At 41.7% G+C, this 116517-nt stretch overlaps 3 protein-coding genes and 2 long non-coding RNA genes across 6 annotated transcripts; 4 read left to right on the top strand and 1 right to left on the bottom strand.

Moving 5' to 3' along the window:
* Window positions 1–446: 446 nt before the first annotated feature.
* On the top strand, window positions 447–28741 carry LOC135077048 (scavenger receptor class B member 1-like). The gene is made up of 11 exons (XM_063971643.1): window positions 447–674; window positions 3534–3603; window positions 5569–5663; window positions 12590–12753; window positions 23857–24004; window positions 25101–25301; window positions 25664–25788; window positions 26131–26399; window positions 27525–27643; window positions 27716–27841; window positions 27941–28741. Exons 2-11 carry the CDS (start codon window positions 3543–3545, stop codon window positions 28178–28180), a joined length of 1548 nt encoding a protein of 515 aa, XP_063827713.1. The 5' UTR covers window positions 447–674; window positions 3534–3542; the 3' UTR covers window positions 28181–28741.
* Window positions 28742–30834, bottom strand: LOC135077063 (uncharacterized). The gene is made up of 2 exons (XR_010258377.1): window positions 30611–30834; window positions 28742–30530 (listed from the first exon to the last, which is right to left on the bottom strand). It is a non-coding gene; the product is annotated as an uncharacterized LOC135077063 (long non-coding RNA).
* Window positions 30835–33208: 2374 nt separating this feature from the next.
* LOC135076426 (uncharacterized) lies at window positions 33209–35799 on the top strand. The gene is made up of 2 exons (XM_063970894.1): window positions 33209–34107; window positions 35206–35799. Exons 1-2 carry the CDS (start codon window positions 34012–34014, stop codon window positions 35797–35799), a joined length of 690 nt encoding a protein of 229 aa, XP_063826964.1. The 5' UTR covers window positions 33209–34011.
* A 14884-nt stretch (window positions 35800–50683) lies between these two features.
* On the top strand, window positions 50684–114032 carry LOC135076427 (uncharacterized). Its single transcript, XM_063970895.1, has 40 exons — window positions 50684–50815; window positions 51606–51812; window positions 57076–57238; window positions 57291–57384; window positions 57951–58072; window positions 59056–59240; window positions 59607–59824; window positions 60242–60481; window positions 60717–60849; window positions 61185–61301; window positions 62333–62481; window positions 63258–63454; window positions 69480–69669; window positions 70201–70315; window positions 71016–71140; window positions 74023–74182; window positions 75069–75236; window positions 75609–75692; window positions 76730–76856; window positions 77035–77264; window positions 77333–77563; window positions 78720–78856; window positions 80966–81070; window positions 84257–84410; window positions 85044–86492; window positions 91060–91233; window positions 92375–92574; window positions 94965–95046; window positions 95428–95562; window positions 96307–96366; window positions 97505–97598; window positions 98314–98498; window positions 99173–99284; window positions 99316–99458; window positions 99988–100155; window positions 101773–101938; window positions 102466–102588; window positions 103083–103183; window positions 107750–108077; window positions 112310–114032. The coding sequence occupies exons 1-39, from the start codon at window positions 50744–50746 to the stop codon at window positions 107951–107953; spliced, it is 7119 nt and encodes a 2372-aa protein (XP_063826965.1). The 5' UTR covers window positions 50684–50743; the 3' UTR covers window positions 107954–108077; window positions 112310–114032.
* On the top strand, window positions 109323–110825 carry LOC135076611 (uncharacterized). 2 transcript variants are annotated; one of them, XR_010258323.1, is made up of 2 exons: window positions 109323–109801; window positions 110663–110825. It is a non-coding gene; the product is annotated as an uncharacterized LOC135076611 (long non-coding RNA). The 2 variants fall into 2 exon arrangements; XR_010258322.1 differs by lacking the exon at window positions 109323–109801 and adding an exon at window positions 110471–110575.
* Window positions 114033–116517: the final 2485 nt, after the last annotated feature.

Below are 116517 nucleotides of genomic sequence, written 5' to 3' on the forward strand. Positions count from 1 at the left end.
TTTGTATTGTTTGGAAGTTCTACTCGTAACATTTTGGTTCTATTTATTGTGGGGAGGAAGGAGGAGGCCTGAAGTTCAGGGTGGCCCTAGTTTAAGCTCCAGAATTTAGATCGCACATTCGGAGCAAAATTGCTATTTTTATTACTTTACTGTGCCCAAAAAGTGTGTCTGTTAAATAAACAATTACTTATTATAATTATTTGTATCTCTCCTATGGAAAATCGTGTGACGCCTGACGGCGGTCCTTTAGGAAGGCGTTCGTGGGGATACATATCCAACACAAAGAGGCCCCTTCGAGATAGGATAATGTTTATTATTATAATAATAATAAACGCCTTCCAAAAGGACCGGCCTCCGCGCCGTGCTTATCCACAGGGGAGATACAAATAATAATAATAATATCGTTTATTATCATCACGCGATCAAAGCTGAGCTCAGAAGCTGTAGCAGATTAATCACTGCTATCAGTAATTGCTAAACGAGATGTATTCGGTGGACATTCAGCAAGCGGTTCATTTGTCAACTCGTGCCTAAACGCGGCCGACGCCTGCTTATCAACCTTGCCACTTAGCTAGGGCAGGTCAACTTTGCCGAAGTAAATAGAGTCGTCGAATTAAATAAAGTGCGTGTGTGTGGGGTGTGAAGCTTTTTTAATTCATTGGACACAAAGAGGGGTAAGGTTTAATAATATTTATGTAGTTTTTTATGATTTAGTATTTTTAAAAGATTTTCCTTAAAGTAAATTTTAAGGTTTAATTTGCAATTTTGTGAGAGTAGGTGATAAATAGGAGTAGATATTTAAATAATTTGATTTTTATGTAGTTCTGTTTTTATGTGTAGCTGTCAAAAGTTTTCTGAGCCGTTTGTGACTATTTAGAAGTAAAATCTATACTTATAATAATTAATCTGTAGAGAGGTCAATTCTGTACATGAAATATATTTTCAAAATAACTATCAGGGGGTGATTAGTGATCGATACTGATGGCAAAAATGCAATCAGTAAAAATTTTCTGTCTGTCTGTCTGTCTGTCTGTCTGTCCATCTGTATGTTCCTTATAGAAACAAAAACTACACGACGGATTTTAACGAAACTTGGTACAATTATTCTTCATACTCCTGGGCAGGTTTTAGTATACTTAGGAATTCCCACGGGAACAGGAATTAGCGGGAAAATCCTTTTGTATGAAAAATCTAAACCGCTTAAGTTAGACGCTTGAAATTTGGCATGCAGGTACCTTAATAAACTTAAAGCTTAGTTACAACAGGATATTGTAAAATTCCCACGGGAACGGGAGTTAGCGGGAAAAAACATTTGTATGAAAAAATCTATACCGCGTAAGATAGATGAAGGGGGTAAAACGGGATCCACGCGTACGAAGTCGCGGGCGGCCGCTAGTCTATACTAATATTATAAAGAGGAAAACTTTGTTTGTTTGTTTGTTTGGTTGTGAAAAAAAAACAACTGGACCGTTTTTAAAAATTCTTTCACCATTCGAAAGCTACATTATCCACAAATAACATGGGCAAAATTTTATTTTGGAAAAAAATAGGGTTCTGTAAAATATGTAGATAACGTAGTCCACGCGCGCGAAGCCGCGGGCGGAAAGCTAATATTCAATAAATTAATTTAAAATTAACTTTTTATTAAATAAAAAGTACTAAAAAAGTACTAATTAATTTAATTTTAAATTAAAAAAAGCTCTATAAACAACATGTTCGTGACGATTATTAAAAATTAATAAAAATAAGTTAAAATGTCGAACATGTATTCCAAAACGCATATTTTTGGAAGATGTCATTGATCTTAATAATAAGTATTAGTTAAAAATATGGGGAGGCCCCCTTAAATATTTACCTTATTCTATTTTATTTGTTGTTATAACGGCAACAGAAACACAATATTATCATCTATGAAAATTTCAACTATCTAACTATCACGGTTCATGAGATACAACATGTCTTTTAGTAATAGAGTCCCGTTTTTACCCATTTTACCGAACCCTAAAATGCGATGTTAATATTTTTTACATGCAGATGTTTTTTTAAATTGTTTATGGCGAATTATTTTGTATGGAAAAAGAATGAAAAATACCTAATTACCTAGTCCAGTCAAATTAGGGAATCGCAATGTGAGAAAATAACCTGGATTTCCGTATACCCTCTATTTTGATGTTCTGAAAGTTGTCGTGTAAGTATGTTTTAAATCTCTTACGGGCATTGCCAAGTGAATGGCTTTACTTTAGTCAATGTTTATTTGTATTTTATTTTAAACGAAAATTCAGCATAAAACCTGACATTCCGAGGTTGACTCCTTTTTAATGATAATTTGAATGGACTATAAATGCCATTTTGATTGTTATAAATGAATTTATTAATACCTAAAGTACTTTTGGAACACGTTATAATATATTTTATTTTGGATACATTAATTTATTTGTAACATTAATAATTTTAACTTAAGTGCATGTACTACCCGTTCGCGCTAACTTTGCCGGTCCGTGGAATGCGCGTCCCCTCCCCCAACTGCAATTAAACGCAATTAGTTAGTGATTAAACGCAATTAATGTGTCTTATTTTACGCAAATACACTATTTTTATCAATAATAATAAATAAAAAATATTTTAAATATAGTTTGATAGAGTTATAGACGCTTCTCTTCGAGTGACTACATATCGCCAGCGGCAAACATAAAGCGAACGGATAGTATTAAAAAAAATTTAAGTTTAGAAAGCAGTACCCGCGATTGTTAGGTAACTACTTATTGAACTAACGACTTATGTTTTAAAACTTGACTTGGGAATTTGTTTTAATTTGCGAACTTCACTAAAAATATAATTATTTACACGAAAAATTTGTCGTCAAAAATCAGACAGGTAAATCGTCAATTGTCTACCAGAAGGACAATTACTCTCCTACGAGCCTTTTAATCTCCATTCTTAGATTAAATGTGTGTCATATTTTTTAAAGGACGGGGCCCTTAAACTTTCCATAGCCCTAAAATGTCGTTTATGCATTTATCCTTGAAAAGTTTAGACCGATTCTGGTTATGCTAATACTGTTTAGGTTCTCTATATTCGGTTAAAGCCGGTATTCGGACAGGACCCGGGCGTAATTGGGCTGAGTATATGCCCGCTTATTTGACCGCGATCTCACACGAACACGATGTGGCCAAGTGGTTAGAGAGTAGTAATTATCAGGAGGTTCTGGGTTTGATTCCCAGGAGATAAGCCTTCAAACAGCACGTGAAGCTGTCAAACTTAATGTCAACAAGGTTGTGACCTCAATTCTGATGCAAAAAGACAAAATATAAATTAATTTGATGTTATTAGTTGCAACATCTCGTAAAATGTAGAGCACAGAGAGTCTGAGAGTTCGCGATCCGAAGTACGATTCCCAGATCGAGCCAAGAGAGATATTATATAAGTTGTAGTGTCCACTTTGGTAAAGATATTAATTGACATCGATTCATAGAGCCAAAATAACAATATTGGAAAATTCTTAATGGAATTTTGTTAATCTTTTTAATTCGCAGGTCCATAAAATGGAGTATAGCAAAACAAAACGGAAAGATGGGGTACGAATTCCAACAAAACACGTCAAAAGTAAGTGTTAATTTAATTATTACCCACTGACATTAGTATTAATTGACACATCTATTGCGTTAAATCTATTATTTTGTAAGTCAACATCCGCTACATTATGGAACGCAAACGCCATAAAAAATAACGTTTATGTTGAAGGTAAATATACATAGAATAGAAGAACCTACTTGTAGTAGGTACATCAATATTTTAAAAATCTTTTAACGCTAGATTATTCCAAGAGTTTGGTTCCCATTTCACCATGGATTTTAGTCAAAAGGTTTAAATCATGCTTCATAGACCTAATCCTAAATCGGGTTTAGTTTAGCGGCTAATAATTAACTACAAATAGACAGACCTTTAACTTACGACATAGCTCTTGCTTAGTAGATATCTTGCTAGGACGCAGAGACCTGTACCTCTAGCATGAACAACATTCGTCTTCGAATCGTTTGCGTACTTGACAAAATTCGATATTCAACCTTCGAATTAAACGATAACGTGAAAATTTTGACTGTCAAAATAAGTTTCGTGCAACTATTTCTCATACTAAGTTCACTTTACGACATGTTCACAAGGGCGCTGGTGTAGTTTTCGTACTAAATCTTTTGATGGCGATTCGAATATGCAAACGATTCTAACTCGAAAGTTTTTCGTGCTAGCCGTACTGTCTACGACGAACGTTGAAATATTTAAAAGTACAACGATACGTGTTTTTCGATGTTAAGTAGACCACTATTTTTAGAAGTGATAATAAGCGTTAGACTTTTTTTTCTTTATTAAGGAAACAAACAGAAGATTAACGGAAGATTCAAGAGAAAAAATTAGAGCGAGTAAGAAATTATGCCCATTAAACCTTACGTTTAATCACGCGGATAATTATTAGAAATTATGTCCACCACTTCAATTGATCGCTAATCATTGTCACTTTATCTTTACGATCAAGCCTAGACAGTAAACTGTTTGTATACTTATTACAAATAGATAAATAAATAAGTTGTTGATGTAACATGTAAAATTTTTATAAAGTTAAGTAATAGGTAAAATATTTTTAACGAAAAGGCTAAATACGAGTAGGCATAGTTCCAACCTTGCTAAAATATTTTGCAACCTACTACCTAAGTAGGTATCTTTCTTTCTTCTTTCTTTTCAGCCAAATGACGTCCACTGCTGGACAAAGGCCTCCCCCAAGGTTTTCCACAATGAACGGTCCTGCGATAGTAGGTATAGATGAATAGAATTCAACGTCGCTTTTCGAATTAATATCTTGGTTTTTTTCGAACGGGCAGCTTTAGATATTATTATTATGAGTTGATTGACCTCTGTCGCAGAATTTTTTTAAACAGGTACAGGCCAAGAGCTTCCTCGTTCCTCGTAGTGGATAAAAAAGTGGTTACGTGACAATTGCAATCATCATAGTATTTTTAGATATTATGTGCTAAAAGTTTATAAGATATTATGTCAATAATTGTGTATTACTATAAATTAGCGAAGTAACCTAGGCTGATTTTTGTTTACGTTTTTTTCACGTCTAACTCAAAGAACAATTACATGTTTAAGTATTGAATGCAAAATCAAAAGTTTAACGTGCGTGCGTCTTTCTATTATTTATCGGTCTGCGTTTTACGTGCGCTATTCGCGCTAACGACGGAAAAATCTCTTAATAACTAGGCTTGAAAGACCGTAGTAATTACATCTGTCTAACTATATTTATACAAAAAGCGAAAGGTCACTAACTGACTCACTCATCGCGAAATCTCAGAAACTAAAAGTGCTAGGAGTCTCAAATTTTGCATGGGGTTCCTTTAGAACGTAGGTGTTCACTAAGACGGGATTTTGCAAAATTCAACCCCTATAAGGAGGTAAAACGGGATCCACGCGTACAAAGTCGCGGGCGGCCGCTAGTACTTAATACATACAACGTATGTATTCATATTATTATGTCGTCAGTCTGTTTATGTCAATTGACTACACTTTTACTTTCAGGAAAACTGATGACATTTCTCCCACTGAGTGCGGTCTGCGTTGCTGTTGCCATATTGCTCATATACGTCGACGCAATTCAAATTATCGCTAATTATGTAAGTTATGTATCAATATATTCTAATACATAAATTTATTTTTAAAGTGTAAGGTCGGATTCGTATTACAAAGAATATTGAGAAATAGTGGACCATGAAGATGACATTGTACACACAAGACTGTGCCCAAGACGTATTCATACTTTTTTGCAATAGTAGGATGATATTATGATACCATGTTCGATTTAGTTTTATGTAGTTGTTTCGAGCTCAGACTTTCGAATATAATGTTGGAATAAGGGTCTCTTCAATGACTAATTATTATTGAAATTACGGTTTTAACGTTTATTTAAAGTGACAGGTTTACAGACTGTATGCAACGAGATCAAATTGTCGAGTGTTAGAAACGTTCGATTTTAAGTTGACAGGAGGGCGGAGCGGCGCGAAGTTAGCTGCGATCTTCACTCTGGTTCCGCGCCTTTGACGTCATGAGTTGTTTTCTTGCGCCCATAGATGGCGCTAACATACCGCCAGCCTTGAAAGCTCATGATTGACTTTCAAAATGTAGTCCGATAGTAGGTTCTTCGGTCTTCGTTTAGTTTCATTGATTGTTGATTGAGGCGATGCAATCTTCATTTTCATTTGTTGTATGAAGCGGAAGAGGACAGAGTTTTGAAAACGCCCGCTTCACTATTCCAGTCGATGTTCGAATGTTTGCGACGCGTGCAACTCCATCTTTGCCGGGAAAAATTTCAGCAATTCTTCCCAATCTCCACTTGAGTGGTGGTTGTTGATCATCCTTGATTAAAACTAGACTATCCAGTTTTATTTCATTTGTGTTTGTCTTCCACTTGGTTCGAATTTGAAGCTCAGTGACGTATTCAGTGGCCCAGCGCTTCCAGAAGTGTTGGCGAAGCTGTTCGATCCTGTCGTAGCGTGTCAGGCGTCTAGTCTGTGCCTCGGTGATGTCAACAGCGGCTGGAGCGGTCAGGGGGCGGCCAATGAGGAAGTGGGATGGAGTTAAGGGAAGGTAGTCGGTGGGATCTGTGGATAAACATGACAAAGGACGGGAATTCAGGACGGCTTCGATTTGTGCTAATACCGTGCTAAACTCCTCGTATGTTAAATGAGCATTGCCTAGTATGCGTCTCAGGTGATACTTACACGATTTGACCCCTGCTTCCCAAAGTCCCCCAAAATGAGCAGAATAGGGAGGAATAAATTTAAATGTAATACCATCATTTGCAGCTAAATCGATTATTTTATTACAATTAATATTAGAATAAAGCGGAAATTCTTTTTCTGCACCGACAAAGTTTTTTCCATTATCGGAAAATATTTCTTGAGGTTTCCCTCGTCTAGACATAAAACGTTTTAAAGCTAAAATATAATCAGCTGTTGATAAGCTACTTACGAGTTCCAAGTGAATGCATCGTGTTACAAAACAAATAAATAGGCAGATATAACCTTTAATTAATTTTTCACCTCGCCCTTTGCGATTGAGTATAAAGACTGGCCCGGCATAATCTACGCCAGTACGTAAAAAAGGAAAACCTGACTCTAAACGTTCCAAGGGTAAATTTCCCATTATAGGTTTGAAAACATTGCCTTTCATACGAACGCACGTTACACACTGATGTACTACCTTTCTGGCAAGATTTCTACCTGCTAGCGGCCACCAACTTTCACGGATAGTGCTCAACATGAGTTGAGGTCCCGCATGAAGTAACGTTTTATGTTGATATTCAAACAAAAGTATTGTAAATCGACTTTTGCTACACAACAACATCGGATGTTGTTTATCAAACTCAAAGTTGGTCGCATTACAAAGTCGCCCGCCAACACGAATTACTTTAGAACTGTCTAAAAATACATTTAAACCGATAACTTTATTAGATTCCTTGCATTTTTCTAACGGCAATCCTTTGAGTAAGTTGTTATAAAGCGAGGGAAACGATTGCATCTGTGCGAATCGACACAACATTTGCTGCGACTCGCTCAACTCAGCGGCAGATAAGGAACCGGTTCGCCTCAGCTGTTTATTACGCGCGTTATAAATAAATCTAAGTAAGTAGGCCCCCGTACGTTTTAATCTATTGAAAGATGAGAATCTATCAAAATCGAATATGTTTTCTGAATTGATGCATAAAGTACTTACGCTTGTAGTTTTTGTTTCAGGTAAGTCTTTACTACAATATGTAATTGGTTGTTTGCTAGGTGACCACTCAGAACAATGCAAGTAACTGGGACTATGCCACCATAAATTATTATTTTTCAGTTCGACAGCGTTTAAACCCCTTGACACTAAGTCAGCTGGGTTATTTTGGCTTTCAACATGAAACCACAATGTGTCATTTGTTAGTTCATTAATTTCTGTGACTCGATTTTGGACAAATGTTTTAAGTATGTCACAGCATTTGCTGTGACATACTTAACCAACCAATGACGATGGTCGAATCTGTCCAGAAATAAACAGAATCGAATGTTAGGCTTAGAGAATCGATAATATTTTTATATAAGCGTGCACCTATCAACGAACCACACAACTCCAATTTAGGAATGCTGATAGTTTTGAGCGGCGCTACTTTACTTTTTGCACATAGTAAATTCATTCGTGTAGTGTTATCATTCAGTATTAATCGTACATAAGCACAAGCGCCATAAGCTTCCTGTGACGCGTCTGAGAAAATATGTAATTCTAAACGTTTAGTATGAATACTCCTTATGAATCGTGGAATTTTTATTTCGTATAAGTATTTTTTAATTGAATCAACAAAATTTGTGAACTTAATTGAGACATCGTTTGGAACGGGATCGTCCCAATCGAGTTTACACAGCCACAACTTTTGTAAAAGTATTTTTGCTACGATCACAATCGGCGCAAGAAAGCCTAAAGGGTCATAAATTTGCGAGACTACTGATAACATATTGCGTTTAGTCAGTGATGACGTATCAAACGAAGTAAGTTGTGTTGTGAAATGAAATTCATCATCCCTATTGTGCCAGCCTAAACCCAATGTTTTGGTTTGAGTGTGTTCGCCTATAGCTAAATTCTTTATTTTCGCAGCGGTTGTGTCATCACAATTTAACGTCCACTTGCGCAATAAATAACCGTATTGGCCCAAAATGTATGACGTTTTTTCGCAGATTTCAATCAATGTTTTAGAATCGTCGTGTGATGTGAGAAGGTCATCCACAAAGAAGTCCTCCCGTATGACACGCGAGATCACTGCATCGTCGCATTCATGCGCAACCTGATGTAAACATCGTATACATAAGTACGGCGCCGATGCAGTACCATACGTTACGGTATTTAATTGATAAATGCCAATTGGATCTGACGGTTTTTCTCGCCACAGGACTAGTAGTAGATTTCGTTGATCGGGTTGTATGAGAGTTTGTCGATAAGCCTTTTCAATATCTGCACATGCAACCCATTGGTGTTGTCTAAAGCGCAACAAAATTGAAAAAACTTCATTTTGAAGCTTAGGGCCAATATGCTGAATATCGTTTAGTGACTTTTTCGTAGTTGTAGCACAGCTAGCATCGAAAACAACCCTTAGTTTGGTGGTCGTGCTGCTCTCACGAAATACCCCATGATGTGGGAGGAAATAATGTGGCCAAGTGTACGTGTCTACTTTAGTCATATGACCTAACCTGCGATATTCTTTCATGAAATCTGAATACATGCGTTTATAATCAGGTGTACGATCTAATTTTCGTTCTAATGCAATAAATCGTTTATAAGCTGTCGTATAGGAGTCACCTAAAGAATCGGCTGAATCTTTCAGTGGAATACGTACTGAAAATCTGCCGTCTAATTCACGTTTAGTTGTATTTATAAATATTTCTTCGCATTCACGTTCGGAATTAGTAAGAGTGTGTTTTTTTGATAACTCTTCCAATTCCCAAAACTTTTTTAATTGTAAATCTATGCCGACATTTTGAATAAAGTTACATCGGACGGTATTATTTTTCGATTGCAATTTATTCGTATAAATAGGTCCTGAAATGACCCAACCTAATTTTGAATCTTGTAAATATAATCCTGATGCTAATCGTATTTTATTTTCGTTTAAAAGATCCCAAAAAACATCCACTCCAATCAATAAATCAACTTCAGAGGGTATATTGTAAGTAGGATCTGCAAGTTGAATATTTTCAGGTATTCGTATTGATTCTACGTTAATATTCATTGTTGGCAAGAATGATGTTATATTACATGGCAAAACATAACACCGAATAAGCGTATAAAAATCGTTTAATTTTGATCGTATATTTAAATCGCATAATTTATTGGATTGTGTGACCGACTGTCCCACTCCAGAAATTTGAACAATGGACTGTATATAATTCGTGTAATTTATTCGTTTACAAAACGCTTCTGATACAAAACAATGCTGACTACCGCTATCTAAAAGCGCGCGGGCTGTGTGTCGCATATTGTTTTCGTCGATCACTTCAACTAGCGCGGTAGGTAACAAAACTTGTTTTGTTTGTGTAGTCAGCTGAGCGGTGTTTAAATTATCGTGACAATGCGAACCTAAAGATGAATGCATTGCGGTCGACTTTATTTGAGATGTGCTTGACTGAGAGTTAACATTGCCAATTGTATTTTCTTTTAATTCTTTATGTAACAAGCTATTGTGTTTACATTTACACTGTTGGCACGGCCCGAAATAACAGTTAGTTATAGAATGGCCACCGCGCAGACAATTATGGCAAAGTTTCTTTTCATTTACTAATTTGTACCTATCCTCGATTGATAAATTCAAAAACATACTACACATATATAAAGCATGATTTCCGCGACACATCTCACAACAACGGTTACGTTTGGTTGTTTTCCCGTTATTTGTAGCTACATAACTCTGCGTGTGTGTTTGTGCTACCTGCGGTTTCGAATCATGAAATTGTTTACTGTGATATTTATTGTAATGAGAATTAGGGGGCTTGTGAAAACTATGAGCACTATTTGCGTTACTACTGACGTTCACCATTTCCAACAAATCAGCTCTATTTCTCAGGAATGTTAACAAGTCGTTTAATATTAATTTACGTTTAATTTCTTGGCCTTGAAAACCAGAAATAAGTGTTCCCTTATAAGTTTCCCATTCGCGTTCGGTCGAAGAATCAAGTTTGCAGACAATTAAGTATATAATTAGTGTATCCCATGATTCTGTGGGCTCGCCCAACGATTTCAATGAACGTAAATTTCGCAAAATAGAATCTATGAGTTTTCTAATGAGCAAAGGAGATTCCTTATTTATATTAGGTATCGAAAATAAGGCTTTGACATGGTTGTGCACCAAAAGTCGATCATTTTGAAATCTATTGTGTAACAATTCCCATGCGTGGGTATAATTTTCTGCTGTGAACTCTAATGCACTTATAACCTGTAAAGCACTACCGCTAAGTGATGACCGCAAGTAGTGAAATTTATGAATCGCATTTAAATCTGCCCGTCCGTGTATCATCGTTAAATACGAATTTTTGAATTCGAGCCAGTCATCATACGAACCACTAAAAGAGGGTAATTTGATCTCAGGTAATTTGATTTGTAACGATGCATTTTTGTCACTTGAAACCTGCGTATTTACCGAATTTTGGTTATTACTTTGGTCTTCTATAATTAATTTAGCGACAGAAACACTTCGAAAATATTGTTCTTCGAAGCTTTCGCGGTACTCAATATTTATTGAAAGATCATTTTCATCACAAAACTGTTCGATTTTATCTTGAATTTTGTAAAACTCATCAATAACTGATTCCAACTTCAAAATTCTTAAATTTAGTTCAACTGCTTGACATTTTGTAATAACCAAATTCTGAAATTTTAAAATATAGCTTTCAAAAGAAGTTACACGACCTTTCAGAATTCCTCTTTGTTTTTTGAGGTCTGAAACGGTTAATTTAAGTTCTCTAGAAGGCGAATGACTACCCTCTCTTGACTTTGGTACATTCAGCTTTGATCTATCGCTATCCTCGCTCATTTTGAGAAGAATTTAGGAAACAAAAGGTACTTACAATCGTATAGATCACCCCGACGCTCGTTGCAATAGGCAGACCCGGCACCCACCAACGCGACAATGTAGGTAGGTAGTTGTAACGGTTGAAATATCGACTGAAATCCGCAAACGCGACACAATATTAGCACAAATCGATTATAATAGGAAGGGAAAGGAGTGGTTTAACCTGACCGTTATTCCAGAGCTGCTTCTTTCACAGGGTTTCTCTTGACACGCAACAGGTATCGACTTCTGTGGTATCTTGAATCCCGTCAGCTGGTGCGATGGAACATGTCATCCGGCTCGAAGGAACATGTTTCGAGCTCAGACTTTCGAATATATGTAGGAATAAGGGTCTCTTCAATGACTAATTATTATTGAAATTACGGTTTTAACGTTTATTTAAAGTGACAGGTTTACAGACTGTATGCAACGAGATCAAATTGTCGAGTGTTAGAAACGTTCGATTTTAAGTTGACAGGAGGGCGGAGCGGCGCGAAGTTAGCTGCGATCTTCACTCTGGTTCCGCGCCTTTGACGTCATGAGTTGTTTTCTTGCGCCCATAGATGGCGCTAACAGTAGTGAATGTTTTTTTATTTGCATTTTTTCATTGCGTGAAATAAAATTATTTCTATTCTATTTATTTAATAAGCTGGAAGCTGATTGGGACAAGCCGAATAGAAGGAAGAAAGACCCTTATCCAGCAGTGGATTACTATAGGCTGATGATCATAATTTAAGATTTTAAACTTTCGCGTTCCATTTCAAATAGACAAACACGGGTCTCAACGCTACATTTTTTATAGAGCGGACTCAATTAAGTCTGCTTGCAACCACGGCTGCAGCATAGCAGCCGAAACGTCAAGCCGTGAGTACATATGTAACTCATATAAAAATGTCGCGTTAAGACCCGTGTTTCTCTATTTTAGATGATCATAATTGTCCACATTGATGCAACTGTACGTTTTCTTGTGTCCAGCGGACCCACCTGACGTACGGCTCCGAGATCCACGAGTTGCTGAGCCTGGAAGCACACGGCATCCACGTGTCGGCCTACCTGTTCAACGTGACCAACGGAGAAGCCTTCCTGAGCGGAGAAGATGACAAGATGAAGGTGGAAGAAATCGGCCCCTTTACTTACAAGTAAGTTGGACTTCTAGTAGGTACGTTTAGCCTGGATGTGGGATTTGTAGGTACTCTACATATATTTTAGGTATATTCTGGAGGGTAGCCAAAGAATTAATCCAACCGCCGAATAGGCGATGCCGCAAGCCAGCAGCCAGACGACAAAAAAGAAGATTTATTTTACTTCTGGTCAGTGGGTCCAGCTTTTGAGGATCAGATTCTGAAGACTGAGTTCCAGGACTTTTCCAAAGACAACGGCGTGATAGCCACGCCCCTGTCTGAATGAAAATACAGCAAGCTGAGGCTATAGTACGAGAGCCCACGACCAAAATTTTTGTCTCATAGCAATACGGCCAAAACCGCATCAAATCGATAGATACGATTATCCTGAACTCGAAAATACCAATATCAGACATTTTCCGCGTAGCGTTTGATCTGACCGAATTTTCAAAATTGTCAAAGAATTTTACCGAACTGCATCATAGCAATATGTCTGATTTGCAGACTGTAGTTGAATGATAGTTCTGAGATACCGGAAACATTATTTTCAGACGTTAGTGGTGTAGCGCAAACCCGTAAAATCACTTAAAAAAATAAAAAATGAGACAAAAAAAATGTCTCATAGCAATACGTCTGAAAATCTTTTTTATTAGTAAATTTTGGTTATTTGATGCGAACAAAACAATTTTCAGACGGAAATGTGAACGCATTAAATTTTGAGACCGTTTTGAAAATGTTAACAAATTTTACCGATCGGTATCATAGCAATATGTCTGAAAATTGTTGGACATGATAAAATAAGTTGTCGACATGTGCAAAAAATTTATATCAGACAAATTAAGTGTAGCACCTTCTCTATCATACTGTGGCGGCTGCATCTGAAACATAAAATAAAACATTAGTAATACATAATAAGATATAAAAAGTCATACAAACGTAAAAAGTAATATATTTTAGCTAACTTAGATTCTATAAAATAATTAAATCGCTCAATATATATCTATAATATACTTACATAAATATTCATATATTTAGATACATATTTGCATTGTATAACTTATTCTAAACATAAAAAATATTATAAATCAAATGCTTACATTGTTTAAAAAACATTACCTCCTTTGCGTCGGTCGGTTAAGTTGATGCTATTTATAGAACACGCTCAGCCCGTCGCACGCGCCGCGTAGTAGGCAAACGTTTTTTCTGTATGTACTATTGTTCGAAGCTCGGCCGCCGCCCGACGCAGAGCCAGTCCGCTCGTACGCGTCTTGCTATGCGCTTCCAATTTGTTATTTGAATACTACTTGCCGGCTTTCGCTAGTTCTATCGCATTTCTTCATCTTGATAATCTATTGTACGTTTCTTTCTACTGTATATTGTGCTATCTTCTTCCTACTGTGAATGTACGACTGTGTTCTTCCGCAATAAACGGAGTTAACAAATTTAAGTGGGTGTTGTTTCTACTAAACCTCAACAACATCTACACTGGTGACCCTCGATATTGAACTGAAGCACCTTCATCCACGAGAATAGTGACCTGGGATCATCGCTCATCATGTCAAAACCAGGTACCGATAACGCCGAACCGAAAACACCTACAAATATTTTGCTTAACGCTGCGAGTTTTGAAACGCCAACGGGCCCAACGGCCACCCACAATGTTGGCGCGAGCTCAGAGAGCAGAGGAGATGTTTTTAAAGTTGGTGTGAAAATACCTCCATTTTGGCCTGATCGCCCAGCTTTGTGGTTCGCACAAATTGAAGGACAATTCGTTATTGCCGGAATTACTTCAGATATTACGAAATTCTATTACGTATGCGGAAATTTAGAACACCAATATGCAATTGAAGTAGAAGATATTATACAAAATCCACCTAGAGAAAATAAATACAGCACACTAAAACGAGAATTAATTAATAGAATTTCGTCTTCTAAGGAACAAAAAGTGAAACAACTATTAAACGATGAAGAATTAGGGAATAGAAAACCATCTCAATTTTTGAGACATTTGATGCACTTAGCAGGCCCAAACGTCCCAGAGGAATTTATCAAGACTATTTGGTCTAGTAGACTACCTACAAGTGTACAACCAATAATAGCTTCGCAATCCGACATGGCCTTAGATAAATTAGCTGAATTGGCAGATAAAATTCAAGCGATCGCATCACCCAGCTCACAGGTCGCCGAAGTTACACCCTCAACGTCTGCAACACCTGGAACGCAACCCTATCATTTAATGGTGATGGAAGGACTAGCAAGGCAAGTTGAACAGTTATCTAAACAAGTAGAAGCACTAACGCTGAGACAAAGTCGACCACAGTTTAGAGGACGCGACTCCAGATCTCGTTCACGCTCCAGATCAAGACCTCACGACGTGTGCTGGTATCACCACACCTTCGGCTCTAAGGCAAGGCGTTGTACGAAACCCTGCACATTCAAGCCGGAAAACGGTCAAGGCAGCCACTAATCGCGGCGAATGACTGCCTCTCTTGCAATGGCCGCCTCTTCGTGTGTGATAGAAAAACTAAAATAAGATTTTTAGTAGACACAGGCTCAGATTTATGTGTGTTTCCGAGATCAGCTACGAAAGGCCATCACACAAAAACCAAATACGAGTTGTATGCAGCAAATAACACAGTTATTAATACCTACGGGTACACACAACTTCAACTAGACCTTGGACTTCGTCGCAGTTTCACCTGGAAGTTCGTGATAGCTGACGTCACAAAGCCAATTATAGGAGTCGATTTTTTAAGTTACTATAACTTACTCATTGACTGCCGCAACCACCGTCTCATAGACAATATAACCGATCTGTCTGTCGCAGCAATACATTATGGAAGCGAACTTGACGAAACATTGGCCATCAAAGCAGTATGTGGAAACTCGGCTTACCATGACTTACTGCGCAAGTACCCAGAGATCACACGACCTTCAGGATCACCCTCCGAGCCAAAACACAACACACGCCACTACATACGCACAACGCCAGGACCTCCCGTCGCAGCTCGACCACGTCGTTTGGCTCCAGATCGCCTCAAGATTGCGAAGAAGGAATTCGAAGAGATGCTCATGAATGGCACAGCTCGAAGATCGGATAGCCCGTGGTCGTCGCCCTCAGATCATAGAAGGGAATAGATGTGAAACGGGGGCGTGGCGCGTGTCTCCGCGATATGCCCAGAAACGAACATCGCCCGCGACGCCAGGTTAGTCGCGATTCAGTCGTACTGAGGAAATGTTCTCCGATATCGTTGGATAATGCGTCGTAACGTGCAATAACATAAGTGAAACGAAGAACTACAGGAACAATGAAGTCATTTACCACATGTAAGTATTGCAAATCCATTGGTATTTTGCATATAAATAAAAAAAACTAAACATTTTTACGAACGAATTCAGTGCCGTGACATTTACTGCGATATCGAAATTAGTGGTGATAAAAATTCAAACACGTTGTACATTGACGATTTAGTTAGCAACCACTTTATGTCATGCGTAACTACTGCGCAATGTATTTTATTTCTTCCGATATCCACTGACGCGTGAAAATACACAGTACGGCCGCATGTGCCGGTCGTAACATAGTGCAGGGCTCGTGTTCTAATACGGTTTCCTATTATCGATAAATAGAAGTAAATTATTATTTTCTATTTTCTAATTTTGAATGAAAAAATCATGAGTTGCTTGCGATTTTTAAGTTTTTACAAAAACAATAACAATAGTAGAAGGGATTAGTAACTGTCAACTATGTGATTACTATAAGAGCTAGTTGAAAGCCTAATATAGGCATTATTTTTGATAAACAGGCGGTACGAATTTCGCCATAATTAAAAAGTTAATGCGCGATAGTAGTTAATAATAATTACAGTGATCCTGTTATTATTATTAAAGTGAATAATAATATATTACCAATGTTGTAAATACTGGTAAAAATCGCAAGTACCTACTTAACCCATGACTTTTCATACAAACTTTGTCAGTCTATAACTTCTATACTCCATCGATAACGACATTGAGCTTTAGTTGGGGTAAATTAAATTAATATAAGGTAACTTCATTTAGTCCCAATAATTGATTCTGAGTTTTTCGTCCATACAAAATGGAACTGACTCCTTTATGCAAAAATCGTTAAAGAACATAATAATAACGTATAATAATAAAAAGGTTTTCATACAAGCATTTTTTAAACCAATTTCGAGCCTTGCCCCCAGGATTTAAAGTATCGATATCTTATCGACTCCATTTTATCTTTCTTCTCTCTAATTGCTTTTTTCAAAGTGTGCGTCACGTCACGCGGCCATTGATTGGCCATAAGGCACGCCTTCTGGCCAATCACAGCACTTTTAAGCCGGTTGCACATGTTGTCGTAGACTCTCAGTCGCTTTGTTTTTACACAGTTGAATGTGTGTGTGGGAGCTGTGGTGGGGGAAATGTGGGGACACTGGTTCTCGTTGTAGTTACGCGCGACTTCATATCTATTCTCTTTCTATGATCTGAGTCGTCGCCCCTTCATCTCGTCCCTAAAAAAGATGACGGGTGGCGTCCATGCGGAGACTATCGCGCCTTGAACGCAAGAACTATTCCAGACCAATACCCAATCAAACATCTGCAAGATTTCGCTTATCAACTATCAGGTTCCAGAATATTCTCAAAAATAGACCTAATCAAGGCATACAATCAATTGCCAGTAAATCCAGACGATATTCCGAAAACGGCTATAACGACACCCTTTGGGTTGTTCGATTTTCCCTTCATGACGTTTGGCCTACGCAACGCAGCACAGACGTTCCAGAGATTTATCGATGAAGTGCTGCAGGGACTCGATTTTGCGTTCGGGTACATTGACGACATCCTGGTCTACTCAGAAAGTAAAGAACAGAATTTAGAGCACCTCAAAATTATATTCGAGCGTTTCAAAAAATATGGAGTTCTCATCAACACGTCAAAATGCGTCTGGGGAGCAGAAGAAGTCACATTCTTGGGACATAAAGTTACGACTGAAGGCATAAGTCCGCTCGAGGAGAAAGTTGCAGCAATAAATAACTACCCAGAACCTAAAACCGCAAAAGAGTTGAGGAGATACCTGGGAATGCTTAACTACTACAGAAGATTTATACCTCAAGCAGCTAAAATACAAGGACCTCTCAACGATCTTCTTACCGGCAACATTAAAGGATCTACACCTATAAAAATAACAGAAGAAGCCCTGAACAGTTTTAGAGAATCAAAAAGCAGTCTATCTCGAGCAACACTTCTCTCGCATCCAGATAATCAAGCAGAACTGGCTCTCTTCACTGATGCATCTGACGAAGCACTGGGCGCTGTAATACAACAAAGAAAAGACAACAAATGGACACCTCTTGGGTTCTTTTCAAGAAAATTATCAGCCGCGCAGAAGAAATATAGTCCTTATGACCGAGAGTTACTCGCCATCTACGAAGGAATCAAATATTTCCGTTACATGCTGGAAGCTAGAACGTTCACAGTCTTCACAGACCATAAACCGATAACGTTCGCCTTCAAGACTAAACGCGACAAGTGCTCTCCACGTCAATTTCGATACCTAGATCTGATATCACAGTACACCACCGACATACGACACATCGCAGGTCAAGACAACATCATTGCCGATGCGCTGTCGCGAATCGAACAAATTTCAACACCAATAAACTTTGAAGAACTTGCACGCGACCAGGCTCAAGACCCTGAACTGCAAGACCTCATCAAGAATGGCTCATCTCTGAAATTACAAAAAATAGCAACAAACAATGAATTGTTGTACTGTGACACATCAACTGAAACTACACGTCCATACGTAACGCCAAGATTCAGGCAACAGGCGTTTTCTACGATCCACAATCTAAGCCATCCTGGAGTAAAGACCACGACACAATTAGTAACGCAAAGATACGTTTGGCCAGGAATACGCGCTGACTGCAAAACATGGGTTCAACAATGCGAAGAATGCCAACGTAACAAAATAACCCGTCACTCTTCCTCTCCATTTGCCACATTTCCTGTTCCTTCCGAACGTTTCTCCCACGTCCACCTCGACTTAATTGGTCCCTTGCCCTATTCATCTGGTTACCGATACTGCCTCACAGCCGTGGACAGGTTCACACGATGGCCAGAGGCCTACCCACTGGTAGACATCACAGCCGAATCGTGCGCCAACGCCTTCATGTCCGGTTGGGTGGCACGCTTCGGGTGCCCACACACCATCACCACGGACCAGGGACAGCAATTCCAGTCTCACCTGTTCCAGAGCATCATCAAGCTAGTCGGCGCCAAACACAGTCCAACCACGGCGTACCACCCTCAATGCAATGGTATGGTTGAACGCATGCACAGACAACTGAAGACTGCCATTATGTGCCATAACAACCCACAATGGTCCGAGATCCTACCATTGGTGCTTTTGGGAATGAGAAGCGCATGGAAGGAAGATCTCAAAACCTCGTCAGCTGAACTCGTTTACGGTGAGCCACTGAGATTGCCAGGCGAATTCTTCACGCCACTGCCAGCAGACACCACAGTAGACGTCACTGACTTCATCTCACGTCTGCGAAGACATATGGCAAATCTGTCTCCTACACCAGCATCCAACCACAGTAACAAAACATTCTACTTACCAAAGGATGTTTTCTCAGCAGACCATGTTTTTCTACGCCGGGGTCCAGCGAAACGAGCACTCCAGTCACCTTATACAGGTCCTCACCGAGTCCTGGAGCAATCTAGAAATGGCAAAACCTTGAGATTAGAAGTAAACGGCAAAGATACCACTGTAACCATCGACAGAGTAAAACCTGCTTATGGCGTACGCAGTCCCAGTACTCCCAGCAGCTCGACAAGCACAAATGTAACACACCCAGCCGTACCAGTTTCTGATGACCCACCACCTGAAAGAAAGACTCGAAGTGGAAGAGTCGTTCGATTTCCTGACTACTATCGCCCGTGAAACGGTCTCGGTGGGGGAGTATTGTGGCGGCTGCATCTGAAACATAAAATAAAACATTAGTAATACATAATAAGATATAAAAAGTCATACAAACGTAAAAAGTAATATATTTTAGCTAACTTAGATTCTATAAAATAATTAAATCGCTCAATATATATCTATAATATACTTACATAAATATTCATATATTTAGATACATATTTGCATTGTATAACTTATTCTAAACATAAAAAATATTATAAATCAAATGCTTACATTGTTTAAAAAACATTACCTCCTTTGCGTCGGTCGGTTAAGTTGATGCTATTTATAGAACACGCTCAGCCCGTCGCACGCGCCGCGTAGTAGGCAAACGTTTTTTCTGTATGTACTATTGTTCGAAGCTCGGCCGCCGCCCGACGCAGAGCCAGTCCGCTCGTACGCGTCTTGCTATGCGCTTCCAATTTGTTATTTGAATACTACTTGCCGGCTTTCGCTAGTTCTATCGCATTTCTTCATCTTGATAATCTATTGTACGTTTCTTTCTACTGTATATTGTGCTATCTTCTTCCTACTGTGAATGTACGACTGTGTTCTTCCGCAATAAACGGTTGTTTCTACTAAACCTCAACAACATCTACAATACAACTTTTTGATACACTTAAAGTGTCTGAAAACAGGTTTTTGGTAATCATGGCAGCAATACGAAAAGTTGAAAAAAATAATTATCCGTATTGCTATGATACAGGTCGGCTAAATTTGTTGACATTTTCAAAAATGCGCACAGGCTATATGCTACGCGCAAAATGTCTGAAAACAAACTTTTTCGTAATACAATTATAAAATCTATGTACATTTTCACTATCAGACGTATTGCTATAATACCGACTGTCTTTTTTTTTGACACAGCAGAAATGGCCTCCCACTCAATTGCTACACTTTCGACCGTTACTACACAAATCATACAATCTAACGATTTTATAGGGTTTTTGCCGTATTGCTATGAGACATGGTTTTGGTCGTGGGCTCTCGTACTACTACAGATGGGGAGATTTTCAGTTTAAGTTAAGGAACCTTCCCTTCATAGTCCAATGCAGGAAGCAGTAATTTATGGACCCACAACATCATTAACCCTAGATAGCTAACGTTCGTCAAAATGACGACCACGTAACAAATATCATCCTGTATCTTTCTAATTATTGTGCGTACGGTTTTGTGCTTTCGCGCCAACTTAGCGACCGCTAGACTGCGCCGTGTGATGCTCGTGTTTAGCCGGTAAGTAATTTTGTTTACGAGATATTGGGTGCATGCTCGTCATTTTGACGAATAGTTAGCTTTTATGTAACTTTTGTTTCTTTATCCTGTATCTTTCTAATTATTGTGCGTACGGTTTTGTGCTTTCGCGCCAACTTAGCGACCGCTAGACTGCGCCGTGTGATGCTCGTGTTTAGCCGGTAAGTAATTTTGTTTACGAGATATTGGGTGCATGCTCGTCATTTTGACGAATAGTTAGCTTTTATGTAACTTTTGTTTCTTTGTTATGTTTTATGCTGTGCTTTGATTTTGCTTTTATTTCTTTTAGTTTTTACATAAATTGTGAAAAATGGCTACGAGGTTGATTATCACTGACGAAGAAATAATCGTGCATTAGAAAATGATTATTGTGGTGAGGATTGTTCTTCTGGAAGTGAAAATGAAGACGACTAATTGGTCGACGACGTGCAGAGTGATATTCACGATGAAGCTTCTGACAATGATGAAGTACATGAAAGATCACCTTCAGAAGTTCTTCTAGTTGGCGAGTCTCATGAAGATTCTACTTTATCAGAGTCTAACCTTATTATAAACTTGACTCAAGCTAACATTCGAGGCAAAAATCGTCACGTGTGGTCAGCATGGCCTTTATGGCCATGCTTCTTCTCGAGCCTCTGCAATAAATATCGTCCGCACGACTAGAGGGCCAGGTCGTTCACTCAAAAATATTACAAGCCCTTTAGATATATTCCGTTCCTTTATGACTGATGAAATTTGTGAGGAAATTTTGAAAAGAGCGCGGTGAAGGTCAAGGTGAAGGTCAAGTTGCAACCCCATCAGGTTCTGGAAGTTCTCTGACAGTTGAAAATATCACTGTAAGGAAAAGAAAAAGCTGCAGTTTGTGTTCCTATAAAAAAGGCGTATGACAAAGAACCAATGTAACAGTTGCAAAGCTCCTATTTTTGGGGAGCATTTGGTTGACTTTTGCCCAACTTGCGCCAAAAAAATTTAAGTCATTTGTCATTTATTACTAATCTTGATATGTGTTCTTGAAACTAACCCCAAAAAAAAATGTTTTCTACTTAAAAGTTCCTAATTTAGTCTTTGTAAGTTTAAGTGCCTCATTATTATAGGTGTCATTTAAAATTAGTGATTTATAAGATTAAAACTTTAGTAAATGTTATTTTTCAAATAATAATTTTTAATTTATACCCTAAAGTTAAAATAAAACAATAAAACTAATTAAAATATAAACCCATTTTAATAAAATAAGCAAATAAAATATACTCGTCAAAAAGTCAAATGGTTAGCTTTTCATGGTAGTCTATGAACGTTAGCTATCTAGGGTTAAGTTAAATACACGTTCTATAAAATGTTCAATGGTATTCCGAACTAGGCTACCACATAAAGTCGCAATCATAAAGAAGAAAAACAGCTATTTTACCTCTTACAAGACAACTTTTCACATAATTCTTATTTCCAAGGCACACATTAACCCTTTATAATTTGCACTAACTGCCCTATAAACTGTAAACTCATATTTATGAGATTTGCGGTTAACCTTCTATCACATAATTACTACTTGGTCCAAAATAATCACGACTCTATGATCAGGTTAGAAGTTCATTTATTCACTACAGTCTCTTGTCCTACTTTATAGCAATTGATTACTCAAACATTACGTGGCTTTTAATAAAATCGAGAAAATATCTCAAAGTGCTTGTTATGTCATATTAAGATGTGTCATTTATTATTTATGAACAAGTATTATCTCGAGGCGCTTGCACTTGCAAAGGTCTATGTATATTCATAGCTCAGTTTTGCATAAATATTAGTTAATTTGCAGTAGACATATTAATTAGATTAATAATTCCACCTGGTGCAACACTTTTAAAAATACGAAATAAACCTCTGCTTATGTGGTCGTCCTTGCTCATAAAATAGCTGTAGGTGTCCTATTTATTAAAAAATAAAATAAAGTCGTATACCTGTTTTTATTATGCTCGTAAAATTTCCGATATTGCGATACAGTTGCATGCACCATTGTCATGTTCACGGAAGAATTGTAAAATAATTAATAAAATAAATAATAAATAACCGAAGCGATACTGAAAGTTTACAAGACCTATAAAACCCTACACATTGTTCCTATTATACATTACATGTATTTCGGCCATGAGGCTATTAGTACGTAGTACTCATTATTATACTCGTACTATTCTATTAGAGAGAGAGGGGAAGATTTGGCTAAGGAGGGAGATATCCCTTTTGACACTATTACCTACTAGTATGAGGGAAGCCAGAATTCGACTTCTATGGAATCATCATCATCATTTCAACCATTGGACGTCCACTGCTGAACATAGGCCTCCCTAATGCTTTCCACGTTGATCGATTGGTAGCGGCCTGCGTCCAGCTCTTCCCTGCTACCTTTACGATGTCGTCGGTCCACCTTGTACGTGGACGTCCCACGCTGCGTTTTCCGGTACGCGGCCTCCATTCCAGAACCTTGCTGCCCCATCGGCCGTCAGTTCTGCGTACTATGTGCCCTGCCCATTGCCACTTCAGCTTGCTAATCCGTCGGGCTATGTCAGCGACTTTAGTTCGTTTACGGATTTCCTCATTTCTGATTCGATCTCGCAAAGAAACACCAAGCATAGCCCTCTCCATAGCACGCTGTGCAACTTTGAGCTTCTGTATAAGGCCTATAGTGAGAGGCCACGTTTCCGAGCCATAAGTTATCACTGGTAACACACATGGTTGTAGACTTTCGTCTTCAGGCACTGAGGTATTTTGGACGAAAAGATGTTGCGTACTTTCCCGAACGCTGCCCAGCCGAGTTGGATTCGACGAGAGACGAGACAAGACGAGAAGTTGGCTCCATGGAATAAGAAACGTCAAAATTATAATAGTTTTTTTCCATCCTTTAGGGAGCTCCGCAGCAATTTGGACATCGAGTTCGACGAGGAGGCGGGGGTAGTGCGGTACTCCCCTCTAGCCAAGCCGGTGTTCATGCCCGACGAGTCCATAGCGCACCCTCGGGACGTGGTGGTCACCATGCCGAACATTGCTATGCTGGTGAGTTGGTTTTTTAATTAGGATCGTCTTCTTCTTCCTCAGTCCCTCAGTGATGAGACTCGCGACCACATATAGTGTTCCTCCACAGACTGCGGTCATAAGCTGTGTGGACGTCATCATCATCATCATCATCATCATTTCAGCCATAGGACGTCCACTGCTGAACATAGGCCTCCCCCAATGCTTTCCATGTTGATGGATTGGTAGCGGCCTGTATGGACGTACTCCTAATTAATGTTAAATTAACTAGGATCTCCTCCCTGTTAAGAGGTGCCTTGAGCAACGCGTACTTAGTATCTTATTTTGTTATTATCTTGGCCTTGACCATAACCTATCAAAAAAGTGAAATTTGCTTCTACTAGCTTAGTTGCTTGATATAGTAAATTCATCACTATACCTATATGCTATAGTAAGCTGCTATAGTAAATACATAACTAAAAAAATAAGTAATAGAGACGAAATATGGCGAAACTATGTAAACAATTCGTGCGGTAATTTGGATGACTAATCACTTATGACTTACGATGTCTTTGAAGTGTTTTTTGGGCTTGTTATTCTTGATGGTCTTAATATTTCTTATTCTAATTTTAGCTCGTTTTTAGGGTTCCTTACAGATAAAAACGAAAAATTGGAACTCTTATCAGGATCATAATCGTGGAGGTATTGAGTTCAATTTAAATTAAACTAAGGTCTACAGTCCCTTGACTCCGTGAAAAAAATTACTTTCTTAATTGAAAGGAACAAATGGAACCAAATCATATTTACCTACAATTTTGAAGGGAACCCGGTGTACGATTCGCACTTGCCTCGTTATTGCAAACGTGTTGTTTATTATTGTACCTTAAGTAATTAGGGATATACCTGTTATTGGTCAGACTGTTAGTCAATTTTTAACGTTCTAAACATTAGACTAAAAAACTTAGGCACTACGTCGTGCAAGAGTGATCGCTAATATTAATAACGAAGCTCTATGTAAACACATTTTTTCACACATGCCAGCTGCGCTGGTGAGATAAGCTGCACTTCTCTTTAACATAAGACCACATTTTATTGTACCACACTATTTCAGTGAATAACTAAGCTTTGAATCTTCCAGGCCATGTCATCTATGACCAGTAAGGAGCCGTACTTCACTCAATTGGCGTTCAAGCTACTCCTCAACCACCTGAAAACAAAATCCTTAGTGAACCAGACTGCCGAGGAGTTCCTCTGGGGGTACGACGAACCTCTCATCAAGCTTGGGAACACCATCCTGCCGGGGTGGATCAGCTTTGAGAAGCTTGGCCTTATGGATAGAGTAAGTATCTGGCCCATTCATTGTCCCGAAGCAGTGGTAGGGTTCATACTGGGACGTGTAAAAGTGCTTTTTAAAAGCCTAATATTTGCAAAAATAAATGAGTATAGATTTTTTTATGAGTAGTAGGTAAGAGTTTTTTCTAGTAGTTTTTTGAGAAGTTTTATGTAGCGCAGGGTTGACAAACCTTGGTATTTGAAAATCAGCTTTCTACGATACAACAAACAAAGTTGTGAGATCTTTTCTATCAACAACAACTTGATGACATTTTCTGTGTCAGACTGAACAAAAAAATAAGTTATGAACTACTGCTTACACCCAGCGTCTAGTTAGGACTGAAAACTTTACAAATTTGTTTGTTTCAGTTGTACGATACAAAAACGGAGTACCGTTTAGAAGTTGCTATGGATCAGTTTGAAAAATTCCACATCCTGAAGATGAATGGGGTCCAAGGGCTCAAGGTATGGGACTTTGAAGACCCCACGAAGCGGTAATTCAATATTTTGAAAAACAAATAATTTGCGCCCTGCACAAACCAACTTTGAAATAAACATTATGGTTAAAGCAATCTTCTATAGAAGAAAGAACTGAAACTCTTAATAACACAAGCGTTAAACAGACTCTGTTCAACCATCTAATATTTCAATACGCAAAAGTTTTTGACCCAAAGACACCACGTGCGATTGCGGTCAAATACCTGCCTTGGTATGCATAAATACGGAACTCTAAAAAGGATATAGCTTTACCTCGGAAAAGAACATAATTATTTCGAAATTCATTCAGCTGGGTGTATATAAGATAAGCCAATTACTTATTACTGTTGCTCTTCCAGGTCCGAATGTAATTCCTTCGCCAACGCTTATGAAGGCATCATGTATCCCAATGAGATGAAGCCAGGAACCCCACTGAAGATCTTCAGGAATGTACTGTGCCGGTTCCTCCCACTAGACTACCAGGGGAATATGACCCTGGAAAGTGGAGTCGACGCTTTGCAGTACAAGGTCAGCAAGACGACTTACGACATCAACAATGATACCGAGTGCCTCTGCGGGAGAGGCATGTGCATCAATGGAGTCTCTGACTTGTCCCCTTGTTATTACAGTAAGTATTTAATTTAGTCTTTAATACTGAAAATATTTATAACACTGACCTACCTAGAAACCTTAGACATAGAAATAGACTAGTCATAGTCATAGTCATAGTCATTTATTCCATAAACAATAACATTATCGTATTATCGTTCCACCTTTCACTAAATTACATACATCTAGTTAGCTCAGGAACCTATCATATGTCAATAAAAATATATAACATGATACCTAAGGAAATAAAAGGCATTGAAAAAGATAATTTGTTTTGTAAAAAATTAAAAGAATGGCTACTAAGTAAATGTTTCTACACGTTAAAAGAATTCTTTGATCTCAAATCTAGATAAATAAATAAATATACCTAAGCAATTGTCTGTAATATTGTTATTTTGATAATTTAGATTTTAATATTGTATGTACCTATAATGTTGCAATGCCCTTACAGGGCCATGTTTCGGGACTCTGTATTAATATTTAAGATCCAAATGTACCAACATGATGCAATAAACATATATGACTATGACTATTGACTACCTACCAACATGTTTACTTGCAAATAAATGATTATTATTATTACGATGGAACAAACTCTAGCTTCTAAGGCCCAGAACACACAGTGAAACGCAACTGCAACAAAACTGCAACTTCTAGTTACTTTTGAGTTGCATCTAAGTTTCTGCCATAGCGTCTGTTGAGAGACCTCACATGACGCGACCAGTTTGAAACCGGTTTGAAACACGTTGCAAATCAGTCGAATTGAAACCGTCGTGCAGGAAACTCGCGTTGCGTTTCATTCATCGGATTTGGCTTCTTTTGGCTGAAGACGAACAAAAAAACATTACATTTGTGTTAGAAGTGGAAAAGTATCCTTGCTTGTATAATAAAACACACTATCAAGCTACTCTCGCTCTCGAAGAACTCATTTTGCAGACGTCTAATCTCAAAGAAAACCGAAATGATTGTGGTTGCAGCGTGTGTGGAAAATGGTTGAAACTGGTTTCAAATCAATAATTTCAAAAGGGTTTCGTTGTAGTTGCTTTTCACCGTGTGTTCTGGGCCTTACTCAACTTACAAATCGATCGGCATACATTATTTGTGTAAAATAAGTTTTCCAAAAGATAAATCTTTCTATTCACAGGTCTACCCCTGGCTTTATCTAACGCCCACTTCTTATACGGTGATTCCAAACTATTTGAACGAGTTGAAGGCTTGAATCCCAATGAAGAACAACATGGCAGTAATTTTCTTATTGAACCGGTAAGAAAACATTAACATTCTGTTAAAAGAGTTATATTGTTATTGTAATAAAAAATGTTTTTCTGATTTCAGAGAATCGGCATAGCACTGAAGTCCGAGTTTAGTGTCCAAGTTAATGTGGTGGTGAACAAAGTTGACTTCAACAAAGAAGTCGAACGCTTCTCCGAATTCGTCGTACCGATCTGCTACTTCAAAATGGTGAGAATTGACTATTTTTCCTGGCTGTTTCGCAGTTGTCTATTTATTTTGGACTAATACGCCATAGTGTAATATTTGTTTGTTTTTTATTGGTTTCAGGTCCAACCTGAGCTTCTGGAAGCTAACAAGTACAACCTAAATCTTATGTACGTCATCGGCCCTGCCATAGTGTTAAGTCTCCAAATATTCCTGGTTCTCCTAGGCTTGCTGATGCTGGCTTATTGCGTCTATCTATTATTGCCACACTTCGTCAGGAGTTCAGGCCAAGGCATCATCTTCCAGACGTCCAAAGATAATAAATCACCAGCAACTAAGCTACCTCTGCTAGGGTCACGATAGAAAAAGCCTAGGTTGGGAATACTAGTCTTTAATTAGGTTTTTTAATTGTTTAGGGAGTGGTGTACATTCATGGTTCAAATCTATCTAAATCTTTAAAAGTGAAAGGTCACTGACTCACTCATCACGAAATCTCAGAAACTAAAGTGCTAAGAGTCTTAAATTTTGCAAGGGGGTTCCTTTTAAAACGTAGGTGCTCACTAAGACGGGATTTTCCAAAATTCTACCCCTAAGGGGGTAAAACGGGATCCACGCTTACGAAGTCGTGGGCGGCCGCTAGTTGTAAATATTGTTGATAAGTTGGTTTAGTATACGAGTGGTACATAATATAAGTATTAGACATTTTATTGAGATAGTTGTGTGTAAATAATTTGTGATCCGAATTAGGATATAGTTAAGTCTCCTGTGATTTATGTTGTTAAACAATATTAGTTAAATAGATTAATTTAGAATAAGTTTAGATACCTACTTGATGTAATTAATTGTGATGGTATAATTAGTTAGCACAAGAATGAATTGCCTTACGCTTACTTAGTACCTACTGTAAAAATGAATAAACGGTAGTAAGTATTTAAATGTCTTTATTTTAAGATACAAAAATGTATTATTTTCATTTAAAAAATACAATATAAATAAATTTTAACACATTCATACCTCCCCAATCTTATGGGACCCTAGACTCGGAAGAAATCTGCATAGTAGTCTAGCGACGCGTCTTCGTCCGAGGAATCCGAGCTGAAGCTCGTGTCATCGTTGTCACAGCTGCTTGATGAGGGCCTCTTCCTTCGCCGCCTGTCTCTCTTGAGAAACTCGCGGAACTCCCGCAGCGGCGGGTGGTCGTGGACCACCGGCTCGTACACAGTCCGCACAGGAACTATCACAGGCGGCTGAGCTGGCATGAACGGCATCGGCATTGCATACGGAGGTGCTACAGGCACTACCGAGTTTATCGGCACTGGTTCTATACCATTTTTCGATTCATCATCACCATCTATCATGATGATGCCTTCCCAAAAAAGTAGCATGAGACAAACAGACCACGGGTTCATGCTGCTCAAATTCAGAACTAATAATGCATTCGCAAATTCAAAGCCAATAGAGATTGCATGACCAGTAGTGCCCACGTAAGCAGCTAATGAATAGCTATTGTTAACATACAGTCATTTATTATGTAAGTTTTAGCGAACGAAGAAATATTGAAGAATGCTTAATGGTTTATAGTTTAATCTATGTTCACATAAAAAAGTATCACAATATTACTGAACATTAACTGCTATCGTCTATCGGCTACTTGGAAGGACACTGACAGATTTGTGATTTTTTTATCCACTGGAGGCTTAAAAATAAGTTCTTTCCTGCCTGCCTTTAATTTCCGATTCATAATGCCACTCCTTAGTACAACGTGTCTTTTTCCATCACCACTAAATTCCTCGTCTTCACCAGCGGATACCAATAAAACGTTTGACTTTGGATTTCTTCCGCGACCTGTTACTATGTCGTATTTTTGTCTCCTTCTTCCATCGTCTATCTCGTTATCGTCCACCAGTCGCTCCGCCTCATTATTACTGAGCCTTTTTCTTATTTTGATGTCTCCATTGTTAGCAAGATACGTTAGTACTGGCTTAATGACTTCGCCATCACTAAAGTCACTTAGCGGTCTATTGCGCCCCATGCGTCTATTCATCCATTTCTTTCCCCTCCACCTCCTTAGCCGGCGGCGTCTCTTTGCGCGAACATACCAACCTGCAGAGCTGTCGGAGTCAGTATCACTCCCACAGCTTTCACTTGAATCACTTGATTTTACTGGTCGTGGTCTCGGCCGCCGGCGAATCAGCGGTGGCACGGGGACCATCATAATCGGCGGAGGCGGTGGCGGCAGCATTGGGGCGGGCATGGCAAACGCGGGCCCTGGGACTGGCTGTGGTGGGACTAGGGGTTGGGGCATAGGTGCATCCATACCGTTGCGGCACCTGCATTTCTGGTGACATGGTGAACAGTATGAAAAGAATGATGGGGTGCAGGATGGCATACAAACACAAGGTGGGCAGGGAGGGCAGTTTTTGGGCCTGGGGTTAGCTTGACAAAACTGTGGGGGTGGATGTGCTGGTATTGCCATTTGGACCGGCATGGGAACCGGAACGGGATAGGCGAAAGCGACAGGGCTCTCTGTGGTTGAAGTTGTGGTTGTCTTGATTACTACGGGTATAGGCATTGCAACTGCCACCTGAATTGGAGGTGGTGGCATCATTACCGGGGGCGGATAAACTGGTACAGGAATTTGCATAAAGATACTCTTAATCAGAAGTTGAATGATGACTATTTTCACCCATATCTGCTGTGACCTGAGAGAGTCCTGCAATAATAATATAACAAATAAAGTTTCGAAATATTAAGCATTATTTTTTGTAAATTTTATGTATAGAAAGTTCTTACATAAACCATAACTGTGCCGTTCAATAAATTTTGTATGTAAAAATCGTACTTCTCATGGCGGAAAATGAGTTTTATACCGACGTATTTGTTACATAACTCGACTATTGTGTAGTGAGCAAAACGAAAACTATTTCAGAGTCGACTATTTCGTAACTTACTGCCCTCGTAAAACCACCAAGCTAAAACCATGCTGCTGATATGATTGCAAGTAAATAATTCACAGGTACATTACTTTAGACTATAAATTCAACGTAAAATAAAAACATTGGTAAAGCCTTCATGGTTTCCTTGAAAATTTTCAATAGAAATACAGTCTAAGACTAATTTTTATCATTTTTTTTTTTGCAAATACGAGTAATGAATTGGTTAGTTTGAGAAGGGCCGGGGCAATAACTTAGGATTGCCTCGCACACAAAGTTTATGTAAGTTCTATGTAGGTAGGTAGCTGCAAAAACGTACTGTTAATAGTACTTTTAGGCCATTGTCTGGTTTTCATAGCTTTGCATAGCATAACAATTTTAAGACTTATTCCGTGTAAAATGTTGGCAAGATGAGCCATGTGGCTCGCACTGTGAAATAGTTATTAGATTTCATGTAGAACCAAGCTAAAGGTAGCGGGAAGGCGCTGGAATTGGAATTGTGGAAATCATTGGGGGAGGCCTATGTTCAGCAGTGGACGTCCTACGGCTGAAAATGAAGACGATGAGAGCCAAGCTTCTACATGAAAATATTTTTGGTGGGATTTCACTTCTTTTTGTAAGTTGCTGGGAAAACCTTTACCAATTTTCATGTATAAATTTAAATATTTTGTTATTAACAAGGAGTCCCTATATAAATTTTTAATATCAGTATCAACATTTGCAGGACTCATACAAACTTCCATCCCCTATTTCAATGTGATGCGATGGGTGTTGCATTCATTCTCTAAGAAGCAACTATCATTTAAGTGAGACTTTATATTGAGTTTTTTTTCGATTGAACTCTTTCCTATAACAACCGGTCCTGCGCAGCCCGCATGCAGCGGTACCTCCCGCGACCTTCATCAGATCGTCGGTCCACCTAGTGTGAGGCCTGTCCACACTACGCCTTCTACTTCTACGTCTACTGAACTCTTTAGCCTAGTTCACGATATAATGTTCCAGACCCAGTATTTTTATTGGGGGAGGCACATAGGTGTGGCTAAGAGATTGCAAACCGGACCCGCCCGGGCCGGGCCCGGTCATTCTTACCGGACCCGGTCACTATTAAACTGTTATTCAAAACTACATGATGTCAATAAAACTAACTAGTGTTGAAGCCGAGAGGGCTTTTTCGGCGGCAGTGTATGTTTGCAGTTAGCAAATAAGGTTTTGTTTATACCAAAGCTATCGACTAAGCTATTAGAGGTTATGACACGTTTAATACTTTAAGCTGCGTTAGTAGTTTCTTATTTTAATACTATGCTTTCAAATAGACTCTATAAGGAGGTAAAAGAAAGACCTGCTTGTTTAAAGTTTTAAAAACGAATAAATCATTGTACTTTTCCATTCATATAGAACATTTTCATAAAATATTTTAATGGTTTCATCAGTAACACACAACCCGGCCGGGTCCACCGGGCCCGGCCGGGTTGAGAACCTTACCGGGTTGCAATCTCTATGATTGCTTAGGATATCAAGTACTTAGTCTTAATCCGGCACTGAATATCATACTTGCAATAAGTGAGGATGTTTAGGTCTTTAACCAGTTTCTGCAGCTCCAATGAACTAAAATGTGGCATGTGCACTGCGCTGTGGTATTAATAAAAATATTATGCATTTACAAACCACTGATGACAATGCATATTATGTTCAGATGGACCTGATGTTGCCACCAAAGCCACCTGCAGACCACCCAAGTCCTCAATGATCTACACTACAGCAACCATGAGTCTGGCTGGGCTCATACATTTAAAACTTGTTTTAAAAACGATTTATTTATTTATTAAAAATTATTACACTTGAAGCACGTATTATTTGTAACTTCATCTCTGTCCTGTATCCCTTGTGACACTGAGCCACCTTGAGATTCGAACCTACAACCATATTTAATGATAATTTAGTAATTTGAAGCCACGATAGCCGAACGGTGAAGGGGTCGGACTGGTCGACTATAGTGATCCGGGGAACGCGGGTTCGGTCCCCGCCGATGCTCGACTATTGTGGTGAGCTCACTCTTGATACAAGCATAATTAGCTTAGTACGAAGGGCTAACAGGACATCAAATTACTATATTCTTAAAAAAATATGTTGTTCGATAAGGTACTACACACACAGGTCAGGGGGCATGATACCTACAGTTTTAATTTTCACCAAAATCGGTCCCAAACGGTTGTGGGAACCGTGAAAACATAAAAAAGAATAGGTCAAAAGACATAGGTAGCCTGCTGCTGACAATGGATTTACCTAAAAGAAGATACCAAGAAGTTTTAAGCATTAACGTATATTTGCGTAAAAATAAAAATTATTTGTTTCACAATTTTCAAAATATTTATTACCAGTATTATACCTACTTTTTACTAGCTTTATAAAAATAAAAAAATATGTACATATTTTATAAATTATCTGTTGGAGTTTCTTCTTTTTCATCATCTGTGTTCCGACTTCTTAATTTATGAGGAAAATGTCTTTTTGGCGCTCTGTGACTTTGAACTTCTGTTTGCTCTTTGCTTTTAACTTTACCCTCATTCAGTATTTCAACATCTGTATTCATTCCGTGACGTTCAACTAAACCATTGTTCATATTCTTATTAAAATTTTGTAAGTCTGCGGTTTCTGGTTCAAGCTCAGCAGCCTCCTTTTTCAAACTCAACCAGTCCTTTGCTTCATCTTTTGAAATCTTCTTCTCGTAAATCACATACCCATCTTTGGTCACATACTGTAATACAGGCGTGAGGAGGTCCCTTCTGTTGTGTCTGTGCCTTTTGGACTTGTGTTTTCTGTTCATTCGGCTACCCATTCTGTTCATTCTCCTTCTAAACCCTCGACTTCCTCTCCACACGCCGCGCTCTTCAGAACAAAAGTCGCAATCTTCGTCAAATGAGGTGTCAGTATCACTGCTTCTGTCAGTGTCATATCTTGGTGGTCTTCTAGTATGGAATTCAAGTATTCTTTTGTTTTTTTCTCGTAATTTTTTGTAGGATGGGTCGGGTGAGTAGAACGGCATGACGATGACCGGCAGTTTGTGAGGTGAACCTCCGCCTGGCATGGGCATTGGCATGGGTCCTGGAATACCTGGAGGAAAACCAGGCATACCGGGAGGAAGAGGTGGCATGCCGGGAGGAAGACCTGGGATGCCGGGAGGAAGGCCTGGCAAACCTGGAGGAAATCCTGGCATACCTGGTGGAAGGCCTTGCACACCTGGAGGAAGTGCAGGAACGGGAAATGGGACAGGAGCCGGGAGTTTATCCGGAGGAGGACTACGAAAGTAATCTGGTGGAATGGTGGGGATTCCACCGATCGGCAAGCGACAGTGCATCGGTAGGTGTTGAGGGAAGAACTGCATATTGGTCGGACATAGTGGTAGTTCTGGTTCCTTTGCTTTTATTTTAACGACAGTTATGAGGAGAAACAGAGAAAGCAAACGTCTGTTCATCTTGACCTGCAACAAAAGAAATTATAGGTTTAATTAATGTCTTTAAGTAATTTTGGAAGTCAAATTGTTTCAAAGATAACAATAAACTTACTGTTTAATTCTCAGCAGGTCCTCCATGAGCGGTTTCTTGGTAATTAATACTGCACTGGCCAATACTGTTGTCCTTTTTGTAAACTTTCCAGGCCGAAATCAGGACAAAACAATAGGTTTATGTAATCACAATGCTAATCTTTACGTAATTAGCTTACAATAGGCTCGATTGTTGGGAGCCATGTGGAGCCTTACATGAGTAAGTACATTTGATACTTATGTAATCAATTTTAGCCTGGATATGGATAAGTAATTTACGAACATACTGATAAATAATAGTAGCTTATCACATCCATTTAGTAAAACATGAATGAATGTATGGAACATCATCCAGTATTTTCTAAAAACAAACAACTGACATTACAGCACAATAAACTTATGTAATATACTTCGAGATGCATTGAGTAACCACTCCCGCTGGCCTATTTATTGACCACGACACTTGTTTTCGAATCAATCGCCCGTAACCTTTTACAAACGTTGCTGCTGCGCCTTATTGATTTACCTTCTCCATGTTAGAAGTGAAGAAGTCAAGAATTTGTGGTAAGGAACTTAATTTATAGCAGTACCTAATTTCCCGGCGTGTGGGTGGGTATTGGGTGACTGGGAATTGAGGGAAAGTTGCTGAGAAAAATTACTCTAGGATATTTCCGAGAATAAGGCATGAAAAATAAAGGGTGTACTCGTAGTAATTGTTATAAGAGAACTTGTCTGTACATACAAAATGTTGGATTATTCGTTTTTAATTCATTTTCGTGACCTACTTACTCGTACATCCTACGTAGCGTAGGTACAACGTCTCTTATTAGGTAGGCTATGTTAATGCATCTTCATCGATTCGAAATCAAAAGTCGTCTACAGGTTCAATTTATTCGAATTCTTTTTTGTTTCAGATGCATCTATCCGTTATCCATGTTATTATAAGCGTACAAGTTTTTCATCAAGCGCGGTTACAATTTATGCCTCCTATGCCATACCCAATGCCAATGGGCATGCCAGCAGGGCCAGTGCCAGCGCCTATGCCCCTACCCATGCCTTTAGGCATGCCAGCGGGACCAATGCCAGCACCTATGCCCATGCCCATGCCAATGCCACTGCCTCTGCCCCAGCCGAGACTGCCAGTTGTAGTCATGCCCTACTACTCTAAAGCAAAGAAAAGAAGACCTGCCAAACGCTATAGAAAAAGAAGACCCAGAAGGAAGTATGTGAGCTCTTCTTGTGAAAGTTCTGACACGGATGTCTCGTCATCTTCAGACATCGACTTCAGAGCGTCCCAGAGGAGGAGTCGACAGGTGCTGACTCCTGTGGTCTCGTACATGACGAAAAACGGCTACGTGGTTTACCAGAAGAAGATAAAGAACGAAAAAGCGAAAGACTGGCTGCGAACGAACGGAGGTGCTGAAGAAATTAGAGACGAAGAACTGACTGAGCAAGATCTGTGGAAGGAGAAGCTCTCTAAGAGGAAGCGACGTCATCATAATCACTGATTTTATCATTTTAATTTTTATATTTAATAATAAAAATTTTAGATGTAACTTTGTCCAGTATTATTTTTAAAGGATTGCTTAGGCATTCTTTTCAGAGCGCCTCATTGGCCTCATGCTGTATTACCTAAGTAATGTGGTAGAATAATTGCAAACAATGGCAAAAAGTTATATAAGTTAACCTAGGTTTATACGCTGATTGTAACAGTCATAAAGCCCTATTTGCCTTGTAGTTGGTCTACTAATAGTCAAAGTTTGGAGCACTGCTTAGCATAGTAAGTAAAAATTAGTCATTAAATAAAAATAAAATAACGAAGACAACTTAGTTTGAGGAATTTTGATACATACTTTATAAGTAGTAAAATATCCAAATTCATAAACCTCATATTTTTGGTTTTATCTTCAACTTTGCATTTCACATTTCATGCACTGAATTAAATTTAAATAAATTAAATAAATCTTTGGACAATTTCACACAGCGCCAGCTAGCCCCAAAGTAAGCAACTTAATGCTTGTGTTATGGGTGCTAGCCTCATAGCTTAACGGATATACTACTTATATACTTTTTTTTTTATTAAATACATACATATTATACATATTTACACCCAGACCCGTCACAGAAATTAAAATTCATCATTTCAATTTCTGCCCAGCCGGGAATCGAACCCGGGACCTCTCGGCATAGTAGTCCGTTCTGAACCACTACACCAAACGGCCGACTCAATGTTTATGTATAACTAGGTAATTATTATAAATAGACCAAGGAAATAGAATAAAACGATAAAAAAGGATAAAGCAAAAAAAGCTAGCATTAATTAGGTACACTTAACTAGCGCCATCTGTTTAATATAACTAATGAATTACCTTTCAGATGCAGCGACTATTACTAATATTCCTTCTGTTCTACTCGATGAGCTGTCTCGAAGCCCTGAACTTGTACAGGGACTGTGTGGACTGCAATTCTCCTCAAGAGTACAGGATCAGTATCAAGCACTACTGGCCCTTCCAGCCTGGCTACAAGCTGGATTCACCTGACTACGTTTGGCCATTATTCTTCACGGGCTAAATCTGAAAAAAGACATTGGAAAACGAATATTGAATCAAGTGCATACCTATAATTCGTATCATTGGACTATAATAAATTGGCATACATACATGGGGAGGAGGAACCGTAGTTAATAAATGCAAGTTTATATCCTGCCGAGCAAGTTGAAATACTTTTGATCCCTGTCTCATCTGTGTTTTGATCCTGTTATTTTGGCGGGACAGAGTCAGCAGTCACAACAGGAAGTACCAAAGAATGAAGTGCACCATTCGTTCAACGAAAATGTCATCATTCATTCATTACTAGGTATGTGCAATACAATCGAGTTAACTGTAAGTCTGAGAAAAAATAAAAATCATTTGTCTGGGATAATAAATTGTAGTTATTATTATGTCTGGAAACATCTTGAAACGTCTGATCTAAGCTAAAAACTACTTTACGATAGATTACTTTGAAAGTTACTTAGTAGCTTTAGCTTAATTGGATAAACACCACTAAATTTTTATCACCGAAAAAAAAAATTCTGGGTAATGAGTTGTTGATACTGATCCTATTTATGCAATATGCGTCGCTAGCACTATTTACGTAAGATAATGTAACACTTATCAGAACTCAAAATTACTTGAAATGTTGCATTAAAATGGTCTAAGTTAGCTAAGTAAGTACCTAATAATAACACTGGAAGCGTGGTCGAGGCGTGAGCGAGACAGACATTTTTCACATATTTCTACATAACCTGTTAAAATTTTTTCGGTGATTAAAATGTAGTGGTGTACATAATTATAATTTTTATCTGGTATGATGATGCTCTTTAAGGTTATCCGTACACGTATGCGAGTATAATGATAGAGTACAATAATAAAAAAAAGTAGTAAAATAATTGTCACCAATCTCTTAAATGTTATGTACTTATTTCTTTAAGTAAATTAACGCGATTTTTATATTTTAAGTCAAATCTAACTACAAAATAATAATTGAAACTGAAGAATAAACTTGTCATTTTGACATATTATTTCCCATACTGAAACATTCATTGTGCCAAACTTATTCTTCAGTTCTAAAATCAGCTCTAAATAAATAGCACTCAAAAGTTAAAAACAGATTTTTTTTATTTATAAGATATAATAAATCATAATCGACAAATTAATGATGTTTTTGTACAGCACTACTTTCATAATAAATGACAGCTGTCTTTTTTTTTTTTTTTTTTTTTTTTTTTCAAATAGCACTCAAAAGTTAAAAACAGATTTTTTTTATTTATAAGATATAATAAATCATAATCGACAAATTAATGATGTTTTTGTACAGCACTACTTTCATAATAAATGACAGCTGTCATAGTAGATAGGTCTTTCATTCATTTCATTCGCTCATTGCCGGTTTCTGTCATACTCTCTAATCTGTGGTTTCTGTGTGTACGGACGGAGTTTCGTGTGCTACGTAAAAAGTTTAGATTCTCACCAAAATGGTTATTTTGTGTGCCTAAAATGAGTGTTTTACTGATCCAGCTCCTGGAATACAGTTTTACGGTGTTTGTGGGAGGTTTTGAGGTTCGGTGTGTGATACGCTGCCGTGTCATGTGATCATTCTGAAGCGGGAATTTACATCGGATTTCTGTGATAATGGATTCGATTGCTGATGAGAACTACCGGAACATCAACCTTCCTTATAAACCAGATTCCGGCCACGATTCGGATGATGACTTGTAAGTAAATACATCTACACGAGCACTGCGTCTTTGTTTGCCTAGCTTGGAGGAACTGCGTCACGTTAAAAAATTATGTGTGCAAGTTGTTATCTTTGAAAAAAATGTTAGGTCACTTGTAGGAGGATGTTGGTTATGTTGTGATTTTAAACGTACGGGTTTGACCCTCATTGCACAATCGATATTTAGAATTCAATCACATTTTTGGAAATTAAATGATTTCCTCTGTAGATCCTAATTCTAATCTGAAGCGAGAGACATATTTTTTTATTTTAGTGTAATTCAATAAAAATAAGTCACAAAATACTTCCAAAATGTTTTAGTGTTGTTTACTATATTGTAGAAAATAATAATTATTATTACTGAAGACAAGATGATTATTGCCATTTCTAACCCTAGCATCATCTTTTATGACACCTAGCATCTTGTTACAAACAAGAAAGAACTAGCCGATAACTTAGCCGTCGGCTAAGAACTGGATTTACATCGTCCGACATTTAATTTACAATCAAGTAGTTAAACACTTAAGTACAACAACACCAAACTTTTAAGTAGGTAGTTCTTAATCAATAACCTAGATAAGTTAGAAGCACCATTAGAATTCATTAAACAGTTAATTAACAAGTTTGTAAACAATATCTTAATGACTGTGGCTTTGCCATTAAAAGTTTTTATTGATGCTTGGATATTTTCCTACTACACTCAACATCAAATAAACCGCACCTTCCGCGACGCGAACTTTAAAGATTTTCTTTTGACACAATCATGGTGCCCCAACAATATTGGTGTTATTTGAAAGCCCAATAAATGTCCTTAAAGAAAAATACCTTTAATTTTTTAATAAATGTGACTTGAAAAAAGACCTCACTTTGGGCTCACCTCTGGGATCAATTAGACCAAATTTTATGGTTATAAAACCAAATAATGATCACACGTGTCCTCTTTAACAGATGGATAGCGATTAATCCCAACTTAACAGTTTTATAGCCATCAAATTTGGCTCAAGCGTAATTACCTATTTTTTGAAAAAGTGACCCTGGATCCTTCAAAAGACACATTTTTGGGGTAAAAACCTTTCTTTTAATGAAATAAAGTTTAGAACTGGGCTTTTAAATGGTGCCAATATTGGTAGGAAGTGGGGATGCATACGTTTGAAAGTGCTTGTCGCGGGAGGTGCGATTTATTTGCTGTCGAGTGTATATGGCTTAGGTTTGTCTCGAAACTCTGGTAGGGCCCAAAAGAAACATGTAAAGGGCTACCTTTTTTATTATTTTTGATGTTCTTAAGCGCCAAAATACTGGTCAAAATTGATTTAATTTATTTTATTTTATTTACGTCTTGAATATTATTTCTCACTCTGTCTTAAGTATTTGCCCTTTTGCCATTAAAAGCATTTATTTAGTGTAAATTCCTTACTATCCAATATTGAAATTTAGCACTCAATGAATGCATTAAACCGTATCTGATAAGGCAGCGTTGTAATCACGGTGTCTAGTCATTATACGCTACATTTCCATGAGTGCTCTCTGATAATCGCGGTACCAATACTCCAAGGGTTTTGTTATTATAATTATTTACAAACAACAATTTAAGAGCAGAAAGTAATATAATTTATAGATTGAGTTATTGAAAACTCAAAACAATATCTTTTAATTGTCCACCAGTTAATTCCGCTGACGATAATATTGCGAATTTGAAAATTTTGTGTTGTTGTAACATACTTAATAATTGTTAACACAGTAGAGTTTGCAAGTGGACTACTCAAATATTTAGGATTGTGTTTGTTTTTTGGCAACACAATTCACAATTCATTGTATTATGATTGACAAAACTATGTCAATCATAATATGATATCTATAAGAGAACTAATAAGTGTAAAAAAAGAACTGTGGTAACCTACACATTAAACACATGAAAATGTTTAGGTAAATGAATTTTTTATTAGTTTGAACTTTATAGAAACTTCTCATATTTTAACGAAACCTGAAAATGTAATATGATTTGAGCTAATTCTATCAGAAGAAAAATATTAGTAAACTAGCGGCCGCCCGTGACTTCGTACGCATGGATCCCGTTTTACCCCCCTTAGGGGTGAAGTTTCGTAAAATCCGTTCTTAGTGAGGTCCTACGTCCTAAAAGGAACCCCCATGCAAAATTTGCGACTCCTAGCACTTGTAGTTTCTGAGATTTCGTGATGTAACATGATTGAGTCAGTCAATCAGTGACCTTTCGCTTTTATAAATATAGATTGATTGATTGCTTATTTTTTTTTAAATCCCTAATGTTATTAGAGCCAAAGTATGTCTCAATGTGTACATTTATGCCTCAATCGGTGACTCAACAGGTCACACAAGATAGCTGATAAAAATATTATACGCTTAGAGTTCACGGTCGGGTCACGAATTAGTCGCATCGAAGAAAAGCCACGTCGCATTTGGACTGTTAAACCCTCAGCTGATTAGCAACTATGATAAGAATACTTTTGAGATTTAAGATTGAGAATACTGAAATGACTATGCATTTTACTTCGGCATTTCTGAAAAATGTGCGAGTGTTGTTTGCTAAACACACGTCGCGCGCCGCGCGCCCCTGTGAAATGACGAGTCATACATACCATATGCCGGTGCCGACTGAAAGATCTGTGGAGTCTTTAGTTCGAAACTAAGTTACTGATATAGGGAACCGAGACCATTAGCTGGAACCCAGCTTGAACTGAATAGTATAACCTTTTTTCATTGCGGCGACATTTTCTCATAATTTTTCACAGATCCAGAACTTTTCATGTTGGTGTAGCTTATTTTACGTTGTGATGTCGTTGTTCACTATTCGCGTTGCTGTGTTTACTCGAAATTTAGCGAATTTTCTTAAGGAACAGTCCTAAAACTTGCAGGACTTCTAATTTATGAAATTCACTTCACTGCAAGCAAAGATGATACTTCTTGATAAGCTCACTTCATCAGAAACATCATTCGGTTAATTGTAATCAAGGTTTAGGATAATGTCCAAACAGTAAAGTAGATTATAGAGTCATTCTGACGGACGGCGTGAGAGGATTTTTAAAATTCTCATCACGTGTACATACGCCCTAAAATTTAAATACCTTCTGTGACCAGGTAACCATAGTTCACACTGTAAAGACGTTTGTAAATGCTAGAAGAAATATATTGTGTTGCGTTTGTGTAAGTGATTATAAAAACTTGTAAGAATTTCTATCAACACGACGAATTTCTTCTTACATAGGTAGGTATTTGTATTTTGAAGTTTCTAACCCATTTTATCACTTGAAAGAAACTTGTGGGGAACATTGGCATCTTCAAAATAAGAGTATCAAAATCGATGTATTCTTCTGAGTTTCAGATATTTATTTACACTAGAACGAAATTCCCGCGAGTGAAGTTGAAACTACAATAGGTGTATTCACTCAACCACAAAAATCACTACATAATCGTGAGACTCCACATTTTTGGAACAGTCTGTGTTCAATTGTTAGTTTTTCCATTTCGGCACGAACACAGTAGCGTTGCTATCAACGCTACTGTGTTCGTATTTGCAATTCAGATGCTCGCGAAATGCTTTTCAATGAGTCATTGAGTTTGGTTGCGTTATCATCACTTATCAGATCCGGTAGGTCGGGATATCGTCTGAGGAATGGCAGGTAGACAAGTAATTGATTTCCGATTCTATTTTAAAAAGGATTACTCAATCAAAAAATTCAGAATGATGTATTAAGCCTGATTGTGATCTAGATATGCTAAATTCTTTCGTCTGATTCCTATTTCTCCGTATTTTCTTCAAATATTTTGTATTGGAAAATCCATAATTCTTTATGATAACCAGTGGGCGTACTCCTGCAAACGAAAAACCCAAAAATAACATAGAGCCATTGACTGACCTTGTGTATGTCTTGTTAAACAAGATTGAGGCAACTCATTGTTGACTTTCAGAATACGATTCTTACTATTTTCTTATAATTTCATCATTATTTATAAGATTTCCACTAAAAACTATCTTATGGTTGTTAATAGTTACTGTCTTATATCTTGGATAAGCCTAGATTACTCCCGAAAGTCCCTAAAGGGTTTCAAATAATAGTCAGTAATTAAATATTTATTCATAAAATTGCAAGCCGATTGTTTCGACGTCCATAATATAGTTTCTACATTTGTAGTACGTTTAAAAAAGCCATGTTAATATAAAGCTATGTTAACGTCATCATTCTAGCTGTAGTTTTTGAAAGTAGGTAGGTATCTAGGTTATTGAACTGTTTTCCTCGTTTCGTAGTAAAATTAAATATTATTGGCCGAGCCAAAATCGAGAGAAACCGGTTGAAGATCATACAGAACCAGTAAAGCAACTAATTAAATACGTGTTTACGATCACGCCAACAATGTTGATTGCATGCATTCAAAACAAGAGTACTGAAGACTGCAATGAGCCCTTTTCCTGTGCCAATGCATCAACATTTGGTAAAGATAGAAAGAAGAAGTAACTTAATTCGCAATCCCTATAGCCATCAAAGTCTTCGTCGCGTGTCTAGATACTTTCGCGACAAGAGCAAGCCTGTTTTATTTTTTCTCTCTATCAAAAAAGATTCAGCTGTTTCCGTGTAACTTTCTTTAAATATGCAAGAATCCTACCATCTATTAAATTCACATTTCATTAAAAAAAAGCCAGTTCTTAAAGTAAAAATGTGATTGTTCCAGAGACCAAAATGACGTGGTCATCAGGAACCCGCGGCTCTCCTCCAGCTTCCTGCTGGCCGACGGAGGAGACGGCTCCGAGGCCGACCTGCTCGGGACTACTCCTCCACGCTCCAGGATCAGGAGCAAGGAAATCAAGAGGTGAGCTTGTTCCAGAGACCAAATGACGTGGTCATCAGGAACCCGCGGCTCTCCTCCAGCTTCCTGCTGGCCGACGGAGGAGACGGCTCCGAGGCCGACCTGCTCGGGACTACTCCTCCACGCTCCAGGATCAGGAGCAAGGAAATCAAGAGGTGAGCTTGTTCCAGAGACCAAATGACGTGGTCATCAGGAACCCGCGGCTCTCCTCCAGCTTCCTGCTGGCCGACGGAGGAGACGGCTCCGAGGCCGACCTGCTCGGGACCACTCCTCCGCGCTCCAGGATCAGGAGCAAGGAGATCAAGAGGTGAGCTTGTTGTGAACTGCCGAACCATTGCCGATTACCTGCTTGGATTGGGTTTGGGCTTGAAGACTTAATGACGATCAGTAGAAATCAGTAGTATCGCCAATCGCCATCGCCTTCGCCGTCGTGTACGCGGGCTGCACGCGTATGTTTGGCCAAACCTTTATTGGGTCAATGCAAGTGATAAAAAATTTAATAACTCTCAGGAATTTTAACTCAGAGGTAACCTCAGCAATAGGGATGTTTCCTGGGTAAAAAAGCAAGAGTTTTAATTAGTCCGTCAGTTAGCTTATCAAAAACTACTCGACACGTATTTTTCACTTTTTAAAACTAATGAAAATGTAAAGAGATAAAGCGTGCCAAAGTTCTAAAGAAAAGGCCCGTGACGTCAGTGAGTGGGTAAAAGTGCAGCACTTTGTGACGTCGCGCGGAACTTTAACGCACTATAACTTTGTAATTATTTGTTTGATTAACAATTAAAAATATACGTGTCCAATATTTTTTAATATTAAAATTGACGGACTAAAAATTAGGAAACTAGCCTATTATATTTATGTACCCTTGATAAAATTCTCACCCAAAAGGTGTGATGCGATCTGTGATGGCGATCTTGCCCAAAAAAAAGTAATCTTTTAACTCGTCTCTTGAATGCCTTGAAAAGTAATGGCGTAGCTATTTATATACCCCTTGAGTGCGATTATAAACCAACATGCACTGCATTAAGCTCTTGTTTAACCTCTGATAAGAAATCGAGAGTGAAACTGGTGTTGAGGGAAAACCTAGGGGATTTTTGGTTAATCGAACGGTCAAAGCATGATGCTATGTCAGACAGAATTATGTCAGACCCAAACAGTTGAGATTGAATAACAATGAAGGAAGTAGATTATTGTTATTGTTTTGTACAAAACTGTGCAGTGGCCATGTTTGTTATTGGTTTTTTGTTTACGTTATAGATACTAATTAAACAGTTTTTTGATTTTATTGTTAGCAGCTATGATTTGCCACATATTTTGGTAGTAAACGAGTAACATTTTATTGTAGAACATAATAGCTTCAGTAATATTCTATACGTCCTTCAACCGGGCTGGTCATACCCACTCAAACAGACACAAATGGCAGACAGTTTTATGTCAGATTTACTGATAAGATTAAACTAACCACCATAGTAATGTTTGCTTGATTATATTATACATTCATGAGCCGACATGTTCATAAGTACATGTTCAATGTTAGAAAATGTTATATTAATTGAAATTACTGTCGTAAAATGTTAATGGGAAGTCCCATTAAAATGAATTCATTAATGAGTCATTGGGTAGACTTGTCTGTGTGTTATGCATTCTGAATATTGCGATCTGTTGCATTGATAGTAGTATAACATTATAAAGTTCCATCTAATATTTTTGAGTGAAGTACCTAGTTGCTAGTAAGTGAAGTACCTTGGGGGAGGCCTTTGTCCATTAGTGGACGTCATTTGGCTGAAAGTAACGAATGAGTGAACCTAGTTGATAACAAACTAATACTGCTACTCACTAACTTCCGCGTTTACAATATTATTTAGTACCTACGAGGAATAGGAAAGTCAACATGTTGCGAGACAAGTAAAATGTCTGGCGACGTCTGACGTGACACCCGTCACGTGTCGAGGAACGTTTGTATCATAGTGAATACTGTGCTTGACCCTAACAATAGTATAAACTAGCTGGCCCGCGGACTTCGTATAGTCCAATCAATTAATGTGTAACATGAGGTGTAAAATTCGGAAAATGGCAGAGTATAAAAAATATTTTATGATAAGGCTAAGGATTCTAATGGTGAAAGAATATTTCAAATCGGTCCAGTAGTTTCGGAGCCTCCAGAAACAATCAAATCCCTCCTTTTTATAATGTTAGTGTAGATGAGAATGTAATTCTGTCCTTGTGGTAAACTTGAAGGAGGTACTTGTACATAAAGAGAAAATGTAAGTTTCAATGGGTAACTTACCATTTCTCACGTAGAAAGAAAAACGTGAGACGTTGTTAGAAACTCTGCAGATGGCTAATTTCCACGCGGGAAAGCCGCGATAGAAGCTAGTTCTGAAAATACACCAAGAATGCAAGATATAGTGTTAGCGAGATTTTCCTGAGTTTGATAAAATCGTGAGTTATTTATTCAACCAGTAGCAAAAATATCACATGTCGTAAAACTGGAGAATTCAAATATTAGCTTGCGTATTTGCAGTCATCACAGGCTTGTTCAAGGTTAGGTCGCTAACATCTATATTCCTAAACATGGCCGCCGACCTCGGCTTAACGTTAGAGCTCTACAATTTCAAATTTTCATCTACACTTATGTTAAAAGGAGGAAAATTAATTGTCTGTTTGTGTTCAATGGGCTCTGAAACTACTGGACCGATTTAAAAAATTCTTTCACTGTTAGAATTCTACATTATTTCAGATGAACATCATAGACAGTACGAAGTTTACCAGGCCATTGCTGCTAGTTAAAACTAATTTTGAAAGATTATGAAGAAATTGGCATTAAAATCTAGTATTTCCAATTATGTAAACTCATACACCGCCTGATCATAACTTCAAATTACATAATATTAAGTAAGAAAAGGTGACAAAAAAAAAGTCAAAGGCAAACGTGATTGAACTTTACCTTGCCTACTCACACTTACTTTAAATAGGCATTTTAAATTGATGATGATAATTTTATTTTTCTTTCGACACTTTTAGTTGCCATCCAATATAAGTATCGTACTGAAGCTGAGGTTATGGTAGTGCAAGCTTAGATGAATTTTTGGGACATATAAAATCCCTAAAACAGCAAACAATTAAGCAAGCGTTCTGGGTCCAGGTATCTTACCTTTTGTTAGGCTGGCATTTAGACCGGGTTACCTGCAGTCTTAGTCACAGGTCTGCAGGCTGACTAACGGTGAACATATTATATTTTTATTTATAAAAGATAGATGATAACTCATCATCTACATAAGTCGCTCAAAAGAAGTTGCTTTACTCTGTGATCAAGGATTCAACCGATGCCTGCTGCTGTCTTTCCCGAAGACTATAATCCGGGCCTTTTCAAGGCGAGAGTGAATAGGCACTTGCAGGGCAGATATGTACCATCCTAGACTGCATCCCACTTAACATCAGGTGCGATTGTGGTCAAATACCTGCCTTGTTATGCATAAAAAAAAATATTGTAAATCAACCGCAAGGATCTCTCATTATCCGCAATAGCCATTACACCTTGATATTGTAGTGTCAATTATCTCGACTTCCTAGTATGTTAATAACTTAAATAACTACATTTTGTTGCCGTAATCGTGCAGAGGATTACCGCCCCTGTTGCCGAGCGATTAAGGCATCGTTGGCGTGGCATTATCTCTGCAGTGATAACAGACACTTGTGTTTGTGTACGCCCGTTATCAGCGACTCGTTTGAATTTGAATGAGCCGGGCTTATCACGGGTTAGTTATGCTAAAGTGTAGTATAATCACATTGTAATTACTCTGATTTGCCAATAAACATGCTAATTTTGATCATCATTATGTGCATATTTTTGGTTTTCATGTGAGAATGAATGCAAAATCCATACGCAAAAACGTCGTTTTCCGTTCAAGACTAACTATAATTTTATATCGGACTGCGTTTAGTCAAGAGACCAAACTACACCTAGAGATGTGGTTTGGCAGATCTAGAGACATGATGTACTGTATACAAATTTTCCAAATCGTTGGGATAAAATCGGCAACACATTGACTACTTTGTGAGGAATGCTTGTAGGTCACTATTTTGATTCAGTTATATGTATTTAACTTCTGTGACCTATTACAATTACTTGCAATTTATCGAATCAAAATAAACTGCTCAGAGATAACCTGCTCGTTCTGAAAAAACTCATAGAAACAGAATACCGGATACAGCATGTCCGCCCATTTAATGTATTTTTAAATTTGCCAAACCATTGTATAGAGCGTCGGCAGCTGCTTATCCTATTTCAAAATGACGAATTTTGACTTTTATGCCCTTGGGCGAAGGTTTAAAGTCAATTAAGAAAATTTGGTAAGTGTTTAGTTGATGAACGGGTACGTGTATTATAGCCAAGTTGTAAAAATGACTTAGTCATCGTCTAGCTAGTTGTATCGGCTGAATGATGATATCAAGGCACAATAGCATTATTATAAGCAAATGCCTTACGGCTTCATTCACAATCTATATATGCGTTCACTATCTATACGTCGTAACACGACACCAGAGCAAAAAATGTGTGAAACAAGATTTAAAGTAAATAAAAAATTAATAATAGGCGTGATGACACGCGTTGAATGTATGAACTTGACTTTAGTTTGATATGATTTAAAATTTCTACAAGATAATTTGAAACAACTTTTGGTAGGCAGATTTTGTTGATATCCAACTTCTTTCTAAAACTTATATCAATATCTATTAATTTTTGAGAGATATAATGCCACAATACATGCGTCCAACATATGACATCTTACCTTTCGTCAGGGTTTAAGATGTTGGTTAAGTTCGTTGTAAATGTAAATAAACAAATCTTGGTATTTGTCTTCAGGAACACCGATCAGTTTGTGCAGAAGCAGGCGGCCCGAGTGAAGAGAGCCGGCTCCGACAGCATCTTGAAGTCCGAGTCGGCGCCGGTGGTGCCAGGTTTGTGAACAATAAATAGATTATTAAAAGAAACAATATGGAAACCGTGGGGTGGACTGGTAGAGTAGAATAGACGACCCCACTCTTACCCTGGGTGGGTGTCCATCAGGCTTCACCACCTTCTGGCCAGAACAGACCGAAATTATTATTATAGGTTACAGAGCTTAACTCAGTCATTGCCTGAGGTATGGGAGCGGCACGGGAGGGGTAACATTGACATACACTGGTCATCACAAAAATCGACCCACCTACGTCTTACAGAAAAACTCGTTTCTACTGACACAATCATGGTGCCCCAACAATATTGGTGTTATTTGAAAGCCCAATAAATATCCTTAAAGAAAAACACATTGAATTTCCTAATAAATGATTAACGTATACAATAAATGTGACTTGAAAAACTTGAAAAAAGACCTCACTTTGGGCTCACCTCTGGGATCAATTAGACCAATTTTTATGGTTATAAAACCAAATAATGATCTCACGTGTCCTCTTTAACAGATGGATGGATAGCGATTAATCCCAACTTAACAGTTTTATAGCCATAAAAGTTGGCTCAAGCGTAACTACCTATTTTTTGAAGAAGTGACTCTGGATTCTTCTACAGACACATTTTTGGGGTAAAAACCTTTCCTTTAATGAAATGAAGTTAAGAACTAGGCTTTTAAATGGTAATATAGTATATTAATATTGGTGGGAAGTGGGGATGCATACGTTTGAAAGTGCTTGTCGCGGGTGGGTCGATTTTTATGATGACCAGTGTGTTATGATGTGATAGCAAATATGAAGGAGATCTGAAGTCTCGCTGACGTTTGACCGTCACAAAAACATCCTCTCGTGCCGGTCCCATACTTCAAGCACTCACTCAGTATAACCGCTAAACCTATATTATGGCTACACTGTAGTAAAGGAAGTATAAAAGTAATAATTTCCTAATTACCATTCAGTTACTTCCCTAACAAACTCCGTCAGTGATGTTTTCAATTTCCTTACCTCTGTTTGTGTCTATCGATTTTTGTAATAAATAATTCCTGTTTACGATAAGGGCCAATTAGGAAGTTTTTAATAGAATGTCGGTCCAATAAACATTGACGTTTGTATTACTATTTCATTGAGGAGTGAAAGTCGTGTTGTTCGACTGAGCACAATCGAACAATAAAACGTGGCGTATGTACAGTTAAATTTCTTCTTCTGTAATTCGCGTACATATGACACTATGTATTTAGAATTGTGATTTTATGAAACCTCGGTGTGTTATTTGCTGGAATTTACTTTCTGTAAATATGTCAAGTTTGGATAAGACATCGCAGGTATTGAATCGACCTGAATGTTCGTACAAAAGTATGATCCTGTGCTTTGGGGGTAAGCTGTTAGTGCTGTGTTGTTCTCAGTTGTTGGAATAATCACGACAGTAACAAGAGTTGTTGTATTGTTCTAGAACGGCTCAAGAAGCGAGCTAGCTTGAAGCTGCGAGAGGCGAGGGACTGGAAGCAAGACATGAGCCAGCGGGAGCACCGGGCGGAGTCGCTGCCTTCGCCCGTCGGCCCGGCGCCTGCTGTGCCTACCTTGGTGAGTTGGATCGTTCTAGAACGGCTCAAGAAGCGAGCTAGCTTGAAGCTGCGAGAGGCGAGGGACTGGAAGCAAGACATGAGCCAGCGGGAGCACCGGGCGGAGTCGCTGCCTTCGCCCGTCGGCCCGGCGCCTGCTGTGCCTACCTTGGTGAGTTGGATCGTTCTAGAACGGCTCAAGAAGCGAGCTAGCTTGAAGCTGCGAGAGGCGAGGGACTGGAAGCAAGACATGAGCCAGCGGGAGCACCGGGCGGAGTCGCTGCCTTCGCCCGTCGGCCCGGCGCCTGCTGTACCTACCTTGGTGAGTTGGATCGTTCTAGAACGGCTCAAGAAGCGAGCTAGCTTGAAGCTGCGAGAGGCGAGGGACTGGAAGCAAGACATGAGCCAGCGGGAGCACCGGGCGGAGTCGCTGCCTTCGCCCGTCGGCCCGGCGCCTGCTGTGCCTACCTTGGTGAGTTGGATCGTTCTAGAACGGCTCAAGAAGCGAGCTAGCTTGAAGCTGCGAGAGGCGAGGGACTGGAAGCAAGACATGAGCCAGCGGGAGCACCGGGCGGAGTCGCTGCCTTCGCCCGTCGGCCCGGCGCCTGCTGTGCCTACCTTGGTGAGTTGGATCGTTCTAGAACGGCTCAAGAAGCGAGCTAGCTTGAAGCTGCGAGAGGCGAGGGACTGGAAGCAAGACATGAGCCAGCGGGAGCACCGGGCGGAGTCGCTGCCTTCGCCCGTCGGCCCGGCGCCTGCTGTGCCTACCTTGGTGAGTTGGATCGTTCTAGAACGGCTCAAGAAGCGAGCTAGCTTGAAGCTGCGAGAGGCGAGGGACTGGAAGCAAGACATGAGCCAGCGGGAGCACCGGGCGGAGTCGCTGCCTTCGCCCGTCGGCCCGGCGCCTGCTGTGCCTACCTTGGTGAGTTGGATCGTTCTAGAACGGCTCAAGAAGCGGGCCAGCTTGAAGTTGCGAGAGGCGAGGGACTGGAAGCAAGACATGAGCCAGCGGGAGCACCGGGCGGAGTCGCTGCCTTCGCCCGTCGGCCCAGCGCCTGCTGTCCCTACCTTGGTGAGTTAAAACTGGCCTGTTCACCGCTAGGTTATGTTGGAGAACTTCTACAGCCTGTGACAACACAACACTCCAGCATTTCTTAATGTCATGTCATTGAGGTGTTAAAAAAATGGTGAATTGTGTTGTGAATTTGCTGGATTCGTGATTTTGATTCCCTATTAAGTCGCAAAACACTGAAGCTGTACCAGGAGTGTTCTCGAATTTCTTTAACGTTCGATATTATATGCATCATGCCATTAGTTTTGCAGGGCAATCGAATACCGCACTTAGCCTCATGATAGGGCCATTGTGCGCATGCATCATGCCATACAGAAACTCATACGCTTCCCGATGCCAGATTTGTGATCTGCGTTTTAAAATGTATTGAGGCTTATAAGTAGGTAATCTTTGGCAACGAAAGAGTATGTAAAATGAAGATTCTTTCGTTCGTTCGTTCGTTTCAGCCAAATGACGTCCACTGCTGGACAAAGGCCTCCTCCAAGGTTTTCCACAATGCACGGTCCTGCGCTGCCCGCATCCAGGCTCTTCCCGAGACCTTCACCAGATCGTCGGTCCACCAAGTAGGAGGCCTGCCCACGCGTCGTCTCCCAGCTGGGCTGGAAAACCAAGATTACTGATAACAAATTGTCATTCCCAGGTGGAGTCATGCAACCGCTTCATGTCTCTGACCTCCCGTCTGAAGTGCCGCGACGCGGAATGCTTACCAGAAGAGGACGTGGAAGTGGAACGCCGACGCTGGCCCGAGGTGGCGGTCCCTCCCAGCCGCGTGTCCTTCCACAAGACCTTCAGCCTGCTCATCAACATGGGGAATATTGAAAAGGGCTGTCGGCGGACGGTGAGTGCAGTGAGTTGGATTTGAGTCATTCAACTGTTCTTTCTCTTCTTTTTCTTCTGTAAATGCTCGTTTTGGCTTTAGTATATGTGTGGGTGTAAGGTAAAGACGTTCAGACGTATGTAATATGTAATCTTGCTCAGCCCGCTTATCATAAAGGCTGCCGGCGGACACTGAGTGCAGTGAGTTGGATTTGAATCACTCGGCTGTTCTGTTTCTCTTCTTTTTCTTCTGTAGTGTTCTGAATTTTATGCCAGGTGTTGGTTTGATATGTGATGGTACTTATTTAGTTTTTTTTCCTGTCTCTGTTTCTTAATCAAGTTTTGTGGTGAAAAAAGGATTTTAGCAGTTAAGAGCGTACTTTTTCAGTACTTTTTCAACACGTTACAATCATTAACCAGTTACATTACAAATATGTTATAGGCATATATAATTAGGCAATTTCGTCGTCTAAATAGTTAGTTGAGAAAATATTTTGATTAGTATAGTATTTAAGAATTCTTGATCTATCAAGATAAGTCCACGCAGGTTTTCAAATTTCTACTTTAGCGTCAGTTTACAAACTGATTTTTTTTATAAAAATACTGTGAAAACGATATAACAAACATTTATATCCTATAGCATAGGTCCTTAAGCAAATAGTTAGTTTTAAGCATTTTACATTAAGAAATCACAAATTCAAAGAACGTGAAATACCCAAAAATAAAGTGATTTTTACACCATTATTCTTCTTTAATTCAACATAAAAATAGCTTAATATAATAAAATAACATCTTCTTTAAAATATTTACTTTGAAACGATATACACCGTGTTACTTTGCATTCTTGCCATATTCACAGATATAAAAGTAGAGACCAATTGTACGGGCGGGAGACAGTGATTGTAAGGCACCGCTCCCGTGCCCGGGATATGCGGTCAGGAAGGGAGCTAACTCCCTAGTGAGCCTAGAGTCCCTATTCCCTAAGACACTAAGTCCCTAGAGCCCTAGCCCTGCCTAACAATAGATACTTAGACATAATAAGGTTTGATAGGAAGGAAGCTGTGCCCAGGTCGCCTAGGGCAGCAGCGTTAGGACGGCAGGTAGGCGGCGGGGACCCGCTGCCAGCCCGGCAGACTCACCGGACTGATCATAGCGACGGCTAAGGGTGTCTTGGCCGCAGCGGGGGGAAATGAGACACAACGACGGACGGTTGATATCTGTTTTATTGCTGTTTCTTATTGCTATTTATACATGTTTTACTTAGTATACACAATTATAAGTATTTGCTAGTGTGCCGTCGGTGTAGAGTGCCGACGGTGCACGTTCAGGGTTCATGGGTCGCCCGGCGGTCGATGCTGACGGTGCAGCAGGATGTACGATCGTGCTCGTACATATTGGCATCTCGCAGAAGAAGAAGGCGCGGAGGATGCTGCACGTGGTTGCCCTGCTGCCCGATGACCGTAGACCTTGGCTGCCGGTGACTCCATGAGCGGCTGATGGCCCAGGTGGTGGACCTCTGGTTGGCTGTCCACTTGGTGTCCACCTGGCTGGTTGGTTGACCAGGCAGCTCGCGGGCCTGGCTCCTGGTGAGGCCAGGATGCTCGCGGGCCTGGCGCTGGTGTGGCCTGGTACTGGAGTGGCCGTGACTGCTGATGTGGCCTGGCACAGGTGTGGCCGAGGCTGCTGATGAGGCCTGGCACTGGTGTGGCCAAGGCTGCTGATATGGCCTGGCACTGATGTTGCCAAGGCTGCTGATATGGCCTGACGCTGGTGTGGTCAGGCTGCTGGTGTGGCCTGGCAGGTGTTGCCAAGGCCGCTGGTATGGCCTGGCTGCTGTTGTGGTCAGGCTGCTGGTGTGGCCTGGCAGGTGTTGCCAAGGCCGTTGATGTGGCCTGGCGCTGACGTGTGGCCAAGGCTGCTGGTATGGCCTGGCTGCTGTTGTGGGGGCAGGTGTTGCCAAGGCCGTTGATGTGGCCTGGCGCTGACGTGTGGCCAAGGCTGCTGGTATGGCCTGGCTGCTGTTGTGGGGCTGCATGACCTGGCTGCTGTGTGTCCAGGCTGCAGACTCCTGGCTGCTTGTTGTCCAGGGTGCAGTGTCCTGGCTGCTTGGTGTCCAGGCTGCAGTCCCCTTGATTGTCCAGGCTTCTTGATGTTCTGGCTGTCGTCCTCTTAATAGTTTGCCTTCTTGGCTTGTGTCGAACTGAACAGCATATGCGACTTCTCGGTTACCGGTGAGACCCACTTCCGGGAGGCCGGTAACTGATCCGCTGCTGTCAGATTGTTGCTGTTCTGATGATGCTGGTCAGTGCTGCAGTGGAGATGCTGATGCTCCGACTGTAGCTGCTGCTGTTGTGGGGCTGCATGACCCGGCTGCTGTGTGTCCAGGCTGCAGTCTCCTGGCTGCTTGTTGTCCAGGGTGCAGTGTCCTGGCTGCTTGGTGTCCAGGTTGCAGTCCCCTTGGTTATCGATGATGATGGTTGGTAGTTGATGGTAGTCGATGTTACTTGATAATTGTAGTTGTCGTTGCTTGATGATAGGATAGGATAGGTGTTGGTGTAGAAGGTATTAATAATTTGATATTTGAGGACAACAGAACTGATAAATGTTTTTGATAAGGCTAGCGGAGTTGAGTTGAATTTACGCTGCCTGATGTTATGTTATGATTTTAATATGTTATGATGTTATAATTTCCCCCACCCAAATTGCTAACTACACTGCCTATGATTAAGTTGACCTACTTTGAAACGTAATAAAATGTTTGTTACTTGATAATGTCATTGACTGCAAAATGATCACGTTTGCAGAAAGTTGAAACAATGCGAGTATCGCTGATGCTAAGAAATGCGCTTGCAATGTAGCAAAGTATGATAATGTAAAAAATGATGTTTTTGTGGCAATGCACAAGCCACAATGTTAATGATAAATGATAATGTTTAGTGATACCGTACGGGCCACAATGTTAATGTTATATGTTTGTTTGTGAGTGGCACCGTACGGGCCACAATGTTTAGTTGTAGCCTCTTGCTTAGGTACTACAACTTGATAAAATGATATGTTAAGATCAGTAGCGTCTTGATTGCCACTTTGTTGATCTTGTTTGCTTGTTTTGTAGCATCTTGATTGCTACTTGTTTGATAATAAGTTATGTAGACTCTTGATTGCTACATAACCTTGATAATGATAAAGTTGATAGCTTACTTGGTTGCTACCATTTGATGATTTGATAATGATGATGTTAAGACCGCGCTCAGTGAAAATGTTAATTCACGAGTTGGTCAGTTTTGCTACATTGCTCGCGAAGTGTTATGAATGAATGATATTACGTAACAAATAATAATGTTACTGAAATAAATTGATATTCCCGATTGATATGGGAAGACCAGTGTATGGTCGATGTTTTGATGATGCTAAATGCTGTAAGAAATGTTTGAGCAGTCGGGATTTGGAGTGGTTGTAAGGCACCCCTTCCCGATGCCAAGTAAATAAACTGATAAGACCGACTGTAGGGTCCTGAAGGTTACTGATGATAATGATCCGGCTCGAAGATGTACGGGCGGGAGACAGTGATTGTAAGGCACCGCTCCCGTGCCCGGGATATGCGGTCAGGAAGGGAGCTAACTCCCTAGTGAGCCTAGAGTCCCTATTCCCTAAGACACTAAGTCCCTAGAGCCCTAGCCCTGCCTAACAATAGATACTTAGACATAATAAGGTTTGATAGGAAGGAAGCTGTGCCCAGGTCGCCTAGGGCAGCAGCGTTAGGACGGCAGGTAGGCGGCGGGGACCCGCTGCCTACCTGCCGTCCTAACGCTGCTGCCCTGCCCATAAAGAAAGTACACTGAGTTTTTAGTCAATTTGGTTTTGCAGTACAAATTGGAATAAACCAATTTTGTCTCGCACTTTCTACAGGTGCAAGTGGAATAAACCTAGTGGGCGTGGCCTAGTTCTTATTAATCTGTGATGTTTTATGGCTCTGGGTACCAGCCTTTCTATCCAGTCATAATAATTATTTTAAAATACTCTTCAGTTGATTTTAGATTTTCCTTTCTACTCTCAGTTTCTACTTTACGGGCTTAGGACCGTCAAAAATACGTAATAATTATTAGGCTTTTAATGAATTTATAATATTGTTAAATCACCTTATTCACAATTAATTATTTATTTATGAGTTCCTACTTACAAAGTTTACGCACTGCGAAGCAAGTGTTCAAAGTGTCCTCCGTTCTGATGAAGGCACAGTCTAGCACGGCGAAGCGTAGGTATTTTGCTTTAGTTTTCGCAACACATAAACGTTTTGTCTCACAGTTTCGCTGAAGCAATCCTTTCACGTAACACGTTTACACTTTTTATCTCTTCTGCGCATACCAGGTCGTTTCAAGTCACTCCAAAAATAATAGTCCATTGGTGTTAGGTCCGAGGATCGTGGTGGCCAAGCTACTGGACCCCTCGTCCAATCCACTGTTCACCAAACGTATTATTCGCGCACTTGACGTCCTTATTGTGGGGGAGCACCATCCTGCTGGTAGTAGAGCATTTGGTGTAACGCTAAGGGTACGTCATCAAGCATTTCGTTTAAGACGTCTTGCAGACACTCCAAGCACCAGTTTGATTAAATTATTCATTGTTTGAATACACTTCAGTCATTTTTGTATTATTTATAACGAGATTTGTGATTGATGGATTTCTCAGTTTTTTACAAAAGTGTCAAAAAGACATTTTAAAGACAATAGATTGCAATAGATTTAAAAATACAATAAAAAGTAAAAAAGTCTCCATCGCCATCGCTAACAAGTGATGTGCATGCGTTACGATAGTTAGTGATGTGTTTAACAGATTGTCGATAAAATAAAATATTCAAAATTAAAAATCAAAATTTTCGGGCATTATTTTTTAACGGATTTGTGTTCAGTATCAGTAATATAGTTACCTCTGTAAATATGGCAAGAATGCAAAGTAACACCCTGTATAATTCATTGTTATTGTTTTGCTATAAAAATTTGAAAACTATTAAAAAACGCCGCGCGCGAATCATTTCCAATGATGCCCCTTGAAACGCCACGCTTCGCGTAAATGCTCTTAAGTCCCGTGGATGTCGTAAGAGGTGAGTAAGGGAGAAACGTTCTAAAATCACCTGTCAGTGTGGAGAATGTTGGCCAAATCACCTGTCAGTGTGGAGAATGTTGGCCAAATCACCTGTCAGTGTGGAGAATGTTGGCCAAATCCTTCATTTGCCTCTGATCTAGAGGTTCCCGTTCCTGCAGTGGAAACTAAATGCCCTGCTGATGACATATTCGCAGATAAGCCGCGAAGAACAAGTGTGGCAGAACGAGCTCAAAGACCTGATCTGGCTGGAGCTGCAGGCGCGCGTGGCGGGCCGCTCGCTGGCGCAGCAGGACGCCTTCCTGTGCTCGCAGCGCGACGGCGTGCCAGCGGTCGTCAGCAACATCGTGGGCTACCGGTGAGTGCCGCGAGGGTAGGTGCGGACGAGCTGAAGGACCTGAGCTGGCTGCAGCTGCAGGCGGCCGCTCGCTGGCGCAGCAGGACGCCTTCCTGTGCTCGCAGCGCGACGGCGTGCCAGCGGTCGTCAGCAACATCGTGGGCTACCGGTGAGTGCTGCCGGCAACGCTGCTGTTCTTGTGTTTTCCTGTCTCCGAACCCGCTCTTGGCGTTACCATTTAGAGTCGTAAATGCGCTGATCTTCCATTTTTCTGCTTTCAAATCAACAGATTTTTTGTCCCCCTGCCTTCAAACCAGCGGATTCTGTACTTTCTTGTCTCCAAACGCTGATTTTGTATTTCCTTGTCTCCAAACCAGCTGATCTAGTATTTCCCCGTTTCTAAAGCAGCTGCTCTTGTATTCCCTGGTCTTCAAACCTGCTGACTTTGTTTTTCCCTGTCTCCAAACTCACTGATCCCCTGCCAGATAGCTGGAACCTAACCTGGTTATGATAAGCTGAATTTGCCAGCTTATCTTACGTTTCCCCGTCTCAAACCAGTTGATCATGTTTCCCTAATTCTAAACTTTGTGTCTCCATGCCTCCAAAGTTCCAAACTCTCCGATACAGAATTTCCATGTCTTCAAACCCGCTGATCTGGATTCTCTAACCCTAAATGCTTTGACCTTGTATACCCCTGCCTCTTACCCAGCTAACCTTATATTCCCTTGCTTCCAGGTTCGTGAACCCGAACCCGTGCCGAGCACGCGTGACTCGGCTGTGCGCGGTGGCAGGATCGCGCGAGGACTTGCATTCTGAATCCGAGGGAAGGGAGGACGATGAGGCAGAGAACTTGGACGGTAAGTTGGGTTTCTTCTACATGATCGCGTAGTTCGGCTATGTAACGCCTCAGCCTCGAGTTTAGCGGGCAGCGGGGCGGGAGTGGCGGCGGCGCGGGAGCGGCAGGATCTTATGTGTAAAATCAAATAGACCGGTTCTCGAAAACAGCGGCGCGGGAGCGGGCAACGAGCGGGCAGCGGCGCGGGAGCGGGCAACGAGCGGGCAGCGCACTCCTTCTTTTGCCCACAATAAATCGAACGTTAGGAATAAATTTGAATCGAAATAAAATTGTCGCCGTTGTTCAGACATTTCGTTTGCTAATAAAAACAAATATCCCGACAACACAACCCCGAACACAACACTTCGCCGCTAAAGCGCCGCGCGAGCTGCCCGCTTGTTTCGAGAACGGGTCTGCGTTGCCCGCCCCACTCCCGCGCCGCCGCCGCTCCCGCCCCGCTGCCCGCTAAACTCGAGGCTGAGGCCTTAGCCATCTTCGAGCGCACTAGCGCCGCCAAGAAAGGGAGTCGAAATGATCGCCATGGCCGAAATCGGTTGGATGAATCATCATCTTCATCAGTTTTTCTTGTCTTGGTGATATGAACTTTGACAATTCGAGTGAAAAGTCCGACTGAAAAGTATTCTGCACAAAGAAAAGAAAAAAATAATAATTTTGCACCTTATAATTTTGAAGCTTTTTGTGATAAAGTAGAGCTTGCTGTTCTGTAAAACAGTAAATGCAGTAGCTTAGAATCTTTGTAACAGGGCCGTCTTATTCAGTCAGGTTACATGCGGCTGAGACTCGAGACCTCGTTATACTCACTCGTAGCTAGGTTTCACAGATTTTGGTCCTAATTCTTTTTCTTCTTCCTCGGTCCCTCATTGATGAGAGTCGCGACCACAGATAGTGCTCCTCCACTATTGGTCCTAATAGGGGCTTCATAATATAACTCAGATGGTGCTGGTTATTTTTTTGATAAATGATAACATACTATCATGTTTCCAGATGACGGCACAGGCTGCCTGATGTTCAACTGCCGCTCCTGCACGGATGCAGTGGGCAAAGCCATGCAAGAGGTCAACGCGCTCATCGACGCGTACTACAATGCGCTGGCACTCTACCCTTCGTGCAAGGCCATGACTGTAGACCACCCGCTCGTGGCCACCGAGCCCTTCCAGAACCGGATCAAGGTGAGTGACGTCACAGTTGCTGGAGGTCAACGTCCTCACTGTGACTACAGCGCGCTAGTGCCACTCCTGGCTATGTAGCGCTTCTAGAGCCGGATCAAGGTGAGCTGACGTCACAGCTGCAGCTGGCTAGCGATGCAGGAGGTCAACTCTCTCTCGACGCGACAACAATGCGCTGGCGCCACTCGTGGCCACGGGAGCCCTTCCAGAACTATATCAAGGTGAGCTGACGTCACAGTTGCTGACACTAGCGAAGCAGGAGGTCAACGCCCTCACGACGCGACTACGACGCGCTGGCGCCGCTCGTGGCTCTTCCAGAACCGGATCAAAGTGAGCTGACGTCACAGCTACAGCCGATGAGTGGTGCAGGAGGTCAACGCGCTCATCGACGCGTACTACAACGCGCTGGCTCTCTACCCCTCATGCAAGGCCATGACCGTGGACCACCCGCTCGTGGCCACCGAGCCCTTCCAGAATCAGATCAAGGTGAGTGACGTCATAGCAGCAGGAGGTCAACGCCCTCACAATGTGACTACAGCGCGCTGGCGCCACTCGTGGCTACGTAGCGCTTCTAGAGCCGGATTAAGGTGAGCTGACGTCACAGCTGCAGCTGGCGAGCGATGCAGGAGGTCTACGCCCTCTCGACGCGACTATAACGCGCTGGCGCCGCGAGCCCTTCCAGAACTATATCAAGATGAGTGACGTCACAGCTGCAGCCGGCGAGTGACCTCATGATGCGATTACGACGTGCTGGCGCCGCTCGTGGCCCTTCCAGAACCAGATCTAGGTGAGCTGACGTCACAGCTGCAGCTGGCGAGCGATGCAGGAGGTCTACGCCCTCTCGACGCGACTATAACGCGCTGGCGCCGCGAGCCCTTCCAGAACTATATCAAGATGAGTGACGTCACAGCTGCAGCCGGTGAGTGACCTCATGATGCGATTACGACGTGCTGGCGCCGCTCGTGGCCCTTCCAGAACCAGATCTAGGTGAGCTGACGTCACAGCTGCAGTTGGAAAGCCATGCAGGAGGTCAACGCGCTGATTAACGCGTACTACAACGCGCTGGCACTCTACCCCTCCTGCAAGGCTATGACCGTGGACCACCCGCTCGTGGCCACCGAGCCCTTCCAGAACCGGATCAAGGTGAGTGACGTCACAGCTGCAGGAGGTCAACGCCCTAACAACGTGACTACAATGCGCTGGCGCCGCTCGTGGCTACGTAGCGCTTCTAGAGCCGGATCAAGGTGAGCTGACGTCACAGCTGCAGCCGGCGAGCGATGCAGGAGGTCAACGCCCTCTCGACACGACTATAACGCGCTGGCGCCACTCGTGGCCACGGAAGCCCTTTCAGAACTAGATCAAGGTGAGTGACGTCACAGCTGCAGCCGGCGAGTGACCTCATGATGCGACTACGATGTGCTGGCGCCGCTCGTGGCACTTCCAGAACCAGATCTAGGTGAGCTGACGTCACAGCTGCAGTTGGAAAGCCATGCAAGAAGTCAACGCGCTCATCGACGCGTACTACAACGCGCTGGCACTCTACCCCTCGTGCAAGGCCATGACCGTAGACCACCCGCTCGTGGCTACCGAACCCTTCCAGAACCGGATCAAGGTGAGTGACGTCACAGCTGCAGGCTAGCGAGGTGACGTCACAGCTGCAGGCGCTAGCGAGGTGACGTCACAGCAGCAGAAGGTCAACGCCCTCACAATGTGACTACAATGCGCTGGCGCCACTCGTGACTACGTAGCGCTTCCAGAGCCGGATTAAGGTGAGCTGACGTCACAGCTGATGGCGCTAGCGAGGTGACGTCACAGCTGCAGCCGGCGAGCGATGCAGGAGGTCAACGCCCTCTCGACGCGACTGCAGTGCGCTGGCATCTCTGGTGACCCTTCCAGAACCAGATCTAGGTGAGCTGACGTCACAGCTGCAGTTGGAAAGCCATGCAGGAGGTCAACGCGCTCATTAACGCGTACTACAATGCGCTGGCACTCTACCCTTCGTGCAAGGCCATGACTGTAGACCACCCGCTCGTGGCCACCGAGCCCTTCCAGAACCGGATCAAGGTGAGCCTTAAAGGATTTGCCACACTGGATGCGGTCTACGCTCAGGTCATTTAACCGCGTCTGTGGTCTAGTGGTAAGACCACGCAGAGGTCTCGGGTTCGATTCCCAGTGGGGGCAGATTTTTCTGTTCGGTTTGGTTAGTGGTAGGGCTTGTTCTAAGTCCGCCTGGCTAGCTACCACCATCTTACCTAAGTCTGTCGCAATAACAACAATGTTAACAGCATTATTGTGTTCCGGCAGTTAGAGGTAAGATAGCCAGTTCCTCCGTGGTTGAGGATTCCGGGTGAAGCTCGCTTCCACCTTTGGCCTGATCGTCACTTACCATCTGGTGAGATACTGGCCAAGAGCTTCCTCGTTATGGATAAAAAAAAAACATATATGAACAATATTGTCGGTCTCTTTACTTTTTCCTATCGATGCGATCTGACAACGCAGGTACGAGAAAAGAACAAAATGACAGCGGTCTGCGCTCATTTCATTTAACTGCAAACCGCAGAAGGCATCCAGTGTGTTTTAATCCTTAAACGAATTAATGTCGCTGAAATAGCCCGACGGATAGCCAGCTGAAGTGGGCACATAGTACGTAAAATTGACAACCTATGAGGTAGCAAAGTTCTGGAATGGAGGCCGCGAATCGTAAGCGCAGCGTAGGAACTTTATCTACAATGTCAATTACAATTTTACAATTTTGCAAACATGACAAAAAATTGGAGCGGTGAGATAGTGGCGCCCCCTCTTGTCAATGTTTTGAATCGTTTTCTTTTGTAATTTAAAATGTTGGTTGGAGAGGCAACCGCTGAAAACCAGTGTCGGGTGCTCGATTAATGCTGAGCGGGCGCCTTTTTGACACAAAAAAGTGCGTGTACAGTTTTAAATCCCTTGGTTTTGTTTTTTATTTTATTTTTGTGTCAAATAAAGTTTTTCTTATTCTTATTATTATTTAAAATTGACAGACAACTTCAGAAAGGTGCTGGATGTAGGCCGCTATAAATAAAAATATAAATAAATTTAAACGTTCTTTTCTGTTGCAGGCGATGTGCCTATGGTACAACACGGCGCTGCACATGCGGCTCAAGATGTTAGCTGTCCGCCGCATGATGCGCACGCTGCGCCACAAGCGGCGCCGGCCCACGCCCACGCCCACGCCCAGCTCTACCGCCTCCGACAACCCGCTCAGCAGGTAACTTGAAGTATAGATAAATAACCGTCACGAAGAAGGAAGAAAGACACGCAACGCAACTTTATATGGAAGCGACATAGACAGCTTCCTTCTCCGCGACCATACTTTACAGTACATCAAGCTAGATACTTTGATATTGATGACGTTGAAACTAGAACAATGCTGCAATAAGTAGACTTGTGCTCTCGACTGTATTGTGACTGATATTATATTGCATTTTGAAAGATTGAGTGTCTTATAGTGTGAGACTTACTAACTAAACTACGGTATTTGGTAAAAGGTTAATCCATTCAATAGGCTAGTTTACAAAAAAAAATTTTTTAGTCCGTCAATTTTAATATTAAAAAATATTGGACACGTATATTTTTAATTGTCAATCAAACAAATAATTACAAAGTTATAGTGCGTTGAAGTTCCGCGCGATGTCACAAAGTGCTACACTTTTAAGCACTCACTGACGTCACGGGCCTTTTCAAGTGAAAAATAGGTGTCGAGTAGTTTTTGATAAGCTAACTGACGGTCTAATTAAAACTCTTGTTTTTTTTACCCAGGAAACATCCCAATTAACGCATAAATTTTAATGTCGTGACAAGATATTCGTGATGATAATCAATAAGTATGTGATTTCCTCAATGTGCCATTTGCAAATATTTGTCGATGCGGCTCTCTTTTTAAATAACGCGACGCCAATACTGAGCGCAAGATTTATGCAGTGCTCGAAAAACTAGTGTAAGGTGTCCCATATTAGCACAACTGACCCACTATTTATTTCCCAGACAATGCTCAGAAGCCAGCCGGCCCTGCCTAGTGCGGTTCAACTGCGACAATCCCAGCGACTCCAGTAACAGCGAATCCAGCACGCACTCTCTGAAAGAAGACGTCACCAGCGGAGAGGACAGCGCGAAGGATGAGGCCGTGGATGACAGGCGGGAGGATGAGGTTGACTGTGCCATAGCGAATGGAGGCTCCTCAGGTAAGACGTGACTCCAGCAACAGCGAATGCAGCACGCATTCCTTGAAAGAAGACGTCACCAGCGGAGAGGACAGCGCGAAGGATGAGGCTGTGGATGACAGGCGGGAGGACGAGGTTGACTGTGCTATTGCGAATGGAGGCTCCTCAGGTAAGACTCGACTCCAGCAACAGCGAATGCAGCACGCACTCTCCGAAAGAAGACGTCACTAAAGCCCGGTCCATGAGCACGTAGAATTTTGTCCAATGACCCCTAGCTACCCATCCTTATCGCTCGCGCGTAAATATGTTGCTATCGCGCTCGCACACTTACTGCGGGTGCCAGTCGCACAGTCGCGACAGCAACATAATTACGCGCGAGCGATAAGGATGGGTAGCTAGGGGTCATTGGACAAAATTCTACGTGCTCACGGACCAGACTATAGTGGGGAGGACAGCGCGAAGCATGAGGCCGTGGATGACAGGCGGGAGGACGAGGTTGACTGTGCCATAGCGAATGGAGGCTCCTCAGGTAAGACGTGACTCCAGCAACAGTGAATGCAGCACGCACTCTTTGAAAGAAGACGTCACTAGTGGGGAGGACAGCGCGAAGGATGAGGCCGTGGATGACAGGCGGGAGGACGAGGTTGACTGTGCCATTGCGAATGGAGGCTCCTCAGGTAAGACTCGGCTCCAACGATAGCGAATGCAGCACGCATTCACTCAAGGAGGACGTCACCAGCGGAGAGGACAGCGCGAAGGATGAGGCCGTGGATGACAGGCGGGAGGACGAGGTTGACTGTGCCATTGCGAATGGAGGCTCCTCAGGTAAGACTCGGCTCCAACGATAGCGAATGCAGCACGAATTCACTCAAGGAGAACGTCACCAGCGGAGAGGACAGCGCGAAGGATGAGGCCGTGGATGACAGGCGGGAGGACGAGGTTGACTGTGCCATTGCGAATGGAGGCTCCTCAGGTAAGACTCGGCTCCAACGATAGCGAATGCAGCACGCATTCACTCAAGGAGGACGTCACCAGCGGAGAGGACAGCGGGAAGGATGAGGCCGTGGATGACAGGCGGGAGGACGAGGTTGACTGTGCCATTGCGAATGGAGGCTCCTCAGGTAAGACTCGGCTCCAACGATAGCGAATGCAGCACGCATTCACTCAAGGAGGACGTCACCAGCGGAGAGGACAGCGCGAAGGATGAGGCCGTGGATGACAGGCGGGAGGACGAGGTTGACTGTGCCATTGCGAATGGAGGCTCCTCAGGTAAGACTCGGCTCCAACGAGAGGACAGCGCGAAGGATGAGGCCGTGGATGACAGGCGGGAGGACGAGGTTGACTGTGCCATTGCGAATGGCGGTTCTTCAGGTAAGAACATGAGGAGTGTCTTTTCAAAAGGGGATACCTACATTCTATCTTATTTTTCACAAAATGGGAAAAACTTATATGGGAAATATTTACAGACCTACCGAAAAGCATTATTTCTGTTATGAAACTATTTCATTACAGTGTTCTAACTACACTTTTTGCCAAAAAATATGACTTGTTAATTTAAAGTTACAGAGTTCAGAAAAATCATAATATCCTCTTTTGACACGGATCTTTTATAATATCCCCCTTTGTTCTGTACTTACTGTAAATATCCCCTTTAGTTGAGCCTACTATTTTGTAAATATCCTCTTTTGTATTGTACATCTCAAGATTTTAAATGATAATAAAACCACAGATTAATAATAAGTACTACGTACAGAAGTTTTACTTCGCGAAGGTATTTAAAAAAAATTATGCTCAATGTCATTAACAATATGGTGTAATTTAGCTGGTCTCAAGAGTCAAGCACCATTTTGTTGACAAACGTCAGTGATCGGCACTGCGCCGAAGCTATAGGGCTGGCTGACTTCGGTAAAATGATGTGACGTGAGGTGCCAAACTGTGGAAAATGGCGGAGGAAATACATGATTTAGCATGAATTATCATGAATAATATTAACTACTTATTTACCTCTCAGTGTCTTGAGGCAACTTAAAAATGTACATTCTGTGTTTTTATTATTATTTAGGCAGATAAATACTGCACAGTATTTAGTACCATTTTATTTATTTTCTTCCGTCATACACAAGAATACGCGTGCGTAAGTCAAAGTTCGCTCGTATGTGAGGCCTTGTCGAATAGTATCCTGTAGGTGGGCCATCGTGCGTGTTTTGTTTTCGATGTAAACTCGCGGAGATGAACAGGCCTGATAAAACACAGATTATTCTTTTTTTTTAATAATAATAATGACCAAAATTAAAGACGCTACTAAACAGAATTATATTTTTTTAATTATTAGACATTCAAATCCTGATTTGTCCAATATCAGAGCCCCGATTACGGTAATTTTTAACGTCTACAATCCAGACACGCTTCTCGATTCTGCGATACGATTGGTCGTTCAACAGCGTACGTCAGCTGTTTTGACCAATCGTATCGCAGAATCGATGAAGCGTGTCTGGATTGTAGACGTTAAAAGTTACCGTAATCGGGGCTCAGGTGTCAGACAATCACACAACATAGATTCCGTTTTACGTTAATTTTGCGTTCCGTTCTACAGAGTAAAATGTCTAAAAATAAATCCTAAAGCATAAAGTTAAAGGAAATAAAACACTATGTAAAAGTAAATATCCCGTTTTGAAACGGCTAATTGGTATAGTGTAAATATTTGTATTGTAAATATCCTCTCTTGTTATGAAATGAAAAATAACTATTATTTTTTTAATTTTGTAAGTGTAAATATCCTGTTCTGAAATGAACACTCATATTTGAAGCTGCTTTACTTGGGAGAATATCCCGTTTTGATTAAAATTCAAGTGACGAAAGTGAGTATTCAGCACTAAGAACAAGACTGCATACTCAGTTTAATAAATAATAAAAATGTAAATATCCCCTTTTGAATAGACACTCCTCACATATTCCGAGTTAGCCAACGTGAGAAATGTAGGCCAAATCCACCATTTTGGAAAATTAGAGGGTCCTCCTGCGTTGGAGATTAAATGACACGATCTTGATGATGATAGCTTGCTTAGCGCCGATTGTACGAAGGTAGCTAGCGCTTGGAACAATCGGCACTTTTATGAGTAAATTATAATTATTAACCCTAGAGTAGTCGCGCTTTTCCGTGAAACGTGAGTGCTCGCGTATGAGCATTTTGCCGCCCAAACTTAAAGTCCGGTTGTGTGTCAAATAACAGTTTAAAAATATGAAAATCAGTTAAAAATGATAGAATAAAGCATACACTATTAGAAAATAACGTTTATTAAAGATTTGTGGTTAAAATTTAAAGAAAAAAAAATATTTTGGAAATGTTAGGAAATATTTATAGAAATCTTAGAAACACTATTGTTTTTACCTACATACATCATCAAATATTAAACTTATTAGCACACTTAAAGGTTTTCCTTACATATGACATGTGTTTCAACAAAACAGGCCTGTCACATGTGCATTTAATGTGCGTTGGACAGTAAATTTGCACAACTATTGCACCCTTGGCACATCATCTCCAGATTCTGCCGCTGATTGTTCTATAACAGTATTGTAATGACTATGTTTACTTTCTTTATAACTTTAGTATACATTTTCCACTAATTTTAGTGCACCAGCTTCTTCGAAATCCGACATGTTCCTTGTTTTTTCATTTTTTGTATTTTACGTGAATTTTACCGAAAACGACATGAAATAAATTAAGCACCAATAGTAATTACACTGCGGAACAAAAAAATAAAAAAATCTGCGGCATCTATTTTGTTAATGGTTTTTGTAAACACATCTATTAGACATAAATGGTGTGCATTTACTTTCTTTGGATTGACTCTGGTTCTTGAGATAAACGAGACGCAAGAAATCAATGAAAAAAATTAAACGACCCTCCCTAAACTTATATTAATTTGAGTTTTACCACTAAGTTTTATTTTCTACTCATGTATTAGTGTAGTTGTAGTTACAACAATTTAGTAATCAGCTACTAGACCTTGAAATTATCAGTTTGTGTCGTTTAAATTAATTTTTAAAGAGCTTTTTGTCTCAAAAAATATGAGTTCATTATGAAAACTTTACGTTTACAACTCCAACAGTTTTTGTTAATATTTGGCTTGTAAACTTACAAAAGCAAAGAAATAAGATCACGGAGGTAGTGATAAAAACCTACCAAGCATACTTTGATATAAAACTTCCATAAAAGAATAAATATTGGGGGTCCAATATCGTCTGCAAGCCTTGTGTAGACTCTTTGCCATACTGGAGCCAAGCTGGACGTAAAGGACTTCAATTTGGAACGCCAAAGATATGATCTGAGCTTTCTAATCACTAAAATGATCAAAGGTCAGCCAAATTAAAGTCTTTTACGTCCTGAAACGTCCGTTTGAATACGGAAAAAATAAATTCGATTGACCGCAAATCCGTACTCTTATAAAAGACACTGTATTTGTAAACCACATAACACAAATTGAATCTGAAGCATGGCTAAGCTTTGTTTTAGTAGTCAAACAATATTTGGGGAGGCATAGAGCACCAGACTTTTCAGAATTGGTTGCTAAATTGTTTAAAAAATTTGTGCTAATTTGAGTATTAAATTATTTTTTTTACAGTAACCATTTGGACAGGTTCTCCCATAATCTGGGTGATTACAGTGAGGAATAAGCAGAACGGTTCTACCAGAACATCAGGATAGTGGAAGAATGATATCCACGGTCAAAGGGACCGCCAGATGATGGCTGATTACTGTTGACATAATTATGGAATTTTCCTGACCAAAACCATAACATAAAAGCTTACAGAAAAAGCTTTTTGTAGTTTTTTTTCTATTATTTGATGAAAAGCAAATATATTTTTATTTTTATATCGTTCTTAAATAGGATCTTAGTGTATATATTTTTTTTTATACAGATTGGTATTTTTATTTCGGTTTTTTCATATAAATAGTTAATAGTATTTATCTCAAGATCTAGAGTCAATTTGACAAATCTAATATTTTTCTAGTATTCAGCACACTAGTCGCATACAGAATTGACTCTAAACTATCATGCCGCAAAATGACTGTTCCCCAGTGTTATCAATGTTATGACGTCATTAATGTCAAAACAACATTATACGCAATGAAAACTAATAATCTTCCAACTACACTAAAAACCAGACACACAAATTTTACTTACGTCAGTAGTCGCGCAGTGAGCAATTTGCCGCAAAACGTGACATACGTTCAACAATCGTTCTCTATTGCGGTCACCTGCGCACTAAATTTCTTCTAATTTCTAATACATGGAGGTGAAGTATGGGGAGGCAGCTACTGAAACGCTTGACTTTAACAAACGCATCGTGTAGAAAGTAACTCGATTTTTTTGCCGAGGGCGGCAAAATGCTCATAGCGCGAGCACTCTAGGGTTAAGACTCTTATTTTGGATATGGAAATGTTTTGAAGATAGCGTAAACAATCCGGGGCCTGGGGTAAAGGGATAATAATAAAGATTGACGATCACATATAGTCTAGGTTAAACTTGTTTGCGACTCATAAAGAGGCTGGATGCATTTAGTAGGACTTTAGTGAATAAGTGTTGTAAAAAAATTAGTTTTATCTACTGTTTCGTCTCTCCTTTAAAGCCAATGGGCAACCCACCATCACCCATGGCCATACCAACCTTGCGGTTATACTGGCCGAATCCCGGGAGGTGAGCGCGGAATTGCATTTGCCAAAGGCAGATTGCATTTGCCAAAGGCAGATTGCACTCCACCGCGCCACACTTTTTGACTTCCTACAAGTTTTTAATAAACAACTTGAAAAAATCGAACTGCCTGAAGCGGTACTCGAACCCACGACCTTCCGCTTGCAGGGCGACTTCTCTTCCAACTGAGCTACTTATGCCCGTTTTCACCATCAATTCCTAATTTTTAAGTGACTCCTATGGTAACACATAACAGGAATTTTGTTTTCATAGGGGACACTGGATGAACCTGTCAAATTTTCAAGTGTAATACTCTGTTTCAAGTTATTTAATCTACGTCCTTGTCGTAGAAGCCAACGGGCAGCTGACGCCGGAGATCGTAATCTCGGACAAGTACGGCACCAGCGACACCAGCGCCAGCAGCGAGAGCGGCTACAGCAGCGGCGCCGACGCCGCGCGCCAGGACGTCTACCGCATGGGCCCGCTCGATGATATTACCAGGTTGCGCCTGCTCGGCAAGTGCCAGGTGTCGCCGTATAGGTAAGAATAAAAAAAAATCTTTGGACAATTTCACACAGCGCTATCTAGCCCCAAAGTAAGCGATTAATATGCTTGTATTATGGGTGCTAGCTTAACTAATATACTACATTATACATAGTCTGGAATACACCTTTATAGTGTCGTCATCATTATCAGCCTATATCAGTTTACTATTGGATATAGATCTACAATACGTGCCGTTTTACCCTATCTTTACTGGACTCGCAAGATTCCACCTGGCTGGAGGGCGTCCCATACCACGCTTGAACTCCACACAAGAAATCCTCTACTTTAGCGGCTGTTGTGATATCTGTCTAAGATTGATATATCGCGTAGCGCATTGCGTGGCAATTTATTTCCCTCGACTTGACTTGTCCTCTGAAGCACAAAAATGTGGTTGATTGAAGCCTGTAATATCTTAAAGATATTTGTTTACTTTTTTTAAACTCCGCCCATTTTTGCTAATTGCTCAAGTATATCTGCAAAAGTACCTATCCCATTCGCTACACAAAGTATCTGATCCGTTTCCAGAGAGTACCACCACGAGATGCTGAAGACGCAGGGCGTGCGGCGCTGCATGATGTTCGTCAACAAGATGTGCAGCCACGTGCTGCACAAGGTGCACGTCACGCTCGAGATGCCCGACGTGAGTCTTTGACAGCTTCTTGACAGTTTGACAGCACACGTGACGTTGGCGAAATCGTGGTTCCTAACACCTATAGTCTGGTCGCTGAGCACGTAGAATTTTGTCCAATGACCCCAAGCTACCCATCCTTATCGCTCGCGCGTAATTATATTGCTGTCGCGACTGTGCGACGGGCGCCCGCAGTGAGTGTGCGAGCGCGACAGCAACATCATTACGCGCGAGCGATAAGGATGGGTAGCTTGGGGTCATTGGACAAAATTCTACGTGCTCAGAGACCGAGCTTTAGTCATTGTCATAAACAATGATCATCATCATAATTTCAGCCATAAGACGTCCACTGTTGAACATAGGCCTCCCCCAATAATTTCCGTAATGAGCGCTTGATAGCGGAATGCATCCAGCGCCTTCCTGCTATCTTTATGAGGCCGTCGTTTCACCTTGTGGGTGGATGTCCTACGCTGCGGTTTCCTGTACGTCCGTAAATGACGTCCACTGGTAGACAAAAGCCGCCCATAAGGATTTCCACATCCACAACGACTGGTCCTGTGCTCCATATTCCGCGGTTACATGATACAAAAATAAAATTGACCCATCCAATGGTCTTGTCTTTTTTCCATTGACAAAAAGCTACCTACACTCATTGGCTATTTATTCACATTTATAAATACATAATATCTCATGTTGTTTGTTTTGAACACAGAGCGTAAACCCGGAGGGCTACCAGGAGGACGCGACGGTGGAAGTGTTCGACGACACCAAAGATGATGAGGACAAGACTGAAAACTCGAAGAAGGACGAATTCAGCGACGCTGCTGAATTGAGGAGGTGGGTATACTGGTTTGGCTTCGAATTCCATCTGTATTGTGGGACTAGCATAACTTTCACTGGTTAGGTGCTACTGGCGGTCAAGGTGTAGATCTAACTACTGGGACTAAGAGCTGAGAATACTCGTCGTTCTGCAGATACTAGAGATGGGTAAGTGCTAATAATCCGATTAATAGCAATTGGCTAATAACGGATTAAAAGCAGTTATTAGCCATTAATAGCCAATAATAGCCGATTTCAGATGGTAACCCTGCTATTAATGTTATACCAATGATTAAACATATCCCTTCATAGTTTACAAATTTAGCACTTGAAATTTGGAAGGGACATAGCTTAGGTACCGTAGAGCTGCATTAAGAAAGGAATTTCCGAAATTCCCACGGGCACGGGAATTAGTGGGAAAATCCTTTTGTATGAAAAATCTAAACCGCTTAAGTTAGACGCTTGAAATTTGGCATGCAGGTACCTTAGTAAACTTAAAGCTTAGTTAAAAGAGGATATTGCAAAATTCCCACGGAAACGGGAGTTAGCGGGAAAAAACATTTGTATGAAACAATCTAAACCACGTAAGATAGATGAAGGGGGTAAAACGGGATCCACGCGTACGAAGTCGCGGGCGGCCGCTAGTCTAAATATATAAAAGGAGAAACTGACTGACTTAGTGACATATCAACGCACAGCCTAAACGGCTAAACGTATGCACTTGAAATTTGGAAGGGACGTAGCTTAGGTACCGTAGAGGTGCACTAAGAAAGGAATTCCCGAAATTCCCACGGGAACGGGAATTACCGGGAAAATCCTTTGGTATGAAAAATCTAAACCGCTTAAGTTAGACGCTTGAAATTTGGCATGCAGGTACCTTAGTAAACTTAAAGCTTAGTTATAACAGGATATTGAAAAATTCCCACGGCAGCGGGAATTAGCGGGAAAAAACATTTGTTTGAAAAAATCTAAACCGCGTAAGATAGACGCTTGAAATTTGGCATGTAGGTACCTTAGTAAACAGAAAGCTTAGTTACAACAAGGAATTCCCGAAATTCCCACGGGCACGGGAATTATCGAGGAAATATTTTTGTATGAAAAATCTAAACCGCTTAAGTTAGACGCTTGAAATTTGGCATGCAGGTACTTTAGTAAACTTAAAGCTTAGTTACAACAGGATATTGCAAAATTCCCACGGGAACGGGAGTTAGCGGGAAAAAACATTTGTATGAAAAAATCTAAACCTCGTAAGATAGATGAAGGGGGTAAAACGGGATCCACGCGTACGAAGTCGCGGGCGGCCGCTAGTACAGTATGAGTCTTGAAAAAGTGCACATATGAAAATAGGCGGAACTACTAAACCTATTTTTATCGACGTTTTACCCCCTTCATCTATCTTACGCGGTTTAGATTTTTTCTTACAAATGTTTTTTTCCGCTAATTCCCGTTCCCGTGGGAATTTTGCAATATCCTGTTGTAACTAAGCTTAAAGGTTACTAAAGTACCTGCATGCCAAATTGCAAGCGTCTAACTTAAGCGGTTAAGATTTTTCATACAAAAGGATTTTCCCGCTAATTCCCGATCCCGTGGGAATTTCGGGAATTCCTTGTTGTAACTAAGCTTCAAGTTTACTAAGGTACCTACATGCCAAATTTCAAGCGTCTAACTTAAACGGTTTACTTTTTTCATACAAAAGGATTTTCCCCCTAATTCCCGTTCCCGTGGGAATTTCGGGAATTCCTTGTTGTAACTAAGCTTTAAGTTTACTAAGGTACCTACATGCCAAATTTCAAGCGTCTAACTTAAGCGGTTTACTTTTTTCATACAAAAGGATTTTCCCCCTAATTCCCGTTCCCGTGGGAATTTCGGGAATTCCTTGTTGTAACTAAGCTTTAAGTTTACTAAGGTACCTCCTACATGCCAAATTTCAAGTGTCTAACTTAAGCGGTTTACTTTTTTCATACAAAAGGATTTTCCCCCTAATTCCCGTTCCCGTGGGAATTTCGGGAATTCCTTGTTGTAACTAAGCTTTAAGTTTACTAAAGTACCTACATGCCAAATTTCAAGCGTCTAACTTAAGCGGTTTAGATTTTTCATACAAAAGGATTTTCCCGCGAATTCCCGTTCCCTTGGGAATTTCGGTAATTTTTTTCTTAGTGCACCTCTACGGTATTTAAGCTACGTCCCTTCCAAATTTCAAGTGCCTACGTTTAGCCGTTTAGGCTGTGCGTTGATCTGTCACTAAGTCAGTCAGTTTCTCCTTCTATATATTTATTAGATTCTTTTTTAACTACAATGTCGTTTATATAAATTACATCGATGTTTTTTAATATTTTAGTTCTTTTTTGTTTCTTTGAGTAATATTTGATTTTAATATTGATTTGATTTTAAAGGTGGAAGAAAAAACGTAAGAAACTATTAATAGCAGGGTTACTAGCCAATGGATGGCTATTAATGGCTATTAATAGATAATAATCAGTAATTATCCAAACTAGCTGGCTACAAACCCATCTCTAGCAGATACACTGTGACTTTTAAAATTACTTAACATAAATTTTTTGACTGCAATGATTCACTACTAGCTAGCCCCGTCAACTCGTACTAAGCTAAATATACTTTTGTTACGATTGGGCTCACCACAATTATAGTCGAGAGGCAACGGGGTTCGAACTAGCGTTCCTTTAATGTCGAGTCGGTTATCGTGGCTTCACAATGATGTGATGTACTTGGTTTCTATCTACGTTTCTGTAGTTATTTATTTCATAGAAAACAATAACATTCCTTTGGCTATACATATTTATTTTCGTCATTGTGACATGCAGCCAAATTCCTCTTCGTGAAGTGTTATGCTTTTCCCGTTCGTCTAGGATAAAATAATAATTATATTTTTTTTTGTCCAGATACGGGTGCTGGTCGGAGGAGAACCTGGCCATGCGGCTGCCGTCGTACCGGAACCACTTCCTGACGCTGAGCAGCATCTGCATGGAGGCCGTGCACGACTACCTCTCGCTGCGGCTCGAGGCGCGGCCCGAGCGGCCCTCCTGTCTCACTGTCAAGCAGGTATCAAGGGACTTTCAAACACTTATACAGGGTGGAATTTTGTTATGTCATCTGAAGGGAAAGGGAAAGTACTTTTAATACTGTAGATCAGTCTTTCCCAAAGTGGACGATAACGCCCCCTTGTGGGCGGTGTAGGATTAAAGGGGGGCGGTAAGAGACCCAGAAAAAAAAATCGGGACGTTGTGTAGAGGCTTGGGAGGCGTCATTTACTAGGAGGACTCTTAGACACAGGCTGAGCACTCGACACTCGACTACAAATGGGGGCGCTAAAATGAATTTATTCTCAAAGTGGGCAGTAGACAAAATAAGTTTGGGAACCGCTGCTGTAGATAGAAAATTTTACTCAAAGAAAACATTCCTTTATTTTTGAAAAGAAATAGAAGTGCTTTCAAAGATTTCCAAAATTCCGATTTGCGAGAAGCACAGCTGACGGGTCGTTGTGGAAATATTTTGGAAGTATTAAAAGTACTTCCCCTCCAGGTAGCATTACAAAATTTCACTCTGTATACGTCCTAAATATGGCTTAGCCTACCACCGCCCAGTTCAAAAAAACACCGGCTGGTGCTGAGAAGAAGAAACTCCAATCATCTTGTTAGCCTCTTTCTTACAAAAGTGAGTGCAACCTAGATAACGGTATAACCATGCACCTACCTACATCAAACAAGTAGTTCCATTCCACAGCCACGTTTATGGGAAGATCAATGATACTGCCGGTTTACCACCACCACTCCACCGTTTTTCAAGTAGTCCATAATTCAATCGTAAAAATATAAAATAGAACTGTATAGATCTTCCTATTTATTTCAAAAGTCGCTTACAGCTAGTTAAATAACTGTCATTTGTTTTTATCAGACCACATTACAAGCTTTATGTTGTATTCTTTCAGCTAATCCACGAGCTAAAGGAAGGTCTGGATATCTCGACGGAAATGCGGCGCGATTTCGTCCGCAACGTCGAAGTGGCGCTAAAGGGCCGGCCCGCGCCCGCTGCCGCGAGACGTGACTTACTACTGCTGCTGAAGACTTATGACGCCACCGTGGAAAGTGTGCTCAAGGTCAGTGGACTTATTATGGCTCATTTTGTGTGTATGACTTCGTCCGTAACGTCAAAGTGGCGCTAAAGGGCCGACCCGCGCCCGCTGCCGCGAGACGTGACTTACTACTGCTGCTGAAGACTTATGACGCTACCGTGGAAAGTGTGCTCAAGGTCAGTGGACTTATTATGGCTCGTTGTGTGTGTATGACGTCATCCGTAACGTCGTAGTGGCGCTAAAGGGCCGACTCGCGCCCGCTGCTGCGAAACGTGACTTACTACTGCTGCTGAAAACTTATGACGCCACCGTGAAAAGTGTGCTCAAGGTCAGTGGACTTATTATGGCTCATTTTGTGTGTATGACTTCGTCCATAACGTCAAAGTGGCGCTAAAGGGCCGACCCGCGCCCGCTGCCGCGAGACGTGATTTGTTACTGCTGCTGAAGACTTATGACGCCACCGTGGAAAGTGTGCTCAAGGTCAGTGGACTTATTATGGCTCGTTGTGTGTGTATGACGTCATCCGCAGCGTGGAGGTGGCGCTAAAGGGCCGGCCCTCACCCGCTGCCGCGAGACGTGACTTACTACTGCTGCTGAAGACTTATGACGCCACCGTGGAAAGTGTGCTCAAGGTCAGTGGACTTATTATGGCTCGTTGTGTGTGTATGACGTCATCCGCAGCGTGGAGGTGGCGCTAAAGGGCCGGCCCTCACCCGCTGCCGCGAGACGTGACTTACTACTGCTGCTGAAGACTTATGACGCCACCGTGGAAAGTGTGCTCAAGGTCAGTGAACTTATTATGGCTCGTTGTGTGTGTATGACGTCATCCGCAGCGTCGAAGTGGCGCTAAAGGGCCGACCCGCGCCCGCTGCCGCGAGACGTGACTTACTACTGCTGCTGAAGACTTATGATGCCACCGTGGAAAGTGTGCTCAAGGTCAGAGAACTTAGTATGGCCAGGCCTGTTCATCTCCGCGAGTTTACATCGAAAACAAAACACGCACGATGGCCCACCTACAGGATACTATTCGACAAGGCCTCACATACGAGCGAACACTGACTTACACACGCGTATTCTTGTGTATGATGGAAAAAAATAAAGAAAATGGTGTACTAAATACTGTGCAGTATTTAACTGCCTAAATAATAATAAAAACACTGAATGTACTTTTTTAAGTTGCCTCAAGACACTGAGAGGTAAATAAGTATTTAATATTATTCATGCTAATTCATGCTAAATCATGTAAATTTCCTCCGCCATTTTCCGCAGTTTGGCACCTCACGTCACATCATTTTACCGAAGTCAGCCCTATAGCTTCGGCGCATTACCGATCACTGACGTTTGTCAACAAAATGGTGCTTGACTCTTGAGACAGGCTAAATTACACCATATTGTTAATGACATTGAGCATACATTTTTTTAAATACCTTCGCGAAGTAAAACTTCTGTACGTAGTACTTATTATTATTCTGTGGTATGGCTCGTTGGGTGTCTATGACGTAATTCGACACGTGGAGGTGCCGCTGAAGGGCCGGCCCGCGCCCGCTGCCGCGAGGCGTGACCTGCTGCTGTTATTGAAGACTTATGACGCCACCGTGGAAAGTGTGCTCAAGGTCAGTGAACTTATTATGGCTCGTTGTGTGTGTATGACGTCATCCGCAGCGTCGAAGTGGCGCTAAAGGGCCGACCCGCGCCCGCTGCCGCGAGACGTGACTTACTACTGCTGCTGAAGACTTATGATGCCACCGTGGAAAGTGTGCTCAAGGTCAGTGGACTTATTATGGCTCGTTGTGTGTGTATGACGTCATCCGTAACGTCGTAGTGGCGCTGAAGGGTCGGGCAAGGCGTGACCTGCTGCTGTTATTGAAGACTTATGACGCCACCGTGGAAAGTGTGCTCAAGGTCAGTGGACTTATTATGGCTCTGTGTGTGTATGACGTCATCCGTAACGTCAAAGTGGCGCTAAAGGGCCGGCCCGCGCCTGCTGACGCGAGACGTGACTTACTACTGCTGCTGAAGACTTATGACGCCACCGTGGAAAGTGTGCTCAAGGTCAGTGGACTTAGTATGGCTCGTTGTGTGTGTATGACTTCGTCCGCAACGTCAAAGTGGCGCTAAAGGGCCGACCCGCGCCCGCTGCCGCGAGACGTGACTTACTGCTGCTGCTGAAGACTTATGACGCCACCGTGGAAAGTGTGCTCAAGGTTTGTGAACTTATGGCTCTGTGTGTGTATGACGTCATCCGTAACGTCGTAGTGGCGCTAAAGGGCCGACCCGCGCCCGCTGCCGCGAGACGTGACTTACTGCTGCTGCTGAAGACTTATGACGCCACCGTGGAAAGTGTGCTCAAGGTTAGTGAACTTATGGCTCTGTGTGTGTATGACGTCATCCGTAACGTCGTAGTGGCGCTAAAGGGCCGGCCCGCGCCCGCTGCGGCAAGGCGTGACCTGCTGCTGTTGCTGAAGACTTATGACGCCACCGTGGAAAGTGTGCTCAAGGTCAGTGAACTTTATAGCTTGTTGCGTGTGTTACTTACTGGTGGTGAAAATACTTTTGAGTTGTAGGTAAATGCCATGATATTTAGTATATGTGATCGAATCAGGAAAGAAAAGATTTGTTAGAGAACAAAAGTAACAAAAATGGTATGCAGAAATGCCAAACTTAAATGGCTGTGGGTGGAGAACTGAAGGCCGCTATTGCAGAAAGGTTCTCAAGTGGCAGCCACAACGGGAAAACGCAGTGAGCAGGCCTCTCACTTGGTGGACTGACGATATAATGGTCGCGGGAAGCACCTGGATGGCCAGCACAGGAATAGTAGTTATGGAATTTCTTATGGCACGTTTTTGTCCAGCAGTCTTCGTCCTTTGGCTGAAGACATAATGAATGCCTCATTCTCAAAGGTATCCTCTGACCAACACAGGAACAGTCGTTGTGGGAATCCTTAGGCCACGTCTTCGTCTATAGTCTGGTCCGTGAGCACGTAGAATTTTTTCCAATGACCCCAAGCTACCCATCCTTATCGCTCGCGCGTAATTATGTTGCTATCGGGCTCGCACACTCACTACGGGCGCGCGTCGCACAGTCGCGACAGCAATATAATTACGCGCGAGCGATAAGGATGGGTAGCTTGGGGTCATTGGACAAAATTCTATGTGCTCACAGATCGGGCTTTAGCAGTAGACGTCCTTCGGCTGAAGTGATGATAATGAGTTTGGGTGGATGGTTTTTTATTTGTATTTATCCCAACTATCCCAACTAATATTATAAATGCGAAAGTAACTCTGTCTGTCTGTCTGTTACGCTTTCCCGCTTAAACCTCGCAACCGATTTTGATGAAATTTGGCATAGAGATAGTTTGAGTCCCGGGAAAGAACATAGGATAGTTTTTATCCCGGTTTTTGAAACAGGGACGCGCGCGATAAAGTTTTTCTGTGACAGACAAAATTCCACGCGGGCGAAGCCGCGGGCGGAAAGCTAGTTTATAATATTTGGCGTGTTCTGTTCCAGCAATACCTGTCGTACCTGACGACGATGTCGGAGACGGAGCTACTGGGCCGCGCCGGGCTACAAGCGGAGTGGGCCTTCACGGCGCGCCTGGCCCGCCGCGTGCGCTGCGCCGCCTTGCTAGCGCCTATTACCTTCTCGTGAGTGAACCTTAAGAGCGTTTACGCCGTTTGGCGCAAAAACAGTACTTTTTCAACTCGTTACAATCATTAACCAGTAATATTACAAACATGTTATAGGCATAAATAGTTAGGCAATTTCGTCGTCTAAATAGTTAATTGAGAAAATATTGCTAATAGTTTAGTATTTAAGAATTCTATCAAGATAAGTACACACAGGTTTTCAAATTTCCACTTTAGCGTCAGTTTACATGCTAAAACTTTTATAAAAATACTGTAAAAACGATATAACAAACATTTATATCCTATAGCATAGGTCCTTAGGCAAATAGTTAATTGAGAAAATTCTTAGATTTAAGCATTTTACAATAAGAAATCACAAATTCAAAGAACGTGAAATACCCAAAAATCAAAGTGATTTTTACACCATTATTCTTCTTTAATTCAACACAAAAATAGCTTAATGTAAAAAAATTACATCTTCTTTAAAATATTTACTTTGAAACGATATATAATTCATTGTTATTGTTTTGCTATAAACATTTGAAAATTATTAAAAAACGCCGCGCGCGAATCATTTACAATGATCCTCTTTGAAACGCCGCGCTTCGCATAAACGCTCTTAACTTACAACTCCTATGTTAAAAATCGACAGACAAGCAAATCCGCCGTGGCTGAACACCTGCTGGAAACAGGAGTTAATCATTGGATGGAATTACACAGTCCAAAAATCCTCTTCACTGATCGCCATTATCACACTAGGATAGTTCGAGAAGCGATTGAAATTAAGAAACACAAAAATTTCGGGAGGACGGATTTAAATTGTCACCAGTTGTGAAATCCGGTGATTAATAAATGCAAACCGCGAATTTTGCCGTCAAGTACGAATACGGATACTGTGTGTTGTGTGTCGTGGTAACATCACTAGTGGTAGTGTAACAAATGACAATATGAGGGTAGTTGAAAATCTTCAAGCCCACCCGAACGGACGACGCCGCGAACCGCCAGTCTGCTTGTGACCACGGCTGCAGCATCGCAGCCGAAACGTCAAGCCGTGAGTACATAATGTCACTCACTAATAAGCGTCGCGTTAAGAGCCGTGTCTTACTATTTTGAATCCAATTCCTTTGTTCTTATGATTAATTTCGTTGCGGGTCCAATGATTTGCCGTCTAGCGCCCATCGCCTTCTCGTGAGTTCAACCACAGAATAACAATAAGTACTTCGTACAGAAGTTTTACTCCGCGAAGGTATTTAAAAAAATGTATCCTCAATGTCATTAACAATATGGTGCAATTTAGCCTGTCTCAAGAGTCAAGCACCATTTTGTTGACAAACGTCAGTGATCGGCACTGCGCCGAAGCTATAGGGCTGACTTCATTTTTTTCCATCATACACAAGAATACGCGTGCGTGTGTCAATCCACGCTCGTATGTGAGGCCTTGTCGAATAGTAATCCTGTAGGGAGCCATCGTGCGTGTTTTGTTTTCGATGTAAACTCGCGGAGATGAACAGGCCTGGTTCAACTTTCAATAACTTTCCCTGGGACAAACTTAACACCGTTGGAGAACCACGCTTCGGCATGAATGGGCCGGCTCGTCCGGTGTGATATCACGGCCTCACAGAAAACTGGTGTGAAATAGCGCTTGCGCTGTGTTTCACGCGTCAGTAAGGGTACCAGAGGCCCAATCGGGGGAAAAGGGAGTTAAAAGGTTGGCAGCGCATTTGTGACTCCGCTGATGTTGCGGCTGTACATGGGTGGCGGCAATGAAAAATTTTCGCGTATGAAAAATCCACCAGATGGCAATACGTAGACGCGAGGTCCATATGCTGGATGGTTGGTTATTTTTGACATGACGTTGACAGATATGTCAAAATCCACACATCATGCAGCAGTCAGACCCCACATCCACATCCCGCCATCTAGCGGATCTTTCATACGCGAAAACCCACATTGCTAACCATCAAGTGAACCATCTGGTCGTCTTCCATCTATCACATAAAAAAAACTTGACCTTCAATGGTTGGAATTATTCCCAATTGGTCAAGCTGTAGGTCCTGAGGTCGAAAAAGAGATAATAATATTATGTGGATGTTACTGACAATCTAATCAATAATGAAAATTTTTCAGGGACATTGCCTGCAATCAAATTAGTCGACTGCTCACGGAGTTTGATCAAAAGTTCAACGAGGTGGAGAAAGAGTTATCTCTGAACGAGTTTCGAGTCCCGAATAGGTAAGTCTATCTTAGCACATCAGTGTCTTATTTATACTACATGGAACTTTCAAGATAATTACTGCGACTATACTCATTGGGGTTAGAATAGGCTTGACCAACTTAAGCTTCCAACCAACCCCACTAAAGGGAGAAGCTAAAACATCTAATTTTAACTGTAATTATAACGATAACCAGTGCTTTTTGTATGGAGTTTGACAGATTTTTGACGTTTGTTAAAGTAAGATGTCCAACCCAGCCATAAAAATATACTTTTATTTACAGAATGTGTGACTATATCTACTATATAGGGTCCTTCTAAATCAGCTACGTTCCGTTTAATGGGAGCATGTATACGTCACACTGAATACGTTCCCAAAGTTTGAGCCAAAAATTCAGGCTAGTTTCCGAGATAATTAAGTAAACAACTTCATTTCTTATCAACCCAATACAACACCCTGTTCAGCTGATTCACTACTACACTGACAAAAATCCGCACGCACACGAGCTTACGTAATGGCCGCCATTGCGCTTGTGCTGCCGTTGGGCCACTGGCCGCGAACACAAGAGTGCCGCCGGACGACGGACCGGGCGCCACACAAGCTATTCTAGGGCTACTACTAGTTATTTAAGGAATTAAATTAAGCAGAAAATTAAAGTTTATTTATTTTTGGTAACATAAAAAAATCTTATGTGGTAAGTACTTATTTAGTGGCCTTAATGGAATGATGTTTATTCAAAAGTTCGTTAAAATACTTTTGCGCTTGTAAAAATCTTTTATTTCAAACGTAGCAACGAAACGAAGCAAAAAAGTTAGTTGCCGAAATCAATGACTTATTTTTATGCCATACACAAATGGGATAGTTACCATGACTATGAAATTTAGAATTACGGTTATTATTACGATAAAGCAGGCACATTTTTCATGTTAATTTTAATCGCTTAATATCCCCTTAGCAAATTAAATAAAAATGTGATTCGTAATTGACTCGATCATAGCAGAAACTAAACGCTATCGAATTATCTACCTGTGATTATCGGCAGTCTTTAGTATTCCGAAGTAAATAAGTAAATAATTGTTCCCAACTATCAATTTTAAACTGAAATAATAATCATTAAAATCATCGTAGAAACAAAAAAAAAATATAAAATAAATAATGATAGTTTTATTATTATTAAGATTAGAAAGAATTTTGGAGTTGACATCCTTATTTATGCGTGGCGGAGTCGGTGGTATCAAAGACAGCCGTCCCTCACAATAGCCGACCGCGCTAGTGTTGTAAGAACCTCGAGTCTTTAAAGTCTTTATTTTGAGACTTGAGTTTATTTTTAAGACTAGGACTCGTTAGTCACATGAATAAGGGAATAATTGAGTCTTCCGAGTCCTTTCGAGTATTTTAAGTTCTTTGAGCTAGACTGAATCATGACATGAACTTGAGTTGGTGTATACTAATAGGCAATAATGAGTGATTTCATATCATCATCCGTATGTTATATCCTAATTGAAAATAAAATAAATCGCACAATACAAATGTAATATCAATAAAATTGCATTAAACGCAAATAATCGAATCAGAAGTATCCATCTAAAGACTGACGATTTTCGTAATCAAAAAGTTAAAACGGTCCAATAAAATAATAAACACACAGTCTTAATTCATAGCTATTTTATTTTCTTCAAACTTTTAATAAGTGAGATTCCAAGACTCGAGTGTCGTATCGTACAACACTAGCCGGCGCGCAGCAAACGAACTTTTAGACACGTGCCGCCGCCTTTAGACACGTGCCGCCGGCCGCCGGCTAGCGCAATGTACACTCACCAAAATAAAATTAAGAAATGCAACAAACTTTTTTTTACTATTCAAATTAAAATTGTGTTTATTGTTAAATCACAGGTACATAAGATAGGTCATAAATAAATACCAAGTTGGAACGGAAATGATTCGGAAATTTTATTTAACTAATTAGGTACCTACCTACCTCATCTACTTTTCTATTGTAATAGAAATGATGACATTAACGATTAATTTAAGAATGGACTTTGATTTAGGATAAATGGAATATCAATACAAACAAATTGAAGAGTTTTATTTGCTTCAATAGTCTAATTTAATGTTTCTAAATAATTGACTAGGCCATTGAATTACCTTCACAAAACAATAAGTTCGATTAATTTTTAATTATTATCTGTTATAGGATATTTTACCATGAAATACTCAACACCATAATTTAGATTCGAATCAATTGAAATCGAAAGCAAGCAGATAAAATAATAAACAAATAAGTTTCTTTTTTGTCGTCGACTGTACGCTTATGCCAACTTTTCGGCTCTTGCTTTGGCGGCGTCGGCGTCTTTGTGTCAACAAAAGGCGTGCGGCTTGTCGGCATTTGTCGGCGCGTGCGCTTTGATTTAATTCAGTTTTTGATTAGCTTTCTTGTGTGAAGGTGCGTTTTGTAGTGCTCGTGAAGTGAACTATTACGCACAGATGCACAAATGCAAATAAATTTACTAAGACGCGCCTTAAAAATCATGGCCTTTGCTGGTTGATTTTTCGATGGTATCGTGAGTCCGTTTTACTGTGATTAACATAAGATAATAAGGATAGACAACGATATGAGAGTAGGCCTGCAACATTAAAGTGATAGCTCGCCCAATCAGTCGATCAGCTAATCGGCTATCAGCTGTGACGACTGCTGTGAGTTGTTATGACGTGAGTGTAAACAACAAAAAAGTGTGCAGTGGTAGTGAGCGTTGTGTGTGTTGTGTCTCGTGTTCCTGTGCAGAATGAATACACTACAGCTTTGTTGTGTGAGTAAAAAATACAGCATGTTCCATTATGTAAGACGAAATGAATTTTTATTTTTGTTAGAAAATGTAACTTTGTAAAATCATTATAAAACACATACTCAAATTTGGTGAACTTGTTCAGTGTACCGTATAGATGCCCCCATTAAAAGGAATGTAGCTAGTTTAGAAGGACCCTGTATAAAAATAAGTCGGGTTTTCCTTCCTGACGCTATAACTCCAGAACGCACGAACCGATTTCCACGGTTTTGCATTTGTTGGAAAGGTCTCGGGCTCCGTGAGGTTTATAGCAAAGAAATGTAGTCCACGCGCGCGAAGCCGCGGGCGTAAAGCTAGTTACCTTATAGAAATATATTCTTCATTGTTGCGATGACTTGTTAATGCTAGAATTCTTTGCATAGATACACGGCATACATGATGTGCCGCGCCCTGCAAGACATCTACGCTCGCTGGCGTGAACCTTTATTACACGCGGCACAGTGGGCTCGTGCGTTAGCCGCTAAACTGGCGCGCGCGCAGCCGCCTACCTTTGCTTCGCAGAGAGAAGCTATACTGGTGAGAATGCTGTGTATTTGATACTCCTTATTGTATTGTAGTATACCAAGGGACAGAATAGTCATTGACAAGATAACGATTATGATAGACAGCAATATTTTATAGAGAAACCAGGGTGTGGACTGCTGTTTAAAATTGAAATTCGTAATTTACTGAGCAAATTGATTTCATAAGTGTTTCGTTATGCGACAAGAACGAATTCTATGAGAAAACATGGTGGGTTAGACAAGGCGTATGTGTTCGCGAGGCACACAGACATTTTGCTTACTGAAGAGCAGGGTAATCAGGATGTCAAGTGTCCCTCCCGTGGTGGTAGGCCGTGGGCGCACCTTATTCGATTTTAAATAGTCTCTCAATGAATAGTGTTAACACCATCCATAGTCTGGTCTGCGAACACGTAGATTTTGTCCAATGACCCCTAGCTACCCATCCTTATCGCTCGCGCGTAATTGCTGTCGCGACTGTGCGACGGGACGACGAGTGTGCGTGCTCGATGGGTAGCTTGGGGTTATTGGACAAAATTCTACGTGCTCACAGACCGGGTTTTACTCGTATGTTTAATTACACAACGTGTTCCATTCCCTCGCATTGATTGTTAAATAGCAGCCAATCTTATACCACTATTGTTCGCAGAACAAGCTACTATCAATGCGGGAGTTCCTAGTGCAGCATACGTACATGGTGCTGGACCGCACGAGCGTGCCGGACGAGGAGCTGGAGCTGACGGAGGGGCTGGTCACGCGCGTGCGGGTCATGCTGCTGCAGATGTTCAAGCTGGGCTTCGAGGTGAGCCGTCTCCAGGGCCTCCTGTCGATGCGGTGTTCCTGGTGCAGCACATACATGATGCTGGACCGCACGAGCGTGCCGGACGAGGAGCTGGAGCTGACGGAGGGGCTGGTCACGCGCGTGCGGGTCATGCTGCTGCAGATGTTCAAGCTGGGCTTCGAGGTGAGCCGTCTCCAGGGCCTCCTGTCGATGCGGTGTTCCTGGTGCAGCACATACATGATGCTGGACCGCACGAGCGTGCCGGACGAGGAGCTGGAGCTGACGGAGGGGCTGGTCACGCGCGTGCGGGTCATGCTGCTGCAGATGTTCAAGCTGGGCTTCGAGGTGAGCCGTCTCCAGGGCCTCCTGTCGATGCGGTGTTCCTGGTGCAGCACATACATGATGCTGGACCGCACGAGCGTGCCGGACGAGGAGCTGGAGCTGACGGAGGGGCTGGTCACGCGCGTGCGGGTCATGCTGCTGCAGATGTTCAAGCTGGGCTTCGAGGTGAGCCGTCTCCAGGGCCTCCTGTCGATGCGGTGTTCCTGGTGCAGCACATACATGATGCTGGACCGCACGAGCGTGCCGGACGAGGAGCTGGAGCTGACGGAGGGGCTGGTCACGCGCGTGCGGGTCATGCTGCTGCAGATGTTCAAGCTGGGCTTCGAGGTGAGCCGTCTCCAGGGCCTCCTGTCGATGCGGTGTTCCTGGTGCAGCACATACATGATGCTGGACCGCACGAGCGTGCCGGACGAGGAGCTGGAGCTGACGGAGGGGCTGGTCACGCGCGTGCGGGTCATGCTGCTGCAGATGTTCAAGCTGGGCTTCGAGGTGAGCCGTCTCCAGGGCCTCCTGTCGATGCGGTGTTCCTGGTGCAGCACATACATGATGCTGGACCGCACGAGCGTGCCGGACGAGGAGCTGGAGCTGACGGAGGGGCTGGTCACGCGCGTGCGGGTCATGCTGCTGCAGATGTTCAAGCTGGGCTTCGAGGTGAGCCGTCTCCAGGGCCTCCTGTCGATGCGGTGTTCCTGGTGCAGCACATACATGATGCTGGACCGCACGAGCGTGCCGGACGAGGAGCTGGAGCTGACGGAGGGGCTGGTCACGCGCGTGCGGGTCATGCTGCTGCAGATGTTCAAGCTGGGCTTCGAGGTGAGCCGTCTCCAGGGCCTCCTGTCGATGCGGTGTTCCTGGTGCAGCACATACATGATGCTGGACCGCACGAGCGTGCCGGACGAGGAGCTGGAGCTGACGGAGGGGCTGGTCACGCGCGTGCGGGTCATGCTGCTGCAGATGTTCAAGCTGGGCTTCGAGGTGAGCTGCGTTTGGATACAGTCGACGGCACATCAAGCTGAACATTGTCCAAAAACATTGAACAAAGTCCGGTCGCCGAGCAGATTGAAGTTCGTACAATGAACCCTAGCTACCCATCCTTATCGCTCGCGCGTAATTATATTACTGTCGCGACTTTGCGACGGGCGGCCGCAGTGAGTGTGCGAGCGCGACACCAATATAATTACGTGCGAGCGATAAGAATGGGTAGCTTGGGTTCATTATACGAAATTCTATCTCCTCGGCGACCGGATTTTATTCTTATATCGTTGTGATAAGAACTTCGATCGACGAAGAGCATCGACCGGCAGCGTTGGCCAAGTAAGTCCCAAAACTTCCCTACCTGTAGCAGGTCAATCAACTTAGAAACTCCCTCAGGTTCAATCTCTCTTCACTCTTTTTTATTGTAGAGTTGACACGACTTTATAACGACGAGTAACACAGAAACAAAAAGCTTCCAGAAAGCACTCTAATACATATTAAAGCTCCGGACATTTACGCAGAGCTGTTATTGAAGGTAAGATTTATTTTATAGTAGAGTACCCAGACACGACAGATAAAACGGTACATTTAGAAGACTCGAAACACATATCAAATCTTATAACATTTACCTCTTTCAAAGATCCCAACTAGATTTTTTATATCATTTAAGTCCCCATATAAACCAGTAGCCTTATTCTGGGCAGGGCCCCTGCCCATTGCCACATCAGCTTGCTAATCCGTCGGGCTATGTCAGCGACTTTAGTTCGTTTACGGATCTCCTCATTCCTGATTCGATCTCGTAAAGAATCACCGACCATAGCACCCTTCTAACTTACACTAACTATAAGCCACCCTCGCCCGCATGCTCAGCACGCTTCTATCCACAGCTGCACAAAGAGCTGTTCAAGCTGGTGGCGCGGAGCCCCGTCGAGCGGGCCCCGCGGCGCCCCGCGTCCATGCAGACGCCTCGCCGCGCGCCCGCGGCCGGGGCCCGCCGGCGCCCCGACACCATCATCGTCAACGAGACATTTAACCCCTCGGTAGGATTGGGATTTGCGACACTTGTTTTGAACTGAAGTGGATAGACATGTTGACACCACCAATCAATTGACATACTTTTTAAAACTGTCAAAACGAAACTCTCCCATAGATTTTGTATGGCACTACAAGCAAGTGACGTCACTATTTTGTCAACTCAATCAAACTACTTTTTTCAATTACAATGCGAACAAAAATCGTAATTTACAGGTAATTTAAAATTAATTAAGTTTTTAAGACCAGAATAAAGGGTCTTTTTTAAAAAAGTTGTGGTTTCGAATTATAGGGGTATGGTGTCAAACTGTATATTGTGGATGTGTTATGAGATAGGGATGTTGACACCATTCACAATGAACCTATATCTAAGCGAAAGGTCACTGACTCTCACTAACCTAACCGGGCCTTTTCAATGCGAGAGTGAATAGGCACTTACAGGGCAGATATGTACCATCCTAGACTGCATCTCACTTAACCTTTAACTATGGACGTCGGGTCTCAGAGGCCCACCCCCCTTTCCGATTTCTCGGTTTAAACACCTTCCCGCCACGTGCTGCTCTCGACCATCTCAGTAGCTTCAGTTTTAACTGTGTTTGGGCCGATGAGGCATAAAATCGCGTCTTCCAGCACTTATTACGTGAGTAATAACCATCCAAAATTTTCTCCGGGCCTGGGAGACCCGATGACTATAATTTCCATACAAACATACTTGTATGGATGTGACTTGTCAACTATAATTTTTTTATATTATATTATTATAATCTTAAGTAAATTGCTCTAGTTTAAGAATACTTAATGGCAGAAAGTATCTGAGTACATCAGCTATATTATTAGCCCAACTATCTAAAGAACATTTTAGGAGTAAGGTATTACTTGTAGACGATTATTCTTTTGAGTTTAGATGTCTTAGAATTCACCATTGCTGCAGATTCCGATTCTGAATGGTGTACATTTTGTCTATCAAAGCTCTCAAAGAAAGATAAGACATGCCTGTAGAGATAATTTGTTTTTAGTGTTCTAGGCCACTGTGTATAATTTTAGTAACTTTAACCCTTGTCAAAATTTTTAATTTATGTCCTTCAGAAATTTTGTTCATGTTTTTATGTTACATGGTTATTAATTAGCAAGGAAAAAAATATTACTTTCATTTAATAATAATAGACTGTAATCAAGGAGCCTATATGTGATGGCAAGTCAATTAACACTGAAAAATGACTAAGTTTTTTAAATTTGCAAAAAAATAATTAAATTATGGTTAAAATTTGATTACATTTACCACTAAATCCTTTATTAATAGTTATTAGATATATATCAACTCTTAAATAAATTCAAATTAATTCAGATATGAAAATAAGAAGAATTTTAGATAGGGGTCTGTGAGACCCGACGTCCATGGGAGTGTGATTATTTTTTCACGTCCATAGTTAAAGGTTAACTCCAGGTGCGATTGCGGTCAAATACCTGCCTTTTCCTAAGTGAAACTACAAGTGCTAGGAGTCTCAAATTTTGCATGGTGGTTCCTTTTAGAACGTAGGTGCTCACTAAGACGGGATTTTGCAAAATTCAACCCCTAAGGGGGTAAAACGGGATTCACGCGTACGAAGTTGCGGGCAGCCGCTAGTTACTCATAAAACTCATTTTATTTTTGCAAGTAAGCTTTTCAACAGCACTATTACACGTCCCAGTATTGACCTTACCACTACTTCGGGACAATAAATAGGCCTGTGCTGAGAGAAACAGCGCAAGAAACTCAGGAAAAAATATTACTAAAATTAACATTAAAAAGTTTGATTTTGAAAACCTACATTTCTATAAATATGTAGAGTAAATAGAGTACAAGATCATTATGACCATAATAAGTATGTTAGTCATAAAAGTCTTAAATATTTTTTGCGATTAAACTTTTAAAAAACACCCTTACACGTCCCATTTAAACCCTACCACTGCTTCGGGACAATGTGGACAAGTGCTGAGAAGAAGCAGCACAAGAAACTCACTCACCGATTGTCAGCCTTTACAAAGGTTTACCAAAGTATTATTTGCAATTGATTCATGGTGTCAACATGCCTATTGTATGAAACGATTTTCTATCAATAAAATATCACTTCACGGGATTTATTGCAACAATATCTATTTTAGTGTAGTTTGTCGGACTGACTGTACCACTGACTAAATTATTATTAGTATTGTGCAAATGCGGGTGGGTGTAGAAAACTCATCGCGCCGGAGCAGACGACGCCGCATCTCTTCAGTCTGCCCGCGACCATGACTCGTGCAACCGAGCCGAAACGTCGGGAGGGTAAATATTTTATTTACCGTTAAAATAGATATTGTTGCAATAAATTCCGTGAAGTGATAATTTTATAGTAAAAATGCAACATAATAGTTTAAAAGATTTTCTATCTGACGCATAATCCCCTTTCAGTTCAATCCAAGGTACGATCGTCATAGCACAGCCGTGGTGCCTCCAGCTTTTGTCTACGTTTTGTGGTGGTGCAGTGCAGTGGTACTTGGGGCAATGCTTCCTGGTTTGGTTTCAGTGACATTGTGTTTGTGTTAAAATATTTTTCGTATGTTCATTTGTATTTTTCAGATTGTGTAATTAAACATATTTTGTGTGGTGAGGCTATTGGTGAATTGTTCATTCGAGTGTCTGTAACTTGAAGTGATGAGTGATAACTGTGTGATAAACTGTTGTGGTAATTCATTTATCATTTTCATGAATAGTCCAGTGTTCTGCTTTTTTGTTTGCTTACAGGAACTTGTAAATTTGGTTGTGCTTTTAATTTTTACTGACAAATATGTTTTATGTGAGTAATTCATTTTTGTGACCCTTTGCGTTCGACGTAGTAAACCTTTTACATGGGTCCAGCGTCATGATGAAAATATGATATTTAAAGTAACTGTAGAAAAGCAATTTACCACCAATATCTATTCTATGTCTAATATTAGAATATTCAAAAATAACAAACAATCTATATAAAAAAAAAATCTTTGTTGTTATAAAATCGTAATTTAGCAATTATACGAAGTGTTCTCGACTCCTTATCACCATCATTATCAGGTCATTTAGGTTTTAGCACCACCCTATCCGTCGTCTATCATGCCATCGTTTTCCGGAACAATAACTAGCCAGACGGGTTGGAGAAACCTGAGGGTCTAGTGTGAGTTTACATCAAACGCGTTCATTAGTGAGCGCGTCAAAAAATGACATTAAATGACGGATTGTACAGCGCCCCTAGCGGGAACGTTCAAGAACTAAAATTTTCATTCATTGTTTTAATGCGCTCACTAGTGAGGACTATCGATGTAAACTCACACGCAGCCCACTGATGTTGGTTTTTTTAGACAGTTTTTTTAGGGTAGCTCCCAAAGCCACGATGACCCAAACTTTATAATTCACTAACATTATATCTTATATTGGGAGCATACCCTGACAAACTTTCAGCTTTTATAAAATGACGTAGGTCTGGCGTTCACTAGCTCTTAGTCTACAATGCTTGATACTTGATATTCCATTTATCTCCGCCAGATCCACAAAGAACTGCACCGCGTGGTGCACGACACGCCCCGCGCGGCCGCCGCCCGCCGCCCGCACGCCTCACCCCCGCGGGGCCGCGTTCGCTTCACGCGGTCGGAGAGCATCAATGAGGACGCCGTGTTCGACGACCGGCTGTTTGACACGCTTAATTACGGGGACAGCTATGTGAGTTTTGTACTGCCTGCCTGTAAATTAAATCCTATGCATTTTTACTATGCATTTTTTTTCCTTTTTTAGGAAAATTTTTTTGCTCATAGCCAATACAATTTACCATGTTTATATCTCCCGCATAGAATCCATACAAAAAAAAATTTTGCGGTATCTACAATTTAAGTGTAAAGTTATTGATCATGGCTATGAAACGAGATGTAGAAGATATCATTTCCTACCTTTAGAAAAAAGACGGCAAGTATCCGATATTTCTTATCTGTTGAAAATTGTTAGTGGCGATGTCGACTGTCCAGATCTATTACAAAAAATAGATATTTGGGTTCCAAGAAAACTACCAGTAAGGAGTACTCAGCCGCTGGCAATTCCCAAAGTTAACACAAATTATCGCCTCCACTCTTTCTTTATTCGTGCGAGTAAATGTTTTAACGATATATCAAAAAATTATAGTGATCTAGAATTATTTCGAACTAAACCCACTACTATAAATAAATTATTCAATTCAAACTTTTTCGACTCCCACTCCAGCGGCGCTTAAAAAGTACTGTTTACCGATTACCTATAAATGGCTAAGCACATACATAATTTAAGGTCCCATTGCTGTTGGTTTTCCAAATAAAATAAAATAAAAAATACCGTCCCTATTGGATGTGAATGATGTGAAACTTCTCCTTCTTTTAGGGGCGGTGCCTACCCATTGAAACTCAACAGTTTCGTCCGAAGCCCAATAAAACGGAGTCTAGAACTTAGACATGGTTTCGCTCCGTCTCAGTCTAGCTCTCTCTCTCTTCGTTATCTTATCAAGTCCTTCTTCCAGTTGTTTTATAGAGGGTTTCTTCGCTTTTAGGTTTTTATATTGACTCAGAAAAAAACACAATAGTACGTTTCTCTAGAAACTTCTTTCCTCGTACAACTAAACGGTGGAATGGACTGTCGTCTGCGGTGTTTCCGGACCGATACGACCTGCAAGCCTTCAAGAAGAGAGCGTATCTTCACCTTAAAGGCCGGCAACGCACCTGTAACCCTGGGTCTGCGGGTGTCTATGGGCGACGGTAATCACTTACCATCAGGTGATCCGTCTGCTCGTTTGCCTCTTGTCACATTAAAAAAAATCTAAACAAGCATTTCCTATCCTCAGACGCCGATCGAGCGTCTCCTATCCGGCGACGATGGCCAGCTTGAGCCAGCTACACCGGCGGCATCGGCGCCGGGCGCCGGGTTAGAGGCGCGCGAGCAGCAGTGGGCGGCGGCGGTGGCGCGCGCCGTCATCCAGTTCGCGCGCTGCTGGATGCACTTCGTGGTGCGCCGCTGCGACCGCGGGCGCGGGCTGCGGCCCCGGTGAGTCCCGCTACCGGCGCCACGCTACCGGCGCCGGCTGGACGCGCGAGCAGCAGTGGGCGGCGGCGGTGGCGCGCGCCGTCATCCAGTTCGCGCGCTGCTGGATGCACTTCGTGGTGCGCCGCTGCGACCGCGGGCGCGGGCTGCGGCCCCGGTGAGTCCCGCTACCGGCGCCACGCTACCGGCGCCGGCTGGACGCGCGAGCAGCAGTGGGCGGCGGCGGTGGCGCGCGCCGTCATCCAGTTCGCGCGCTGCTGGATGCACTTCGTGGTGCGCCGCTGCGACCGCGGGCGCGGGCTGCGGCCCCGGTGAGTCCCGCTACCGGCGCCACGCTACCGGCGCCGGCTGGACGCGCGAGCAGCAGTGGGCGGCGGCGGTGGCGCGCGCCGTCATCCAGTTCGCGCGCTGCTGGATGCACTTCGTGGTGCGCCGCTGCGACCGCGGGCGCGGGCTGCGGCCCCGGTGAGTCCCGCTACCGGCGCCACGCTACCGGCGCCGGCTGGACGCGCGAGCAGCAGTGGGCGGCGGCGGTGGCGCGCGCCGTCATCCAGTTCGCGCGCTGCTGGATGCACTTCGTGGTGCGCCGCTGCGACCGCGGGCGCGGGCTGCGGCCCCGGTGAGTCCCGCTACCGGCGCCACGCTACCGGCGCCGGCTGGACGCGCGAGCAGCAGTGGGCGGCGGCGGTGGCGCGCGCCGTCATCCAGTTCGCGCGCTGCTGGATGCACTTCGTGGTGCGCCGCTGCGACCGCGGGCGCGGGCTGCGGCCCCGGTGAGTCCCGCTACCGGCGCCACGCTACCGGCGCCGGCTGGACGCGCGAGCAGCAGTGGGCGGCGGCGGTGGCGCGCGCCGTCATCCAGTTCGCGCGCTGCTGGATGCACTTCGTGGTGCGCCGCTGCGACCGCGGGCGCGGGCTGCGGCCCCGGTGAGTCCCGCTACCGGCGCCACGCTACCGGCGCCGGCTGGACGCGCGAGCAGCAGTGGGCGGCGGCGGTGGCGCGCGCCGTCATCCAGTTCGCGCGCTGCTGGATGCACTTCGTGGTGCGCCGCTGCGACCGCGGGCGCGGGCTGCGGCCCCGGTGAGTCCCGCTACCGGCGCCACGCTACCGGCGCCGGCTGGACGCGCGAGCAGCAGTGGGCGGCGGCGGTGGCGCGCGCCGTCATCCAGTTCGCGCGCTGCTGGATGCACTTCGTGGTGCGCCGCTGCGACCGCGGGCGCGGGCTGCGGCCCCGGTGAGTCCCGCTACCGGCGCCACGCTACCGGCGCCGGCTGGACGCGCGAGCAGCAGTGGGCGGCGGCGGTGGCGCGCGCCGTCATCCAGTTCGCGCGCTGCTGGATGCACTTCGTGGTGCGCCGCTGCGACCGCGGGCGCGGGCTGCGGCCCCGGTGAGTCCCGCTACCGGCGCCACGCTACCGGCGCCGGCTGGACGCGCGAGCAGCAGTGGGCGGCGGCGGTGGCGCGCGCCGTCATCCAGTTCGCGCGCTGCTGGATGCACTTCGTGGTGCGCCGCTGCGACCGCGGGCGCGGGCTGCGGCCCCGGTGAGTCCCGCTACCGGCGCCACGCTACCGGCGCCGGCTGGACGCGCGAGCAGCAGTGGGCGGCGGCGGTGGCGCGCGCCGTCATCCAGTTCGCGCGCTGCTGGATGCACTTCGTGGTGCGCCGCTGCGACCGCGGGCGCGGGCTGCGGCCCCGGTGAGTCCCGCTACCGGCGCCACGCTACCGGCGCCGGCTGGACGCGCGAGCAGCAGTGGGCGGCGGCGGTGGCGCGCGCCGTCATCCAGTTCGCGCGCTGCTGGATGCACTTCGTGGTGCGCCGCTGCGACCGCGGGCGCGGGCTGCGGCCCCGGTGAGTCCCGCTACCGGCGCCACACTAGCGGCGCCGGCTGGAGGCGCGCGAGCAGCAGTGGGCGGCGGCGGTTACGGTCTGCTCCATGCTGCTCAGTCAGCTCTGCTGATCAGAGTAGTACCGAGAGCGGCCCTCCAAAGAATGGGCCCGGGCAAATGCCTCGACGGCCCCCGGCCCACTCAATTGTGGGTTACGGGTTGCTCGACAGGCCCGCCGAGTTGACCAGGCAATGAGAAGTTAGCTGCCCTCGTGAACAGACCACGCGGACGTTGCCCAGCGACCATAGCTCGAGTTAAACCAAGGAAAGGCTCTATCCCAAAGTGGGTCCTAGGCTGGATTGATGAACCGAAAACCTTAGTGATAGCTTGCGTCTAATATGCTACAGTTTTCCGTTCCAAGCCAACACTATTGAGATTACGATGAGCATCATAAAATTCAACACACAGCTTACTAAACTTGGCATTTTGAATTATGTAAACACTATTAGTAAGTCTACAACGCTTCACATTATGGAAAATAAAACTATTTTCTTTACATTTCAGATGGGCGAGTCAAGGGCTAGAGTTCCTTATGCTGGCGTGCGATCCTTGCAACACCAAACATTTGACTGAGGAAGAGTTTGAGGTAACAATAAGTTTAAATACTTACACTGGATGCAGCACTTATACACGTTCCAAATATAGCTTGCCCTACCACCACTTCGGGACAACATATGGGCTGGTGCTGAGAAGAAGTGATCAGTCACCATTGTCAGCGTCTTTTTCAATCCAATACAGTAGTTTATAGCTTACATGAGGCCTATGTTCAGCAGTGGACGTCCTGTGGCTGAAATGATGATGATGATGAATACGTAAGTATTTCTTTAAATTTTCTCTGTGGATGACACAGAGAAAAGGTAGGATCACTTTTCCGCAGAAGACTAATCTTCTCTTCTTTCCATCCGTCTTCATAACTCTTGTATTTTGCCTATTTCCCCCGTCAAATAAAATGTCACGTACTCCCCAGGAGCTAAAGTCTCTGATGGACGGCTGCATCTCGCACGTGGTGGGGTCGCGGCCGGCCGCCCCGCGCGCGCCCGACGCGCACGCCCCGCACACGCCCCACACGCCCCACACGCCCCGCGCGCGCGTGCGATTGCACGTGAGTATACGTTTACTTGTCTTGTGGTTTACAAGTGGAGTGGGATATGCCAGAAAGGTTTTGTTGTAATTGGATTTATGGAAAATCTAAAAAAGTTCAAAATTGTAGTGATTACAACATGTGCTTACGTCAAATAAAAAAAAACATTATGTTCGTGTGGGCTTGTGACATGAATACGTTTACTTTTCAACGGGCAAAAATATTTTTCTTTTAGTTCATCTAGCTGGTTCATAAACTAGGTGCATAGAACAGAGGGCTTAGTTTGGTGTAAACTCACACTCAGGCCTCAGAAAGTGTTTCGCCTATAGTCTGGTCTGCGAGCACGTAGAATTTTGTCCAATGACCCCAAGCTACCCATCCTTATCGCTCGCGCCTAATTATGTTGCTGTCGCGCTCGCACACTCACTACGGGCGCGGCTGTCGCACAATCGCGACAGCAATATAATTACGCGCGAGCGATAAGGATGGGTAGCTTGGGGTCATTGGACAAAATTCTACGTGCTCACAGACCAGGCTTTAGATACATTTAATCGAAAATCATTATGACAAAAAAAAAAAAACAACTACGCGCCAAAAATACCCAATTTAAAATTTTTTCGCGGCTACCATTTGCGAAGTCGACTAGCAGCTTAGGCTACATCAACGAAACCAACTCACGGTAAGCTTTCCATGCTTGGGATGATGTTTTGCTAAATCAAAGTCAAACTAACCTCATAGTTATCAATGCGATGGTTTTTACGACAGATGGCGCGCCTCGTACAGATTGGTCGACGCCTCGCGAGGTGTAGCTGCATCCGCGAAGTGGTAGTTACTAACATAATATGCTTTTCAAGGGATGGTATGGTGAAACTAGTTGAAGTACAGATAACATCTATACTTACTAATATTTTAAAGCTGAAGAGTTTGTTTGTTTACTTGAACACGCTAATCTCAGGAACTACCGGTCCGATTTGAAAAATTCTTTCAGTGTTAGATAGTCCATTTATAGAGGAAGGCCATATACCATCACGCTACGAGTAATAGGTGCAGAGCAAAAATGAAAAATGTTGCGAAAATGGGTTTTCACGCGTACGAAGTCGCGGGCACAGCTAGTAGTTTATAAGGCGTCCATATACAAAAGATAGGGAATTTCTGTAAATAAAGCTATTCACTTTCAAGACCTGTTTTTTGCAAAGCATAAAGATAACTCGTCTTCCTATACAAAGTTATCAAACAATCGATTGAATTTGTATGTATACTTAGGATAATAAGAAAAATATGCATATTTTTAAATGTCGGGACATTTACGGGACACCCGGTATATAATATAACCGTTACATTGGTCATGTTTCGCTCAGTGCCCCGATTGCGCTAATTTTTAACGTCTGCAATTCATTGGCGCTTCTTCTCCAGTTGCGCTCCGTTTTTCATTCCAGCTGAGGTTATAAAGTTCACGCGCAAACAAAGACGAAACAATGGATTTAATCACTTTCCAATAAAAGTCCGAACACCTTATTTTTTTCACTAAAACACAGCAAATGTTCGTGAAGGCGTTTGACTTTGAGAAAAAGTAACTTTCTTTCAGCTTTTACACAAAGAAGCAGTCGCGTTTTGTTTTCGTTTGAACTAGCTGTCAAAGCGACACCGCGATACGAATTTGTGATTTTCGTTCGTCGTCTAAAGCCCGGTCCGTGAGCACGTAGAATTTTGTCCAATGACCCCTAGCTACCCATCCTTATCGCTCGCGCGTAATTATATTGCTGTCGCGACTGTGCGACGGGCGCCCGTAGTGAGTGTGCGAGCGCGACAGCAACATAATTATGCGCGAGTGATAAGGATGGGTAGCTTGGGGTCATTGGACAAAATTCTACGTGCGCACGGACCAGACTATAGTTGAAAATATTTAGCGCAATCGGGGCACAGGCCTCTGACCGTCACGCGCTGACTGCTCCCTTGTCCGCAGAGCCCGTCGCCTGGTAGTCCGCAGGCGCCGGCGCCGCACACGCCGCCGAGTGAGCCTGACTCGCTGCTCAGCTTCCAAGGAATGGAGGTGCAGAGTAAGTGTTCATCATCATCGTCATTTCAGCTAGAAGACACCCACTGCTGAACATAGGCCTCATGTAACCTATGAACAACTGTATTGGATTGAAAAAGACGCTGACAATGGTGACTGACCACTTCTTCTCAGCACCAGCCCATATGTTGTCCCGAAGTGGTGGTAGGGCAAGCTATATTTGGGACGTGTATAAGTGCCCTGGAAAGGACCTATGTATTTAATTTAATTAACCGTAATAATTTCCATAATGGCCGGTTGGTAGCGGCATGCATCCAACGCTTTCCTGCTATCTTTATGAGTCCAGGTCGTCGGTCCACCTTGTGGGAGGATGTCCCCAGTGTATAAGTTACCATCACAAGCCAGACTAAGAAGTCTGGCTTGTGAGGATACCTTTACGAAAAGGTGACGACATAGTATTTGGCCTCAATCTCATTTGCTGCTTAGTATGCACCATGAAGAGATGATCTAGTAGTAGGTGATTGGTGCCTATTTAAAATGCCTAATTATAACTTCAAAGTCATATTGTTCATGGAAGACATCAGCAAGCAGTTGTCATTTAAAGATCTGTTCGGTTTAGAGAACAGGATATTTGTAATCTTCTTGGTTATCGTTGATAAACTTTGACCATTAACAGATTTTAGGAGTTAAATCAGCCATTATCAGCCTGCCTTCAGTTGCACTTGCATCTATCCTCTTACCTTGATGCTTATTGTCAGGTCACAGCCAACGCGTGCTAGACGCCGTCAGTCAAATAGAAGAGACTCGCGACGCGAAGTTACGCGAGATGAAGTGTGTGGGACGCGTGATGGACCGCGCTGTGGCCAGCTACGAGCCCAAGCTGCGCCAGCTCACCTTCAAGTGGCAGCGCGGGCTGAAGATCGGCGCCGGCACCTTCGGCAAGGTACGTGAGGGTATACAGACTAGGGTGGTCCTTATTCCTACGAAAAAAATTTTTTTTCTTATATTTTGCGGGGCACCACGTAATTTGAATATATACCTACCATATGAAAGTCTTTCATTTTTTTTTTAAATTTTTAAAAGACATTTAGGGGTCGCTACCAAGGTTTGAATTTTAAGTAAAAACACAAAATCTGTATTTGTTACATTCATTTCTTTTTAAAGCCAAAGCCAAATAAAAATATTACAAAATTATTGTTGTTGCTATGAACTAAGATATTATGTACAATGTACATATTTGAATCAATTATTTTTAAGATATAAGAGTTTACTTGTTAGTAGGTATCTCGACGCGTCGGTACCATGGTCGGTACAGAAGAGGGGTTGAGGGGAGAAGGGGACAAGAAGCGATTGTCTATTCTATCTATGCGATGTTCATTTGCACGTAAAATGTGATATAAACACTTAAATAAAACATTTATAAAACCATGATTTAAGATCTTCAAAGCTTTTGTAAATATTTTGACAGCTGGTAGCGACCTCTAAATCTTAACCAAAAAAAAACAAAAAAAGCTAATTTCATATTTAGAGGTATATAATCGAATGAGAAAGTGCCCCGGGGATAATTCAAAAGTCGAAAAATAAGGACCACCCTAATACAGACACTTGTGACGGAAGCTGCGCGAGATGAAGTGTGTGGGACGCGTGATGGACCGCGCCGTGGCCAGCTACGAGCCCAAGCTGCGCCAGCTCACCTTCAAGTGGCAGCGCGGGCTGAAGATCGGCGCCGGCACCTTCGGCAAGGTACGTGGGGTATACAGACACTTGCGACGCGAAGTTACGCGAGATGAAGTGTGTGGGACGCGTGATGGACCGCGCCGTGGCCAGCTACGAGCCCAAGCTGCGCCAGCTCACCTTCAAGTGGCAGCGCGGGCTCAAGATCGGCGCCGGCACCTTCGGCAAGGTACGTGATGGCTTACTTAGAAGATACGCGTGACGAATGCGGTGCGAGGTGAAATAGTACGGCCCAAGACGGAAACTCTTTTATGTATACTGGGCTATTTTTTTTTATCCACAACGAGGAAGCTCTCGGCCTGTATCTCACCTGATGGTAAGTGATGATCAGGCCGAAGGTGGAAGCGAGCTTCACCCGGAATCCTCAACCACGGAGGAACTGGCTATCTTACCTCTAACTGCCGGAACACAACAATGCTGTTAACATATTGATTTCTTAGTATCTTTAAGAAGAGAAATGGCCTGGCTACGGCTTTAATTTTATGATATAAAGATATCTGAAAACATTCTAGGTGAGCTGCACGGCGGCACTTCTATTATTACGTCAATGCAAAGTCACTCGCTTTAGTTTCACTCCAATGTGCCGCATAAAATGTTTCAGTAAATATTTTAACGCTTCATGCTGCACACCCCTAATAGTAATTACAGAATTTTCCAAAGTTCGAATAAGCGAAATATAACTGGTCTTCTCTTCCCAGGTGTACACAGTAGTGAACACGGAAAGCGGGCAGCTGCTAGCCATGAAGGAGCTAAGCATCGGCGCAGGCGACCGCCGCGCCCTGCAGCGCGCTGCCAACGAATTGCGCGTGCTAGAAGGGGTCATACACCCGCACCTGGTCCGCTATTACGGCTGCGAAGTGCACCGGGTGAGTGGAACACATACATCTCCCAAGGTCTCTAGGTATTGAGCCAGCTGCTAGCTATGGAGGAGCGGAGCATCGGCGCGCCGCCAACGAGCTGCGCGTGCTAGAAGGCGTCATACACCCGCACCTGGTCCGCTATTACGGCTGCGAAGTGCATCGGGTGAGTGGAACACATACATCTCCCAAGGTCTCTAGGTTTTGAGCCAGCTGCTAGCCATAAAGGAGCTGAGCATTGACGCGCCGCTAATAAGCTGCACGTGCTAGAAGGGGTCATACGAGCTGCGCGTGCTAAATAGTGTCATTCACCCGCACCTTGTCCGCTATTACGGCTGCGAAGTGCATCGGGTGAGTAGATCATGAACATACCCCAGGGTCTCTAGGTTTTAAGAGAGGTGCTAGTTATGGAGGAGCTGAGCATAGACGCGGGTGACCTGCGCGTGCTAGAAGGGGTTATACACCCGCACCTGGTCCCAGCTGCTAGCTATGAAGTGCACCGGGTGAGAAGATCATGAACATACCCCAAGGTTTGTAGGTTTTAAGAGAGGTGCTAGCTATGGAGGAGCTGAGCATAGACGCGGGTGACCTGCGCGTGCTAGAAGGGGTTATACACCCGCACCTTGTACGTTACTACTAGGCTAGGTGGGACATAAACATAACCTAGGGTCTCCTGATCTTGAGCCAGCTTTAAACCATGAAGGAGCTGAGTAAGCATCGGCGCTGGCGACCGCCGCGCCCTGCAACGCGCAGCAAACGAATTGCGCGTGCTAGAAGGCGTCATACACCCGCACCTTGTCCGCTACTATGGCTGTGAAGTGCATCGGGTGGGTAGATCATGAACATACCCCAGGGTCTCTAGGTTTTGAGAGAGGTGCTAGCTATGAAGGAGCTGAGCATAGACGCGGGTGATCTGCGCGTGCTAGAAGGGGTTATACACCCGCACCTGGTCCCAGCTGCTAGCTATGAAGTGCACCGGGTGAGTAGATCATGAACATATCCCAGGACCTCTAGGTTTTGAGCCAGCTGCTACCTATGAAGGAGCTGAGCATAGACGCGAGTGACCTGCGCGTGCTAGAAGGGGTCATACACCCGCACCTGGTCCCAGCTGCTAGCTATGGAGGAGTGGAGCATCGACGCGCCGCCAACGAGCTGCGCGTGCTAAAAAGCGCCATTCACCCGCATCTTGTACGTTGCTACTAAAGCCCGGTCTGTGAGCACGTAGAATTTTGTCCAATGACCCCAAGCTACCCATCCTTATAGCTCGCACCTGGTCCGCTACTACGGCTGTGAAGTGCACAGGGTAAATGACATAGACAAATATCCTCCCACGTCTCCTGGTCTTGAGCTATCTCGAGTTGATGCAATGATTTTGTGTTACACAAATCTCTCTCCTCTTTTCCCCCTCTCCTCTCACACTCCTCTCTCCTACTAGATATTGTCTGAGAAATGTTTTATCCCACGGAAAACTTAAATTCATAATTTCAATTTTGCTCAAATTCGAATTATTTGACCTGCAAATCTTAGGATACAGTAGCGCATCCAACTAGACAAGCCAAACGAAGCGCAAGGACACTACTTACCTTACGCGCTTCGAATTTTCATAAAATATTGTTTATCCCACAGGAGGAAATGCTGATTTTCATGGAGCTTTGCGTGGAGGGTTCTCTAGAAGCGCTGGTGGCGACATCTGGTGCTCTCGCGGAGCAGACCACGCGGCGATACACCAAGCAGCTTCTCAGCGCGGTGGCTGAACTACACGCGAGGAATATTGCCCATAGAGATATCAAAAGTGAGTTCGTTTATTTAAGCCCAACGTCTCCCCCACATATTTCTACGACTTGCCCGCGCGCGCGCCTACAATTCGATTTCTACCCGAATAGGCCCGACACCCTACCATGTAGAATCCGGCTTGTATAATGCCCTTAAAGATGTGATCATGTTGGTGATGACAGGCTGATATGTCCCAGCCCTGAAAAGAACCTAGATACTAATAAAGCTTCAGACGCAGAGGTCCCGGGTTCGATTCCCAGTGGGGGCAGATTTTTCTGTTCGGTTAAGTTGGTGGTAGGCTGGTAGGGCTTGTTCTAAGTCCGCCTGGCTAGCTACCACCATCTTACCTAAGTCTGTCGCCATAATAGAGGTAAGATAGCCAGTTCTTCCGTGGTTGCGGATTCCGGGTGAAACTCGCTTCCACCTTCGGCCTGATCATCATTTACCATCTTTTGAGATACCGGCCGCTTTCTCGTTGTGGATAAAAAAAAATAATTGAAAAATAACTGATACAGAATTTAACTAATGCCAATTATCTACGAACAGGTGGCAACATCTTCCTAACAAACGAAGGGCACTGCCTGAAACTAGGCGACTTCGGCTGCGCCGTCAAGATCCGCGCCAACACCACTGCGCCCGGCGAGCTGCAAGGATTCGTCGGCACGCAAGGTAACACGCACATTCGTTGGTTCTTGTCCCATAATCAATATCATCATCATCATTTCAGCCAGGACGTCCACTGCTGGACATAGGCCTCCCCTAATGATTTCCATGTTAACCGGTTGGTAGCGGCCTGCGTCCATGTCCCATCTGAGTAAATGTTTCAAGCTTAAAATCTTGATTGATTTGCATTACCTGCGTGTTCGCTTGGGCTAATCAGACGATAGAAATGGTAAAATCTTTATTTTTTCGCAGTATTTTCTTTACAAAATAGTCATCTGTTCTAATAACCTTGCGGTTAATTTAAGACAATAATATAGGAATGATCTTAATGCTGGACAAAAATATTAATGCTGTAATGTTGGTAACTTTCTTTCAATAATCTGCTGCGTATAAAATTTAAAGTCATTAATAATATAACTACAAAAAGTGCTAAGATTTAAATGTACTATACCATTTATATCTTGCCAATTTTTTAAATGCAAACATAAATAATTTTGCAGCGTACATGGCACCAGAGGTGTTTATGAAGTCGTCAGGCCACGGGCGCGCTGCCGACATCTGGTCGCTTGGCTGCGTCGTCACCGAAATGGCTTCGGGCAAGGTAACTAACGCTTTGAAACTAAAAAAGTCATTACAGTTTACGATGATTCCGAATTTCGTGTGGACTTGTTCTCTGAGCCTTATCTTCAAACAGATTTTTTTAAACTAGTGCAATATCTGACATAATCATTAGGTGAACTGTGATTCCACTTCGTTACACAATAAGGCCTCAGCCTCGAATTTAGCGGGCAGCGGCGCGGGAGCGGCAGGATCTTATGCGTAAAATCAAATAAACCGGTTCTCGAAAACAGCGGCGCGGGAGCGGCCAGCGGCGCGGGAGCGGGCAACGAGCGGGCAGCGCACTAGTTCTTTTGCCCACAATAAATCGAGCGTTAGGAATAAATTTGAATCGAAACAAAATTGTCGCCGTTGTTCAGACATTTCGTTTGCGAATAAAAACAAATATCTCGGTCCCGGGTTCGATTCCCGGCCGGGCAGAAATTGAAATGATGAATTTTAATTTCTGTGACGGGTCTGGGTGTGACTATGTATAATATTTATGTATTAAAAAAAAAGTATATAAGTAGTATATCCGTTAAGCTAGCACCCATAACACAAGCATTAAGTTGCTTACTTTGGGGCTAGCTGGCGCTGTGTGAAATTGTCCAAAGATTTATTAAGAGCGTTGTAGCAAAAAGTTGGCGTTCGAATTTTAGGTTTTTATTGCTTGACGTCGCGTAGTGAGTGCGCAAACTGCATTTATCTGTACAATTTCAACGCTGCGTCGACTAAACGATCTTAATCCGTAGTTGTATCGTACCTAAGACAGTACATCATACATAGTAATATAGAAATAATGTATTAATTTACCTATTTGATTTTTTCTCAGATCAGACTTTTAGCAAAATCAAGTTACGTAATTAATGTATTTTTTACACTAGTAAATCCCGCGACAAGTTTTTAATCTTTAAATTGATTAAAGTAATAAGTTGATGGGTTTGAAAGAATTTATGTTTTACTAGCGGCCGCCCGCGACTTCGTACGCGTGGATCTCGTTTTACCCCCCCTTCATCTATCTTACGCGGTTCAGATTTTTTCATACAATGTTTTTTCCCGCTAACTCCCGTTCCCGTGGGAATTTTGCAATATCCTATTGTAACTAAGCTTTAAGTTTACTAAGGTGCATGCCTAATTTCAAGTGTCTAACTTAAGCGGTTTAGATTTTTCATACAAAAGGATTTTCCCGCTAATTCCCGTTCCCGTGGGAATTCCTAAGTATCCTATAACCTGCCCAGGAGTATAAAGAATAATTGTACCAAGTTTCGTTAAAATCCGTCGAGTAGTTTTTGTTTCTATAAGGAAAATACAGACAGACAGACAGACAAAAATTTTACTGATTGCATTTTTGGCATCAGTATCGATCACTAATCACCCCCTGATAGTTATTTTGAAAATATATTTCATGTACAGAATTGACCTCTCTACAGATTTATTATAAGTATAGATTTTATTCTTTTTACAGCATCAAAAGCTTGTTTATGAAAAATATTTACTATTTAAGTAAATTTTACTTTTGACTTTTTAGTTTTTATGATGCGGGATGGAAAAATTAAAATTTATTCTGATTTTGTGACGTTTCCGCACATAAATATGGATAGGTTAAATAAATAGAATGAAATGTATGAAAACGAGCGTGCCATTTTTTAAACGTTATCTATAATATCTGTGTCCATCAAAGAGCTCGTAACTAAACATCGTAAGCGCCATTCACATTATTATCTAAAAGTTAATAATAAATATTTAGTTTTTGTAAATCTAAACAAGTCAGGAAATCAAAGAGGTAAATACTGATATCATTGTGATTTTATAGAATTTATTATTATAAACCACGGTCGTATAATGCTAAAAAATCAGAGGTAACTTTAAGATTTTTATCCATAGAGCAAAATGTATCTAATCGTGTTTTTAAACAGTTATCCCATTAGGTACACATGCGTTCTGTAATACAAACCCATCAAAAACAATAGGTACTTGTCAAAAAACCAAGTATCACTACTCAGTTGTTCTACGGTAAAAAGTTGTGAGATCCATGTAATACCAAGTCCAGTCCAGGAAATCATTAACGTTTTACATAAATATATTGACTTGGCCATCGCATGAAAAAAATGAAAAATGCCTGTGTAGACATGCAAAATTTCATCTCAATGGGAAAACGGGAAGTAAGTAAATTTTAAGTTGCAAGATTTTACAACTCCAGATGTCAAAGAAAATAAAAGCTTGTAGATAGCTTTACAAAGAAAAGAAAGATTTATGAAGAAAATAAAAAGTACTGTCTACGATACTTTTGTTAGGCCGTGTTGCACCGTCTTACTTTAACATTGACATCAAAATTTTGGATGTCAAAAATCTGTCTAACATAGGTGGTGCATCTCAGCCTTAGTGTATTTTAATTAAATTTAATACAAATAAGGATGACGAAAATAATCGATAAGTGATCTCACTCGAAAATTTCTTATAGTAGGTATACAAGATGTCGAACAAATGGTTACTTACTGAAAAAGTGCTTCATGAGACCTAGCAAATGGCATCAATAATATGTTTAAGACCGAACTGAATCTATTCAAAAAACTTATATTTCCAGCTTTCATACATTTAATACAGTTACAAACAAACACGAAATCAATGGTTTCTGAGTGCCTTAATGCCGTCCCCTTTATCTGTTTATTTAGTATTTATTAATTAGTATCTCTTGATGATATTGTAGCAAGTTAAACCTAAAATCATGTTTTCCGTAAATAATTTAAATAAGAATGCAATTTACGAGTTTGTTGTTTGATTATTATACATATATTACTCAATTAAAAATTTAAATTTAAAAAATTAACACTTCTAATATGGTAGGTATGGCTGGCGGCATACATTTAGTATGAAATTCGGAAACATTGAATTTTCGCATAGATCCAGTTTATTCTTTGACCTATTTATTGTTATTGTTTTAAAGAGCTCATGAAGCACTTACAGGAACAGTAAACAGTTTCTCGATATCTTGTATAATTAAAAATCAAGTGAAATCTCTTATCGTTTCCACTCTGTACCTATACTTTTAAAAATAAACTCATTTTATACGTTCATTTGTATAAGTATTTACAATACAAAATACCTAACCAACTTAGTTGACGTTTTATAAAACTATTTGTCTAAGTGTCATCGAGTGACCGCTGGTGGATTTGCCATTTACCTGACCTACCCCTTTATTAAACGTTTAATATCAGATGAATAGTTACGCACCAATTTCTTTCATTCAGTCGTCAGTAATTGAACTTTCGGAAAAACATGACGAAGCGTTGTGTGACCATACAGACGCTATTCAACTTTTATTAGTAAGGAAGAGTATATTTTATGTTGGTAGAAACACAATAGCATAGACTAATGTTTTGACACCTTGTTAAAATTTTTATTAGTCATTTATTTTTTCCTGACCAAACAGATACCATAATAATATCTTTTATCTATTTTACCCATATTCTGTAAGTAAAATAGTAAAAAGTTTGAAAAGAAAGAAATTACAAGTCGGTTTTACCTAAACAAATAAATTAAAAATAGTTGCGGATCAAAAGTACTCAATCATACTACAATTTACGAAAAAATCACGCGTGACGCATATACGTCAGTGGGCAGTCAACTGACATAGACCCGGCGTCTACGAGTGCCAAAGCACGACTGATTTATGCCATTTGATGCACGCGATTTTATAGTATTTTCAAATTAATTTTTCATTTGATGATTGAATATAGATATTTTTTCTTTTTCACACAATAATAGTACTATGTTTCTTCTTAAGTATAAAGTAGTTTATGTTGCCAAATGACTTTTAGATTATGAGATGTGACCTGTTTTCTTGCAGTAATTTTCTCGAATTTTGACTATCTTAGACATGATAAAAATGCATTTTAATGAATTAAACATCAAAATTTTCTCAATACACTTTCTTCTTCAGGGTATGCTTATTCTAATGAATACATTCTATCTTCTTACTTAGAAATAAATTTGTTGTAATATTAGTTCAAAGTTGTGCCTTCGCGAGTTACCTGGAAATCGGGCTTTCGAAATTCGCTGTTTTCGTAGGCAAAAATCCAATTTGAACGAGATTTTGTCAATAGACATTCCGTAAAAACGTATGATAATTACGATGATATAAGTCAAAAGAAGCTATAACAATAAATTATATGACTAAAATCATTTCGAAATCTGCCAAATTCTCGATTTCTGCATGAAAAATGTGACAACGCTCTTAATATTATTAATGTAATGTGATCTCGACAACACAACCCCGAACACAACACTTCGCCGCTAAAGTGCCGCGCGAGCTGCCCGCTTGTTTCGAGAACGGGTCTGCGTTGCCCGCCCCGCTCCCGCGCCGCCGCCGCTCCCGCGCCGCAGCCCGCTAAATTCGAGGCTGAGGCCTTAAGTGTGGAAACTGCGCGGCACTGGAGGGAGATTTTACGTCACGTCATATTATGCCAATATCACCCTTCCCATGTCGCTTTCATACCTTAGCGCTGACTGAGTGAAGTGCTAAACATATTATAGTGGCAAAGAGATTAATATCAATTATTGTTTCTTCCAGCGGCCATTCTCGGAGTACGACAGCAACTACCAAATAATGTTTGTAGTTGGCATGGGCGGCCGGCCCGAGCCGCCGGGCTCGCTGTCCGAGGAGGGCCGCGACTTCTGCCACCGCTGCCTCACACACGACCCGGACGCCCGCGCCCGCGCCGACCAGCTGCTCACACACCACTTCCTCATGGTGAGTACAGCTGCCGGCGCATAGTGCGCTGCTGCCGGCGCATAGTGTGCTGTCCGAGGAGGGCCGCGACTTCTGCCACCGCTGCCTCACGCACGACCCCGACGCGCGCGCCCGCGCCGACCAGCTGCTCACACACCACTTCCTCATGGTGAGTACAGCTGCCGGCGCATAGTGCGCTGCTGCCGGCGCATAGTGTGCTGTCCGAGGAGGGCCGCGACTTCTGCCACCGCTGCCTCACGCACGACCCCGCCGACCAGCTGCTCACACACCACTTCCTCATGGTGAGTACAGCTGCCGGCGCATAGTGCGCTGCTGCCGGCGCATAGTGTGCTGTCCGAGGAGGGCCGCGACTTCTGCCACCGCTGCCTCACGCACGACCCCGCCGACCAGCTGCTCACACACCACTTCCTCATGGTGAGTACAGCTGCCGGCGCATAGTGCGCTGCTGCCGGCGCATAGTGTGCTGTCCGAGGAGGGCCGCGACTTCTGCCACCGCTGCCTCACGCACGACCCCGCCGACCAGCTGCTCACACACCACTTCCTCATGGTGAGTACAGCTGCCGGCGCATAGTGCGCTGCTGCCGGCGCATAGTGTGCTGTCCGAGGAGGGCCGCGACTTCTGCCACCGCTGCCTCACGCACGACCCCGCCCACCAGCTGCTCACACACCACTTCCTCATGGTGAGTACAGCTGCCGGCGCATAGTGCGCTGCTGCCGGCGCATAGTGTGCTGTCCGAGGAGGGCCGCGACTTCTGCCACCGCTGCCTCACGCACGACCCCGCCGACCAGCTGCTCACACACCACTTCCTCATGGTGAGTACAGCTGCCGGCGCATAGCGTGCTGCTGCCGGCGCATAGTGTGCTGTCCGAGGAGGGCCGCGACTTCTGCCACCGCTGCCTCACGCACGACCCCGCCGACCAGCTGCTCACACACCACTTCCTCATGGTGAGTACAGCTGCCGGCGCATAGCGTGCTGCTGCCGGCGCATAGTGTGCTGTCCGAGGAGGGCCGCGACTTCTGCCACCGCTGCCTCACGCACGACCCCGCCGACCAGCTGCTCACACACCACTTCCTCATGGTGAGTACAGCTGCCGGCGCATAGCGTGCTGCTGCCGGCGCATAGTGTGCTGTCCGAGGAGGGCCGCGACTTCTGCCACCGCTGCCTCACGCATGACCCAGACGCGCGCGCCCGCGCCGACCAGCTGCTCACACACCACTTCCTCATGGTGAGTACAGCTGCCGGCGCATAGTGCGCTGCTGCCGGCGCATAGTGTGCTGTCCGAGGAGGGCCGCGACTTCTGCCACCGCTGCCTCACGCACGACCCCGCCGACCAGCTGCTCACACACCACTTCCTCATGGTGAGTGTCGCTACCTTCTGGTGAGGCACTGCCCAAGTAACACAAAACACAATTATAAGAAGCGTACAACAGCATGAACCTACGTGCAGAGCAGTATATGAGCAGCATATGTAGCACTATATCAGCCGTATAAAAGTCTATAAGTGTCTTGTAAGCGCAATTTGGGCCCCAAATAATACGGCTTTGAGCATTATTAAATATTATTAGTGCTGCTAACCAGCGCTTATAATGTTATTGAAGACAGACATTAGTAAAGTTGTTAGACAGCATATTCTAATGTAAAAAGCATTTTATTAGATGTTAGTACAGCTTTGAAACAGCTTTCAGAATTACAATGCCAAAGTTACGTTTTATTCTAAGGCTGAACGTTTTATTTTGTTTGTTTGAAAGATTTCGAAAAAACTTATCGCATTTTATTGTCCGATTTGATTATTTTTCGTTTAGAGTATTGCAGTGCAATGGTGTTGTGAGGAGATGTTTTAATGTCTTTATTTAAAATAATTTATCATAAGGTAAGTATCTTTTTTTTTGTTTCAAGAATGAAAATGAGCTGGGAGTATTAGTCTTATGTGAAAATATATATATGTTTGTGGTTTATAATTCACGCGCCCTCACAGAAATCCTTTTTTTAATAAAATAGGGACAAATTTAGAATCGACATATGACACTTCTTGTGATTTTTTTAACGATTTGATTAATTTTAACTTATAAAATTGCTTCTATCGATACTCCGCTTGTAAGAAAAGGATAATAAGTAGTATTTCATGCATATGTGTATTATAATTTTATTTTCTATGTTAGAGAAAACAGAAAGCAAATGGCGTCAGATAATATTAATGTTTTAAACTTTCAACTAGTGTCTTTTAATGTTGTCAGTCTTATTATAGTAAAAAGAAAATGGTTAAGTCATTCAACCTACATATAAAATATCTAAGTGATATCTTTAGCATTACTGTAACACTTTTTAGGTATGTTATAATGTTCATTAGGTTTAAACGTCATAAAAATGGATTGCTTTAGTGTTAATCAGGGTACCGAAACAATAATTTAGAATCCTTTAATCACGTCATGATCCCCTACTCCACGTCTTTCAATTTTATCTGTCTCCAATTAGGTAGGTACCTAGTTTGACAAGTGTTAAGTATAAAATCATTATCACTACAAATGTAATTTGTAACGAAACACGATATAGCTACCTATCTTATTTTTCGCTCATTGTAATAGTAATAATTTAAAGGAACTTTTTGTAACTAGTTAGTAGTGTTGCTGTAGTCGTTTTTTTAAGGGTATGCGTTATACGGGTAATTATTTAGTTTTCAGGTAACTACTTCTCTATTAAGTCATAAATAAGCTTATTTGTTTTTTTTTTTCAGATGCCTTTTAAAATAGTGCAAACGACCGAAAGGGATGAAGGAATGTTCTACGGAACTTCTTGACTCACACAACAACCGATTGTACTGTATTTTGTGTATGAGGTGTATCATTTTTTGGAACACGTTTTGCATTTCTTAAACCAAATATAAAGTTTGAATATTCCGTCTTTATCTTTCTCTTTACTCCACCTGTTCTCTTAGGCTGAGTTGCACCACCTAACTTTGACCGTAACTATGACGATAACCGATGTTTTTTGTATGGGGTTTGACAGATTTTTGACGTTTGTTAAAGTAAGTTGGTGCAACCCGGCCTTAAGTCTTTTTCCACTGTTTATTCATGTCAATAACGTGACACGTTCGACATAAATTTTCTAATGAATATACAGGACCTACTAACGCACAAATGAATATAATCATACGGCTCGTGGTTTAATGGCCAAATTATGACCTAAAGTAATAAAATATTTTTTTAATTTATCTAAATAGTGCTAAAAGCTTTAAAGTAACAATAAAATAAGAAGATAACAGAGCTAAAACTTTAGTAAATGTTTGGCTAATGCTGAGCAGTAAATAAGCATAAGAAAAGATCATAAAAATGCGTTCAATCTGTAAAATGTGTTAATATATCTGAATGCACTATAGAATATTTCGACAACGTTTATTTAATGCATTAGGTTTTCTTATTTACTAATATACGGTTTTAACCTTTGTGTTAGTGTAAATGCTGTTAAAGGTGCTGTATATTAAAAGTAATTAATGTTTTAGTATGATTATAAGCCAATTAACTTAATTTTTTTAGACCATATAATAGCTTCATGCATTGTAAATTTTACCGCATTCTACTCAAAAGCATTTAAACTAAGTCAAAACTGATTTAAAGTGATAGTCTGACTTTAAAACGTAAATCAATCTTAACTTCAGTGAATATACAGATTGCGTGTTACTTGGGTGCTGCCGCTAGGGAAGCGCTGTTGCCTCCTCGCTGCTATTACTTCCTCATGGTAGGTATTACTGCTGTTAAGGAAAGTATTACTACTGAAAAGCACTGCTACCTTCTGGGGAGGCACTGCTGCCGCCAGGGAAGAAACTACTGCTGCCAGGAAAGGTACAGCACAGCAGTATAGAAGGTAATACTCACGCACGGCACCAACGCGCGCGCGCTGACTAGCTAACTACCTCAACCTCATGGTACTTATTACTGCTGTCTGAAAAGGCACTGCTACCGTCTGGGGAGGCACAGCAGCTGTTCCCGTGCCGTGCAGCCAGGAACGCGCTACTACCGGTAGGATCGCGCTACTACCGGTAGGATCGCGCTACTGCTGTCTAGGAACGCGCTATTGCCGCTAGTAACGTGCTATTACCGTTAGAAACACGCTACTACCGACAGAAAAGCGCTGCTGCTGCTGCTAGGATCGTGCTATTGCATTTAAGAACACGCTGCTAAAAACGTACTACAGCTGTTAGGAACACGCTACTGCCCTCAGAAAAACGCCACTGCTGCCACCAAAAGCACTACTGCTGTTAAATAGGCGCTATTGCCGCCTGCTATGTATTATTGATGATTGATATAAGACGCTGCTTAGAACTACCACCGGGTCATAATTATTTATAATATCAACGTTCTAAAATTATTATTTTATTTTGCAGGTGAAAGCCGACGACGACTGCAAGTGTGAGCCAGCCTTCCTCATCACGTGAATATTAACTTTAACTCCGTAGTTAACGTAGACCTCGTCCGCAGCCGGCCAGTAGTAGTTGGTGTAGACTATATTAATGAATGTAACGGGTGTAGAATATTCTCGTAGTTTGTTCCAAAATAAACTTTATATTTGAAGCATGCTAAAATGAAATAAAAAAAGAGTAGCATGAATATGAAATACATATTTGGTGTACATTATGTAAACTTATGAATGAAATAAAGCTCAAAATTCAGAGCGAATAAAATAAATGTAATGATGCAAATGCTCATCAACGAAAACGTACCGAGCAGATTTGATTAAAATTTTATAATGAAGTATCATAATAACGGATTTTAAAGATATCAAACTTTTTTAAACTTCATGCGATGAGCACAATTGCGATAAAAAAAAAGATTTTTAATGATATTTAGGACTTTATTCAATTTAAACTGTAGCTATAATATTATAAAGGCCAGTGATGGATTGTCACGTATCCTGTACTTAAGATCAAAATTTCTTATACCAAAGTTGTATAACATTTATTAAGTCTCGTTCTCTAAACCACATCTATGTATGTATAAGTATAATAACGTGGAAATTACGAAAAATATTGGAAACACAAAACTATCGTTTTGTTTGTGGATTTTTCCAATCTTAACATTTTCACAACTGTTGTTTTTTTGCGATTTACTAACTACAACTTATTTTAAAAACTTTTTTCTTCCGTCAAAAAAATCTGTTGTTCATTTGAGTTCCTAAGCAATATTTACGTCCATTTTTCGTACGTTCACGAAACTTTTTTAACCCTATTTTATACGGTAGCTTGTTAGGTTTACGAATTACTGTTTATTCCCAATTTTATCAGTCTGTAAGTGTTAAAGATATGATGTTACATTACTATTTTTATATTAAAAATATATTTATAATATTAGAACAAGTGCAACGAAGAATTACATTGGTCAATAAAAATCCCAAAAATGCGTAATTATAACACTCGGCAGTTATAGCTAATATATTTAATGGTTTTCGCATTTAATAATCTTATAATGAAATAGAGAATTAGTCAATTAATTATACTTGATAGCTAAAATATAAACCAGTCAGACATTTGAGATGAAATGTTCTAAATATTTATAATGTAGTAGATCCATTAAATGGATCTTATTTTTATATAAATATTTTTTCATCGCTGAACTTTGCATTTTAAGATATGTTCGGATTTATTTTTTATTCTTCTATTTTGCATGCTGTAAATAACGTATTATATTCTATAAAAAAAATCAAAATATTGATATTGAATTGAAAAATATTTGTACATGTATTATCATGGAGCCATTTGTAAATCACCAAAAAATAAAATTGACCATTTTACTGGTTTGGAAGTACTTGAGAGACAAGTTTCGTTAATGAATTAAGGTGTTAAAAAAATATTATATGTAGCTAAAATAATGAAGTCCTGTTTTAAAAGTGTGTAATAAGTAAGTGGATTTTGTTACTTTGTTGTTAGTTATTGAAAAATAAAAAGTCGAACAAAAAGATGATACGTATTATATTGTAAATAATTTTAACGTTGAGAGGCGTTGTTGTTAAGTGAAGTTATATTTTTAATTGAAACCCAAAGTACGGAATGTATTTTATCAATTTAATACAAATGAGAGCGGAAGTATAAATAAATGAATAATTTCATAATATACAGTATTTTATTTGATTGATTTATAAGATAAGTTATTGTAGATTAGTACAATATGAATATGGTGGCGGTATAAGTAAAATAATATGGTTTATTCTAGCGAGGTGGTGGTGTAATAGTATGATTTAGAAACATTTTCTTCATATCTGCCCCTATCTTTTGGTTTGGACTCTCCTCCCGATCCTCTCAAGGCCTTGGTTCTATTTCCAGTTACCAGTTGGATCTCTCAAATATAAGATTTTTTTTTGTTTAAATTGTCTAGGTCATTGCCTTGATATAACTTGTCTATGGTTCCGTGATCTGGTGAACGTGACTTCCCCAATAGAAGGAAAAGAACGGCTCCTTTGAATAAACATAGTTCCCATGTATTACTTTATTAAAAGGTAGTTTAAATTAAAAGAAGCGGTATTTTCCACCAAAGTTTATTGACAGCAACATTGAATTGACATGGATACATCTACTGATATGTTTCGTTTTCGCCTGGCTCGGCCCGTGTGCCTCCATCAGCTATACTATATCTAGTGCCATGAACTTATTTGAATACTGAATAAAAACTGCATTATAAAATGGCGATCAAAATTTCAGTGTTCAAATAAGTTTCTGGCACCTTACATCTGTCCGGGTCATCGCTGTAAATTGACTTTCGAGTTTGAAAGTTATTATTATATTGTTTTTGGATTTATAAGAGCATTAGGTTCAAAACATGTGAAAATCTCTTGCCACTGCCTTGAAAATTTCTATAAAGGTAAGACTGATTAATTTTATTTCTAGAATTAGTTTGACCCGAACAGATCCCTTCCATTCTAACCGTGCGAGTACGTTTGACATTAATTTCATACATTTTATTAAACCCTTATACATATTACTAACACGTACTTTATCAACAGCGCATTTCTTTCACACAAATTAATTTAATCTAAAATCAATTTATAATTTACTTAACAATATTCAATTAAATTGATTAATCGTGCCATATTATATCAAACCGTTATTTACTTTCCTCACAAATATAATTCAAATACAAACAAAATAACATTATAAACTCACATTCAACAATAACATGAAATAAAATTATTCAATTTATCACAAAACGATTTAATTAACTAAATATAATATCACAAAGCCACTAGGTGCAAACAACATCGTGCAGTACTACCACACCCTTACAAATACAGGATGTAATGGACAAGTTGGCTGACATAGAACAGTGGAATCCTTCTAAGTTAATACCACATACATTTCCTATCGAGTTGAAATTCATATTTTATGTATACGCTGATGTACCTAACAAACCATAATCTTTCTACATCCTTATAACGGAAACATTTCTTTAGACATTGTTTCCTTTTAGTATCCGGGAAAAACATGTATTGAGTGAGTACAGGAGAGTGACTTCACTGAGCTTACAGATTTAGTGTTTTCCAACCTGTCCGCTACACCCTGTATTGATATAATATTCTAATCTAATTGTATAATATTTTTGAAAACAGAGATCATAATTTTCTTTAACTACATTTACAGCTATAAGCTTGGCGTATATTATTATGTACCTAAAGGAAATAAGTTGAGTTATTACACGAATATTAACAAAATTATATTTTTCTAATATTAACATAACTGCTTTTTCCATTCTTTTATGCTACTACTCGTACAATAACATTAAAGTGAGTCATTGTTACGTTTCAAAACACTTACTAAATCTATTTTTTATGCTATAGTTCATGTTAAATTACTGCTTACTCCAGCTAAAATACATGAACACTATTAACATTCATTTAAACAGCATTCTTCATACTTCATACTTCTAAATTTTAACGTTGATTTAGAGAGCCAGATAATATTTTGGCATAGTACTAATTGACTTAACTGTAAGACATATATTTTATCGTGTGCTAATATAAAAATAACGAATGTAAAGTGTATAATTTATAATTTTGTATACTCTCGAGTCAATAAAACAATTAGATTTATACCAGCATACTTTCAGATCTTTTCACATTTATGTAAAATCGTATATCAGTGATACGACCAATCTCCTTCTTTTCTCGACTCAGCAAATTAGTGTTGCCGAACTATCGATAGTTGGACTATCGACTCTAACACGCGGCAACACTACTCCAAACATATCCATAAACTTACCAGAAAATTTTAGTAAATAAATGGCTATAAAAGCATAGTAAGCTATAGCTATATGCCAAAAGAGGCCAAAATCTTTTTTGATAAAGTGATAATAAATATTCTAAAACCAACAAATTGTGCTTACTTATATTATCACTATGATTATGATATGCAACTTTCGTCCTTATTTCCTAAAGGAGCTGATAGCTCGCCTTAATACTAAAACTTTGATATGTTTTCGAAATTCTTGGCCATGACCGTCATGACGTCAATTCTTGATATGTATACGTATCTTACATCTAAGTAATACAATATATTTAATTTTTTAGTTTGTTTCAACCGCAATGGCACGAATGATATTATTTATC

This window comes from Ostrinia nubilalis, chromosome 12, assembly GCF_963855985.1.
Source record: "Ostrinia nubilalis chromosome 12, ilOstNubi1.1, whole genome shotgun sequence".
Taxonomy (NCBI): Eukaryota; Metazoa; Arthropoda; class Insecta; order Lepidoptera; family Crambidae; genus Ostrinia; species Ostrinia nubilalis.

Excerpts from the sequence above, each read along its gene's own strand:
- LOC135076426 (XM_063970894.1), top strand. The coding sequence starts at position 34,012 with ATGGGACAGGAGCCGGGAGTTTATCCGGAGGAGGACTACGAAAGTAAT. Across the intron at positions 34,108-35,205 it reads CGGCAAGCGACAGTGCATCG|ATGCATCTATCCGTTATCCA; the intron begins GTAGGTGTTGAG and ends TTTTTGTTTCAG.
- LOC135076427 (XM_063970895.1), top strand. The coding sequence starts at position 50,744 with ATGAGCCAGCGGGAGCACCGGGCGGAGTCGCTGCCTTCGCCCGTCGGC. Across the intron at positions 74,183-75,068 it reads CCTGTCTCACTGTCAAGCAG|CTAATCCACGAGCTAAAGGA; the intron begins GTATCAAGGGAC and ends GTATTCTTTCAG. Across the intron at positions 101,939-102,465 it reads TGCCCATAGAGATATCAAAA|GTGGCAACATCTTCCTAACA; the intron begins GTGAGTTCGTTT and ends ATCTACGAACAG.
- LOC135077048 (XM_063971643.1), top strand. The coding sequence starts at position 3,543 with ATGGAGTATAGCAAAACAAAACGGAAAGATGGGGTACGAATTCCAACA. Across the intron at positions 12,754-23,856 it reads ATCGGCCCCTTTACTTACAA|GGAGCTCCGCAGCAATTTGG; the intron begins GTAAGTTGGACT and ends TCCATCCTTTAG. Across the intron at positions 25,302-25,663 it reads AGCTTGGCCTTATGGATAGA|TTGTACGATACAAAAACGGA; the intron begins GTAAGTATCTGG and ends TGTTTGTTTCAG.